Source organism: Echeneis naucrates, chromosome 15, assembly GCF_900963305.1.
Source record: "Echeneis naucrates chromosome 15, fEcheNa1.1, whole genome shotgun sequence".
Taxonomy (NCBI): Eukaryota; Metazoa; Chordata; class Actinopteri; order Carangiformes; family Echeneidae; genus Echeneis; species Echeneis naucrates.
The window spans coordinates 17,511,583-17,618,126 of record NC_042525.1 but is presented as its reverse complement, the minus strand read 5'-3'; the positions used below and the strand labels follow the sequence as shown (position 1 = coordinate 17,618,126).

Here is a 106,544-nt window from a genome sequence, read left to right as displayed (position 1 = left end):
TCAATACAAAGAGGCTCCAAGTGCTGCACATAAGGTTAATAGCCGAGCAGCTCATTATTTATGCCAATGTTATTAGTTATGATTGTTTTTGTGCATTTCGTGGTCTGTTAATACACTTTATAACGAGAAAGCAACCAATTGTGAATCACAGCGGTGTTCCCAAACACCAGTATCCCAAGCCCCACTGCTGAAAGCTCCTGGTTGGTTCACCTTAAAGAACTATTTGTCAAGGTTGGTTTGTATTTTACACCTTGAGTTCACGCCTTGGATAAAAATAAATAAATAAATTAACAAATCCAAGGCCAAAGTCAAAAATTAGCACACAGGAGATCATAGAAAGCAAAGACTAAAATTGATCCTCAAAAAAAAACAAAAAACAAAAAACTATTTTGAAGTCTGTCAAATTTAATTTCAAGGTTGATTTACATGTAATACACATAATGTGATTTAATCCAATTTTAAGCATGGCCCTTTTATGTATACAATCTGCAAAAACAATATGATGATTACCATGTGGTATATACAGTTTAAAATTATTGATTAGGGCACAGTTATAATTTTTCTAAGATCATATCATGTTTACTTTCTTTGCTTAATGTTATAACTGATTGCTTTTTCTATTGTGTTGCCCAGTTGTACATTACCTTTAATTAAACTGAAGTCAGTCAATATGTTTGTTTTCTGTTTCAGTTAATAGAGTTTCTTTAATGTTGTGCATTATATGTATCTTCATTTTCTCTCATATTCTTTCACTTGTTTGTGCACCCATCTTCGTGACCCAGGGGCAAACTTCCATATAAGCCTAGAGGCGTTTTATCAAATCTGCATATTGTATGTGTTCTCTTTGTGAACGAATGTCCAAATAAACTGAACTCAACTGCTTAACAAAGGGTGTCTACACCAGAATTATTATTATGATTATTATCCTCATATTTTGCATCCTGGTGTATCACCTTTATGAGAGAGACGTTTGTGCTGGATTTCTGCTCACATCTTGGAGCATATTTACTCCCTATTTGAAAATGCAGCTTTGTAGTTTGTGTCAGTTGCAGGCTGCTGTCGCTCAGGGGAGGCAGAGGGGTGGAGGTTGGTTTTCTGCCAGAATCTTGGACGAGGAGGAGAGTCCTGCCAAATTGGTTGCAATTCCTACTGGCCCTATAAAGGTCATGGATTATTTAACAACCCTTTAAAGCCATGGATTGATTGCAAAGAGCACTCCTCTGTCAATGTTAATATCTAAATATCTACAGTCAGTTGCTCTGTTCTTCCCAATAAATATACACTGCTGTTCAATACACAACTCCAATTGTAATAGACGTTACTGGAAAAGAAGCAAATAAAATACCGCACCAGTGTCTGACTAATGGCCACAGACCCAATATGCAGTCTGTGATATTACTTGAGTGTAGGGGAGTTTGGCCTTTTCTTTGGTGTTGTTCAATGGTCTATCACTGAGGAGAATCTGCTATGAAGCCAACTGGGTTTCCCCTGACATTTTTGTGACATTTTACCGTCTGGATGTGACGGCCCACAGTATGGCACAAGCTGTCCCATCTGCAGGATCTCTCAGGGTCCAACCACCATCTCATTCTGTGCATGAGAATATTAACGGACTGTAAGAGCCAGGTTACATACAGGACGATTCATAATTTCTCCCCCCAAAGCGGTACAGTGTTAACTGGTCTGTTGGCTTTCATTTTATACCTTTAATTAGAAGTGAGCAAAAGTGATTTGCTTTTTCCCCCTTTTTGTTTGTCAAAATGCATCACACATGACAAAAAGCAAATTGAGTCACAAACTGGACAAAATTAACAGTAATAACTATTACTGTTAATATATATATTAAACTGAAGTGGGCATTTCACTTGTCTCATTAGGAAATACAGTATGCAGAGTTTTGACTAAGAAAAAAATTGATAAATGAATGTACAGACAATAGATGGTTATGAATATGAATCACATGCTATGGCCTTCTCAGTTACCAGAAATAACTATTTTATTTAAAACTTTAAAATTGCTTAAATTTCTTAAATGCTTACATTTAAAAATTTATACAACCTCAGAATAAAGGCTTATGCCAGCCTTTGTCTTTATATTACAAAATTAAAAATGATTTATCTGATTTACACTGTAACCACTTGCTCTCTCTGCTTCAACAGTTTTCTATTGTGTCATCTCTTGTTGACCTATTTAAAAACAATAAACGTGTGCACCCGTCCAATACATGTGCCACAGTTGCATGCTACTTCATGATGTAGCATGTCAATAGGTTCATGTCTTAGTGGTCACTAAAATGTCACACACACACAAACACAAAAAGCCTTGTCATCAAAACTTCTCACTGTTTGTTTAATTCAAATTAAAGCTGTCTAATTTGGACAGAACTTCTATGGGTAGCCAGCATAACTAGCTAGGTTAACTAATGTTTGCCAGGTGAAAAGGCTACTTAATTAAGGACTGGATCCACGCGCTACAAACATTTCTGCCGTATTGCATACACTTAAGTGTTAAATGCACTTTGGTGTAAATAGCCACATCAGATATTCCATCCAGGTTCAAATACCATCTGGCATAAATATATTAAATTGTTAATTTCACATTAATTACGACTAAAGATTTCACAACATTTCAATTGCCAGCAGCAAAACACCAAATTAAGGGATATCCTTTGAGAGCATGTTATTTTTCCCCTCTAGCAGGGTTTTGTTGAAAGGGAGCAATCAAGCTGTTCAAGCAGCTCATGGTCAACCAACACTGAATTAACACACGTTCGTATTTGTAATTTTCCAGGCTGTATGTATGACACAGCTCCTATAACACAACTAGAGATACAAATTGGAATACAGTACATCTGCTCACCAAGAAACTGCAGTAAAGCAGTTTTTCTTTGCCTTCTTCCACCAAAATGTGCAGATAGTCAGAAAAAATTGTCCCACATTAGCATTATTTTTTCCCTGTGGGTGCATATGTGATATATTATTAAATAAACCAGGCATTCATTTAACACACAATTTTATTATAATACATATTTTAATGATTTCCTTCTTATCTCTCCAACCACCAAACAGAAATCATAATCCACCAGCAACTCCACATTAGCTTGCCATTACGTGGCAAGAGATACATAAAACATTTCATAATAGGTTACAAGGGGAAAATAAATGTAAATAAATGTGCACATTTCTACAAATAAAAAAGAAACTATACAATATAAAACAATGAATGATCCGCAAGAAGAATTGAACAGAGAGTGAAAAGTTTGATTTGTTTTTGTCTAAAATTAATCTAGTGGTGCCAAAGGGAGGGCTTTAAGCTCATAGTACTGGATCATGGGACCCAAAGTACAGGGAAATTCATCAGATAAGCCTCTTACTGCGTTCTTTATTTTCTCAACAACAATATCTGGCCACTAAACCAGAGAGAGTGACTCTGGGGGGTTCTCAACAATTTCCTTTTGAGGAAAATCCTTCCATGAGTCAACACCAATGCAAATGCAGTAATTCACAGTCATTCAGGAGAGAAACAGGAAGGAAAAGGTTTTGTTTCATACTGAATGAATACTAAGTGGGACAACAGAAATCAAGCAATCTCAGCACTGTGCTTTAGTTATACATGCAGCTGGTGTTTGGCGTAAGAATAATGCTGGGACACAGGGACACTTTCTGTATATCCCATCAGTGTAGAAATAATGTGGTAATAATGAAAACTCCCAGTCTACTCAGGGATGAATAACATTAAATTAATGGTTGCATACTCTTACAGAAAGTTGCAAATTGAGGTGCAGCGAGCCATTGCTTGTTGTCCCTCTTGCAAAAGATTGCTATAGGTTCACTTTAACTTAACAAGGGGCTGGCTGGCATGTGCAATCACTAGGCACTCTTGATGATGGAGGAAGAAGCTGCCTAAATTTAACTGGACCTGATCCATACGGGCAGTGAACCCATCAGTGCTCATATAGATAGTGCTGAAACATGTTGTCCATGGTCTGAGGACTTTGTGCCCTGCTGTTGTCATATAAAGTGCATAATTAGCTTGTTAAGGTTGAAATTTCCATCTGGTGACATTGACAGCAATTATAACCAAACAATGACCTTGTTCTTTTTGTTGATTGCTTAAAGTTGGAATCCAATAAATATCAACCTGAGCAAATAACTTGAAAAAGGAGATAGTTTCTCAATGCTGGGAAACACCCATGAGATACACTGTACATCTGTTAAATTAAAGGCCAGCAAACTTTGCTAAAAATGAGTTTCAAGTATTGGCTGAAATAAGATTATGATAACTCAGATTAATATTAGTTAATATTAATATCGAAAACTACCGACTGAAGCGTGTAGAATTAAAGGTAGAATTGATAAAAGGAGGAATATTTTATGTGGACAGAGCTAAAGTGGATGCTAGAATAAAAGAATTCGTTCAATTTGGAACTTAAATATGGTAAGAAGTACCATATTGAATGTTCAGCCTTTTATTGTGAAACCTATTGTGAACCTTCCTATTTTGGGTTTATGGATAAATTTGTCTTTTATGCATGTTTTTCCTTCCCTCAAGGAAGAATACAAGTTTAGATACAGACGGAGTAGATTAACCAGAGGGCAACAAAATAAATGCATTAACCGAGGTGGAATAGCTCTCCCTGCCTGTCACAGACATGTGGATCGAGCTCAATCTCAAAAGCCTTGCGGTTTAGAGATTGCTGTAGATTCGCTAAGTAAACAATAACTTCTTATGGATTAAAAGACTGATGCATTTCAGTGTATGAGCTGGAAATTAGACAGCCTGCACTACTCTACCTCCCTAAACAGTTTTCTTTCATTTTAGCGTCTGGAGACTATTTTGCATATTTTAATTTCTTACATTTAGATCTTTGTGGCTGTCTGAGTCAGCTCAATCTCGCCAGCCTGCGTAGTTTTTCACTGGCATCAAGCTAAGGAGCAGTATCTTCCCTTTACTGCTCTCCTATAGAGAGCTGATTGTGAGGCTCAGGTTTTAATTTCTTTTTTTTTTTTGTGGGGGGGGGTTGAAGTGTGTTGCGTTATATCTCTGACCTCTTCTACTTTTTTTCCACTTTCAGACCTCTTAGATCTCGTTCTAAATTACTATACAGCCTTTTTAATTTGCAGATATATTTCAGCTAATTGGGTTAAACTGGGGATTTGTTTGGAACTTTTCTGACCTCAAGCTTATGCTAAAGCTTAAGCTGTGGGTTGGGATGCTGCCTCGTTCTTGGATCTCATGAACTGGAAGGTTGAAAAGAAAAGAAAAACTAACATAAGTGCTGTTGATAGACAAATTTATAGTGCCTGTATCGAAAAACCAATCCTTAAAACCAGCTCTTAAGATGTCTGTAACTTTGTGATGTCATAACAAAGCAGTTGCCGCCCTAAACCATGCACCAACCTTGAAGGCTTTGGTTTCAGTGTTTACCTGAAACCTGCTATATTTGTATTTGATAACTCTGAAAAGAGTCCGCCAATTAGAAGAAGCTAAGATTGCTTGACCACCATGTTATGACTGAAAATTGACAGGGAAGCCTGAGTCAATTACACTGAGCTGTTTTTGGTTCTTTAAACCACAAATATATCTTCTCGTGGATATGAAGATTTCAAATAAAACACAGGAAAAGTGTAGAATATGTGACCTTTAAAGTTTGGCTGGTCCGGGAACAAAAACAGTTGGTTGATGGGAATTTTCACCAAATGTACACATCAAAGTCTGTTTATAGGTGTTGCGGGGTTACTAGTGCATATGTGAAAAAAGCTGTATCAAGCCTTTTGTGGTTCCAGAGGGAGAAGTCTGAAGTCTACAAGTTTGAAAATAATAAAAATGAAAAACCTGGGGGTGCGGAGCTGGAAAGATGTGAGCTCCTCAGACCTGTGTAGCCTGCTCCTTATCTCCACTTATGGTTATGGCTGTGGTCATGGGTGAGCCTTGAAAGCTTTGTGAGTCTTTTTTGCTGCACCACTACATCATGCCACCTGCAATTCTGTTACATTGCCGCAAATTATCAAATTAATCTATAATTCTTTTCCCTCTCTAGCAGCTCTGAGTGCAGTTTCCTTTTCCCAATGCACGACTTGTTTTCAAAGAAGAAACCTGCCGTGAACAGTGAAAGTTATTTTCTCAGGAGATGGAGGAGAATAAAATTGAGCCAAAAGGAGAGTAGAAATTGGACTGATATTTATCAGCTGGCCAGAACCCAAACTCCAAATGAAGACTTGCATCTGTTACATGTGCAAGCAACTTCTTCTAATGAAACCTAAGACTTAAAATTGTTTAAGTTAGACATTGTGACACATGACCAGTGCTGTTGACCTTAACTAATCTATTGTATCAGTTTGCTAAACAACATTTGTATCTATATTTGTGCCTTTGATCAAGTTTTCTTCTTCTTTTTTTAGTGCTTGTAGTTAAAAGCCCGGCATCAGCAGAAGATTCATTCATTCAAGTGCTTCAACCAGCTTTTGTATTTATTATACACTTCTATATAACGGCACATTTTTTCATGCCAACTGTAAAGAAAGCAGATCCTTGCTCTATTTTCATGTTCATTCCCGTCTTCCCTCTTTTTATGTTTGCTGCTTACCAGTAGGTGGAGCTTGTCTCCTTTGGCTTGAGAGAAAGAGGGAAGGAGGGAGAGAAGGAGATGATTAAAGAGAGAAGAAAGACAGCAAGAGGAGAGGCAGAGAGAGATGGAAGGAGGGGGAGAGAGAGAGAGAGATGGGGGTGGTGGTGGTGGTGGTGGGGGGGGGTGATGGGGAGGAGAGAGAGCAAGCGTCAGCACTCCATGCGTTAAAAGGGCAGATGGTAACCGCGGGTAACTGAGGAGCAAACCACTCTGCTGGCCACAGAGCAAGAGATCAGCAGAGAGAGGGAGATAGAGGGAGGGAGGAGAGCGAACACATGCAGCGCAGCAGAGGAGAGGAGAGGAGCATCTGAGAGGAAGCTGCACGCCTGCTCTGACAGAGGGAGGAGAAGACTGAGTACTTCTTCCCAGCACTAACAAGGAGGCAGAGAGCTGACAGAGACGGGGAGAGAGAAACAGAGATAGGGACTGGAGATGGGGCGATATTAAGAGGAGGGAAAAAGTATCCCTCCCTTACACTTTGAGGGATACAGAGACAAAGAGGGAGGGAAAACAAAAGGGGGCTGGGGAGATTGTGAAGTGAGGAAAGGGAGGCAGCCGATGGGAGATAGTTGGAGGAACTGCAAGACTGATCAATGAGCGCCTGAGATTTCGGGAAAGAAATTTAGACTCAGCAAGAAAGAGCGAGAAGTGTGAAAGGGAGGGAGTCAATGACAGAGAAAGATTAATGAATGAACGATGGGAGCAGAACATCTGGAGTGAAAAGGACTTAAAGAGAAATATTTAAAGAGAGACAGAGCGATCTCGTGGGAGGCAGTTTTGGAAAAAAGGGAGGGATAAAAAATATACTGAGTGAATAAGAGTAGAAACAAAGGAGGGGCAAAGAGTGAAATATTTAAAAAGAGGCAGAAGCTTATGGGGAGATGAGCAGAGAGAAGGCAAAGAATCACCGGCAAAAACTTAGAGAAGACAGAGAATAAATCAGAGCAACAGGGGAAACCTATGCTCTTCCTTTTTTTCTCTTTTCTTTGCTATTTCTTCCCTCCTGTCTTTTATAAAAACAAGGAGAGGGGTAAAATGAGGAAAGCGGGAGAGGCTTGAGGAGCACACTGGAGGAAGAAGAAGAGGAAGCATCTCTTACAAGTTTTTCCTCAAAGTCTAGATAGATAAAGAGGTAAACAGATATTTAAGCATATGAAACACAACAACATCCAATGGCGTGCTACTACATTGTGATCAGTTCCACCCACCTGCGTGACGGACAGCTGAGGAGCATCAAGGGGGTGTTCAGAGGACCAATAGGAGCCAGTGGCCAACGAAGCACGGTAAGGCCTTGAGTTTGGTGGCTGCTGGGATTTATTTTTTTTTTCTGTCTTTTTATTCTGACTCCTGTCTTTGCTGTGGAACAGAAACAAAGCCAAATTGAACTGCTACTATTTTGAAAAGTTGAAATGTGCCTGACATTAAGACTGTGCGATTGCTTTCAGAGAGCCAGATCTTTGAGTCTACCTACTGATGCAAATCCAGTCTAATCCAGGAGGCAATTGTGTCTTTGCGAGTGTGATTGTTTTCATTTTCCGCATCAAAGAGAAGACAGGAAGTCATTACCTCTAAATCAGCATTACTTAAAACACTGCCACTCACATGATTGTCAGGTCCTTAATCATCATGTTTGCTGAGTTAATTAATTGCCACTTCCATTAGGTTAATTGACTTGGTATCGGAGGCAGAGAGCTGAAGCCCCCCCACCTCTCTCACACTAAAAGCTCCTCCAACTCCGCGTCTGCACGTTAACATCTTGCTTTTTACCTTTTAGGTGTTTGATGTGTGAGGTCAGTAAAAGTCAAGAAGATTTTTTTTTTTCTCTTTTAAAGTGTTAAATTTACATTTCTCTCTAGCTTGACGCAACACTTCTACTCATGCACAAGTTCAAACAGTTTTCTACACATATTCAGATCTGAGCCTTATTTTCTAAATGTTAATAAGCGGCCAAATAAAGATCGAGGGGTTTAATGTTCACTTCCTAGTGTGATTGAGGGAAATTATCTTATATATTTGATGTTTTAAAAATAGAGCTTAGTGATTAATTGAAAACCAAACAGCATCTTATTGAAATCTGAATGAAAGTGAGTTCAGGGTAATAATTTGTCATGTAGAGTCCTCAAGCTGTGTGGGAAGATTTGAGCCGACCAGATGAGTCAGACGCTTCTTTACTTTTTTTTTTCCCTTCATAATCTAAATTCCAGCTAAAGCTTGTTCCTTTTTCTCCTTCATTCTAACTGAATGTCGCAGGCGAACATAATTACAGCAGGTCCTTGTGGGCGCGAACCAAAAATTCCTCAAAGAAAGAGACATGAGATGAGCCGTTGAGGGGCAGTGTAAGGGCAGTGCTACGGTATGGGCTCATTAAAGCACTTGATCTTTCTTTTACAAGAAATAAAGTCATCTTTGCCCATTTTAATTATAGCCCATTTTTTCAAATTAACCAAAACTTTAACCTCTTTAAAATATGTCTGTTTTTTCAAATTCAAATATAATTATAGTCATGTTTTAATTAGGAGAGATAAATATGAAACAAGTGCAGGCTCTTAAAGGGATCATGTTATGACGAGTGGGCGGCTCAGTATTTGTTCAGTCTGACCACTTTGCCTCATGTGAACGGCTGTCAGATCATATTTCATTTTTACTTGTGTCAATAGTTTTAACAGCTGTCGTAAATCATAAATTATGATGACATGTCACGGTGAAATGATGGGGCAGTAAGTCTTCAGGAGTGACTGGCCCAGAGTAAATCAACAAGGCGTTTGATCTCAGCCTGTAATGAAGGAAAGGAACACAATAGAGGAGGCAGCCGCACTGAACTGCTCTTTAATGGTCTGTATGGTTTTAACAAGCTGCAAAAAGAAAAGACAAAGCTTGACTTATACTTAAAATGAAAGCCAGTAGTGAAAGTCCTGAATCCATCTGGATTACTCTTCCATCTTGTATCACATGTACTGCAGAGCTGGAGGCCCTGACAACTGTGAGATGAACATGTAGTCTGAAAAAATGAAGCACCTCTAAGCCTCTGGCGCATAGTACCTTTCATGATCCCGACAAGGCACTGAGTGAGTGGTAATAAAAGATCTATGATCACTTTCACAAATACTTCCACTTTATTTTTCCACGGCTTAAACTCCAAATTAAATGACACTGGAGAGAAACATATTAGTGTTTCCTTCCCTCATCAAACATCTGTAATCTCATAGGCAAAGTCAGGCAGAGGAAGAGAACAGCTGAAAGATCACCCCTCAGGAGTAAATATTTTTGAAATTTGGAAAAGCTGAAAATTGCTACACCTAAAATCACCGCAATCTCCTGCTTCAAAAAGTCAAACACCCCATGTCTGATCAGCTGTGACTCACGTCCGGCTTAAAAAGATAATGATAACTTCTAGCTTAGCGATGACTGCTGCTCCGTTAAGGTTTTGGGACCTTTGCTGTGTTTTCAATATTATCCACTTTGTTTAAGGTTAAGAAATGTTTGTTGCCATGCATGTTGACTATCAGTGGGGGGTTGGGGTTATGGTTAGGGCAGTGACATATTTTTTTAGTAATATGTGAATGAATACAGGACAGTGACACACTGACTCCGACGCCTTGGGGCTTGGAACCTTTAATTTGCCTTTGAGGAAAGGTTAAAAAGTCACGATTCGAACTTTGCTATCTAGCTATGTGTCAAGCTCTTTGTGCTCTACCCTCCACCCCACCCGCCTCCCGGTTTCAGTGCTGCCATTGCTGTACTTCATACAGCATAAACGTTGGCTCTGAAAGCAATCCAGATAGCGATTATGCCTCAACATCTCATTGTTTCTCTCTGTTTTCTACTGTGCAAAAAGAGAGAATATGATGTGTAGGCGTGGAAGCTCCTGAGTAGGACTAGCAAAGTCATTTTCACTACTGAGGCAGGTGTATCATGTCTGTCATACAAGCAAATGCATACCTGCTTGCGTCCCCATGGTTACAATAATAACAGGCGCAGCTGTGTTCGGTCTAGGAGAAGACAGAATAAGTACTTGGTAACAATAAAGAAAACATGGCAAACTTTGTGGAACGGTCATGGATAATAGAACAACATAAAATTCTACATTTACATGGGAATGGAACGTGTTTCCTGTGTTTCATTGAACCCTGCATCGATGCTAACCTCACCTCGACACCGACTTTGCTCCTGTCATAATCATGACCACCACTAAGCGTCAGTTTACAACAAAATTGACAAACAATAAGCTCCTGCACAGGTGACCTATGGGATTTTTTTTTTTTTTTTTCATGTGTCTTTCAAGTGCTTTACTTACATCACAGCAAACTCTGTGTCAAACTCTGATATTTTATAGTTCCTCCTGCCTCTTATCTCATTGTTTCCTCTTTTGCTCTCAACTTCGAACAGTCAAGCTCTCTACAGCTGCTCATGGTCTCCGTCCCAAATCTCTTTTTTGAGATTTGTTGAAACACCTCATGCTGTTGCTTTTCTTGGTATCACATTTTCTCTCTTTTCTTTTGCCCCTTTCCAACTTCCCTCTAAGAAAACGTCAAGACTAAAGACACCTTTCTCATTCAAGACAGTCAAAGGGAAGTCAAAAATAGACCCTTGCTTACTGACACATTAATTATGTTGCTCGATAGAGCTTTCAGACAAGTTCATGAAACCCAGCAAACATAAGTTAAAGTTACCACAGCTAATATAACACCAAAAATAAATCAACTTTAATTAACTGAAAGAAAGTGGACGCATTTCAAAGGCATATATTAAATTCTGTTTGTCACCTAATCCAGGAATAGAAATCTTTATCAAGAGATTCGATTGGCGAACAACCACACATAACTATCACCAGTCACCTTGGATCCTTACAACAAGCTAATTTTATCTCCAACTTCTTTTAGCGCAGGCAGGTCTGATGAAATTGCATGAAACAATTGCGCCTTAAAATTTTGAAATAACATGTTGCATGCATGGGAAATGAGAGGAGGACTGCATGAGAGAGACATGAGCAGAAATAGATGGTGGAGTTTGAAGCCAAAATAGTAAAGTGAGACTGAGGAGATCAGTGGGATGGATGAGTGTCTGCGGTTTCCTTTTAACTCATGGCTCAAAGTTCAGTCACATGCTAAGATGTTTTCATTTCAGCACTTCTAGTTCTCTCATCAATCGGCAAGGCCTTCACTTAAATAAACAATTTGAGTCATTGAATTCAAAGGGGCTCATCAGGTTTAATCTATTTTATCTTCAAATAATCTTTTAAATATCTTAGATTTTACTGTCTACTTTTGAAAGATAGTAACTACAATTTTATTTTCCTTTTGTCACAAGCCCTTGTATGGTAGGAACCAGGCTTTAGCAGGCTCTTAAATCTTGTTTGAGTTTTGCACATAAATTATGGTCATTATCACAGTGTGCTTGTCTGGGAATACAGTTTAAGAGCAGATTCAAACTGATCATTATTTGGCTAGCACTTAAACACAGTGGGTACAAAATTTAGAAACAGAGGGAAACAATTGGGGTTGGTGGGGGTAACACTTTCTACAGCCTGTGATTTACTTTGCGATTTTATAGAATTAATCAGGTAATATTAATATGTAGGTATTTAAATGTAGCTGCAGAGGAAGAGGAGAAAACTGCCAGGAACCAAGCAGAACAACTGGGCAACAATTTATTCAAGCAGAATTTCTCCGTTGGGCACCAAATTTTCTGTTCCTGGCCAACATTAATGTAAAATCTGCTACAAGCCAAGGGGTGAATGTAATTGTTTTACTGCATTTCATCCAGCAGCATGATTTATCCTGGTGGGATAAATCAGCTGGGCAGCGGGGTGGTGTTTAATCGGTTAAGTCCACTACAAGTAAGTTATTCTAATCTGTAAATAACTGATAATTAGTTGCTCATTATACCATGATTTGCGCTCTTTTAAGCTATAAAAGAGCTACAAAGTTTCATTTAAGGGAGATTCCCAATGTGTCCTTACCTTACTCTACCTGCAAAGTAATGCTAGCACATTGCAACAGTGACATATGGTCAACCATAGTTACTACATGGGCTCTGCAGGATATCGGTGTTGTTAGCACCATCTCTCCTAAATTTTAGTTTTGCCTTTAGAGTATTTACTCAGTAGCTACAAAAATCTTTTCCTCTAAAATCCTCAATTATTTGTCCCTTGTTGCCCGCAGATTCACAGCATGGTGCTATAGTGCAGAGTTTGCATGTTCTCCCTGTGCCTGCGTGGGTTTCCTCCCACCATCCAAAGACATCATATGTGGGTTAAACACTGACTTTACATTGTCCATAGGACTGATTGTGAGTGCGAGTGGTTGTTGGTCTCTGTCCGCTTCTGTGTGTTGGCCCTGTGATGGACTGGTGACCTGTCCAGGGTGACACCGCCCTCAACCAATGTGAGCTGGGATTGGCTCCAGCAACCCCCATGACCCGGAAGAAGATGAATGAATGAATGAATGAATGTTGGCCGCAGACTTGTTTGTATTTCTCTCTACCTTCTTTTTGTGTTAGCAGTACACAATTTACACCTAATTTGTTCAGGAGAACACTTCAAGTCACAGGTTATACCATAGTGTTACAATAAAAATCACACATTAACCGACAAGGAACACGGAGGAAATGAGTTTAGTTTAGTTAGCAAAAGGAGGGAGGAAATTCCAATCTTTCTTTAAACAAAGGGATCAGGTGTGATTTATGGTAGATTTTAAGTAAACACCACAGGAACTGTCCCTCACATGCACTTGCAACACTGTTCGATGGAAGACTAAGATCCATACAAGATCCATCAAGCTACATCCTGCAGCTAGTTAGTGTAGCTTAGCATAAAGGAAACTAGAGAGAGCTATCCTGGTTCTGCCTCACCTGCGATCTCTTTACATCAATTATCGCAGTTATCCCCTTTGTGCTAAAATTCGAGGACAGGAAATATTTGGGACAATTTATGTGACAGACAATTTTTTTGTCAGCAAGCAGAGACTCCACTGGTTTACTGATCAGGCCGAGAGCAAGTCCATCCTTGACTGTGAGTTTTACTTATTAATTTTTTTTATTTATTGAACACTTTAAGGACATTTTGTATGTATTGTATTGTGCTGGCATAGAAGCGTGGCTTCGGAGTTCTTTCGTCACCTTGGAAACACAGTCTGAAAAATACAATCTCACTATGAGGTCCATTTAATATCTATTTTGGAGTTTTTGATGACATGTGACCTTGTGGTGAGATTATTTTCTCACTTCACAGGAGTATTTTAAAGCATTACAGCAATGTTCTTAAACCATGGAGGGATTCTGGCAAAAATGGCCCCTAGGTACAGACATGTGAAAGGCCTGCTACCGTTCTTTAGACAGGAGCGTGACACCCGGAAAGAAACACAGAATGACAAAATCTTCAATGCCATTTGGGATTCTTATGCCACTGTTTGTAGATAGTTTGTATGCTTTTGTTCTCTTTATGGGACATTTCTGTGCTGGAGCCCTGTGCACAGTAAATCTATGCAGTGTACTTAATCATTATCACTGTACTGTTACACAAGGAATTAAAAAATGGAGTAATTGACGCAATCACCATCTTTATTTTTGCATTTACCACAAGGAACAACTCTAATAATATACTTTGATTAATTCCTGATGATCTATTTCTTAAATATTTTAATACAATGACCCTTTAAAGAAAGAGAATTTAATTGAATCTTTAAATTCAGGAACACCTGTGAATATTAAGTCCATTTCGAACCTCTCAAACATAATTTCTTTATCATGATGCAATCATCATATTAAAAAGCAGTTCAGTTCTAATTCTCATTTCTTGCATTTCCGTCACGTTGTCGCTTGACAGGTGAGCGTTTTGCTGCGGCAGAGAGCAAACACATCTCACGCTGCCCGCTGATATCACCCTCCTCTCTCCTGTCTGTAAGAAAACAAATCATTCTAACACCCTGACTGAAATGGCTTTTTTTCCTGTACCTTGATTGCTTGAATGTGCCAAAGATATTTAGGCACATTGCCTGTCTCGCTCTGTTACTATTCATGCTGTCATCACAGCTCATCTCAAGTCTGAACTGGGTAGTCCAACGTCTTCATTTGTTAAAACTGAGTATACATGCATCCTTCTCCCATGTTTTGTGATCTGCATGTGCGGCTATGTTTTCATGTGCTTTGGTCGATCAGGTGGTTCTCTGTGACTCTGTGGCGACATTAATTCATGATAGCCCACCAGCTGTCAGGGAATTTTTCACACCTTTCCCAATATCAGCAAGGCCAGAGTTGTGTTGCTATAGAAACATTGATTCCAGCAAGTTAAATAACGCAGATTTTCTACACCCTACATGGTACAAAGAAGTTCACATTAAATTAATTCTGAGGGTTTAATTTTCACTCAGCAGTGATATTTTCAAGTAACTTGGGTTGTACGTGTTTGGTTGGGTGGGGGAGTTTGGAGGTTTCCTGTCCTTCCTGTTGCTCTTGAGGAAGATCCAGACGACTCCATCAGTCAGAGGAGGGCCTGCCGTTAACCGTGGTCTGGTTTATTTTCTTTATCAGAGGTCTGTGTTTAGTGCTGAGTGTTTTCAATTAAACCCACAGGTGCTGCTGGCTCCCGTCTAAGAGCAATAATGTCTTTGAGCTGCCAGGTTATGGCGCAATATTCTCTACTTGGCCTTCTCAGCTATTTGACATCAGGCCTAACAGCACCCAGGACGCCACTGGACGACAACCTACCGCCTCTCAGCCATTAATGCTGTAAACCTGGCTATGTGTGTAGTGTGATGGTTGAGCTGACTCGCCAGTAACATGGCTCCTCACTCCATAAATTAGCACTAATGGGGACACTCTGCATGCATGTACATTTGTACATGTGTGGTTGAGTGACTATGTGCGTGTTTGGTTGTGAGTGAAATGGTCAGTCTGGCTGGGTTTGAGCAGTTATGCATGTACATGTATTCAAACATGTTTCTCCGTCCGAATGTGTTTCATAGTGGTGACTTAAATGGTGTTTGTGTGACAGAGTGAGGGTATGTATTCAGTAGTTGTGAGTACATGGTGTGCTTCACTGATGTGTGAAACATCAGCTATGACTATAGAGCCATCTGCTCCAAAGGGAGAGATAGAGTGCAAGAGTGAGTGTGCGTGCAAGAGTGTGTTTGTGTGTGCGAAAATTTCTGACACAGTTTGACTACTTGCCTGAATGTTGATTTTTGTGCATGTGGGACATCATAGAGTTTCTCATTCTGAGTCTCACTAAACTAAAATATCTCCTTCATATTTTCAAATCTCACCGCTGGATAAAACTCTGTTTTCGAGCGAAGTTCTTTTGTCATGGGCATTTTCTTCCAAGAAATAATTTGTAAACAACTAACCTACATGAAACTCTCTTTCTAAGAAATAGATATGTTTACTATTAATAATGAGGATAAAAATTATTATTATATAAATATTATTATAAATATAAATTATAAATTATTTGGCCAGTCACAAATATGTTGGTACTAGACATATGGATAAAATGTGCATAGACAACCTGTTTGGTTTCCAGCATTGCAGGAAAATATCGTCTTGTGTGGCGACAGCATTACTAAAGGGTTATGTTTAGACACTTGCAGCACCTGGTGAAGATTTGGGAAAGATTGTGGCGATACACCTCCTGACTCCTGCATAAATAATTCAGTACTTCATTGATTTATTCAAAAAAGAATGAATTCATAGCCCCAGTCATCGTGAGTCTGGTCTATGAATCACTTTCCCTAGTTTTGAGTGTTGCAGTTTGAATTCTGACATAAGAAATCAAGTGAGTCAATGCAGGGAGGGCCTAAAAGATTTATATGATGTAATGGAGGTGGATGCAACCACAGATAGATTAAATTATTTTCATTACAAAAAAAGAAAATTAAGTCTTAACCTGTAACCCCTAGCAACAGAATGTGTACACTATTTGGTGTGTTAGATTTAAAGCTGTCATCCTGTCTTGGCGGGCTGTATTGTATGTATTCCTATAACACTTATGAATATTATGAATATCAAATATGTGTTCATGCTTTTCAGGAAGACACTCATGGAGCTTCACTTGACTGTTCACGTGAAAAGTGAAACACATTGTCGTTTGACAAATGAAAGAAAATTGGGTATTAAAGTTACAGTGCAGTTGAAAGAAAAATCTACAATTTTATTTTAATTTTCTCTCAGTTCGTTTTCCAATGCACAGCAACATTGCAACTGCATAAATGAATCTATTCGCACCATTTAACAATAGTAATTTTAACCCTTCACCACAGGCGCTTTACCACCACATTTAGCAAAATATACAGTCAGAAAAGCCTTAGTTCTCATAAAAATCCAGGAACATTACTCAGCCTCTCAGAATAAGCTGTAAAATCGATCCATCCATCCATCTTCTACTGCTTTTCCGTTTCCGGGTCGTGGGAAGTGCTGGGGCCAATCCCAGCTAACTCTGGGTCAGGGCACACCCTGAACAGGTCGCCAGTCCATCACAGGGCCAACGCACAGAGACAGACAGAGACCAACAACCAATCACACTCAGACCGACGGACAAGTTAGAGTCACCAGGCTAAGCTGTAAAATGTTCAATAGAAACCCATGGAGAAAAGTTGTGAGAAGGGGCACAGCTGTCAGCCACAATATATCGAGGACTTTTACTTTTCTGTACAACAAGAGCTGAAAACTGAAGGGTTTTCATAGATGGAAAAAGAATAGAGACACCACTTGACCCCTAGACTGTAAACATGAACATGAAATCATTCTTAGTCCCTGCACAGCAGAAAAAAACCTGAAAACTGATGGGCATCTTAGCCCCTCTCTCCTTCTAATACAAGAACCCCCCAGACTGAAAGAAAAGCACAATGACCTTACAAACCCTATTGTTTATGTTTCATATTGCTTTGTGTCCCCTGACTGAGCTCTATAACTTTATATTCAGGGCTGTTCCTTCGAGACCTCCTGACCCATAGACATTTGTATATAGAGGGGATATTGACTGTTTTGGGCCGCTGCCGTCACTCGAACCATATTGCAATTGAGCGTGACTGCCCTGTGAACATTTAGCAATAAATGGAGCTGTACTTTTTCTGGACATTTACATTTCTCAACAGGCTCAATTTATATTTCTTTCTTCATTTTGATCCATGTGATGTGAAAATCACAGTTTTGTGTCCAATCACTCCTCGTCTCAAGAGTTTGGGGCTGTTTTCTATAAGGAGGGTGCATTAATGTTAGGTCAGTTGGTTTATAAGCCTTGTTCCATTCAGCTGGGGGATGATTGGATGACTGATTTTGTTGAAATAATGCTTTTATACCAAATGAGCTTTGTTCAGGCTCTCCTGTCAACTGCGAGATGTTCTCATATGCTCATAAACTCCCCCCGAGTCGCATTTGCCGTTGTGTCGCCCTCGTGCAGAGCAGCACCCGCTCTTACATCTAGACATCATTGCAGATTTAGGTATGCTTGGTGTTTGTCTGGCTCCACGCTTTCACAAACACTCCTAGGAATTAAATTAGACGGTGTGGCCCTTTAAGAAAAACAACACCCTGGGAGATTTTTTTTTTTTTTTTTCATCCAGGGATGTTCTTAATGAGTTGTGGGGTGCTGAATGTTAAAGTATATATTTATGTACTCGATTACCATGGAAACTGAGGAAGCATGGTGGAGGTGAGTGGGCGTGAACGCAACTTGGATGAACCCTGCAAATGTGGTGGGAGGGACAGAGAAAGAGAGGGAGAGAGCGTGACAGAGGAAATAGAAGCAGATGGAGAAAAGTAAGACGGAAACGATGAAACGCTCTGCGATAAAGTTTGGTTGCTGTGAAAAGTTTGCAGGTTTTACTTCTAACTTCAGGTTTCCTTCTACCTTTCGCCCACCTTCTTTATTTTTGCTCCCCTCTTTCCCACCCACTGTTTTCAACAGCCTTTGTCTTTTCAGTCACTCACCTCCTCCTCTTTGGCCAGTTGTTTTCTCTCCTCTCCTCTTCTTTTCTTTCTTCCTCTCTCGACATTGACAAACTTGCTTGTTTTCTTTCTTGCATCACCTCTGCTCTCTTTTTCCTTCCATCTCCCTTTCTTCTCCTCCCCTCACCTCTCCTTTCAATAAAACATTTCTACTCATGTTTTTCCTCAGCTCTTCTACAACCTTTCTCTTTGTTCAACAAGCCCTTTTCCACCTCATTTTCCACTTGTCCTTTTGTCCTTTCATTTCTCTCGACTTCTCCCTTAATTTCCATTTTTGTTTTTTCTCTTAAGTCTCTCCCTTCCCTTCCTTTCAATGACACACTGGCAGCCTGGCTTTTACCTCGGCTCCCTCACCTTTCATCATTATCAACTGCTCCTCTTATCTGCTTTTCTCTCCTCTTTCACCTCTTTGCCTTTTGCTCCTTGTTTTAAAGAAATCTGCCGCCTCTCTATTCTTCTCCTTTGACTTCTTTTTCTTTCTTTTTTTTGTTTTCTTTTGTGCATCTTTTCTTTGGCTTATTCTATCTTTTATCTGCCTTCCTACCTTCTTTCTTTCCCCCTTATTTGTTGCTCATATAATTATTTTTATCTACCTTCTCTCCTGCTTATTCTCTTCTTTTGTCTTCTATTTCTGCCAATTAGACCTTTACTTTCAGGTTTTATTTTCCTACCATCATCACTGCTCTGCTCTACTCGCCTTTTTCCTCCTCATTTTATCTCCTTTTGCCTCTCCTCTTCTCTCCTCTCTTCATACTCAGTTTAGTGAGCAGTAAAAACAACGATAAAATAATAATAAAAACAACAACTGTCCCGAGATTATAAACCCATCTCCATCTGGATCACACACACCCTCACACTGAAGCACACACACTGAGCCGAATAGGAAGTCAAACAGAAGGCCAATAAGACACGCTTGACTGGAGGCGACTGCAGTGTGCGTGTGCATGTGTGTGTGTGTTTGATAGAGAGCGAGAGATGGAGCGAGACTGTGTGCATGAATGGAGAGAGTATTCACCCCTGTCATTGTGTGAACCTCATGTCCTCACAGTCCCAGGAAGATGAGATAAACCTGAAAACATTCCCATTGATACTCCAGGGAACGTTTCACACGAAAGACACCTGGAAGTCAGAGCGACATCCCATCACAGCGAAGTTTGGAGAAAGCGGTGATCAGGCTGAAACGACTGCTGTAATGTTTGATGACTATTTGCAGATTAAAAGCAGCCTGTAATTGCTATTTTTTACTGTTGGAGCCATAAGACCTGTCCTGCTGTACCCTTTTTACACATTCTTGGGCAGGTTTTACAGCCACAGGTTTTACCAAATTACTTTACGAGATAATTAATACTGTTGTGTGTGTGTGTTTGTGTGAGTGTGTGTGTCTGCTTGATGAAGTTAAAGAACCAGTGGTGCACAAAATTATGGCAAAAGGTACACATCTGGTCATAACAGCCCGGGGGATTGACACACATGCATTTATATTTGTAAGAACTCTAGCTGACTTGCTGCAATAAAAAACTCAAAAACTATTGCTTAGTGAAATTCTAGCACTAAAGTCCAAGGTCTATAAAAGAAATATGGAGCTAACAAATTTGTTTAATTTCACTTTATCAACTGCTCATGAAATAATCACAAAATGTCATTATAGATATTTGTGGCAACTTCCTTGGGTCTGCGAAACAAACATGAAATCTATGACCTGCATGTAACAGAAAAACTGTTGAGCATCAGCATGCAGATCTCTATATAGATGCTTTACAGATACCTCCTCACATCTGGTGTTATTGTCTTCACAATTTTGCCTGAATTTGCCTGAATCTCAATCACACAATCTCAATATGCAAATCAGCGCCGGCAGAGATGCTGGACTTGTCACCAGCCATGATGCATCTTGGAACCAGTTGCTGCTGTATGGCCTCTATTTATTTCTCTGTCGTCAGGGAACGGATTGACTGGAGCTTTCTGTGCAGTAAAAACGCTGGCGTTAAACCTGCATTATTTTAAACATTCAGCTTACATATCCAATGAAGTTAATGTGATGGGCAAATGGTATCATTGTCTCAACTTGTTTTTGTTTAAAAATGTTGTTGTTGGCCAATGATTTACAGCTAAAAATGAGAAATTATACTTTATTACAGAGATGCTATATACAATAAAAACCAAAGACATATAAGATATATAAGACGATCCACAGATATGTTAACATATCACTCAAAATAAGGAGATGCAGAGCAGTAAATGTTTTACCTTAAAACATTTCATCATACAGAGAACATACAATGTTTGGATGAAGTTGTATATTTCAGCTTTCACCCTGAAGCTGGCAAATTCTGATGGAAATTGACATGTTCATGATGAAATGTTTTCTACTAACATAATGTGATATGAAGTTGATCCTCTATGACATGAATTGTTATTTTAGGAGGAAGAAAATATTTCACTCTAGTTTTTGGGAGCTTGGGGGTCCCTGATAATGTATCAATTATAAAATGTGCCCCTCTCCAGCCCCCATACCAGCTTTTGGGTTGCTGCCTCAGGGCAACAAGATGCTATAAGGGTACTAAAATGCTCAGGTTTTATAGAATATATAATAAGTGAAATGAGGAACAAACAAACATTAAATGTACAAGAATAAGTTTTATTCAACCAACAACAATTTCAACATCGTTTTTTTCAAAAGACAACATCGAACAACAAATCAGTGGGTTAGAGATTAACTACAGTCTGTGTTTGTGTTATTAAATGTGTGATATTCTGTATGGAACCTCAGGGAAATGTTTGCTGGTGACTGTGAAACAGAGGTGGATCACATTTTTGGCACTTAGCTTTAGGTGTGCCTTTGCATCCTGGTACCTTGCATCTCCCTTTTTTTGGCCCATGGCCATTCTGTGGGCTGTGGCGTCCAGATGTGCTTCAGGGACCGGAATGGGTGTAGTGGGTCCTCTTCTCCTCTTTACTTCATAGTCCCCAGCAGTTGTGAAACTGGGACGACCTCCCTTGTGCTCCAGATTCTTGCTTCTTTTACACAAGCTTTCTGCAATATATGACTTGAACGTTTGAGCTGTCCGTCTTTCTTCATTCCACTGCTGTGGCAGTCCCTATTGTAGGCAGTCACAACAGTCCAGTAGATCTACACCACCCACATTCTTATTGGACTCCCTCACCAGAGCAGGACAGGGAACTTTAATGACTTTCTTCTGCTTGCCATCCCACTGATCAACACCACTGACTGGGCGAGCTCCAGTGTATTTGCTCAGAAGACTGACAGAACAGTTGTCATGCAACCTCCCAGAATGCAAAGTGGTTTCTCCAATCATGGCCAAAAAGATCCATCAGCATAAGAACAGTACCAGTAGAGTGAATTCCACGCTGAGCAAGTGAGATTATAAGAGGGACACTCGTGAACCAGTTGTTGAAGAACAACTTTTAGTTCTGATGCTTGAGGAATGAGCCTAACTGCTTGATGATGTTTCCTAGATCCATAAAATGTTGGTGCAACCATTTCCTGTGAGTAATTGTACATACTACAGGAAAAAAAAAAAAAATTATTATGGTGATAACTGCACAATGTTTCCCTGATGCAACAAATGAAAAACTACCATTTTATCATATCAATAAGGACAACAACTGTCTTGACTCACTCAAATATGCTTCTTTACATTTTCATTGACATCACAGATATTTTCTATACAAAGATTTTAAAATTTTAACATGTTAAAAAGTGAAATTCTTCTCACCTTCAGCTATGGTCCCAGAAAGGGCTGTTTCACCCCCAGAGGATTCAGATTCAGAGTCAGAATATTTATTGTCTGTCAGTTTACAGTGAGTGAGTTCTCACGTACTGTAAACACACAGAACAACACAAGACAAGACAGAGTGACGACAGTGCTGAGGCTAAAAGAACAAGGAGTATGGTCCCAAGATAAAAAGCAAGTTAAATTAAAGCATCGGTAGACAAAAAAGGCCTAGAAAACGTCAATCTAAGCCAAATGATAAAGATGTGCCATTCATAAAACAAGATGAAAGAAACAGTACAAGGAATAAATACATTAATTATGTTGCAGTTTTCTCTCATTTGTTAATAGCACTGATGGCCGCTGGTACAAAGCTGTTTTTGTAGCGTCTGGTTTTACAAGCAGGTACTATGATCCTCCGACCTGATGGGAGCACCTGAAATTCACTATTAAGAGGGTAGGAGTCATGGGAGGGAGGAATGGTGAAACCGATGCTCAACCCAAATGTAATTGGTCACAGACTTGTTAGCAGACTTTCAACGTAATGTTTTACTTGAAAAGAATTAAAGAGGTAGTGTGTGAACCAAAATAGTGGTTTGTTGCCTGAGAGCAACACCATGCCAAAGAGCCTTAATTTATGTATCGCAAAGTCACAAACGTTCTGTTGAGATGGTGGTAGACCATACATTTGTTTTCTTGTAATAATTTATTGCGCTTATTTTAAGCATCTTGCTTGAGGCCAGGCAAAAACCCAGTCTTCTAATTTATTATTTTGATATTTCTTTTCGTTTTGTCTTGTAAGACTCAGGATGCTACAGTGGTCCAGTTTTAGCAATGTTTGGGGTTAGGGTTATAAGTCATCTAGCAACAAAACCAATGTATGAAGTCATGGAGGTATAAATAATTCTATATAAAGACTTGACCTGCTCTACATGTAAAGTGCCTTGAAGAGACCTTGGTATGATTTGCCACTACAAAAATAAAATTGTAATTGACTTGGTTTGATTTGATAATAACCTGCCTCTGAACATATCCAGCCAAGACAACGTAATTGAAGAAACTTTAACAAACATGAAATACATTTTTCACAGTCTTATTTTCTTATGTGACTGAATGAATGGATGAATGAATTACAATGACTCATACACTAAATGGTGTCATATCTACGTCATTAGATCCAGTCAAACGCCTTCAGGTAAACATGGACTTCACTTCATTAGACAAAGTATTTAGATGCCCAGCAAAGCTTTTTTGGAAAAACCCTCAAACCAAATCGGGATCAAAATCAAATCTAACCACCTGCAATAATAGGATTCATTTCATTGTAAAGCCTGCAGGTTTGTGACCTGCTCTTATGTTCTACTGCTTCACAAGCTCCTACACCTCAGTTATCTCTGTTTGGTCTCTGTAAGCTCGAGTTCACTACAAGTCCTCCGAGCAGAGTGGACAGCGTAAACACTGATGACCTATAGATGCCCTTGCTCCAGGGCACGTCGGTAGTGTCAGGCGCTGTTGATACCTGAGATCAAACAACTAATTCCTCCTCCTGCTCAGTGGGCTTTCTAAGAGGAAGGAAAGATAGTCAGATATTTTGGCACTCAGGCCCTGCTCTAATGACACAGCAGACGAGCAGATAGCATTGATCAGAGTGACCTCTCTTTCTAAATCAATAGAAATGATCCCATCTAGATAACGTTACACACAATCAATAATGCTTTGTGTGCGTGCGTCTGTCTCTGTGTGCTGGTGTCTGCACTGATGACCTGACCTGTGTCTTGCTGAGAGCACCTGAGTATGTATGTGTGTGTGCGCCTTAATATAGTTTACAGATTGCATTTGTCCGTGTGTAAATGTGCATGAGTAAGTGTGTGTTCATGCGTGTGTGTGTGTGTGTGTGTGTGTGTGCGTTGGGGGTGGGGTGTGGTGGGCTGGGGCATTTTAAGGTCAGACAAGGTGAGGCGTAATGGGACTCTGACCAGATCCAATCTGGGACCACTTGTGGCAAAATGAATTGGCCTCACAAAAAGAAGATGAGTCTATCCCTGAGCGTGTGTGTGTGTCTTTTCCATGTGTGTATATTTCTAAAGTGTCTAAGAGTGTCTTTGTACATGTGCAAAGGCCATGCTTGCAGTGGAAACCTAATCTAATTCTGACAAGTTCTCACAGACAAAAGGGCACATTTATAAAATAATAAATAAAATCATGACACGCCACATTGGCTTTGTACCTCTGGGTGTGTACACACTCGCTGGCCCAACTCGTCGGGGCGATTCACACACCAACTGCCACTAGACTAGATCCATTTCCTTGAGGTCACCCATCACAGAACAGATGCAGTTTTTAAATCCTTGATCCTCGTGGCCTTTCTCATTTCCTCACCATGGTCTGCTGACTATCTCATCACTGACAGTAGTTTTAGGGATGTCCAGACATCAACGTTAAAACTGGGAAAGATGGAGCTGGGAAGAGTGAAGAGTTGACTGTATTTTTTGGACGTCCAACTATCATTTCACCGGCACTCAAAATCTGTATGATGTAGTTGGGACTTGAAATTTTTTTGATGAAGCTAATTGGGACGTTTACGGTTGCCTCTTATATCACCAGATGCTCCAGTTGCAGAGGGGACAGCCATTAAACCATCCGAATCCAGAATGTGCGCAGATTTGTATGCAACAGAGTTTTTGTGTGTGTCTTTTTTTGGGTCAGTTTGACATGTCGGTGTAGAAACACAAACATTCACACTTAATAAACAATTCAATGGGAGTTTCCTCTCCACCTCACCTGTCTGGGTGTTCTGTTTTTCAGGCAGAACCCCAGACAGTGAGCTACTTCATCCAGCCTAGACCTCCTTGTAGTGAGATGACAATGCTCAAGCTGCACTCTATTGAAATTCTTTCTTTCTGTTGTCAGATATTCACCACGTGGTCTTGAAAGGTTGTTTCTGGCTTTCTCTTTTGTGGCGCACAACAGCTGCCGTCAGTTTGGGGTCGCAGGAGTTACAACGGATTCTGATGGCATTCCAGAATTTGAACAAGAGAAAATAGCTCTATAATGTCCACAGAAATTTTTCAAACCACTGCTGCAACATAATCCACTTCTACAGCATTCACCTATATGTTCATTATCATCTTGCCAGGATTAGGGCTCCCAGATTAGTGTATTTCAGGGAAAAATCTTTGTACATTTAAATCCAGTCTGCTCCAAACGCAGACCCAGAGTTTATTATTCTATTATCCTGTGCCACAGATCTGATCTCACATTCATGGGCTCAGCAAATTGACTGAAATAGGCTTCAACAACAAGCCAGTATTTATTATTATTATGCAATCTACAACACACAGTACATATCCCAGCAAATCCAGAAATAGGTTACAAGTATGCTCTGAAACTCGCACTGAGCAGAAGTGTTTAACCAAACCAGAGCTGTCAGGAAGAGTTTGCAAGAACCTCTGATCAGCAGAGATATGCGGAGATATGATTGGATTACTTCAGGAGATCCAGGAACAGATTAAAAAATAAATCACACACGCAATTAACATATCTGGAATAAACAGACTGGTTTCAGGTCAGCTGAAGATCCCTTTGCTTTTATGAGAAAAAACAAAAACAAAATGAAAGCCTTTTTACTGATTATTGTATCCTGTCAGTAGGACAGCATTTTGATTCAAGCATATCTTTAGTTATTAATCAAATACATTTTATCACCTTATCATACCACCATTACTTTGATTTCTATCATTCAGCTAACCAAACTTGAAAAAGGTGAAACAGTCCCTTTCAGTGTTTGATCACCTGTTGACCAAGCAGATGTCTGCTCACCTTTAGGCCTGTTCTCTGTGGTGTTCACTGTGGGAATCATCATTATTCCCTATATGATGATAGAGGTCTTGAGCTTAATGTGGCCTGATATAATGTCTCTTATGATTTGACTGATCAGTTTAGTGACGAAAAAAAAAACAAAAAAACAACAAAAACAACAACAAAAAACAACTCTCCTAAAAAGAGACTTGTTCATCAATAGATGAGTTCACCCTGGTTTGGAGAGAGCACATGAACCAACAAAAGAATTAAAAATCAATTATTTATTCAGGGTGAACATTATCAGTATCAGCTGAAATGATCTTTGGACATTAGCCATCACACCATTATCTGCCAATTTAAAAAAACTGATTAAGCAAAATGCTGCAGTTTGACAAAATGCTGGACCTCGTTGTGATCTTCCTGGAGTGCATGTATATCTTCCTGTAGCAGGAGAGAGAGACAAAATGCATAATATGTAAATTGTAAATTGAGTAAACAAAGTTACTTCTTAGAAAAAAAGAAGTGCAAGTGTCAGAAATGCATTATTTTTTGATTCTGCATGTAAGCAGGAGTCATGCTTACATTGTTCCTTGTGGAAATTGCCAAATTATCAGTATTGGTATCAGCAAAATAATCCAATATGACACATCCCTATTATTTACAGCTCATATAATCTACAGCCATGAATTGTCATTTTAACCAGATATAAAAATCTGTATAAATGACAGAGTGCCAGATCACAGTAGGCATAGGTACAAACGTGATAAAACAGGGGTCAGGCAAAGGTCATGGGTTAGGGTAACTCTCTGGTGAAGTTCAGGGAAATTTCATTTTTGTGGTTAAAAGAAACAAATTTGAGTGTTACTGCACATATGATTATATGTGCAGTAATATGTGTCTGTGATTTACTGGTGAAAGGACTTTTGTTTTAAAGACACTGATCATAAAAATTAATCTGCTGTGACAAATCAATTCTGACTACCAAGGCCAAAAAAAAAAAAAAAAAAGCCACTTTCAAAGTTCCATTCAAATGTACAGATTAGTATCTGATACTTGAAAGACTCCATTGACTTCAGGGTCATTGTGCTGTCCGACCATCACGCGGTACATATGTTTATGTTGATTTCCTCTGCCATCTATGCCACTGTTTCCCCACAGCTTCAACAGCACCTGTCTCAGCTCTGGCACCTCTATTTCCGGCTTCCCTCAGTTTACCTCTTTCCTCGCCATGCGCCACCATGCAGTGTGGAATATAAATAAACCACCAACACCAAGAAGCCACAGCCACTACAGACAGACAGACACACACACACACAAACAGATTTTTATGCAGCAACTAGTTTGACCGTATTTCTATTTTGGGACGGTTCGACTTCTTTGTAAGTCTGCTTCACCGCCTTTGGAGTGTTTCTTGGCTGTAAAATAAAGGCTGCGGATACATGTACGTTTCCACAAAAATTTGTTAGCGCTCTCTATTACAAGGCGTGTGTCTGAGTGTATGTGTGCGTGTCTGTGTATGTGTGGCGTGAGAGAGGCAGAGATAACATTGTTCTCCTGGAAATCTATCAGCTCCAACAGGATTCATTTCTCTCTCTCTCCCTCCCTCGCTTACTCTATCCCCCTCCTCATCTCCTCTTGCCTCCCCATCTTTCTCGCCCCCTCTTCCTTTGCCTCCTACTCCTCTTTCCATTACTCTCGTTTCTCGAGCTCTCCCCAAACAGAGCACCAGTTGCACTTCATAACACGTAGTTTAGCAGCTGCCCACCAAAAACAGAGCTGCATTGGGAGACAATGGATAGCCAGGCTAAGTTGTGTGTGTGTGCTTGCACGCGTGTATGTATTTGGCCGTGTGCATCGGCATGTCTGCAAAAGCTATCTTCTCTAAATGAGACTCTGCCTCCTCTACCCCTGACAGAGAGAGAGATAGATATGAGGATGGCAGAGAAATGGGAGTCGAGAGGAAAGTGGTGAGGCGGGAGACAGTTGTGAAGATGGGAGAAAGGGAGAGGGAAGGGAAGGATGCGAAGGAAAGTGAGACGACGGAAGAAGATACTAAGGAGGGGAAATGAGTAATAGAGCGTGAGAGAATAAAAAGAGATCTATAGGGATTAGGTGAGAGGGGGAAAAATTAGTTATGGCTGGTGCAGATGGAGGACAAGAGAGATCGAGGTAGGGCAAAGCAAGGTTGTACTCTGCATTTGTCAGTTCAACTCCATTCAAGTCAGAATGTGTAATTTACTCATGTAGGGAGCAAACACATGCAAAACATAACATATGACAGGGCGAATAAGCAGCCTGGCAGATTTCAAGCGTATGCAGGTAAGATGGCTTTTATAAATCCATGACCATGTGGTGTGGTGGAAATAAAACAGCTCTGAAACCTTCAGCATAAAGCAGCTTGATCTGGACCTACATGTGAAAAGATTCTGTATGTTAAGACCAGAACGAACAGTCAGCCTTTTCAATATGTCCCTCGCCTCTGCAACGTCAAGTTTGTGAAGAATGGTTTTGAAGCAGGCTGCTCAGTTGTCACCATCTTGTCAATTGCCTGACTCCACCTATTTCCTTGCTAGTCCAAATATGGGCAAAATGGTGGGATGTGTTCAGAGCTGACAGTTCGGTGCTTGTTGCCAATATTAAAGAAGAGAATAAATACCTGTGACAGGATCTGAAAATGTAATATTAGACTCGTTGCATATTACACACTAAAGGATTGACCCTGACCAATCAATTGTTGCACTTGTGTTGCAAATGTATGATATTCACAGTCCGGTTGATGGTCAGGTAATTTGTGGCCCTGCTTTTACATGAGCAGGAGACTTGGATCAAAAAGTTATAGGTTCTAAGGAGATAAACGACCCTTTCCTAAAAAAAAAAAAAAAAAAAAAAGTAAGCAGAAAAAAAGCTTTGATTATTATTATTATTATATTTTTCTATGTCTTAACTCATGCTTTGTCCATTACATGTTAAAACTTTGGTTTCCCAGTCAAAAATGGCTGGTACATTAATACCCTTCATAATGCATTATTGTAACTATTTGTTGTGTTAGATCTTTTTAATAAACATAATTTCTTGTGAACATTGCAAGGTTTGAACTTCTCTTTACAGCCTATATGCTTCATGTGTCTGATCCTACACATCTTAAATTCAAATCCTAATAAACATTAAATCTGTATTGGTAAAAAAAAAAAAAAAAACAGTGAGGAAGATTTTATTTGTGTACATTTCAAGTTATAAACTTTATAATTTGAAAGTATTCCAAGATCTATTACACATCTCATTAAAGAACAACTAACAATAATAATAACATTACAATATCAACATAGGTACAAACATATCAACACATGCAGAATAATAACTGAGAACAAAATCAGGCACATGATGGACGATATGATGATGTCACCATGGCTTTACCTAACTCCTCAAGGAATAGCCTTCTCTTGTAAAACTTTTCCGTGCTTCCATGCTGGATTCACCTCCATCCGCACCACAAATGCGCTGTAGGCTGACATATCTGGGATTTTTTACCAGCAAAAATGCAAAAAGTAGATACACTTATGAGTACTTTACATTCCAACACTACCGCATGTTTCTCATGATGCATCAAGGCATTGTTTTCACTGATCACATCTAATCCATGTTTACCTATTCAAATGCATAGAGCTGACAGTGTTGTTCATAAATCTAATGTGCGCTCCACCAAGCCCTATCTTTTATAGTGTGGTTCAAACAATCTGATGCGAGAGCACAAATACGTGAAAAATAAAAATCAGCATACCTTATCAAGGTCCTTGCATCACATGCTGCCTATATCTTTATGCCATATTTAGATGGCTTACTTGGCATATACTATTTAAAAGGGCAGCATCCCCTAGAAGCAACCAGAGGCTCCTTCACTGTGAACTTTGGGTTATAGATGACTGGCAGGTGCTCCACCCACTTGTCATAAACCTCTCTGATTACAGCCAGTTTGTTTCTTGTTGACGACGGCCGACTGTTGAAAACTGTTTCATGGTTGTCAAATCGAATCACCTGTGACAAGGTGAAATTTCCGGAGTGACATGATAGCCTGAAAAATTGTCCAATCAGACTCTGCATCCCATAAACTGCTGGTAGATTTGTTTCTGGATCTGTACACACCAACCGAAATCAAAAGAGCCATATACGCTTTGATGTCTGTCTGGGTTAGCTCCTTCCAGTTGTCTTTCTAAATCCGTTTCCCCTCCAAGTTGGTCATGTTTACCATTATGGTTTCAATGGACCCAGTCAGGAACAGTTCAAAGCAGGATTTGATGTCATCAATCCGGGATATGGTGTATTTCACAGGTTCCGGAGGCAACCTGATGACATTTTCAGCTGAAAGCCTACCTTGGAGCTTAGGTGGGGGTGAAGAGCAGGATAAGCTCCCATTCTTTGACTTGAATGTGACAGCAGCCTCAGCATAGCCATCCTCTTCACTGGATTCCTCCTCATCAGTGGTTTCTTCATCTGGATTATATTCTGTATTGTCTTCCTTTCCTCCTCTAATCCATCCTCAGTTTTCTTGTCTCTCTCCTCTCCATCAGTGTGGTGATCAAATATAAAATCCAAAGCCTCACTGACAGTGAATCAGCCTGCCATGGTGCTGCTACACAGTGAACTGTGAGCAAGGAGTTGCAACTGTCTGTGTGTGTGTGTGTGTGCGTGTTTCCATTTGACATGAGAATGTACCGCATCAGACATGTATGACCGAACAAGAGAATACAAAAGTTGAAAAAACATTTATGCAAATAATTAGAATTTATTTTGTGTGTTGCAATCCTCTTTGTAGACAAAGCCGTGGAATCTGAGGCCAATCAGATTAATTTTAACACATTTTTTAGAAATTACGTTTTCAAATCGATTAGATTTGACCGAAACACGTTATGTTAAAACGTGTCTGCAGGAAGTTTTTAAAACAATGGGTCCACATTTTGTAAATTGACCAAAAGAAATCTTCCAGTTGCAATATAATGAAAAAAAAATACCATTAATCGAAAAAATATTTCCTCACAATGTCCATTTTTATATCAGAAAAAAAAAACCAAAACAAAACACATACGCTTAACAGAATTTTTTTCTGATCAATTCTGATCATTTCCAACGTGGACGATCACAATGAGCCATGTAAATTTTGGTAAATTCATAATCCAGAAGAATCTTGAAACTGAACTGCTTTACCACATTACTTGGAAAGGTATTAGCAGGTTACACATCCAACAGCAACAATCCAAGCAATTTAAGTCTTGTTAGTGTCCGTATAATATCTGCAAGTTCAATATTTGCTCTGGCTTGGTCTCTTCTATTTCCTAGGAGAGATTTCTTTCTCGATAGTTCTGAAAAGGCCAGCTGTCTTTGTAAAGATTCACAATACGCTGATTCAATGGTGTCATCACCGCTGTTACATTTGTGTGTAATTTAAGGGACCCACTTTTGTGAACCCGTCCTCTGATTGGTCAACCCTTTTCTGGGTGATTGGATGAAAAGATTTCAGGTTAACACAGGCAGCATTTCTCTGCAGACCGAACCTTTCCACATTTTAATAATATTAGAATCTGTGTCTGCTTTATAATCAAAGAAGACATGGGCATCTCACTTTCTACAAAATGAGGCCCTCAAAGTTGTTTTTATTGAAAGAAAAAGTATTGATTTTCTCTCCAGCCCGATGCGTAAATGCAAAAACACTCTACACTGTCTATATTATATTTGTCCTTCACTATTCAAATGCTTATTTAAATTTTACAAACTGAGCTGGCTCTGCTGACAGGAATTTATTGGCTAAACTGCATTTATTCATCTTTAAATGTATTAGCTAAATCTGCAATCGAAAAAAATGGTCTTGCCATTATAGGTTTACGCGTCAAGTAATTAGGTTGCAGGTATCTCCTGCTAGGAAGTTGGTAAACCTTTCTAATTGCAGTATTGGATTGCTCATGCCTTGCTGCAAACCATTAACTAAATGTCTGAGGAGCCAGATATATGCTGTGAGGTAGTTAATTAGAATGGAGCAATGCCAGCGGTTAAGACATCCCATAATATAGCTATAATGCATGAGAGATCTCGGATGAACAAGCTCTCTGACTGGAGGAGAGCGACTCAGGGTTCCAGCTACATTTTCAGGCGTCCGAGAGGCTGGATGTCGGATATTAAAAGCGCTGTAGTGAGGCATTTTTCACAGCTTCATTCATCAACCCTTTCAAGAGCATTTTATCTCCACTTCACCATTTACAAAATAATTCCCAATCTCAGCTGAAATCTTCCTTCACGGTTCCTTGCTTCAGTGTCTCCGCCTTTCTTCTCGTTATTTACCAACCTGCATGTTTTCTCTTTCATCCCCCATCCCTCCCCCCCTACATCAGTTTTAATCTTTGTCCTCCTCCCTCACCTCTCTATCTATTCATCTCGATCTCTTTCCATCGCTTCATTTCTATCTGTCCTTCCCTTTCCCTCTAGTTACCTCTTAGAAATTCCTTAACGGCACTTTTTTTTGTGGGAAGAAAGACAGAGATTGATGGAGTGAATGGCAATAAAGAGACAGGAGGAGAGACAGGGAGAAGGAGTAAGTGTGTGTGTGTGTGTGTGTGTGGGGGGGGGGGTTAGAGACAGAAAGAGTGAAAGAGCAGGGAGGGAGAAAAAAAAAGAGAAGTGAAAAATCTCAGAGCCATAATCTTCACTCAGCCTGGAGAAGCTCTGCCAAGCTGACCACACACACACACACACACACACACACACACTGTGTGGGCTAAGTTTAAGACAGAGTGGAAATCAATGCAACCACTACCACTATGCATGATAATGAGAAACACTGTGCCTTCGTGTGTGCGTGTGTGTGTGTGTGTGCAGAAATGTGTATGTGTGTGAGGCGGAATGACAGAGGATGTGTGTATAAAATGAGCATCTGTTTGGGTGTGTATGGATGCAAGTGGATATCTGCAGAGTGTGTGTTTGTGTGTGTTCTAATCCTCACTAAGCCTGTGGATGTGTGTGCGACTCTGATACAGAGTTCTTGGCTGATTGGTGTATCTGTAGAATATGTGTGTGTCTGTATCCATATGTGTGTTGAGGCCTCACTGCAGGTGAACCCAGTTGCCTAAACGGAGGGAGGGAGCGTTCAGGCTCAAAAAGAAGTCACTTTATTAAATGTGTGGGGAAAGGGCAGGGGGCGGGAAGTGAAACTAAGCCTCTTCCTGGTCACACTAAAGTTGCCCGGGCAGTTCAGGTGGGCATCAGCTCTGCCAGCCTGTGGAGGCTGGAGCAGACACGCGGCAGTGGTGAGGTGAGGTGGGGTGGCTGAAGGTTAAAGACAGGGCCTTGTAACTACAAGCAGCACTAACCTGTCAAGATCCTGGGATCCAAAATCGTTATTCCTGGTCATGCTGCAAAGCTCCAGGACATCCGTAACACCAAGGCCTGATCCAGACGTATTGGGCAGCTCATCAGCAGTCTGTGCCTCACTTTAAAGTGGAAGAAGTCCAACATATACGTTGGTGCAACTAGGATGTGTGGATTCCAGAGGGCGGTACATTCAGGAGTTGCTGAGTATGGTTTTGTGTTGTTCTATGAATCAAACTCCCACTATATGTTGTTGTGTTTTTTTTTTTTTTAATTTTTATTTCATTTCAATTCTGAAAGAAGCATATTCCCAAAAGAGCCAGAAGAGAATGTAGAAATAAATATGTTTTTTTTATCAATACAATAAAAATGTAAAAATGATGTAGAGCATTTATTAATAATAGTAGTATGAGCCCTTCAGATTTGAACGACTCCATCAACCAGTACAAGATACTGGTGTGTCACCTCACCTTAGAGCGCAAAGATCCCGAAAATGATTTTATTTTGTAATTTTGTCGGTAAATTTTGTATTATAACTGCAAATCTCTCGAACAATTTCAATATTTAATGATGATGTAATTGTGAGCTATTTATTTTGAGTAGTTAATTTTTTATCACCTCATAGTCAGTCCCACTTTGTTAACAGCCCATTGGGGATTTTGCATTCATTATTTTTGTTTTTTGTGGCTCTAACTTGGAAAGATTTTTATTTGGAAATTTACGTTTAAATATGAAAGTCATATTTTAGCAGTTTTTTTAAACACATAAACAAACATGCTTCATGAAGATCGACCTCATTTGCTCTTGAGTTTTTACCTGAGCTGAACAATCTAGTTGCCTCTGTAGGATGTTCTTTGTTACAGCAAATCTAAATATGTATTTAAATCAACACTGACACTTCTGGCATTTCTGTGCTCCAGTTTCTTGTTGGTTAAAGGTCAAAATACACGCAGGTACCATATATCTGCAAGAAGCTAATGATATATCAACCTGTAATATGCATAACCTTGTTATTACAATTAAAACTTGATTGAACTAAATCCAGATGTTGTACCACCTACTACAGTGGATCGTACTTGTCGTTGTAGCACTGAGCATATAAATCACTGTAACATAAACATAAATCATCAGACTGTGCTCTGTGTGGGCCAGAAATCATTTTTTAAACTGTGTTACATGCTTCTGTGCAAACTCCAAAAAAAAGAAAAAAAAAAGAAAGAAAAAACCCTCTAAATTCTATTGCCTCTCTCCCTTGGTCTTCCTTTGGAAGCCCGACTGTCACTCTGAACAGACATTGTGAGCTTAATGTACATGCTGCTGAACAAATCTGTGTATAAAAGTGAAAATATGAAAATGTCCAGGGGGCTTTGTGAACAAATGTCCTTTCACACATTAAACATTCTTTCAATCTTCATTATAAAAACCCAGCTGTGTATATGTGCCTCTATACATGTACTGAAAGTGCCTGTGTGTCTGTCTGCTTCCCATGAGTGTGTGAATGTGGGGTGTGTAAGTGTGATTTGTGAGTGTGTCTGTGTGTTAATTGGAGGGCTGTTGTCTTGAAAGATCATCCATTTGTCTCCATCTGGCCCTCTGGCTGCAGATACCCTGGTACACACACACACACGCGCACACACACACACACACACACACACAATCACATTCACTCACAAGTGAACAGTTCATCCACTCGGCACTGATGTTTCCGCGGTGTGCCAAGGTCCTCACCCAGTGCACATGCGACAGTTTTTTGTTTTTTTTTTTCTTTCCCAAGAGAACAAGACTGACAACATTTTACCAAAGCTGCCACTCAAAGACTTTTTTAAATCTACACCTTCAATCAAAGGCTCCACTGTCCAATCTCTGCAGGATAAAAGCCTCTAATATCAGCAGTGAGAAGGGGGTGAAGGCTGTAAGCTTCAGCACACCCATGGACTCGCCTCTCATTTATTTAAAGATGGAAAGGTGACGCTCAGACTTGCCATTAAAAACAAAACACAATTGCCTCCTTCTGTCATCCAGCGTGAGCAATAAAGTCTCTGCCTAACATGAAGAAACTGCCATAACTGCGTGATGAGATGAGATGAGCTCAGTGTTGAAGCCTTCATGACTGGCTTTCCTGTAAACACTTAGGGCAAAATACAGTGTGTGTGTCTGTGTGTGTGTGTGTGTGTGAGTGTGTGAGTGTCCTTTTTAATTTGAACAATGTTTATTCATTGGATGAGACTGTTTGGCTGGAATGTGGGTCGTGTTCACGAAACAACATGGAAAACACTCTTGAAAGTGATGCAATATTAATGTCAATATGCCTGTCTCATTTTCATCTTGCTGTCGCAAATTTGGAGGGACTTCTTAAAGGGCTAGAGCTACGGTGGCCCTGAGAGCGCAACACTGCATATTAAGAAAGCAACACGCAAATAGACAGAAAACATGCATTCCATCCATCCATCGTCCATCTCACTTATCCATCAATGGGGTGGGATGTCCCCCTTGACGGATTGCCAGTCCAAATTCACACATGACAACACATGCGCTGCAAATGCTCACAGCACAAATTCACAAAGATGCAAAGCCAGAGCGATTTCAGGGGACCCAAAGGAATGATTAACTTTTTGTGTATTTGGTTGTGTTGTGAATATTCGCAGTGTGTTTGTTTATTTAGTGATATTGTTGGTATTGCCCACATCGTTTTGTATTTGATTGTGTTATGAGTCTTTGCAGTGTACTTGTGTATTTGGTAGTCTTGTGAGTATTTGCATGGCATTTGCACATTTTGTACTGTTGTTTGAATTTTCAGGGTGTTTGTGTATTTGGATGCGTTGTGGGTTTTTGCAGCGGGTGTGTTGTCAACCTGATGAAGATGTTTTCTCTCTTTCTGTCTATTCACATGTTTTCTCAAGCTGCAGTGCGTTGATCCCCGTGGGCTACCACACAATATACTCTAGAAGTGATGATGCTATTACAGCACTAGCCCAGTTTTTTTTTTTTTCCCTTTTAAAGTTCACCATATATTAGAAATGAACCTGAGTGCACAAGTGCATGAAAGTCTTTTTGAAAATGAATCTCAAACCAGAACTTCCAAAGAGGAACTTTGACTTTGGTGTTTCATTACTCTTGGCACACTCTTGGGCCAATCCTTAAAAGCAGAGATACAATGAAAACAAGGAAAAGGCTGATAGAAGGCTGGCAGACAAACATTATGTACATACAAATTGGAAAAAAAACAATTGCACATGTATAAAACAATGTGTATATCCGTCCATGTTTAAATGACAAAGGAGAAAACAACAGTGCAAGGACACAGAGCGAAAATCAGGCTGGAGTAAATATTGACTGAATAATGTAATAGACCTCTTTATATACATACTCTGGTCAACCATGTCCACTACAGTATCTCTGACAGTGATGGATGATAGGCGTATGCTATTGTACAATGTGTATTACCACAATTAGTAGGGACAGTGGATGTTTTAGTGCAACTGGTTTGTTTCACTGGGATTGATTTGAGGCATCATACGACTTAATTGAACGTCACACTGATAGAAAGTGTGTGCTCTTTTTGGCCTAGAATTGTTCTGCAGTGTCCACATAGAGGAGACGCTGGAAGAAGTTGTTTTGTGTTGTGCACTAAGTGGGGAAATCAGTTGTGCAAGATAGAGGTAATGAATACAACCTAAACTGCTCAGTCATAACTTCTGTGGCTCCCGTGTGAGAAAATGGCAGAAAAGGGAGGCAATATCAGCTTCTGCTGCACTGGGTCTTCAGTGAACCCCAACATCAACAAAGTGTGACACTAAATGTGCTTTTGATGACTCTTGTAAGAGCAAACGGAACACATCCTGCTAATTTTATGTGACGCATTAACACAATTTTAACTAAATTTGAACAAATGAGCTTATTTCACAGTGAAAATGAAATAAATGAAATGTAGACATAATTAATATTGTTGTTAATACGTTTAGTTTCCCTGTTATGAGAGAAACAAAGAAACACACTGTAATGGCAACAAATCAGTTGCAGAAATAAGATAAAACCGCTCTGAATCTGTTGCATAATCAGCTTGATAAACGGTGGAGGATAACTAATAGCACAGAAAATAAAAAAGAGGGCATACTTTACATAGATCGTGTTTATTATTCGGAAGCTTTTTTCTTTTTTGCTGTTTCTTGTTTCAGGAACGCTGGCAGTTTTACTTCTTTAGGTTTGTCTTTTAACTGTTTTTATCTCATTGATATGTGACTAGAAGGTAATGCAGCATACTGTTTTAAAAAGACCAGCATGTTTGGAGAAAGTGGTGTGTTGGCCATGAGGGATTGTCTCCGTCTAACTGTCATATCAGGAAGCAACAGGCAGGAAATCATAAAATGTGTGATAACAGAAACAGAACACTGTACATGGAAATTGATTCAAATATAAGATTAATAGTTACACATGAATCAGTGATTCAGTTAATCAGTTAATAAACTAACCCCAACCCTGCACACAAACTACAGTGATACACACATGATCACATGCGAGGAGCAGAGCAACAAAGCGCCCAATTACTACTTTTGTTTTCATTATCTGCACTTCATCTGACTGGACAAGTGAGTGAACAAGCTTTGCTGTATAATCAGAGTTCACACAGAGAACAAAATTCACCATTTAAAAGCAGCTGGCACGAAACACAACTTGGCAATCTGGCCAGTATCCGGCCTGCGTGGGATCATGCTGAAGCACAACAACACATACACAATGGAGTTTAACCAATATGGTTTCTAAAGACTGAACTAATATTTTTAGACCAAAGTCACCAGCAGCGCATACACACGGTTTGTAAAGCAGAATATTTTTAACTGCGCTGCAGTGATTGTTCTCATTATAAACAAACTGATTAGTCTATACATATCTCCAATAATATTTCTGCTGTGCAGGTTGTATGTATTCAGGCTGATTGTTTTATCTATAATGACACAAAATTAAGAGGCCAGCCACATATCATCTGTCATATAATGACGCCATAGTTAAGTTTCGTTGCAAGGCTACATCTGATGATGACATGAGCTGAAGTGAAAATGTGGAGACATAATTTATTGTCTTGTCTATTGACTGGCGACCTGTCCAGGGTTTACCCCATCCCCTGCCTGGGATTAGCTCCAGCGACCTGGAAACAGAAAGTGGTAAAAGATGGATGTAAAGATTGAAAATGTATTTCATTTAATCCATATCTGCCTAAACATAACCAAACCGTGGCTGTTATTATAGTCACCATGCAAAATAAGGTGGGTAAGCCTATATTCTTACTTTCTGTCTTCATTATGCCACAACCTGTACAAGTAGTAGACTGGCTGGTTCAGTAATATTCACTTTAAAACCATAAAAAACAGAAAAAGTAGCAAATTCTGTTTCAGGTTTGACACTTCTTTTTTTAAAATATGAAAGGTAGCTACTGAAGCTATAATTTTCTGTTCAGTCATTGTTTTAGCAGCTGTAACATTTAGAGACAATCTGTCAGTGATTCCATGTGACTTTAAAACGTTTTAGTGAGAAAAAAAAAAAAACAAAAAAAAAACAAAGCCCAGAAACAACAACGAATGCTCTTAATTTATCATCATATTAACGCTTAGAATACATTCATTAGCCAAAGTAAAGTACAACAATTTATTTAGTATAAAAGTTGGCAAAGTAAGCAAACTAATATGGAAAAGCTTAAAAATAAAAGAAAATGAAATGCTAGTTGTTTCTGACATCCCTCCGTGCAGATCTCTTTTTTGTTTCACAAAAGAAAAACAAAAAAAAAAATGAAAGTGAAATGGGAAGGTATGCCTGTATAATTAACCCACAAAGTACACTGAACACATCAAAAACCCTCTTTTCTTCTTCCTTTATCCTCATATTCTTTCTTCCCCCACCCCTGTCTGCATCTCTCCATCTTCCTCTCTTTCCTTCTCTCTGAAGTCCAGTTGCCATATCAGATGGGCTAATTAAAGCAGCATATAATGAGCTAGCAGGAGGGGAGGAGGAGGAGCAAAGGGGAGGGTGGGAGGGGAGACGGAGAAGAAAGGAGTCAAGATTCGGGAATGTCACATTCCTATCAAAGGGAGTTGCTCCTCAGACACGCCGCTCATTTCCTCTTCCACTGATCTCTGCTGTAACTCTGGAATTTCCCTTCTCTCTTGAATTAGATTTTTTTGCAATTGAATAATTCAAACCAACAGAATTATTAAATGCACACATTTGGTAACGTTCTGATAACGAGGAGCAGATGTTGCCTTTGGGGTGTTAATTAAGACAAGTTTTAAAGTTAAAGAAATGTAACGTGCAGCCTAAGGACCTCCCTGGAGAGGCTAAGTCCACGTTTGAAATACATGAATCTGCTCATTTTAAATCAGCTGCGAGAGAAAGGTGCCTGGTGGGGGTGACACCTATGTGCATTTTGCTGTGATATAGTTGAATGTCATTATTTAAAGATGGGTGGAACTGGAATGTGGGATAACTCTGGCCCTGGATCTACCTGGATATGAGCCGCACGTTCATGAATGCTGTAAAATGGACCCTGTTAAGTGTCAGATGCTCCTACTGTACAATTATTTCATCTGTTGTGCTCTTTTAAGTCACAAGGTGGTCATTTTCCATCTTTGTGGTCCATCTAAGTGTTGTAGTTGTTTTCCTCTTCTCTGTGGCCACTTTGCATTCCCATGTAATGGATGCGCATCTACTTTTAATTTTGTTTCACTTTGCTTTTTGAATGTTTTAGTAGCCATTTTTCTTCTATTTGTGACCATCTTGCATCCTTTTGTAGTTATTTTTCATCTCTTTGAATTCATTGTCTGTTCCGTGTTGGATTTCGTTGTCATCATTTTGCATTTCTTTGGGGCCATTTTGCATCCCTTTGTAGTTGTTCACGTCTTTCAGAATTTATTTTATGGCTCTTTTGTTATTTTACCTCTGTGCTGCCATTTTGGCTCTTTTCTATGTCTTTCTTGACTTTCATGAGCCTTTTCACCCTTAGTTATTGATTTGCATCTTTTTTTCTGGCCTTTTTGCATGGTTGTTTAGCATCACTTTGTGCTTGTTTTGTGTCTTTGTCATTTCTCATTGCAATGGCATCCATGGTGGACCTGTTCAGTAATCCATCCATGGATGCAAACCAAAAAGAGGTACTGTGTGGTCTCGGTTCAAGTGAAGAAAAAAATATAGTCTCAGAGTAATTTTTGACTTGGCCTTGTCTCTGTTGCGTGGCTGATGATGAAATGACTTGAAAGATGTGAGATAGACAAAAAAAGACAGAGATGTGGTGGCAAAAAAAAGAGACAGAAAGAGGATAAGACAAAGATTGGAGACACATCCGGACGCAAAGACAATACAGTGGATGTTATTCCTGCATCATTACTTCACCACCCATTCTCCCTCCACTGTCTCATCTTCTCGTTTTTATTATTCGGGCCCCCTCTCATCTTTTCTTTCTATTATTCATCCCCTCTCTTCTTGTTTCTATCATTAGTTTTATCCCTCTGTCTCTCTCACGTTCTGTTGTTCAGACACTCAGACAAATGAGCCATGAAACATTCGCCATCAAGACACAGAAAGACAGTGTGTGTGTGTGTGTGTGTGGGTGGCAGTGTCTACGTGTGTGTACTGATTTTGAGGTCTGTCAGGTATACTAGCTGCCCTGGAAGGTAGCCTACCTGTGCTTGATAAGACTTTTGTAATCCAAGAAATTATTTGGCAAAGACAAAATCCGACTGGCTGCTGTAAGTTGTGAATTCACTGGCTGCTGCATAGCTGACCAGCTGAGAAGAAAGGATATTTCATGGAGATCTCATCCAGAAATCTCACCGGCAAATCGATTGAATTAAAATACAGCACAAAAAAATGGAAACTACTATTTGTTACAAACTGGCAGCAAAGCTTTAGATCACACCAGCAGGACTTCTTCACATCTGACTGCGACAGAACTGACCAGATTTCACATTTTGTGAGCATCTTTAATCATTTCCTACCTCCACTTCCAACTATCGTTTTTTTTTTTTTTTTTCCTTTTTGCACTCACCAATTTTTTTCCCACAAAGGCCTAACACAACAGGTAAAAATATTTCCTTTTCAATTTTGACATTTTGGGCAATTTTTCTTCTGAACATTTCGTCTTTCAGACTGGTGGAAAGTAAAAGACGACAATGTGTATTCAAGTGCTTATTTTATTTTTTAATTATTATTATTTTTTTTTTACTTATTAAGCTCTCTTGCTGTCTCCTGCACAGTATCAGATACAAACATGGTTATTTCCTTTGTATTGATATTGCATGTGTGAATGACTGCCAAAAAAATTTATGGAATCTTAAATTAGATTTCTTTTCATTTTCTCAAAATTTCAAAACCTTATTCCATTATTCATGTGTGTTTTAAGCTTGCTGTTTTAGGACACTGCAAATTTATAAAAAGGTAAGGTTCACAGAAAAAAGGCAGTGGGCATTTCTCTGTGAATGAAACACTTTGAAAGCACTAATATAGACCTTGACCTTCCTTATAACCAAAGCATCTAATTTTATATACAGTATGGGACTTTTAATATACATTGCTCTTTTTCAGAACTAACTAAATAAGCTTTGGGATTACTTTATGAACATTTCAGTTTAGTTGCTGAAGAGAAAATGATGCATCTTTTTCGTCCACAGGAGAACATTATATTTTTCACATATAATCATTTTTTTAGAGGCCTTTATGGAGCTTTTGACTCCAGGTTTATTTAGATTCAATATTATTTATTTATTTAATATCTCCAAACTACATGCTGATGCATTTTTATGAGTTTTTGTGTTGAGTTATGCTGTTGTATGTTTTTCGGTCATAAATCCTTTCTAGAAGCAATCAAAATAATCCTCCTGGGAAAATAAAGCTTTAGATTACAAACGAAATGAAGTGGAATGAAATTATATATGTGTGTCTGTGTGGGGGTAAATGGGTGTGCTCAGTGGGCAACATCTTCGTACAGTTGGATGAAATGCATTTTGGTAATTGAATAGGAAAAAATAACATAATATTATATTATATTATATTATTAGGGGTTGATGGAGGGAAATAAAGGTAGATCAATTTGTTGTGATGACAAACAGATATAGCAGAACAGCAAACAGAGAAACAAACTACCTGTTGTTGTGTTCTCAAGAAACTCACTTACTCCAGCTTGTGCGTGTGTGTGGGGGGGAGGGATCTGTTCAGTTTGAAGACAAAGAAAATTTAGTTTCCTTCATTTTCATTTGTATGACTTGAAATGAGTACTTTGAATGGTCTGTTAGTTGGGCAGTGCTTTTGTTCATTTGCCAGAAATTCAATGAGAAGCCAATTATCTGTGGGCTTGCATAGATGTGTGTGGAGTTACCAGTTTTTAAAGGGAAGCAAACTGATTCAAATTTTCAATAAAGCAGGGAAATATGAAATTAAGTCGCAGTCCATTTTATAATTTTGGCAGGAAAATGCAGGCTTCAGACATGCTTTTAATCCTCCCTCTGAAAAGGAAAGCATTTTCAATTGTTCTATATATCTTGATATTCTTCAATTTCAGTGCACTTATTGAAAGTCACTTTTGACAATAGTGTTAAATGAATCACATTTAATGACGCAATGAAAAAAACAACAGAATTTATTATCTTAAATTGTAATAATTAATTAATTAATTAAAAATTATAAATGTCCAACAACACACAAAATGAGACATCCTTATCTAGTCAACAGAAAAATGCTCACATACTGTATTCAGAAACTGAGCCTTAAATCCAGTTGTCACAGCAGCCTTGCAGGATTTTTGTTTCATTGAAATCTGCTCTATTTTTATTTAATCAAACAGAAAACAATCGGTTAATCAGAGAAGAGACTTGCATCCTCTTTTCCGATTGGCTGATTGACCTGCTGTATCCAGACCTCCTGAGAGAGGATATGCGATGTGAGGCTGAGATTATTGTTTTCTCTTAAAACCACAATATAACTTCAGATAAAACACTGGAAAATGGAAATGTGGCCTATTTAATCTGACAATTTTTCAATCTGAAAACTAACAAAGGAATGTTTCATGAAAGGAATTCATCAAAAATGTTGCCTCAGACACTAAGATGCTATATAAACCTGATATAGAAAGCATCCCTTTACAAATACATTAACATTGCAAACAATTATATCCACAGTTACCTTAATAATATGGCAAAATGAATGAACACGCAAAAAGAATTTCAGATTAATTGCATTAAGGATGCAATGTATTTGAGATACACCATGCATTGTTCCTCCATCTATAACAAATACGTTAGGATTGTAATGATTATTGAATATTTTATTAGACACTGAAAGGGATATCAAGCAGTGAATAATAAAGACCAAATATAAATATGCGTATAAACACTTAACAACTAGGAGAATTTCAACCCTATTTTCTGTAGTTATCATCAGTGTAAGTTCATCACTATAGGTAAGGTAATTTATATACTGATATCAGATGACAGTGGAAGACGGTGTGCCATAATCTGGCTGCTTTTAATGCCTGTACCCTAACCCTAACCCTCCCTCTGAGTCGAGCTCTCCTGTTCACTCAGCCACCTTTCAGTTGGCTGAACACCTTCCCACTTTGTATACCCCCTGGATTACATCACATTTTCGGAAATGTAGTCACAGTCAAAGCAGTTGGTTAGAGTTGTTCAATGAGGGACAGCACTAAAGTGATGCTGAGGCCCAGGCTGCTGCCTCTCTGGCCCAGCAGCTGGTGCTCTGTCTGGGACTATAAAGGTTGAGCCGAGCAGACTGGATATATTCGTGAGCCAACATCTTTTTTTTTTTTTTTTTTTTTGTTATTGTTGTTGATGTTGTTGTGCGATTCTGTAGCTGACATCAGCACTTAAAGAGCATGTGTGCGTGTGTCTGAGAGAGGGGCAGCAGGACACTCAAACGTTCAAAGGTAGAGCATGCAACAATGAAAATGTGTGTTGCAGACATTTTAAAACTTTTCAACATTTTAAGGAAGATGCCTCAGTGTCTTTCAGTATATCTCAGGACTAACGCTGTACATGGCCAGTCTAACATAATAACAAAGTATGTACTGTATCAGAGCCAAATGTGGGGGATTTAATTTGATTAGTTAATATGGTGTTGTATATTTCATGAACAGCTGAAAGAGCAGTTTCTCTAATGTCAGATGGAAACCCTCTTATATAATATTATTAATATCAAAGAGATTTAGGGAATTGAACAAACCAATGCCAAAGTGATGCAAAGACAGCATGCTGGCAGGTCAATGTAAACAAAGCCTAATGCCTTCGCTTAGTAATTAAGAAAAATAATTTGAGCCGAGTTAAATAGAACACATAATTTGTTTACATGTGCTTTAACTTGTTAATGAAACTATACAAATACGCAATAAAGAACAAAAAGCAGCCTACATTTCTGCTTATCTGTTATTCAAAGGGAACAGCAGATTTTAAATAGAACTGGGCTGCATTCCTCCAATTGTTTTAACAAAGCATGAATGTGCTATATAGTTCTTAAACATGCTGTAAATCACATGTTCTTGATTGGACTAAGCAACAGGAGCTAAGGAGAGATGCTAAAGTGGTTATCAAGTATAGCCAGCAAATTTATAGAATCAGCATGATGACGTGATGACAAACTTAAAAACAGTAACAAATATATCAGTCTTATACTTTTTTACACCCACTGCAAAGATGTTTTTTTACAAAACAAAATTTGTCCCAATTTGTGCTGAGGTCCAGCACCAAAGGTGTATGAAACATGAAACAAAGCATATAAGAGGTCAGGGGGGAGTTGGGTTTATTCTCCCAGCTCTGTGAAGGCGAAAGCTCATCATTTTAGAACACATTTGTCGGACCAATGCGTCTTCAGACACACACTGGACTTATCAGACAGTATCACACAGAAGGGAAGCTGTTGTGTGTGAATGGGGACTGAAGCCTAAAGATGAGAGAGATCAAACATATGGCAGTGCCTCTGGCTTAAGATTTTAAATGCAGAATTGTATGCATATTTTACACGTTGAATTGTATAAACACGATGAGCATGGGCAAGATTTGGAGCAACATATTTAAACTGACGGCCCTTACTCTCTTTGACAAGAGAATGGCCAAAGAACAGTTTACATAACCCAGATGATGAGTTTAAAAGTTCAAAAGTCCTACCCTCTTCTAACAGGCCTGTACATCCCAAGATTGACGATGGACATCCAGCTATGCCTTCCCTCAAGGCCTCTTTGCAAAATCAAATTTGAATTCTTGATGAGTCAAGAGTTTTCCAGGCTGCGTTTCTTAGATTGTTTGTTCACATGATGTCCTCAGTTTAGTCCAGTGTTCAATGCCTGGTTAATTAGAACAAGTTAACCCAATTATCTCAATGGGAGAGTACGTCATTTTGAACTTTGATTGACCCTTGACAGGAACCAGGTAATGGCTACAACATCAACAGGTCACACAGCCCACAGCAACCACTGATCAACAGCAATATCACTGTTACTTCATTTGCAGATCAGAAGAAGTTAAAACAGAGCTACATTTGGTTCAAACAGGAATGTGAAAGTCATAATTGTAACATGATTATAACTATGAAACCAACACATGTAACAAATTTTCACTTTTCAAACAAAGTTAGCAGAGATTGCTACATAACCCAGACAAAGTAGAACAGTGATACAAAGTTGTGTTGGCACATTTGAATGCAGCAGTCAGTTTAACTGTGCTTCTTTTTCAGGTCAGCTCATCCTCGATACCCTTCCTTTGCCCCGACAAACACATTCATATTTTAAAGGGCAATTTACAGTTTCTTTCTCACCTGACCTGAACTCTGTGGCTGCCTTGTTTTTGTTTTTACCTTGATATGACCTTGTGTTAATCAAAACATGTCAAGATCGGACTTGAGGAAACACTTTAGGTTTGTTAGTATGTCAGACAATGAGTCATAAAGCCTTGATTTGACTTCTTTGAGCAAGTCAGTAGGCTACGTGTTGAAACTGATGAAATGTGGCTCAAAATTCAACTGCAATGGACTGACTTCATCACTCCCCCTGATTTCTGTTCTACTTCACTCCATAAGTAGAATAGTTCACTGAAGTTGTCAAATTTAGTGAGAGAAGGCAACACACAAAGTCTGATCCTGGCATAAACCGCTATACTCAATATAACACTGTATTTCCTTAACTGCCTTGTTCTATTTTTTACACATTGGCGTTGGTTTGGATTGATACACCCAAATAATAATTTGTGACAACATTATAAAAGATCTTGTCTCCACAATATCTGCACAAGTAGAAACTAAAGGTGAATAAAGCAAAAAAAAAAAAAAAAAAATCTGAACTGATAGCCAACACCAGCAAATTTTCCCAGTTGATTATTCACATTAAATCAGCTATTTGTAAGTTTTTGCTTTTGACCAGCATTAGCATTAACAGCTGTTGAATTACAAGTAGAGAAGAAAAGTTCCAAATCTTGTGGCTGTCACCTTGTTTCATGTACTGCAGTCAGCATGCTAACAGGCTAACATGCCTGCCTGAACTATCACGTGACTTTCCAAAACTGAGTCAGTGAAGTATTCTATCTTCCCTTAGAAGTAGGGCTGCTCAGAGAGCGTGATCACTTCTTGTTCTGTAAATACAATGGTGACTAAAGTGCTGGGCAGGCTGATAAGTAAACAGCTGTGAATCTTTACATTGGCTATTTATAAGCAGTGATGGGAAGAACGGCGATACTTTTTTCAGTAACGAGTAATCTAATTGATTATTCTTCCCATCTTTATAATGCCGTTACTGTTACTGCCAAAAAATGCGCCGCGCTAGTATAACTGAATCTGTTTTTTCCATCAGACCAACTAGATCTCTGAGCCCAGAAGCAAAGCCTTTTCCTACTGTTCTTCTTTGGTTAGCGGGCACAAGACAATTGCATAAATGATGATGACTGGCTGAGGTAGAGTAAAATTTCATGGTGAGCCAATCAGAGGTAGAGTTGGGCGGGTGTTGTTTACAGAAATCCGAAAGCACGCACAGTTGGACATACAACGAACGACACAAGTAAGTCAGCCAACGAGAAAAAGGAATGGCGAGCCCAAATGATCCAAAAGTAGCCTTCTCTAAACGGAAGTATAGCCATTACTTTTCCCTCCAAGAAATGAAAGGAACGAATGGAATGGTGAAATGATTATGCCCTGGACAATAGTGCCTCTCCACGTCGGTGTCAAGTAATTCACATCTTGACATCTTTGAAATGAAATTGCACATGTATTTTAAGTTCCATTAAAGCGGGGTGGAGGGGGGCTCCACATTCAGACACATTTGAGCATTTAAAAATATTGCTTGAAAGTAAAACAATAGTTATTTTTTGGGAGAAGTAACTAGCAACTGAAACTAATTACTTTTTTAAAGTAACTTGCTCAATGCTGTTTCATTTTAGGTTTCCATATACAAGTGAGATATGACACATTTTCATATGGGTGATTCATTCATCATTCACAAGAATGATTTGAGATGATTTGGCAGCAAGATGCAGCGTTGTTGAGCATCCATTTCAACTTGTATCAAAAGTTTGGACTATGACAGTTTTTATATTATGTTGATAGGCCAAATAAAAACCAGACTTATGAGAAATTATTTACGCCATGCTTCTCCCTGAATATTATTGTTGCCTTTGGTGCAGCAGGAAACAGTAAAAAGTAGTTATTATAAGGAAAGTGTTCGCAAGCAGAATTAAAAACAACATGACCCTCATGTGGTCTCGCTCCAATGTGTTAATACAGTATGTCAAAATGAAAAACTCACTGTAAAATCACACATTTGAGGTTTTGCTGAAAAAATTTCACCAAAATTTAAAGGTGAAGTCAAAGGTAGTCAGCTATCCCCGGAGCCCTGACCACCTGGACCCGCCATTTAAACTTGCAGGATTTGGTTTCCTGAAATCTGTTTCATTTTTGTCAGTGTTCCTCAGATATCCAAGCGGCCAGTTCTCACTGGTGATCCATCATAGTAAATTAATAAGAATAAACAATATTTGCAATAATCACAGACATGACAAAAGCAGATCAGCTGAATGACAATAGAATGAAAGGTGGCTAAAACAGTGTCAGGGTTAATGTTGTCTAATAAGCCTTTTATAGAAGTTGTACTGAAATCAGTAATGGAATGGGGACTCTCACTGTGGCACTGAATGCCATTAATGTTTTCTTCTGAAGGAAAAGGCAAAGTCTAGCTGGTTGCAGTTTTACTGTGTGGGATTGTGCCGCACGTCGCCCACCACACCCCTAGGTGCACCTCTGTTGGCTCTGTTGGGAGTAGATTTGAAGCTGATGAAGCCGCACAGAGGAGGAGGAGCTAAACTGTGCTTAATCTTATAAAAGAGGAAGACATTTTTGTATTTGATGAGATTTGCCCAGCTAAGAAGATTATGCTTCTGTGGAATATGGCAAAGATGAAAACTGAGTGGGTTCTTGTTAAAAGTTTAGAGTGCTCATTTGTGTAAGTATTCGAGTTTATGTTAGACTGGCTTCTGATCATCAGTCCATAGGTGATGCGGGGGAGAACCACTGCATGGATGTTATCTGACTGAGCCCCGCTTCTTGAATGCTTTAAATGAGATGTTATCCGGAGGGCTCACTCAGCTCCTGCTTGCATCATCAGTGTTCCTCGCCATATGCTCCCCTAAGGTTGATTCAGGTGTTCCTGCTGAAAAGCACTAACCCTCTTGGCTACTCTTCAACAAGCTCTCTGATGCGTTTTTATTGCTAAATGCTGTTGAGCCATGCTACAATTCAAGATGCTCAAAAGTATGTGGTGGCCATTTTAAGAGGGTTAGGGTTCCACCAAACATTCAGTTTTCTTTCATTTTAACCAAGTAGGCTTCAGGAGAGGGTTCTGACCTTGTCCTTAGTTTCTGAAGCAACACAGTGATGAATTTCCCCCACCACTGGGGCATAACGTGTTCAACATAAAGGCCATGTCAATTTTCAGTCATCTGAAAAAGATTAAAAATGACCTAGCTTGACCCCTAAACTTGATAAAAATGTCTATCTACATACTGGCTGTGGTTAGTCATTAGTGTTAGGAAAGTACAAGCTTGAAGAAAGAACATAACCCTGAGGGGAACAGAGAAAAAGAGATCTCTCAGTAAAAAAGTCATTTACAAAAGCTGCTCACCAAGCACGTGAGGTTGGGGAAAAAAAAAAAAAAAAGGCGCAGTGGAGCTTCACTTCACAAGTCTTTGCACTTCAGACTCATCAAGCCAGTTATAAGACATCAAAAATCAAATTAGTTACAGCCTACAGCTTCGTTTCAGCGAGAGGAATACATTTTAAGAGTTGGATGAGACATCATGAAATGTAGATAATTTGCAGCTTTTATCATATTTTGTTCTTCAGTCACGACTAAAAACACAAAGCAGCAAAGTCCAAAAGAAGTTCCTAACTCTGCTAATTAGAGGTTAACTGTCCCCAAACACAAAACACTCTGAAGCTGTAAACAGGTTTTATCCTCTTTGAGCTCACTGTCTTGGTTAAACATGGTTAAACATGGATTCTAGCAGCATTCTAGTTTCTTGTGAGTAATTACCAATGCGTACCCAACACCAGACACTCAATCAAAAAACAACAAAGATGGTGAAAAAAAGTTGAGTCTGGCAGCTAAAGAGTTGGGTCGTTCTCGCTTTGGGAGTGAACCAGTACAGTGAATGTAAATATGTATTAGACATAAACATCTTGTAAATCAATTGTACGTCAGTTATTCTGCATTCTAGTAGTCGTCAAATATGTTTGAGGTATTTTACAGTGTTCTTACCTTTCAATAAGACTTGCATTTACCTGAGTCTGTCAAGATTACATTGGTTTAGTGTGTCAGTGGAAGCTGTGCAGAAAGTAATTGTCAAATGAGTTTTGAAGCTTGGCTATGTGACTCGTTCTCTATATGTCACACACCGTGGAAAATGAATCTTATAACATCCTGGTTTGCAATCTGTGTCAAACTCTGCAGTATCAGTTTGAGGTGTTTCACTCACTCCGAGTTCTACCATGTAAATCAGACATCACTGGCTTGGGTCATCCATTGGTGTCACCTTTTTTGAAAATGTAGAAAACCAACAAGGAAAAGGAGGGTGTTTACTGATTGTCTGGTCTGTTGTCATGGATTGTTGCTTTTTACTGAAACTGTACTTTCCTAACACTAATGACTAACCACAGCCAGTATGTAGATAGACATTTTTATCAAGTTTTTGTCTGACCCTTCAGCGGACATGCCTCATCACAACGCAATCAGTTACTGACGTTCAGACAAAATTTAACACCATTTCTGTCACTATCGGAAATATCTCCAAATAGCTCAATGTAAATGGTCCTTCACACTAACATATATGTTTCCTAACACTGACTGAGAGCAGATTAAAAGAATATCATATAGAAGCTGATTTGACAAGTTCTGTTATATTATAATAAATAGCTTAAGAGTCAATTCATAGAATTGTGACAAAACAAAAATATATTAACAAATACAGTACAGGCCAAAAGTTTGGACACACTGTCCTACTCATTTGAATGAAAACGTGTGCCCAAACATTTGGCCTGTGCTGTATATAAAAGTAAAAAAGCTGATTCTCACATTTGGGGAACAGGAAAAAATAAGTGTTGCCAGTTTAATTTAATAAATAACAAAACATTTAACTGATTGATTATCAAATATTTTATTTTGTCAATTTACTGTTGTTTTAACTACTTTTTAAAATGCTGGAAAATTGTTTAAACCAGAGCTTTAAAATTGTTGTTTACACAGTAAATGAGACGTAGTGACACATCATGAAAAAATATTCACGTTTCCCAACAGATGTTTTCGAGACTAATATCTTGTGGTAAAACCTGAGCTTGCAAGATGCCATCTGGACTTGGGAGGGGTGATGGTCACAGCTGCGCATCAGAGGTTTTTTAAAAATTTATTCATTCTATGGGTCAGACAATATCACCAAAACCCTCCCTCAGCTGAAGTTAGAAATAATAATAATAAAAAAGAATAGAATTGAAGCACGGCAACAGGACGATATGTCTGTTTTGTTGCAACACACAGCACAGAAACATTTGTAAGTTGTAATGTGCTTTAATTTGAGTTTGCCAAACAGCAATTTCCAAGCTATCCAGCAAGCCTTGTTTAATGGACATCAAAACCCATCCTCAGTAGGCTAATGCAACCCAACGACATCTTTAATGACATAATGCAAACCAATGCTGTCTTTGATTAAATAATGCAAATGTAAAGTTTTGTTCTGTAATAGAATAATGTAACATAAATTCGTTACTTAATGGAATTATGGTAGCAGCGGTAATCACTTGACTGACGAGCTAATGCTGACTGAAGGAAAAGATCCCTGCGGTAATGGCCAGGGGATGGTGGCTGCTCAGGGACCGTGGGGGCCTAAACAAGGTTGTCTGCATTGCCCCTCTGCTTTTGTCACTGTCTTTCTGTTTGTCTCCATCTGTCCTCTGTCTCATTTTTAGTCTGGCTCGCTCACTGTTTGACTATCTGTCTCGGGCCTCCCTCCGCTCCCCCCTGGTCTGTCTCTTAGCTGCAGAGTTCAGGAAGCCTCTCTGTTGCAAATTTGAAGAGAGAAGTTGGTATTTTCCAACTGTGTGATGTGCACACACACATACACGTACTGAGGCCCAGGCCTCTACTGAAGGTCATGTCACAGATTGAATGTTCCCTACTTTTAAAGATTAATCAATCTCCCATTAATAGAGATGGTGTGTGAGTGTGTGTGTGTGTGTGTGTGTGTGTGTGTGTATGTGTGTTTGTTGATATGTCATCATGTCTCTGTGTAAAAGCCTGAAGGTAAAATCCAGTATTTCTACATCTCTGAATAACTTTGTGGGCGTAACGCTCGATCTTAAAAGCTATCCAAATATAAGGGTGTACAGATGTGTGTGTGTATCTGTGTGTCTTTGTGTACGTATATGTGTATCTGTCTGTGTGTTCAGTCAGACACTCAGATTGCTGATCAATAGTTGTGATTGAAAGGCCCATTAGGCATCGGAAGCAATAGAGACAGCATCACTCCACATGACAAACCACACAAAGGCACACACACATACATTTCTACCAACAGCAGACCGGTGAACTATGCCAACCAAAATTGGTATTGTAATGTTTAGCAAGATTGGTTTTGGTACTAAAAACAGAATGCGGCGACTGGTGGCGATCACAAACAAATGTGCCATGCGACTAAAGGAACTGGGAGACAATTGTATGAAGGTACACGACCAAGGGTTTACCTCAGGTATTGACTGGATTTTGAAATCCTGTGTAGTGTTTAAAGAACCCAAGACATCAAAGCTGGAATGATCCAAAAACATCCGGATCCACTCGAAGACCATATTTTTTTGACTTGAATAGGCCTCTGACTCCTTGAGAAAGTTGTTTTCCACCTTTCAAAGTGGTTCATAAAATAGCAAGATGTTACCTGAAGATTGAATCTACAAACTCAAAGTTTCTGAGCTAAGTAAGTACCAGGTCTTGAGATGTTGTCTCTCTTCTAGTGGGTGTATAGGGCCTGTCGTGATGGCTACGTGGAAAGTAAGGAGCATTGAGTGTTGAGGTCGTGTGTCTCACCCCTCAGGTACTTTGTTGCACTTTGAAGTGTTGCATCCAGGAGAAAGACTCGTGGGCTGTGAGTTCAGACATTTAGTGGACTGGTTGGAAGCTTTAGGGTTGTAGGTTTGATCCCTAGTGTGGCTCATTGAGCTTTGAAGTATAGCCAAAGGAAAGAGTCAGAATCTCTCAAAAAATAGAAATGGACCTGAAGCGGCTAAATATCTTGGGTCATAAAATGAATTCTCAGGAGTTTTGAGGTCTTGGATTTGATCTTTAGTGAATTTTGAAGTTGAGCACCCTAAACATTCAAGTTTCGAGTGAGTGAATGGGTAATGTATTCACACCCACACAGCACTGCATTGGCCCTGCGCTTTGTCTGCATAGACCTTTGCGCAGTCGGACTGGAAGTCGAATCATCATGGTCCAATGAACAGGCAGTGGAAGCATTGATCTTGTTTTTTGTTACATGCATCGACAAATGGTTTTCCTATTTTTGAAAAGAATGAAGAATTTCAAATTTCTACTAAATGTTTGAAGTCAGATGTGCTTCCATCAATTTATTTTTTACAATGTACTCAGTGCTTTTCCTTTAGTAAAATTCTCCTGCTGATGCATTTCAATAGCGCTTCAAACTACAAAGCAACAGAAGGTGTTTCAGGAACCTGTTTCCTTCAGTAAGCAGTAAGGTAAATTGCTGCCATGTTCTCCTAAGCCTGCTAAAAGCAGAGCAGTGTGTGAATGAATTGTTAAAATCCCTGCCAGCCTCAGAGGCAATGCTGAGTATGAACTTTAACACTCCCACACCTGGAGGTCCCCTCTGGGCTCCAAATTAAAAGAAACTCTAAATAGAATTTGTGAAATAATTATAGTGTGATTTACAGCACTATCAACAATGGGCCTTTGAAATGTCCCCTGTTGGCTCGCCAGTCCACTGGTGATGGTAGCTTGTACACAAAGCACAGAGTTTGACAGGGAACAAATTAAAAGCTAGAGTATGATGAATATATATCCCCATAAATGCATTTTATGACCTATACCAGATATGTCTGTAATCCACCTCTCACACCCAGACATTTTTTTTGAGTCTCTATGACCAAATCAGGATTCAAAATTATACAAAGAAGATGCACGAGGTATTTTTCTGTTTTTGTCTAATGAAACACTTATTTTCTTGACCTAAAGATAATGAACCTTTCTGCACATTGCTTATTTATGTAATCAGTACTGATGAAGTTGCAGCTGAATGTTGCATTTCCACTTGATGATGAAGAAACAATGCACACAGGACCAAAGGGTATCCTCTGTGGTGTAAATATAGTAACTAACAATAGTCACCAACAATTTTCCCTGTTTGAGGGATCAACAAAGCTTTATCCTGTTATTAATAAGTAGCTCAGCTTATATCTCACATCTACTTCTCTTGCACTCGTTATAACAATGATCAGTAATAGAAATAGAAATAGAAGTAACTTTTTGGATATCAGACACATACAACCTGAGTTAAAACAGAAGTACTCCTTTCCAAGATTTTTGAAATCATCATTGAATGAAGAGTCATTTGTTTGTTACTAGTGCAGTAAATCAAGCTCACTACAAAGACACACAATAGCGGAGAAAGGATTTTCATGTTGAGCCCATCTCTTTCCTTTCCTTCCTCTCAATCCATCTCTCTCTCTGTCTCTCTCTTTCCATCTAGGAGGAAGGCGACTCCAGTTTCTACTGCGAGCTGTGCGATAAGCAGTACGTGAGGCACCAACAGTATGACAACCACATCAACTCCTACGACCACCACCACAAGCAGGTGAGTCACACCTTAACAAGGCACCCAAGTTCTGGTTTATCCCAGCCACACAAAACCCTAAACCTTCCAGACCAAGGGCACAGATTTATTTCATCCTGAGGCCCACAGCTACTCTAGTTTCTCTTTGCCACAACACAATACAACACAAAACAACACAAAGTGGTCAACAAAATTACAAAGACCCAATATTTTCTCATGACCACTAGCTTTGGCAACAGCGGCACTTCTGCTGACAGATTTTGTTCTGTCATCACTAAACAAGGAAACCCGAGCGCTGCATTTTGGCACATATCTGTTTATATTTTTATTCAAGTTGTCCAACTTTGAAGCTTCCCTTCCCCCTTCTCTCCTGAGGGATAGGGAGGAGTTGATGTGGGATTGAAGGGGGTTGTGGAGGAAAGGCATGAAGCAAAAACATTGCATGTTTTTTTTAATCAGTTTGTAACAAAATTGGCCTTTTAAATGAGTAACATTCTTTCATGGCAACATTGGATCTTCATGATTTTGACATTAATGAGATTAGATTTTCCATCATGTAATGAAATTACCATCATCTGTCAGAAGGCAATTGTTACCTCTAATTAGCCTTTGTTGCTAGGCAACATCTAGTTGTAGTAATGATGACAGGGGCATAACAAAAAAAATATGGTGATGTAGTTTATAAAGCAACAAAGTCGAAATCAACATATGAAAAAGGATATTGTGTTCGATTTCCATTTTAAAGTAACTGTTAATGTTGTTCCCATTAGCCATGATTTTTTGACAAAGTCACCCACATTGTTTTTGTAACCATGGCAACAGAAATTGTCTAATTTTTAAGATGTAGTCATTGTAACCCAAATATTTGTTTTTTCATAACCAAACCATGACTACTGTTATAGGTACAATAGTGACAAGGGTAGTCTTCCTGCTCGTGGTCGTCCTATCTGTTTATTATTGTAACCATGACAACAGTTCGCTAGCTGCTATATGGGTCAAACCATCATTTTTGTTGGAGAGCAAATGGAACAAAAACAAAATAACAAACAAATAAATACATGTTTTATCATGTTTTGTGTTCTAAAGAATGAAAGCTAACGTACTGTTTTTAATGTGACTGGCTACAGAATGTGATTTCATCAATATGAACAGTTGCGACTTCTTTTGTAGTAACATTTACAATCTTTTTCTGAGATAAAACCTCAAAATTCTATTGTATCATGCATGTAAGTAAATAAATAAAAAAATCACAAACAAGGAAATTATGGAACTATCAATAAAGCCAAATTATAACAATGCACAGTATCCAGAGCATCATTATCAGTGAAAATCAATTGCATTGATTCCATAATACAATGCAGTCTATCAACGATATACGTATATTTTAACAAATGTAATCAGGCGACTTCTCGCTGTGATTCTCTTGCCATTATCTGCCTTTCACTGCAATTTCAAGAGTTTGTTCTCATATACACGTGGGGGTCGGCTATAAGAACTTGCACTTCTATGGGTTTTCACAAAATTCTAGGTGCTGCAGGGAGGAGTGTACCTGCTGAAAATATAATTTGTTCACTTGCACTTGCAAGCGATGAAAGAGGCCTAATATTTTTCACAGTTAGCAGTGTGTCACACTTATTAGGTTTACCTGAGGATGCAGAGCATTTAGGGCGTATTGTTTGAGACTGCAACACTTGCAGAAAATGGATTCTCTAGCAGTAATATTCTCCAGCCTACACGCACAAACACACACACAGAGCTCAGTTGCCCATGTTCTGGTTTACAGGCAATTTTTTTGTTTTAAATGAAGACCCTTGCAGTTACATCACCGGCACGCAATGTGACTGAGCCTAACAGAGAGAAACAACCATTCACAGTTTAGCCGAGGTAATGCTGTGTACCTATGCTGGATGTTTTATAATTGAATATAGAATTTTTACAGTGAGATCCACAAGTGGAAGGTGACACATTATGTTGTGTTGTTGCAGTTTGGATCTAGAAGGAAACAATAACGTTAAAGTGACAACTCTCAGGCAGCAATTTCATCCACATCAGATAAACGGTGTAGGAACAGGCAGCCGTTTTAATACTAGCTGCGCTACACTCCCCAAACCTTAGCTCTTTATCCCCAAAGGATGTTGAGTGTGAATTTCCTTAAACTAGATATGGGGGCTTTCTATTAGCCCATAAAGTGGAGTATTAACTATCTCTGGTTATATTCTCCCATTGGCCCATCTGTTGAGTGACACATATCAATCACCAGCACCAGCATGCCTTATTATCAATTAATCAAACGTTATTAAATATAAGCCTCACAAAAAAAAACAAAAAACAAAAAAAAGCTCACACCAACTGCTTTCCACATGGAATGGACCATGTGTAGTACCCCAGTTGTCTTAAGCGAGCTGTGGCTGATGTGATAAGAGGCACGATCTAAAAGCAAAACACTGCTCAGACTGTTGACTGACTGTTACTCATTTCATTGAATGTGTTGTTATTGCTGCAGTGGCTGCTCCATCAGTATCTCAGCACAGCTCAACAAACTGCATGTCTATTTCAAACTCTCAGTCAAAACTGGATTTATAAACCCAGAAACTTTTATAATTCAAAAATGATTTTTTATTTGAGCAGTTATTTCTCCGTGTTAATAATCTTTTAATTTTAGCTCCGAACTCTATTTACAGCAACACATGTGACACTATTAATAAGTGAAGAAGGCATGTCTAAAGGTGTTTCTACATCCATATAACTGCGAGTGTAGAAATGATGCTCCACAGTAAACCCAAAGAGCCGCGGGGGGCCTTAAACCAGCCCCTCCGTCAGATCCATTTACAGCTAAATGTCAGTGGTCAACTGAATGCTTGAGCCAAAACCCAAGATGATCTGACTCTCTTAATAATGAGCATCTGTGCATCTTCCAATATTCATAGTTCATTATTTATGTTTATCAGTTCCGACATAAAGCAGCTGCACAGTGAGCGCCGCACACATGCTACTGTAAGTCTATGTTAAATTTGGCAAAGCAATTTAATTTGCTACGTAGGAGGGAGGGCCTCTCAAGTGTTTGTGCCCGAGGGCCCATTGTCTCATAATCAGTCCATGAACTGGATGGTATTTTACATTCGGAATATCTAAACAAACAAAATTATACACCGAAGCAGTTCACCACTGCAGTGTTTAATATTCAAGGGAATATATTTGTGCATTGCTTGATAATTGTATGGACTGCAGTGGGTTATCCTGCTTACATGGACCTTTGTCCACAATCAAACCGTTGTACATATGTTTCTTAGTATGGCTGTATCAAGCTTTTCATTTTCTTTCCTTGTCAGCTTTTCAATTTCTGTTATTATATTAAGTGATTAATGAATTAACTGAAACCATTAGACTTCTGAGGATTACCGTGATCAGCCAGGCTATCCAACGAAAGTTTAGTTCACACACACAAAGATCAGGAATCTTCTGGCTGAGGACCAGAATAAAGGCAGATGCAACACAACAAGCTGCTGCAGTGAAGGCCTGACAGGGCAGAGCAGCAAAGACAGAGAGGGAGGACAGAAAGCTGGTGTGTGCCGTTCAAAAACTTCAGGCAAGGACTGACTGCAAAGGGTTTTCTCATACATTAACATTACACGTTTTACATTCATAATAAGACATAATAAGAAACAAGTTATCACACAATTATCAGCCAACCTCTAACTATTGCTTCTTTAATAAGCTCATAATGTCTATTGTTGGCTTTGCCTACCATTAACGTGTTGATTCAACTCTATGGTTATTTTTAAGATCACAGTTTGTGCTGTTGTTGCATTGCATTCCTGTCCGTGAAGCTTCCTGCCATTTTGTCCACTTTTCGCCCTGTATGTACACCATCGATGAAATGCTGAGGCTACAGTGCCCATACACACACACACACACACACAGCATCTGTCTTCCTCCCTATCTCTTTGTCCCTCAATGCTTTATCTGTCTGTCTATTTTGGTCTGTTTATCTATTTGTTGGTTTGTCTGCCCGCCTGACTGTCTGTCGGTTGTCATCTGTCTGTCTGTGATATGAGCCCACTGGTATATTATTGTTATTATTATTTGTTCTACTCACAAGCACACACACACACACACACACACACACGCACATACACACATGTAGTATCAGTATCTCCGGCTTGCAGACAGCTTGCAGACAGAGCTCAGTAAGTGAATTAAGCTGGTCTGGCCTGTACTAAAGCTGACACAGGCTGAGTTAGTAAGCACACATACTATAAACTCACACACACACACGCACTCGCACACACGCACACACACACACACACACACACACACACACAGATAGAGACAGACCCTATAATTATTGCAGAAATACACACACACACAACATGATCACCTTATATAAACACATGCTTTTTAACACTGTTTTAATGCCTTGGCCTCTTTTTCCTCTTGTTAATACCACTGCCACTAATGTAAACCTGCGCCTGTCCTGCAGCGACTGAAGGAGCTGAAACAGAGGGAGTTTTACAGAGCGCTGGCCTGCAGGAGGCAGAGGAGACGCAGGGAGGAGAGGCGAGGGGAGCGAGTACTGAAGAGGCTCCATCAGCATGAGGAGAGGAGGACAGGACAATGGTAAGTGACAGCTATCATCTGTCATACCTGTGCTAGATCGCGGAATAGTAGCTTTCATTGAACTTCTTTCATGTAACTTGTAAGTAATTGTTTCTAAAAAAAAAAATATGTGTAAAATTAAACTTATTAAATGTTATGAAAGCTCACCGTAGAGAGAGAACACTGCTTAAAATGTTAGAACATGGAAATGTGTTGAAAAGTGTCATGGAAATGTTCAAAAAAAAACAAACAAAAAAAGTGCTGCTACATCAGTTATAGAAATGCACCAGCATGGATGCACAATACATATCTTTTAAAGTCATAAAGCGGTGAACAAGGAGTTTTTTCACAGGTAGGTTCATCACTTTTTAGTCAGCCCATTTTACATCACGTTCATCAGCCTCGTTTCCTGACGCAGTGGTGAGTCACATGTGTGTTTACTCACGTGTGTGAGTGTTAGACTCACTCTGATAATCATCACAACGAATGAAAGCTGATAACTGTTTGATTCGTCAGCAGGTGAATGTTTTATATATAGTGGCGGTCCTCTGTCTCCCAGCCACATAACTGCATTCAAACAACAATGGCGAAAAAGGGAAAAAAAAAATCTGAAGTGTTCAAAACTCCAGTCATAAATGTAGTTTTTCAGCTTATGACCTTCACCATGGTCATCCTCACACTGTTATTCTTTTTATAAATGGGAAATGGACTGCACTTATACTCAAGCAACCACTCAAAAACTACTAAATGCACCTAAACACATTCTAATGCACCAGTGGAGCAACAAGCATCAGGAGCAATTTGGCTTCTAATACATTGTCCTCTTCAACAGGTGAAAATACCCTAACCCTAACCACCGGCCATTAGTAACCGACCCACTCTACCCCTTTCTTCATGAAGCTTAAGCCTGACTTCTATCTGTTTTCATGTACCAGTGAGAAGCACTGATATTTGGGACTTTTAATTTCTGCTTGGCTTAGGCAATGATAGCAAAAAGTTGAACAGGAGTGATAAACAAACAAATAGCTGCAGAAGCAGATGTGTTAAGTGGCCTGTTGTTGCCGAAAAAAAAAAAAAAAAATATGAGTCAGGTTTAGCTGGCAAGCTACCAAACAGGATTTGGTTTCTCCAAATGTCTACCATGGCACATGAATGCACAATTTGAGTTCTAAGGCACAACCTGAAGATGCCCACGCAAAGACACCATAGGTCTCCGCCAGAAAAAAGACACACTGAAAAATCTTAGACTTCTAAATTCATGCATGAAAGTCTGAATTTTAATGTGGGTTTAGTGTCAGAGTGTGAGCCTATATGTGTTCTCTTGACTGGCTGACTGATGCGTTTGAGTACGAATAAAGCAGAAGAAGAGCGAGATCACTAACTAGCTCCCTGGTTACAATAAGCATTGGCACAGCAACCAATAAAATGTGCTTGCTGTGCTGAATAGGGATTATCAGCGTGGCACAGTAATGTGTTTCTGACCAATCACTTTGTGCAGCTGAACTTGCTCGTTGTATAGAAAGTTGTGTGTCAGTATCGGCTGTCACTGCCATTTTCAGATTTGCAACAATGCAGTCTGGCTCCTGGCACAAAGGGAGGGCGAGGAGAAGCATGGCCAAATTGATTTTCAGCTGGATTTCAGCTCTCCTCTCCTCTCGCCTTCCTCACTGCCTGTCTGCTCGTTTCCTCACCTCCTCGTCTGTTTGTTCTTCTTTCCATTACTCGCTTTTTTCATTCCTTTTAATTAATCCCTTCCTCTTCATTTGTTTCCTTTTGTCATTTCGTTTTTGTTTACTTTGGTTCTCTCCCTTCATCTCCCATACTTCCTACATCTTTTCTTCTCTTTATCCTTTCCTTCTTCTCTCTCCTTTTGTCCCTTCCTGTTCTCCTCCGTTCATTTGTCTAATTTTCTCCTTTTATTTGTTCACTTTCATCCTCACTATAACTCTTGTTCTTTCTCATTTCCTTTACTTTCAAACCCTCCCCTCCCCTTTCCTTCCTTCCTTTCACCCTACGCTTTTTGTCCTCTTTCTGTATCCCGTCATCCTAAATCCCTTTTCTTTCCTCCTATAACCATCTTCTCACCCCTTTTCTTTTATTTTAATTCTTTTTTCTATCCTCTTTTTACTGTCCTTTTCCTCTCTTTTCCATTTGTCCCCTTTTTTACCTTGTTTTCCTCTTTTCTCTTTCTGTTTCCTCTCTTTTCTTCTTCTCCTTTGCTTTTCACTCTTTTTGTCTCCTCCTTTCCAACACTTTTGTATCTCCTCTTCTCTATTTTGATCATCTTCCCTACTCCTCTCCTCTCCTCAGTGCTCCAGGTTCTGGTCCCATGTTCAGATCCACCACTGTGGCAGTTGATCCAGTAAACCAGACCAGACCAGACTTTGTGCAGAACTGGACCGACATGCACAGGAGCAGCACAACACTGGGAACAAGTGAGAATTCTTATCTGCTTAAAAGTCATGCGCTAGTCTGCTTAAATAGTTTATGAGTGTGTGTTTGGTTTTGGTGATGAGGCTATCACTCTTCATATTGAGGGATTAAACATAGTGTGGTCTCCCGCAGTAAAGGTGAAATATCATTATGGACTGTCGACTTTGGAAAAAGGAATGAACAAATGACGACAGTCTACAAAAAAGGTTGTGAATAAAATGACAAAAGAAACTTGCACTGGGTAATTATACACAACGCGATGACTGTTGTGGTGACTCAGGAACATTTCTAATGTCAGAATTTTGGACAGAAGTTGATAGATTGTAAAAAAGGAACTGCAGCAATCAGTGGATTTACTGTAATAAATAAACTCAGAGCTGCTGGGTAGTTCAACTCTAGGGAACTCTGACACACTAGCTCCTGCTGTTGACCAATTGAAAACGATCTCAACAGTGTTGACCTTTGAGTGGAGAATAGAGGAAGCTATTGTATTAGTTGTGTCGCACCACACAATATTATATAACTCTGCTCTGCTGGAATAGAAAGTGCTCCAGTAAAAAGCTGCAGCATGGTCTGCAGCCACGAGACAGGAGGTACAAACACATTTTCTTAAATTTAAGGAGGATTTACTGTTGTGTGTTAAGGGATCAGGGCATAGTTACAAAGCTTCCAAGTAGCCTCCATATGCTCCAGCATATAGCTGAGGTGCACCTCTTCAAACAACATTTAGAGAGATGAGAGAAGCCTTGGTTATCTTTTTTTTCTGTAAAACATTTAGCAGATGGTCGTTTTTTGTCACAACAAATCAGAGCTGGAACATGGTGAATGCACAGCAGTAGCAGTATTTTCTCTTTAGTAATGTAACACAAGACGAACCTTCTCATCATCTTTACATCACTTAGAGACAGTATACACAGTTAATGTGGGGAGTGAAATTAAAGCGGAACAGGGTTACCGATATTTCATCTATGCGGTCTATAAGGTTTATGGATGTCATCAATAGGGTGAAGTCCAGGTGCCATTGGTTTCTGGAGCTTTGTTACCTGAGTGACTAAGGATAGTTACTTCTGTGCACCATCAAGCCTCCAGCTCCACATATTTCTAAAGGATGTGCAAAACATTTCACTGTTCCACTTGGTAATCTCACAGTATTGGTTACATTATATGATTTGGCTAACATTTATTGATGCAGAGCCACTTCTAATAGACCTGATGCATTCAAACTATACGTAAAAGCAAACTTTCATTTATTTATTTATTTTTTTTTATTAATTAATTTTTTTAGCAGCCAGTATTTAGTTCATTCCATTTATATCAATGTCTGTCGATCAGAATGTTAACACCACCTCTGAAACAGTGAAATTCAACAGCACCACAGCTGCATAATAAACTGCAGCCTCCAAAGTGACCATGAATTTGAATCAACAGCTCTGAACAACAGGATTTAATACAGGTCTGCTATATTGGACAGACTTAATTTGAGTTAGACATTCCAATGAATCGGCAGCTGAGTCTATATAGAAAATATGCCTGTGAATATGTAGTTTTGAAAGAGAGATTGGAGGAATATTTTCCAGTTAAATGTGTCTACAGTTTAATTTTTTTCTAAATCAGATATTAGTGATATTATCAGTGATATTATCTTCCTTGATTCCAACTCACGTGGATTTTAGAGTGTGAGATGGTTTCCTTTTTTAAAAAATAAAGGTAGCATGACAAGAAATTGGGCAGCAGTGTCTCCAGTTTCAAGGAAACAATCAATTGACAAAGAGTATCTTTGAAATACATTACTTACATATTCCCAAAAGTTTTCTTTTCTCATTTTAAACTTGAGACCAATATAAAAGTTCAAAACTGAACTTAGTATGGGAAGAGTAATATTTAATTTTCAGGTCTTGTTTCTGAAACTCTAATATTTAACAGAACAGAAAGGAAAGGCACATTATGGATATATGGATTAAGTATGACTCATCTTAAAACCTTTACTCAAACCTTTACTTATTGTCTAAATCATCTGCCACCTTGACATACAGGCATGAATGTTGGCAGCATGTTGTGTTTCAAAATGGATATACAAAAAAGGATATTACATGTTGGAATTAAAACTGTAATCTTAATTTTTTTTTTCCACTCCTGAGTAAACCACATATTCATGTCTGTGCTTATCTTTTTTCTTTCGTCCATCCTACACCCACGAATCATATTCACTGTGTTAAAACAAAGGAGTAATGGTGAAGAGCCAGAACACTGAATAAATGCATAAGGAGCTTACTGTATGGGAAGTCTTGAAAATGAAAGCTATTCTTCAACATGTATCCCCTCCTACTCCTTTCTTTATTGTCAAGTTAGGCAGATAATCCTGTTATGTTTTGCATGTAAATGTAACTGGTGTCAGCCGTTGTAATCCTTTCTGCTCTCCCTTCCATCTAGAGCCTCAAACACAGGTGATCCAGCCTTTCCTTCCCCTGGACCCTGCGCTGGAGACCAGATTCCTCAGCAACAAGCAGTGGGTGTTCAACCAAATGGACAGCAACACAACAGCAACTGCTGCTTCTGCTGCTGCCGGATCCTACATCCTCAAAAATACCCATCTGGACTACAGTGACAAGACAACTGCCACCATTTCACACACCACCACCACAAATGACATCATGAACAACAATAGCACCAATGTCAATGCTTATCCCAACACCAGCTACTTTAACAAGATCTCCTGGGCTCATAATAATTTAAAAAACCCTGTTACTCCCAAAAACATTTCAACAACTCCCCCTTATGGCACCGCTAATGCCTCCATTTTCAACAAAACCACTGTGACCACCCCAGCTGCTGCCCTTACTAACGTGACCAGCACCAGCATCAACAGTAGCAGAGCAGTGAGTGGGGCATCAGAGGTCCAGTCTGTCCCCAGCAGAGTCCGACCTGTGTCCTTCTCACTGCCTAAAAGAAGCTGTGTCCTTCTCCACCAATCAGCAGCTGTTTTTATCCAAGCTGGACGGGGCTCTGGGTTGTCAGGGAAACATGACGGTCTCCAAGAAAGAACCAAAGATCTCGGGGTTAAAGTTGCAGATCAGCAGCTCAAATCTGCAGTGTCTGCTGATCACTTTGACACTGGAAACCAGTGCAGTGTGGACAGTAAAACTGCACTCCAGCACTCTGAGGTTGGAGCCACTGTATCTACTGAACTGGGAACTAGAGGACTCTCTGGGACTGGAGCCCAATTTTCTTTATGTAATCACAATGGGATCAGAGTTGAGGACTCTGTTATCAGTGGGAATGGAGCCCAGCACTCCTTATGTAATGACAACGGGAGTGGAGCCCAAGTCAGCAGCGAAAGTGGGACTGAAGCGAATCTTTATTCAAATGGTGGGATGCCAGGACAGATTTATGACAGCGTAAGCACAATTGTGGCTGAAACTTCAGTAAGCATAGACAGTGTGGCTGAAGTCTGCAAAAATGTGAACAATCGAATATCAGCGATAGACCCCACCCAAGAATTTAAAGACCAGCTTTGTCCTGCTACAAATCAGCCTCAGAAATCAATCCCTGGTGTTTTGAATAAGACTAAAGAGACCAAAGAATCCAACTTGGCTCCTTCAAACTGGACTAAAGAATCAACTTCTTTTGCCCCAAATCGTCCCAAAGAGCCGTTCTGTCGCGTCTTAAGCCGAGACGGCAACAGGGTTCTTCTTTGGCCATCAGAAATGGTTAGACACACCAAAACTTCACCCACCATCTCTTACAGTGTCAACCCTCTCCTGTATGACTTCAGAGCACATAACAGGGCCAAAGAGGAGGGCGAGGACAAAAAAGGAGGGCTGGAGGAAGTCAGGGAGAGAATAAAGCCATCTGTGATCAAACAACCCAACTCCGAACAGAGGCAGGATGATATGGAGGGAGGAAGGGAGGTAAAGATACATGAAAGGAAAGAAGGGGATGAAGGGAGACAGGCAGGAAATCCTATGGAACTTGTAGCCCATTGTAGCGGCAGCAATGCAGTTCTGGATCGCTCTGGCTGCCATGATGAAAGCGCTTTAAAATTTGTTCCCATTTCCACAGAATGCCACCTTGCACCGACGTTAGGCCTTCAAAAAAAAGGGAGGAGGAGGAGGAGAAGAGGAGGGGTGAGGAGAGGAATGAGGAAGAGGGGAAAGAGAAAAAGAGGAGAGACAAATAGGAAAGACTCAGAAAGGGGAAGAAAGATGATAAGTAGTATATCCGTGAATAAGGAGTTTGAGGAGAGGTTGAAAAGAGAGAGCACAGAAAAAGAGGAGAGAAGAGAAAAGGGGCTATTAAGTAATCTTGCTGCGCATCGGCTGGTAGGTGGGAAAGAAAAGAGGATGAGGGGAGAAGAGAGAAGGATCAGAGGATATCAGACAGAGCAAGAGAGGGCAGGTAGAAATGACGAGAAGAGAGGCGAGCTATTAAGCAATCGTCCTGTGAATCTGTGTAATCGGTGTAACCAGCTGTGTCTGCAGGTGAAAAGGGAGGCTGGCCAGCATCAATCCCAGCAGTCAGCCTCCGGGTGGGGCCAAGGGCTCAGAAAGCTCCGCTGCAGGGGAGTAGCATGTAACTCAGTGATTAGCCCCGTCACTGACTCTGGTATAGACGCACCACGCTGTCCTGCAATTACGACCAACCATGCTCAGAATGACAACGAGACGGGGGAGATGCACGAAAATACGCAAGCCAGGAGGAAGGAAGGGCAGGGGGATGAGGAGCAAAGGTATCTGAGGAAGATGGCCACAAAAGCTGTTCAAGATGCTGAAGAAAACACGTGCAACCTAGAGATTAGAAGTGTTTCTTTCCCCTGTCTAGATGTGGCACATGAGCCAGAAATTGGTCTTGTTCCTGGACCACACAGGAAAGCAGCAGGTGATCCAGCGATTAGCCTTGTCCCTTCTCCCTTTAGGGAAACAGCGTGCAGTCAAAGACAAACAAAACCTGCAGGATGTGGCCATCCTGTGTTAGGCCCGGCCCCATGCTGCTCTGCACAACAGACAGAAACAGAAACAGTGAGAATTACATCAGTCTGTGCAGATATGAGCCTCCCTGGCGATGCTATTTCAAAAGAAGTGATGTCAAAGACAGCCAAAACATTTGGTAAGCGGAAGGGGAAATTGCCAGAGGCCGAGGCAACACCGAGGAAGAAACGGAGAAGGGGAAGGAGAAAGCGGCGACTAGCAAGTGTTTTGCAGAAGAAAGCTTGTGTTGGTTTGACCTCTGACCTCGGTGCAAATTACATCTCCCATACACATGATCTTGCAGAGGCAGAGAAACTCAACAGCAAAGAAGCCCGTGAACTTTCAAACGATGTAAAGACTTCTGACTGCAGTCCAGAGGATGAAAACATGGACTGCCACTTCCTGGGTGGGACGAGAGATTGTCTAAGTCCCAATGCCAATGGCGATGGGGTGGCATTTAGTCGTAACACCGCTGACAAACTGGATGATTCCTGCTGCTGTGGTGGCAGAAAAGGAAGCGCTGTTCAGGAGTGCAGTCAGTTTGGCTTTGGTTCATCTGGAGGCAAGCAAAAGATGGAGAGCAGCACTCAGAAGTCTCTCACTGACTGTCACGCCTGTAACACAACACACGACCACTGTGGGTGTAATAAAACAGACAAGGATTTGTCTCCCCATCATGTGCACAGTCTTGAATCAGCTAAAGAGGCAGACGCTACCTGCAACATCATGGGCACACCCAAGGACAATGACTCACTCACCTGTAGCACGAGCGACACGCACATTGACCACTGTCAATGTACAAACGAGCATGCACAGAACGAAAATGTGTCTGCTCACTGTGATTCCAGCAAAATCACAGTTTTTTGTGAAGAATCGGCAGCTCAGAGGTACGCCTGCAACACTGCAGACTCCTGTTATGGCTTCTGTATCTGTAAAACCAATGACGCATGTAATCACAATTGTGTTTATAACGATACAAATGACAAAAGTGGAAGCAGTGAGGAGGATAAAACCCAGCTGCAGGATCACAATCAACACCTTCCTGGTTCGGCAATTGATTATTTGATCAGTAAACACGTCACTGATTGTGTTATTGTTGATGCCAATAGTGGCAAAAATGTGGCGGAGGATGTTTCACTCTTGAGTGTACACACAAAGCAGAGAGTGGAGGAAAGAGTTGAGGAGGAGGAGAAAAGGATGGAGATGATGAAGGTTAAGGAGAAGCAAGGGGAGTGGGAGAAAGAATGGGTTAGGAGGAAGGAGAAAGAGAAGGAGGAGAAAGAAAGGGAGAGGAGGAAGGAGGTAGATTCTGAGCATCTTTACCCAGAGAAGAGGCCTTGTTTTCCCCGTTCCCTCCCTCCTCCACCATGCATCCCTCTCCACACGCCTCTCCTCCTGCCGCCATCACTCTCCTCCTCCTCCTCCTCTTCCTTCTCCTTCCATCACACCATCATCCAGCACCACCTCTCCCTCCTCCCACCTCCACCACACCTCCCCGTCCCCTCATACCCTCAGCTCCTCCCCTCTTTCTCCCCACATCTCTGTCCCCTGGCTCTTAATCCGCCTCACGCTCCTCCTCCACCTCCACCACCAGTTCCTCCCCCTTTCTACACCTCGTCCCCCATCTCTCTCCTGGACGCCCCAGGTCCATATCCCATAGCGACAACATTTCACCCCATGCAGAGTCACCACCCATCTCTGTACCCCCCACCCCACCCTGCAGTTTTGCCCCTACAGGTGTTGTTCTGATCTCCTAGAACCAATTTGAGGAAGACTTCAAGTAAAAGAACCCAACTGGTCTTTCTCTGCCGAGCTCACCACCTCATCCAAACACTCAAAGCTCTGATTCACAAAAAAAAATAATACATAGAAATCATGGCTAATTATCTTCATCAGTTGCAATCCTGCTCAAATGAGCCTCAGGTGTGCAGCCAGTGGGACTGTGGTGGGGAGACACAGCTGGGCTGCTTTCCCTCAGCACAAATCAGCCCAAGCTCCTGTTTTGCATTTTAAACCAATGATTTGCTTGCAAGGCATGTTGGAAATTTTATGGTTTCTGACTTTAAAACACAAATTCTTCCTTGTACACTCTCGGATATCATCAGTAAGTGATAATAAATGCAGGATCTTTTTTGTTGTTGTTGTTGTTGTTGTTGAAAATCATTACCCCCCCCCCCTCCACCTCCCCAAAAGATTTTTTTTCTCTCCTCATTTCCCTGTCTCTTTTTTGAAATAGATGTGAAATTGTTGCTAGCTGGTGGTCAAGAAGAGCCAATAGCCTGCATTACTTTTTCAGCAAGTCTCTGTTTCTCTTGCTAGGAACAAAAATAAATAAAATAAATCAGTTTCCTCCATCAATCTTTCTACAAAGTTAAATCAAGTTCTTGAAGTTTTCTGTCCAAACATTTACATAAAACGTAAATACATGCAACTTTAACAGCTGAGCACTTAAAAAAGTTATGATTATTTTGTCAGCCTTTCGTATCAAAGTGAGTCTTTTCCCCATATAAACTGTAATTTGGAGTTGGAAAAACACACCAGCGTCTTGTTGCAGTTCCAAGTCAGAGAGACTAGCCCCTGATGTGATGACTATGATATTTCCCACTTAGCAACTTCGAAGCTGGTGGTGGCAAAGCCTCCATCTCTGGGAATTACATAAATAAAATACAGAATTAAAGGCGAGCTGCACTGGTTTTACACATCAAAGTCATAGGGAGTGCTAGAGCATACGTGAAATAAGTTTTGTGGCTCAAGAGGGAGTTGTGTAAAGTCTGATGAACTGGGGCAATGGCTGGGGTTGAAATTTGAAAAGGAAAACTGAGAGGGAGAAAAATGTTGGGGTCTGGAGTTAAAAAGTGATCAAACCAGACCTCTGAAACCTGCCCCTCATCTGAGGCAACAAGCTCAAGGCTACATCGGCCACCGGTTTAACAACACCAGCTGTGTCTGAGATCACTCATCTATACAGTCCAGCGGGTAGAGAGTCAGTCATTTTGTAGCGCTGTCCGAATGCAAAGGTAGAATAATTAGTATCTCCCATCGTAAGAACTGCTGTGTTGCGCAACTTTCCCTCTTTGATGGATCAGTGAAGGGTGACCTTACCTTGTGAAAATAGGGTAGTGTACAACCAGTGCTCACTAACCAGGAAGTGTTGACCATGATGCATATCACTAACGATGAAAGGCAGAGAAACGGTGCAGCAAAACTTTGTGATTAGAAAATGAGAAAAGTTGTGTCCAAAATTGTGAGCTCATTACAGCTGTTTCTCAAAACATTAGAATGATGTGGAAGAGTAAATTTTTTTCTCATAATTTAATATATGAAATAAAACTAAATGTATTAGGAGAAAATAGAAATATCAAAACTCTATTTGAGATTTATATAATTGGATTTTTCTTCTATTTCTGATGATTTACAGCTCATAAAATGGAAAATCCAGCACATCAATAGATCAAAATATTGTCTAAGACTCAAATGAATTTTTAATACAGAAACATTAAAGTATTCTCATTTACGCACTCGATAGTTGATTGGAGCTCCTTCAGCAGGAATGATTGCATCAATATCAATGATGAGCATTTGCAGACCCAAGGGCTCAAACTTTGCCCTGACTGGCAATGGTCTTTGCATTGTGGGTAATTTAGGGGAAAGGTTTTGAGTAAAATGAAGAAGAGCTGAGAGTAGATAGGTGGAGTCCCCTTTTAGCGCCAATAAAATCCATTGAGCTTATTTCATACCACTTAAAGAACCACTTGAGAAATATTAAAGGTTAATTAACATTTAATTTGGGTTTATCAGGTGTAACAATCATTAGACACTGAAATCCCCTCTGAGGATCAGAGGAGCCTCATTAGACCTGTGGTTACCTTCATGCTGACAAAATGATACTTTTCTCTTTTCTGAAATTATGAGGTGTTCTGATTCTTTTGTCCAGTGCAATATTAAATACGCATTTGGCTTAGGCAAACAGAACACACAAATACCTTGATTTGGCTTTTCAGAAAGTGCAAAAAAAAAAAAAATCTCTCAAAATTTGCATGAAATAAATGAAACTAGTGGAGTAGAAGTTGCACTTGTTCTAAGAGTGGCATTATTGGTAACTGTGGGTCTCACATGGGCTGGCAGGTACACCTCCAAAATCTCAACAATAAGTCATTCATAGCTGAGCTTCAAGAGAGCTAAATTGGTTGATTCATGTCCTGTGAGATGTCTGGATTGAAATGGGAGAGAAAACGCATGTAAATTTATAATCCATACAAGTATAAAAGAAATGTCTGTGACCAGCATCTATGCAAAGTATATTCAAAGTATTTAGTCTAATTCCAGTTGTTTTTATGTGTTGTTGATGGACACAATTGCTCCACATACTGATGGTTTAAAAAACAGCTACAGGAATCAGAAAAAAAAAAAAAAAACAAACCTCTAAAATGTTTTTGAAGAGCATTTTGTTGTTTCTTCATTGAGATGAATTGACGATGAGATCATAAAGCTGTAATTTCAAGTCCACTGGGGCAAGGTTGTGTCATATTCTGCTGGTACAAAACAGAAAACTGAAAATCAGCATGCAACGGCAATTACAGTACACACTCTATACTGTACTTAGGCTGTATGGAAATGGGATGCACTGCTGCATCTGTCATTATTGTATCATTTGGTAGTTTTGCAAAGTGTGTACTCACTGTGTGGATGTTGAGTCGGAGCAGACTGTTAAGTTTTGACTTTCTCTTTGATATTGAGGGACTGACTCCAGAGAATTACCTTTGCTCCTGACGTTTTAGACTGTTGATTTTCTGCCATTGCACTCTATGGCAGCTGCACTATAAATATCCCCAATGTGGCGGTAACTTTACATTTACTGACTCACCCACAGGAAACAAAGACTGAAACACTAAAGTGGGGAGTGTGTGATTCAGCTAGTCTGTGACACGCTTGGCTTCCGCGGTGCCGTCTCAACAGGGAGAAGGTGTTCATGGAGAGAAATGAGCGGTGATGAAATGTAGGAGGATTTGATTGTCAGGCAATCATGAAACAACGTTTTTTTGATTGAAGCCCCCCCACACCCCTCAATCCCCCACCTTTTGTCACTCGTGGGCTACTTGTTCCAGCTTGACAGGTGAATTTCTGTGAAAAAGTAACACAGGCATTGTGTCTATACATTCAAAAGGAGGAAGTTTAAAACGTTTCTTCCTACGGGCACTTTTTGATGTGAGCTGCCCCTGAGGGTGGATTTTTCTCTGTAAGAGCCAAGGAGGTTAGTAAGGATCCACCCTTCTTCTTTGTTCAAATTCTCCTCTTTCAAGTCTTAATATTCTCCACTTTGTGTCGAAATACCACACAATTACCAAACCATGACTGCCCTGCGTCTTCATATCTCAAGAGAGCCACTCCTGTCAACATGACACTCAGACTCTAAGAGGTGTGAATAGCAGGAGTAACAATGAGGAAGTGCAGAATCACTCCCACACTTACTAACACATTTGTTTTTTCTCAGACATCTTCTCTCAATCCTCAGAATTTGAACATCTGGCCGCGATGGCTTTGAGGCATAACTGGCAGTGTCTATCCATCACGGCAACTATATTATTGTGTCATAGCAAACAAACAAGAAATATCAACAAGAAATATTCATGGAAATTGCAAGGAGTAATGAAAGTTTGTGTACTGGTCACTGCCCTCAGTCACGCTGTAAAATGTTTTGGTGGCATTAGTCCTGGATGCCTGGACACACACAGTTTCATCATTACATTTCTCAGCTGCAGTCACTGATTCCTCACCAGATGAGCCCCAGTATGCCGGGCATGTCGCCATGGTGACACAGTGGAACCCACGGTGACATGCTCTCAGCTTTTGATTTTTGAGGAGTTTATGAACAGAGGTGGCGACATGAAACTCACAACGGCTTCTACTTATAGCTCAGAGTGGAAGAAAACGCCAGAATATTATAAGACTGGTGTGACACATATGGTCTGTTTATTATTGTGATAAAATGGTGTAAATTAGAGAAGAAAAAAGCTGTTATTAAATGTATTTTTGTAGCGAAACCTCAGTTGAATGAGGCACAGTTTTTGTAAATGTTCTCTGATGCTATATTAGCTAGTAAATGGACTCCACGCCTACTTATTTTGTCCACTTGTTAAGATGCTGTACATATGTTCTTTAAAGACCTCGTAGTGATTGAATGGGTTTCAAAGGTCACATTGAAATTACATCAAAAACCAGTTTTTCCCAGTTTTGTCAAAGAAATGTCTTGAGATTCCTGATAAACTAATATTTGGCTACATCCTTTGTGTAATCTAATTTCAGCAGACTCATATCCACAGATGTTATCCCTGCTAATATAATAGGTCTAGTAAATCCATGGAGAAAAACAAATTACTCTGAAAAAGGAAATAAATCAGTAGACGTGATATCGGAGTGTGTTGTCTCTGTTTTTCTTTCTTAAAGGGAAAAAGAATCATCTGAAAATGACTTGCTTTCATAAAAAGTCCATTATCAAGCAGACAAATCTGTGAATCGATACCTTTTAGTGCCACGTTCAAGTATAATTTCCCTTGTGTGTGAAATAATAAAAACATAGAAAAAAAGACAAAAAGAGTTTGGTGCTCATTCAAAGAATATTTTAATCACTTTTCAAGCTGAAAAAGAGACACCTATGAATGCACACACACTCCCTCAGTTGATCAGATACTTCGGGAGTGAGACCCAGTGCATGTGTGTGTGTGTGTGTTTGTCTGTGTTATTCTGTGTGTGTGTGTCTCCAGTAAGCTCACAGACAGCTGTGACCATCATGTTCAATGACTAAAATACCGTCAAAATTCAACATGTTCAACACCTGGGGCTGTTGTGAGTGCGTGTGTAGTATTAGATTAAATGCGCACAACATTTTGGGTGTGTGTGCGCGTGCTTTGGGTATGGAAGTAACAAACAGGGAGTCTGACAAGTCAAGTACACTGATTCAATGGTTCGCAGTAATTTGCTTTGGTGACCTTTAAAAACCAGCAAAAAGCCTTCTGACTTTAAAACTTCACTGTATAGAATTAGTTTCAAAAAGTGTGTGTGATGTTTTTGCCCTGAATCCGGTCTCTAGTGTTTATTGTGATTTCATTTTTCTCAGCACACACTTTCCTGCGAGGTTGATGGATGTCTCAACTCAGGCAGCCACTAATAGACTCCTCTGTGCATCTGCGGCAGCAGCATTATCATTTGCTTCCTTTGCTTCAACCGCAGAAACTACTCAGGCAACGTGTTCAGAGAACTTCGGCATATGGGCTGATTGTATACTTCATCAGGAGCAAAAGACAATGCTCTTCAGAAACATACCCATTAATGAGCCATTGTGGCTGCTGTCATTCTCTTTGGGGTTAATGAGAAACAAAATGTTGAAAAATTAATGATATTTCCTCAATGTTAAGTGATGTATGCAGCAGAGGAGCTTGAGGAAATATAAATATAATATTGTTGAGTGGACAGAAATGAAATTACACTATAAGAAAATGGATGATACTTAAAAGGAAAAAAAAAAAAAACAGATTCAGTTACCTTGGGTAAACAGCAGAAATGCTGATCAACAAGTGAGCTATAAAGCAAAAATACACAGTATTCTCCTATTCAGTCACAACAGCCCTGGTGAGGTCCAACACATAAACCAACCCAGGTCCATGCTGAAGAACAAGTGATTGAACGCTAAGGTTAAGGTTTGATTAGCTTTAGGAACCGAAACAACCAGCGGTGGGTGCAAAGCGTTTTCCAAGGGGGTCAGATGGGCCAAGGGGAGGGGGGACATATTTGAAAAACATGCTAAAACCAAAAGGCATTTAGAGCATTATTGCTCTAAATCCGCAGTAAGAATCATTTAGAGTGACCAAATTGTTAATTTCTTATTAAAAGTAATGCAAAACAAGCAGCTTGACATGTGAGCAAAGTAAGAAGGCAAAAGTAATATTCAATTTGACTGACCAGGGGTTTCTATGATAGAGACCATGTGTACACTGAACTTCCACTATCCGTACTGTATATGCCAGCATACCGTAGGATGTCTTTAGTTCTCTTAACTAGACGAGTTTGGCTCTCTGATGCCACCTTGGAAAGGAAGTGGCAGCATTAACTGCAACAGGCCCATAACTCTCTGAATGAAACTCTACACAAACCAAATGTTTGTATAATTTCCAGTGACCTTCTTCTCCGTTGCTTTCAAAATCGTTTAAGTAAATTCAGTTGAAGTTTTCTCCCAACCACAACTGCAACAATCAGAGGGATGAGGCAGGTGTTTGGCACATGTACAAAAGAAAACATAATTTGGTTGACATTGAAGTTGTGGGCGATCAGTACAAACAACACCCTGTCACGTTCTGACTCAGGTGCAGGGGGGAGATGTGTTCATAGAGGTGGCCTGTGCCACCCCCAGCCACCCTGCGGGCCCTGCCTGTGGAAACAGTTTGAGTTAAAATTACTCCTTAGTTAGGGCTCAGAGACTTCTGTTTATGCACAGAGATGTGTTAAAGGTTGGGAAGCGATCATGGACATGGTTCGCAGAAACAACACTGACCATCAGCATGAAACGGGGAAACGCGCGGCAGTCGTCTGTGTTATAGTCTGATCTTCTGTTGACCTGCCTGTCCACCCCAACAGGCCTGTGGATCTGCTATAAAGTCACCTGACCTCACGTACATATCTACCAAAAGTTTGCAGGCACATCGTTTCTTAGCAGTTCATGTATTTCTGTAAATGTTTGTATTCTTTCCAAGTCAATGAAAATAAGACAAAATAAACACACACAAAATAAGTATGAAGCTATAATAAGGTGTTCAAGTGCCATTACACAGCCAGGACATACAGTCCTGTAAAACCCAGCCAAGTATTTTTTGTTTTATTATTCAACTTTCAATGACTTTACAGCTGAATTTAGTTGTAGGGGAAAAAAAAAAAAAAAAAACAACAACAACAAACTGGCGTGTTTTTCGAGCTGCTCTCTGTTGAAAATGTTGCATAATGTAATCAGGCACAGCAGCTGAGAAATTAAAGTGCAGACACATACAGACATTAAATCAGACTTGTTAAATGATGTTTGTTAAAATCACAGTCAAACTCAATTTATTTTTTTATTTTTAAGCACCCTAACTTGCCTCCATGGACCGATCTGTTACTTTTAGAGAAAAAGGTTTTGACGATGGTGAAGTGCAATTTAGGAGACAAATTTGCGGATAAAACTCCAGAAAAGTGGATTTTTTTTTTTTACACCTACCTTTGACTTTGCTAGGCTGAAGGGCTCAATGGCTCCAACATTATAATCTTTTGTCTTGGATTTGAAGCATTTTACCACAAAGAGCCACAAACAGAGGCTGGGTGGGCGGTAAGTACATTTATGAAGGACCATACTTAATTATGAGGTACTTAATTCTGAAGAGAGATTTGCAGAGACTTTTTATTCAACTTTTTCTTTCTTCACATCGATGTCAGCATTTTCCCTTATTTGTATTTCATAATCGTCACCAAAGGAGACATTTTGTTGTCGTCAAAATAATAACGTTTTTAATGATACAGTGTTTATTGTGCATCGAAAAATTCTGAGGAAAAAAATAAACCCTTGGGTACAGTGGAAAAGTTTGTGCATTTTTTAAAAGTGTCAGGATCCTAGTGCTTTTGTTTTGTTTTTTCTTCCCCTCTCGGGAGCTGGGCGGAGCTGGACTCTCCACTTACCTGCATACCTGCCAGTCATCTACAATCAAGCCTCCTACCAACCATCAGCAATCAAGTCACCTTCAGTCCACACTGCTTATAACCCGGACACCCGGACAGGCACTAACCACGTCCAGCGAGCGGTAGGCCATCAGGGAGTAATTATTGGTCAGCGCGAGCAAAGCAGCCGCGCTCGAGCCCTGTCCCATCACGTCTCTGATTTAACTGCTCGCGTTGCGTCTCTACTGTCCGCGCCGTCCTCAGTATCCTCCGGCACACCTGCCACCAAGATTCCAGAGCCACCAATCCAGACCCAAACTCAGGTCAGCCAAATCATTGTTGGGGTTTTTTGTTCCAGTGCCACTCCGGTTTTTTTTTTTATTAAAACCTAGTTCATTTCATTCAGACACCTCTAAAATCCAATACATCTGTGGTCTGAGAGGCAGGGCTTTGGCTTGGGCTGAAGCCCAGTTTTCTCGTCGCACATTCAACAGCATTAGTTTTGACACCTTTGAGAAGGAATTTAGAGTTTTTGACCACTCCGATTACCAATGTGACACATCCCTGCGTCTGACTCTAGATCAGGGGCAACGCTCTGTCTCAGACTACACCATAGAGCTCTGGACACGAGCGGCTGAGTGGCTTGGACTGAGGAATGTTTACAGGCCGCTTTCAAGAAGGGGTTAAGTGGTCGAATCAAAGATGAACTCATTTCAAGGGAGGATCCCAGCAACTTAGAGTCCCTAATTTCTTTGGCCAACAGGATCTACAACCGCTTGCGCTCCCCCCCTGAGAAAAGACGGCTCAGTCCTCTGTTGCTACGCCACAGCCCAGATCCGCCTCCCCCACTCGCGCCCCGAACCAAGCCTCCTCTCCAGACTCCCCACAACTTCCATCTGTGGAGCCTATGCAGCTTAACTGGGCCCATCTCACCCCAGAAGAGAGGTTACTGCTTCATCAGGCGGGGGAGTCCCTATATTGTGGCAAGGCGGGACATTTCATTTTTCACTGCCCGGTCCGACCAAAAGACAGAGCTCACCAGTAGGTTCTGGTGGTGGACCCTGATTTGGTGAGGGAGTTTCACAAAGCTGATCCTGCCAAGCCTGGGTGGGGGGGGGGTACTGTCAGGATCCTGGTGCTTTTGTTTGTTTGTTTTTTCCTGCTCTTCCCCTGTCAGGAGCTGGGCGGAGCTGGACTCTCCACTTACCTGCACACCTGCCAGTCATCTACAATCAAGCCTCCTACCAACCATCAGCAATCAAGTCACCTTCAGTCCACACTGCTTATAACCCGGGTCATCTCCAGATTATCAGTTTACCTCAGTGGTATAGTGTATTGCCTTCTAGCATCTTTTTTCAGCGTTCCCTTATCCATCTTGTAACCCAGTTTTGACGGTGTGTTTTCCCGTTCCCAGTTCTTTCTTTTTTTTTTTTTTTTTTTTTTTTTTTTTTTTCTTCTTTGCCGGAACTCCTCTGGACCCTGCACATCATTCAGACTCCGAATTACCTCAGGACACCCCCAGACTCAGCAACCCCCTCCTCCCGGCTGCAGCCCTTCTGTCTTGACGCATAATAAATTATTAATTTGTGCTACCTGCTATCTCTGCGTCTTGTCTGCATTGTGGGTCCAGACTCCTTAACCATGACAAAAAGCTAATTTCAACCAAATGCAAAAAGGGAAAATTCTAAAATGGATGAAACTTTAACATCCATTGAAGAGATCAGTACCTCAGAACAATGAGGACAATTCAGTTTAAAGAATGAAACAAACACCACACCGATACCATATTTACCTCAACATTTTCTACTTTTTTTTTTTTTTTTTTTTTTTTTTATAACTGGGCCTTCTTCTGCAGTGGATGGAAACCTGGCTGGCTACTTTAAGTCATGATCTCAGGAGAATTTGTTCAGCATATAAAGGAGTACTAATCCCTCTTTTGTTGAGTCTTAAACATTTTGTCTCCAGCTTTGGAGGTTTTTGTGCTTCAATATTTCACGTTTCTCCATTTCTAAAGGATTTAAAACTGTGACATTGGCCAATTTTCGCAATGAGCACTTTAAATTGTGTCACTAAGTAAATTTATTTTTGCCAAGTGTGATGTTGATGCAGGACTGTTAGTCATTATTCCATTGTGTTGTTACTAGATTAACTTCTAGGATGTTTGATTTGTGTGAACCTCAGGGCATTGCGCTGCTTGCACAGATGCATGCTGGATGGCTGGAAATGGCTGTGCCGGATGGGCAGACATTTCATCTCCCAGGAAGTCATGACTCAGAAAGCCCCCAAAAACCACCAGGGAAGTAACACAAAGCAATAACATTTGTTCTAACGTTTTTGAACGCTCCTTTTTCTGTACAGAAATGGGTCATGGCTGCCAGAGACGCATCAAACATCGTGTAGTTGTCTGAGTCAGTGGAATCTCTGATGAGCTTTTCTTCACCGTGCTGTCAACAATGCTCTCCACTTTTCAAAGCTGACAATGTTTTAGTGCTGAAAAACGAAAAAGTTTTTTAGCCTTTCCACTTTTCTGCTCATTTATGATGACTGATTGCATCTTACTTCTCGCCTGGAGTCACCGCTCCTTTCTCATCGCTGCTCCTGTTTAGGTGAAACAAAAGGTTATTTCCGATTGAATACCTCTCCACTGCGCTTCCATCGCTTGCTATGTAAAGTGATTCATCATCTGTAATCAGCCCAACTACTGCTGTGGCATCTGTGAGCTTAAACACTCACACACACACACACACACACACACACTCATCCTGGGATGCACAGCCAATTGTGAACAGAAAATACAACAGAGGGAGAATGAAGCAGCCTTGAGCGGCTCCTGTGCTCAATAAACTCAGAGTGTTTTTTTTTTTTTTCTTCTTTTTTCTTTCTCAGATTCTCTGACCAACTATTTTCTAAAGTCTAAAAACCCAATTCCACAAAGTTTGACACAGATTAAAATGCTCAGTTTTTGGGGGATGTCAATGATCTGATATAAAGTTAGAGAAACAAAATCTCTACTTTGGATTTGGCTATGATCGACCAATACATTGAGTGAAGAACTGCAACAAGCTGAATGAGTGTCAAGGTTTCATTCCATCTGATATTTGAGTAAAATTATTCTTGTAGTGTAACTGGAAATAAAATGCTTATTGTTTCCAAAATGAAAATTGGTAGATGGTTAGTGTTAGCATTTCTGTTTTAATCATCACCATTACAGTGTTTAATTACTCTGGTTAATTAGTTGCTTGATGATGCCAGTCAGATCATGTCTCCCAGAAACACGTGTGGCAGGTAACATGTTTATTTTGTAGCAGCCAAACATGGAGGAGGCAGTGACAGAGCTACTCCAGAGATTTTCCCGCCTCTGCCACACTGATGAAAAGCAAAGTTCGTGTTTTTTTTTTTTTTAAACCCTGCTAAAAATGGCTGCTGTATGTTTTTAAATGACACAGAGCATACAAACTAATTCTAATGCTATAGAAGATGTGTGGCGCGCTGGTTGTTGGGTTTTGGAAACTTATTTCAGCTACAGCTCACTGCTGGACATAGAACAGGTCTGTTAAGTGTCTTTCTCCAAAGACATTTCCTATCCCCTTCTTTCCACGGTGAACATGCAGCAAGTAAACGCAATACTGCTACCACTCCCATCCCCTCATAAGTGCTATTTTAGAGTCTCATTACAAACTTTGACTTTTGGGAATCATCGCAGTAAAAATGACTTTTTACTGGATATTTTCACAACATCGTGATAATTCTGCTAACTGATCATTTTGTCCTCTACAATCATACCCTAATGGGCAATGCAAATATATTTCCTCCAGGTAGTACAATTGAAAAATGGGTCCTATTTGAAGAGTGGAAATAATTGTATTCACAATATTCTAGATCCTTTGGAGCAGTGGTTCTCCAACTGGAATCCAGGTATCCCCTCAAGGAACCCTGGGGACTCCCACCTAAAAGGAGAATAATTTATTTTCACTATATTTTCATCCCTAAATTTCACAGTGACTGAAAGTATCACACTATATGTTTTACAGTGCTCTGTAATAATACATCTAAAACCATGAATCTTGGGAGTTTGACTGAGAGTCTGGGTCCTTGATGTGAAAAAGTCTTGGACTTAGTAGCCCCCAGGCTGTGTGTCTGTGTGTGTTTCTGTACCTTTGAAGGTTAGTCAGCCCAGTTTACCCTTGTTACACCTCATATCAGGTGGATTTACAGGTCATATGAACAATTATGGAGGTCCAGACCAGGTCCGAAGCAGAAATTTGTGTCTCAGCATTTGTGCAACTGAAACTGACCAGTTTAGAGGTCTTTATAATTAACAGAGCCCCAATGAGGTTCTGTAAAAGAGAGATAAAAGAGTGGATTTGCTGTATACATGGAAGCCTTTTTTTTAAGTTTCACTTCTCTGCGATAAAAAGTTTTGAGGATGGAAGAATTTTATTTGAAAACTGATTAACTAATCCCAAAAATAACTGAGTTATTTTTGGGATTAACTGAGGAATCCTTTAATTGATATATCGTTAAACATTGTTTAATTTCAGAAAGCCCCAAACCCCAAACTAAAATCCAATATCATGAACTTCAGTTCATATTTTTAAACAGTGTAAAGCTGATAAAACAGGTTTGAAGTTGTTAAAGAGGATCCAAGAAATGATTGTTTATCTCATCCCAGATGTTGCTGCGGTTGTTAAAACAGTAATGGAGCTTTGTAAACATCTGCCACCATCTATGCTTAACCTGCAGAGCTCACACTTTATTGTTTGTAAAGGCTTCTCATAGCCATGAAATGAAGATCTCAGCGACTGTCACACCATGAAACAAAGTACAAAGCAAGTGTTTTAATCATAGCTCTGTGATGAAATCCTTATGCACCTCCTGGCTGCAGTCACTGAGCTGCTGCCAGCCCTGTCAGCACAGGTGGCGGCCGCAGCAGCCAGCAGCAGTGGAGTGATTATGGTTCAGGAGCTGAGTGGATGAACTGGCCCGGGCTGAAAACCGCACATTGGCTCAGTGAAGATACAACTTCAGCAATGGCCCTGAAAGGTTTTGGCTGATGTGACATAAGCGTGCTGATTGTCAGTCTCTGAAATGATATAACAGGTAGGTGCATGGCTCTGATGTGCCTGGAGTATATTATAATTTGTTTTTACGAAACACCGTTACTGCTTTCATCTTGCAGTCAAAGTGTCTAAGATACTGCTGTGGTTCTTAAGTGCTGGGGGTGTCATAAACACTTTGCTTTCTACACTGTCACTTTTAGAAAAATGCAACCACAACTGTTTCTTGACTGAAGAAACAGTGGAGCTGCGACACATGGACATTATTATTTCATCATCCATTCAAGAGATTAGCTTTTCAATAAAGCTCCCACATTTATTGATCAACAGTGACTGAACTGTGACATCCTGATGTTTCGTTTGAAGTGTTGGTATCAACAGGAAGATATATTTGTAGTTTTTATAATCAAAAACCATCTCTTTAAGGTTTCTCTCTCAAACTAGAGTAACAAGAGGAGTGGATCTAAGTCCATGTCCTGCAAAGTTGGATGGTAGGTCCAGGTGGGCGTCACTTGGGGACGGGGGTGGCTGCTCTACTGTATTGCTGTGACATGACAAAGTCCCAGAAGTCCTGGCAGTTGAATATAGACTGTGAGTATTTCTCTGTGGACTGAGACCTTTGATACTTTCACTGTATAGAACCTGAACCTGATTTTACTGATTTTACATAGAAATCTGTATCTTGTATAATTTGGCAATTTTCCAAAACACTTTCCCTAACCCAAGTGGTAATTTTGGATTTAGGTAACAACTGTTTCTTAATGGAATCTGAAAGTGTTTTTTGTCAGATTTTACTATAATATGCCTCTACTGAACTTTTCACCCACCTTGAGAGATACATACTTTGTACAAACACATCTAATAAAAAAAAAATAAATAAAAAAATCCTGCATTTTTGTAGTAACTGCAACTTTTGCAGTCTTAAACTTCATTCTGTTTTTCTACATTTGCACTTGCTGTTTATTTGCCAGTGACTAAAAAATCTTTCACCATCGACTTACTGACTGCCTTTGAAAATAGTCCATTAACCTAAGCTCCACATAACAAATTGAATCTCTCTTAAATTTTTTGCGATGTGTTTTGGAAAATAACATTCATTTTACATTTCTTTACAGCTTCAAAAGTTATTTAATGATCCTTGGGGTTAAAAACCATCTCTGTATATGTAGAAAATTTATACAGGTTACACAAGCAAACACACAAATCCACACAGAGGCTATTTTGGCAGTCAGCCCCTCTTAAAGCCATAATCCATAGTGATTGAACTGTGACATCCGAGCTAAAGCTTTACAGATGACGGTGCTGAGCTCTGTCTCTCATTTAACTGCTGTTCATTCATCCTCATTTTCCCTTCAGACCACCACAACAGAAAAGTAAAATAAAATAAAAGATTGGGAGGTGTTTTCAGATGTTGTGAAGCTGCTTCTGCTCTTCATGTGTACAAGAACTAATAATAATAATTGAGATGAGATCTTTTAATGGTTTTGCGAACATTGAAGATGCTCCCAATAAAAGTGCACCTGTGGTCGAATAAATGTAAATGCCCATTTAAATGTTAATGCACCAAAAGAATAAGATCACCACATCCCGCTAAAACTGCTTAATGGCGGAAATGCTGGATGAAAAAAAGAAGCGTTGCATTAAGGGGCATTTGTGTTATGGCTTATTTTGTGAGAGAAATAACAGCTGACACAGCACAGGCTTCTCATTTCCAGCTCAGCCTCTCAAGTTTTGATCGCTTCAAGTGTTGTCACATTAACCACAAAAAGAGGGACTGTGGTTGTATCAAAAGTACAATCTGTATTTTTAACGGCTCCTGCATTTGTTTTCATTACTGGCTGAAATTAATGTTACTTTGGTGTTGGTGCCTCAAAACAATCATTACAAGGGTCTGCAGTCGGTCTTTCTCTATCTGTGGTGCAGCGCTGCAAAGTGCTGGCTGTTGCCATTACTGATTAGAGGTTTCACTCTCTGGACTCTTGGCTGTGGGGGAGGACTGCAAACCAGCTCCTCCTCAATTACATCAAAACACAGAACTGAAGAGGGGAGCAAGGAGGGGGATGAGAGGGGGAGGTGAGGAGAGAGGAGAACGAAGGAGGGCAAAATTAAAGAAAAAGCCATGTGAAGCCGCAGTGGTTTCAGAAGAAAAGTCTTTGTCTTTTTAAAATCCTGTTAGCTGATTTTACATCACACTAAAGCAAGCTGTCAAGTGGCTTATTGCTTCTTTTATTGCTTGTATAAAATAGTCTTAACACTGGTCTAATAGGAGGCTCTGCAGTAATATGAATAATAAAGTTCTGTTCGGTAATTTTAGCATTTAAATAAATATCAGTTTTGCTCTTGTTTATGAGTGTAACAGTGTTGATGGACAAAGGTGAGGAACTGCAGCGGGCTGTCAAAGTAGTGACTGCATGAAAAATGAGAGAAATATGTTTCCACCCGACATGAAAAGCGTACAGTAGACAGCAACACATGCAGTCTAAAGTTTGACAGTGAAATCGCAAAGCACAAAGTCAGAGTGTGGAAGCTGAGCTGGCGGATCAAAGTGTGTATTTACCTTCTACTCTACTGTGACCTAACTTACATCTCAACACATGCCAGGAAGCTTTTCACTGTCGAAAAAGTTTTCATTTCAAATCAAAGGTTAAACTTATATTACTTCATTAAGTCAGTCTCCTCCTGCACCTGAGCTGTGGATTGATCTTTTTGGCTTTCATTGAGGATGTTTGACCCCCTGAAAGTTCTAAACTTGGATTGTTGCAAATACGCGAGAAAGTGTCTCCAGGGTTGCTCTGGACTGCCCTTTGATGAAAAAATGCTATATGGAAACAGCATCTAACACCATTTAACTGAAAAAAGTGTGTGTGTGTGGGGGGGGGGGGGTAAATTGTGATAATAAAAAAGGAGATGAATTGTGTCACAACATGACTCACTTCCACATCCCTGAACCACAAATTAAATTTCTTGAAAGGCCCTGGATACAACCATACAGAGAAAAGAAAAGAAAAGAGAACAACTGCGGTCAACTGATTTTCCAAAGAAAACCTCTTAACTGTTACCATCCCCACAGAAAAATGGACTTACGGAACTGCAGGGCAGAGAAAGTAACAATGCTGGCGCAGAAAATCTATTTTCTCGAAATCTTCGGATAATGTAAAAGCAAATCAGATAATGTGGCAAAACAGTTTAAACTCAGACTGCCAAGGAAGATACATATGTGATCGAAATCCACAGAGCAGCTACTAAAGCGACCTAACTGTGAGAATACTTAGTCAAATGCCAAACAAAGAGCACGGAGCTATTGTTGTCATCACTACATAAGACTGATTAAATTGTGGCTGCTTGAGTTTCATAGCACATATTGATGAAGGGAGAAAAAAAATCTGAAGATTTAACTTTCCAAAGGAAAACAAGCTTATCAGTCAATAAACATGTTTCAGTGGTATTACATGAGAGTCTGGAATTTGATTCTTGAACTAGTTTGATTTATCAATCTTTATGCCACCAATCAATATTTTGTTCATATTACTGAACAAATGTTTCCTTCCCTTTTCGAGAGAATCCCCCAAAACTGAATTTTACAAAGAAGTGAAGGGCTCCTCACATCATTAACGGTTTGACATCTTTGTCAGAGAATAAGTCTGGTGTTAGTCATAATATTTCTGTATGGGCTGTATACTGCGAACAAATATTGCGTCCAGAACCTGACATGTTCTTTACTCCTCTGTGCCACAGAGCTCCACTGTTGTCCAAAAACCATTAAATATACATCAATGGACCACACTGTCTGACATGTTCTTCATTACCATGAACACACAAACACACACATTCATGCTGCCCCAAATACCGTCCGCAGCACCAAATGTGTATTACAGTATGTGCTGCTGAAAGTCCAACAATTTTCCTCCTGTTTTAATAATTATTGCCATAAACTGCCGTAGCCAGCTGTTTCGGGGAAATTCAGTCATTCACTTGCTACACTGCTTATCATTTTTTAGGGTCATGGTGGAGCAGGAGTCAGTCCCAGCTGACATACAACCTGCCCTGGACAGGTTGCCAGTCTCTAGACAAATAACCACTCAGGCTCTCATTTACACCCATTTAGAGTAGCTGATCAACCTGAATGCATGGACTGGGAGAAGGGGCTGGAAAAAAACCACACTGACACAGAGACTTTGAATGTTTTTGGTTTTTTTTTAGGAACCAATGAATTTGGGGTTTGGAGAGAATGAGAGAGTAGAAATGGACAAACACATCAGTATTTGTTTTATTTGTTCCATTAATTAGATTTGGTCTTATCTTTTCTTAAGCCAATGCAGCTTCTGTTAAACAGTCTCATTAATAACCATTCAATAGTAATGAAAGAAAAATAACAACCTAGAAAAAACAACAGCCACATTGCGCCCAGTTTTATACTGGTGTTTAATATAATGTTTAATATGAAGCTGGACAGCAGCAAGTAAACTCTGCTGACAAAGGCATTGATTCTGTTGTAAGACCTCCGACCCATATATCTGTCTTTTCAAAAGAGTACATTTCCTAATAAAATTAGTTTGTGAAGATAATTCCAATATTCAAAAATGGGGACAAGCACTGCATGGTCATCTATGGACCGCTATCCTTTCTTCCTCAGTTTTAAAAAATACAAGAGAAATTAATTTTTGAAATTATTGGATTCTTTTATTTGCAAACATAAATTATCAATTGAAAAACAGTATGGATTTAGAGGAAACAGAACCAAGATCTTTGCGATGTAAAACTTGTTGTTGTTGTTTAACAACAAACAACAACCCTGTGGAATTTACCTGTTTTACTGGTCTGTAAAGATATTTTTGAGCATTACAAATGTAAATAATTTTTACATTTGTAAATAATTTTTACATTTGTAATAGCCTATAATAGTGAGAATGTAGGTTAGGCATAGATATAGCTTTTTCCTTCTACCCAAGCCTGTTCAGTCATTACATTAAAAACAGACTAATGACTTTCTTTAGACTAGTTATGTTGTTTCTTTGTTTTTAAATATTGTATTGTTTATGATGAATAAAATTACAAATTACAAAATGAAATTGTGTTATAAAAAAAGACTATTTCTGGCTTCATGGTGAAGTCTGTCAGGAAAGAAAAAGAAAGACAAAAAAAAGATTTATCTGGTGCTTTGCATCATCTTCTAACACAATTCAACCAATCAGAGCTGAGAGCTGCAAGTTACCACTATATCAGAGAGAGTTAATGGCATGAGGAAGATGGACGGGCGGAGTACTACGAGGCACGGAAAGGAAAAGACATTACTTTAAGTGGAAATGGGGGGAGAAGAAGAGGAGGAGACAGCAGCATGACACAGAGAAGAAGGAGCTGGGGAAAACGTGGAGGAAAAAAATGGCGGCGCAAGAGTGGGGAAATGGAGAGAGGAGGAGGAGGGGGAGTCGGACTGTGAGATGTTCTGCTGTCTCCACCAGCAGATTCTGAGGGGTCCAGCAGCACACACAGCAGAACTCTCCCAGACTACTGCCAGATAAATAGCTTTACTACACACACACTCACATACACAGACGCACACACATACACACACTCAAAACTAAATAAATAGCTTTATACTCAGCAACAGCCAAAGTGGGTCAGACATCAAAGTAGCCACTCGAAAAGCTGCTGGAGCTGTCGACACAAACAAACACTCACGTCAGGCACGCACACACTTGCTTACGCCAAATTGCTACTTGAACTGTCTACACACTAACGCACACGCACACACACACACACACACACACATTTGAAAACACACTTGTGCTTACTTCAAATTGCCACACTCTTCTCCCCTTGTTCACCCTCACTCTTCCTCTCCCTCTTTCTCTTCTTTCCCCATTACACACACACACACACACACAGAGCGCTTGCGTCTCGTAAATTGCAGCAAGCGGGTGCCATGGCTGACCAAATAACAGCAATCAGGAAGTCTGAGTGCTGAGGGACAAAGGCTGCCGGCCACTTTGGGAAGATACACAGTCTGTCACACACCTTCAGCAGCAACGACAGTGTCCTTCCACTGAGCAGATGCTAATGGGGGAGGGGGTGAGTGGGGTTTCAGTATCCACAGCATTTCGATTTTTTTCTATTTTGCTATGAGTCAATTGGCTGCATAATATAAAAAGTGATGCTTGTAGTCAGACTCAGCTGAACTTCTTTTCTTCCCTCTCTTAGCTGCTTGTGTTTTAAGGCAAAATAAATCAATAAAAATGCGATAAAAACAGCAAAAGCAACAGTCCAAAGGCAAATTTCTTGATTAAGAAACTTGTGTTTTGAAATTTTTTTTGAGATGAATGATAAAATAATGATAGAGAAATATCTATGAAAAATTACCTTTGGGGTGAGTTATTCCCCAAGTGAGAGTTCAAATATTAGTCTGTCCTTTTCCTCCCTGGGAAACTATTTGGCTCTTCTATATCGTCTGTCATGTGCCGTGTCCATAATAGACCTTGTCAAGATATCAGAGAACGAGGTGAACCAGCAAAGTCACTTCCAACTTCTATAGTGAGCATTGGAGACCTCCTTGAACATAATTGAACATAATAATACTAATAGAAATATTTGAATGAAGTAATACTAGGTTTATACTTCTACTAACAAATGAATATATGGAAGAAAAAAAAAACTTGATTCAAATGAAAGACTGATCAGAAATAATCTGGAGGTCACTCTTCTGGGTGATGGGGCAGAAGAGAAGTGTTTGACCAACCGTCCAACCTGCTTGTTCACAATGTAGGGAGTGACTTATTATTGCAATTGTATTAGGTCCATAGCTTCTGCAACATTTCTGTCTTGGCTTAAGGGAAGAAACACCAAGAATCATTAACATGATTAATGTTGAAAGCTGGCACAAACATAAATCAACTTACTCCTCTGCTCTTGCAAGAAGTTGTGTTTTTATTGAAGTCAAACTTTGTGTCGACTCTGAGTGCATCTATAGTGCGTTTCTGAATTAAGGTCTTGCAAGAATAGGCATCCGACAACACAGGGAGTGATTTACTGCAGCAGACAGCCAGCGTTTCCATTGTCAAGGGGTTGGTAATGGGAGCCAGTTGAAGAGTGAAGGAAGCATTGTGGTGCTTTGAGTGTAGGTACTATAGAGAGTAGCACTGAGGGTATGCATTATTTTTTTCTGTCGCCCTCCTCAGCCCACCCCCAGCTTACACTTGAGAGCTCAACACACCTCAATAGGATCTGGCTGACAGCCTCACATGCTAACTGTTAATTGTGTAACGCAAAATCAAAAGGATTCATTTCATTGTTTTCTTTAAACTGGTTGTCAGTAGGCTGTTGATTCTCTGCATGGGTGGATTAGGAGGTGTGTAATAACAAATTAGTGCCTTGAAGAGTTGGTTAAACTTAAATCTGTCCACAATAACTGCAACTCCCAAATGCTTGTATTTGCTTATGTCACAGGACGTAAGTGGTTTGAGGGATCAGTGATTTCTCCCTCAGCTGGACGTGGGGTCTCAGAATTGCCCCCCGTGATTCACTCAGTGCACTCGCGTCTTATCAAAAAACATTTCATTTTCCCTCACTCTGTCCACCTGGGAAAAAATCACCTCGGCCATAAGCCGAGGCACCCACAATTCACCTGGCACCGGCCCGCGGGGCACAGGAGTCGCACTCAGGCGTGAACACACTCTATGACAACTCAATGAATAAAATGAATAAAATAGCTGCAGTAATGACTCGAGTGAGGTGGCTGCTCCACTCGACTAGTTGGAGAGTTTTATCACTGCATGGAGAAGATTTACCAAAACAGGTTGACCTGAAGCCAGGAAATAAGAAGCAACTTTTGGACTTGTGGCACTGGAGAGCTCTCTCAGCTTCAGGCTTTCATCACTGCCATTACTGTCACTTTGATTAATGTTAAAATTGAAAGTATTTGACAATGATTATTAAAGTCTCAAAAAGTCAGTTGTTTCCCCAATTCAGTAATTAAACACATTCATTGTTCATTTTCAAGGTGACAACTTTTTGCTGAGCAACAGATATCAAGTGCTCTGTCATGTTGGACTAAGAAAAATTAAACAAATTAAATACTAATGTTTAAGAAGATACAGGGCCACAGCCACATTGTGTAATACCTGAAAAGAAAAGGGCTTAATTGTAATATAATAGCATTAAAAGTAGTTTTGTTTTTTTGTTTGTTTGTTTTTTTTTTTTCATTTATAAACTAATGAATGAATCAACTAACTGTAGCAGCACCAAACCAAAGATCTGCAGAGGCAATGAACTAAGTCTTTGAGGGTTTTTGTTTTTGTTTTTTGTTCGAAATTTAACTTATTTGCAACAGAAAACACATGTTAGAGAAATTGGAAAAGTCCAATTTATTTACATTGGACCCAAACAACAATCTTTCTGTAATCTGGATTTTGGACTAGTCCTGACATGTACAGCTTTAAGGTTTGCTACTGCTAATGTGACCGACAAATCTTTTTAATAAGCTCTAGATTTGTCAGCTGCAGGGTCATTTGATGAGAGGTTTCCCATTTTGTTTGCATCCTATGCCTAAGGACGCATTTATACAAGTACAATACATACACATATCGGGCTGAATGTTTCACACTGCTCCACTGACTGATAATTGTCAGCAGGTGGAGGAAAGCACCAGCAACAGCGGCAAAGAAAAAAGGTTAAGCTGGCAAACAGTGATGAGTTTGTGTGACAAAAGTGACCAACTGTAAAAAGGTCACGTCTCATATCTTTGAAATGGCAATGACTCCGATATTGACTTAGTGCATGTGGCGATAGCATGCTGAAGAAACAACAAATTCTAGACAAGGGGTTTCACCTCTTTTTGCTTAAGCCTTGGAAGGGAGAAAAGGAAATCTTCCCGAAATGCAGCTCAGGGATTCATCTTGCAATTAAGAGAAACCACGCAAAGATGGTTACCTACGTTTATTTAGTCTCACTTGATTAATACTGAAGATTATGCATGCAACACAAGTGTGTTTATCGGAGGGCGAATGGTGATTCATAATCCAAAAAAATATGCATTTAGCATTTAGTATCATATTATCAAGTGAAAATGTGAATCATAACAAAGACATGAGACAGAGGTGAAGCAGCCAGTTTGTGCATGGCTGATGCACAAACAGACCAACAGCCTCATCTGAACTGTCCTAAAGACAACGAACTGATCTCCTGCTTCGATGCGAAGGTCTGTTTACTCCGTTCATACTCCTCCTTGATTTCAAACCTTGTTCTTGGCATATTGAAAGAGTGTGTTTTCACATTTTATGTCAGAATATCACAAATCCTTTCACAGGCGATAAGAGTCATCACCCCCTCTGCAAGCGTGTCTCATCCAAAACTGACATTACAGGCTTGTAGCTTCATCCTTTGCTGCACAGCTGTTGTATTGTTGTATTATACATTAGGCTGAATGGGTATTTGTGTTATTGTGTCCACCCCCTGTGGCAGTGCCCCCCTGCTGTTCCATGCTATTGAGGCAATAATTGCACAATCTCACTTTTCTCTACACTGTGTGCACAACCTTATATTACCCCAGCATATGCTCATGGTGCCATTTTAAAGCCTCGGGAATTATGCATACTCCTCTGTAACTACTACAATTCACTTGGAAAGTTTGTGCAACGTTATGTTTTCGTCAGCAGGATCCAAACCTGAGTCGGTCGGTCTGATTGGTACTATGAACCTGCTACGCGCTGGATGCTCAAACGGATGCCTTCTTTAGTAGGCTGTACACGGCATTAAAATAATTACTGAATGAATATATAATTTCTTTAAATTATTTAGATATGAAACTACATTTAGTCCACCAGAGAGTTTGTCTTTTACCGCCTATGTTGCGGACTTTGTCAGCTCTGCGGTCTCTGGTTTAGCGCTGCTGCAATGTCCTCATTACTCCCGTGATTTTAAAATGAATCTCGTCGACAATCATCCACGCAAATACGGCGACTCCTCTCTCACAGCTCCATCTGTTTCTTCTCGTCTCTGCTTCTACAACTCTTCCTCTATCTCTCTTCTCTCTGTCGTCACCGTCTGTTTCCGTGGGACTGCTTGAACCCTGACCGACATTGTCCTAGTGTTGTCATGACGACAATATGGCCAAGTTTAAGCTTCGGTGATTGTAGCACAGATGTATTTTTCATGCTGCTATGCGTCTTTCTCGAAGAGCGGAGGCTCTCTGGTGGCTCTGCCTCAGTCCTTCGTGCCTCTCGCCCAGACCACTTTCTTTCTCACTCATACTCATGTTTCACTGAGACATGACACGTGTTTGTGCTTGACAGAAATCACTCGCTCATGAGTCGTGATATTCTTTAATTCCTCTTTGTTGTTTTTGAGCTTGGCTGTTATTTTTGTTTGAAGGCTATTAACTACTCTTTCGATGTCTCCATTGTTCAGATCTCAACCTTATGTGTTTGGACAAACTGTCCATCACAGGGAAGATGAATCGTTTTACTGACTGTGTTCACCCACCGTTATTCAGCATGCAGCACTTTAGGACTGTAGCTGTTTTCCTAACGAATCAATCCGCTTATTAGGTCGGACCCAGAGGCCTCAAAGCTGTGAAGCTTTGACTGTTGTCATGGTAATTAACGTCCAATTTAGTATTCAGTATTCTTATTATTGGTAATTTAGCCCATGAAATAATCGATAGTAACAAATTCAAATTGAATCGTTACCATCATATGGGTTATTATATATCATACATTTCAGACAAGGACATTTAATCTTACTGTGTTGTGTGTCACATGCAAACTTACCGGCAGGACGCATGTGACTGGCTGCGTAGGTAAAAGCTAAAAGCCAGGCATCATTCTCAAATTTGCAAAGATGTCCCTCCAAAAGTTGAGTGACAGAAAGAAACAAATCGCATTAGGGTGTAGCTATCCCATAACAGCAAAAATTTTCATTATGGCACATTATGGCACATGCGAATGTGACCGATGACCAAACAAAGTGCAACACTGAAAAACTTTGACGGTTTTTATGTCCTTTAAAATGTGGAGCTAAAAAAAAAAGCTAGAGGCTAATAGTTGCTTCTCTGTTGCCAGGCTGACATCACCTGCTGACTAAAAGAAAAAAGCTAATATGTTTTTCAATGGCAAAGCACAACATTTCTTGTTTGAACCTTTGTAATTGTGGAGATGTGAGGATTCTGCTTTTTATATTTTATGTCAAAAATCTAAATCAATTATTCAAAAAATAATAACCATCTGTTGGTGGCCCATCAAAAATAAATCAGTTGATTTGTTTAATGCTAAAAGATCTATAAAGATAAAAAAAAGGCTAAATTTCCAAAATGAGGACTTTATAACCAAATTTTTTCTTTCTTATTTTACTGTCAAAAACAGTAAATCTTCTCATTAAAGCTGAAACTGCAGCCTGTTTAGCATTTATATCTATATTTAACATTTATCTTCAGAAATAACTTAAAATAGGATTAAGTGATCTTCAAAGTGGTTACCAATTAATTTTATGTGAGCAATAGTGTGAGCTCAACACACTGCAAATATGTAAAGTATCAACTGAAGGTATTGTTATTGCGTACTGTATGGTAAAGGTTTATATTCAGCCTTGTTTTCCTCTGCAGATCTGAATGTGTCATTGGCATCATGAGTCATGCTGTTTTGTTTTTTTTTTTTGCTTTCATACAGAACATCCAGATAAACTATAATTCTTATTCCCAATCCAAACATAAACCCGCAAAGGAGATTCTTTTTTAAATCGCTATTTTGAACAAAAGCACAACAGTTATTCTGGGGGAAATGTATCAAAGAGCAGGCAGGAGCATAAAACTCATCCACTCATCAAATCAAAAGAGTACAATGCTGCCACATGACAACTTGTGTGTTTTGAGTAAAGAACACAAGTCTCATTTTTTCTTTACAAGAAAAACTAAAGTCAGACAAGCTCTCGTGTCTTGTTGTTATCCTGCTACAAATGTAAAACTAAAAGCAACAATTTCACCCTGAAAGTTTTTCAAAGTACGCTTGACATTCTGTCATTAAGCTTCTTGTCCAGACTTGTTGTAAACACTTCTATCATAGAAATTTTGTTCAACCCTCCTAATGCAACTAATGGAAGGTGCATCTACTCTCACTTTCTTATTGAAATATTTGACCAGGCCTTAAAGCCCTTACCACCTCCGTATTGATGTGGCTCATGAGAGAGACTCGTGTTCGAGCCTCAGTCAGACCCAAAATCTGATGAGGGACATTAATTAATTTTTGTCTCTAAATTTCCTGTAGGCTTGAATGTTTTTTTGTCTGTATATGTCCCTGCATGAACTGGCAACCTGTCCAGGGTGTGCCCGCCCTTGTCCAGAATGGGATTGGCTCCAGTATCACCCTACAATCGAGATGAGTAAGCGGTCTTGATCATAAAATGAGATCTCTGGTTTTTTGCATCTGTTTTTATTAACCTGTCTTTGGGTCCCTGCAGTTCAATGTGTCAATATTAAAATGGAGTTTACGTAGTATTTCACTTATGATATCATCATCCTGCAATATATAACAAACCTTATATGGAAATGTTAATACAGACACTTGTTTTTCTTCACAGGGATCTTCGGTAATCTCTCAATGTCTGGTTTCTGCAATGGCATGAACATCGGGATGTACTAAAATATGATACTGTACCGAACATTTTAGAGGTAAATGCAGACTGACACAGCGAGTAAGATCTGATTATTTCCTTATCGGGATTCAAGCTCCAGCATATATTTTACCATTTCCTGCTGTAAACTATACTGTAAAGAGACAGGATATGATAAGTTTGTCATGCTTGGGAATCAGGAGTAAACTCTTCTTTGCGTGTTTGAATTTGCAGAGTGGATCTCAAACAGACAAATGAACCAGACCCAGAATGGCAGCACATCAGATTTCTGCCTCGCATGCACCAAACCAGTGCTTTTTCCATGGCAACCATATCAGAAGCTGTTTGGCAGCCGTCCGCAGCGTACCAACCAAATGATAAATCAACAATGTTGATTCCATCACACTTCCACAGAGATGCTTTTCATTCCTGTCTGTGTGTGCGTGTGTGTTATTTTCTCTGTCCACCAGGATATGTCAACTGTGGATCAGGATAGAGAGGCAGAAATAAACCAGAATGCTAAGAAGGCCTGTGGGATGTAACTAGAGACATGAGGAGAAGAGTGTAGGTTTAATTTCAGCTTCGACAGAAAGAACTCAGCCAGGATTATACAGATTAAATCAATTTGTTTCTCCTTAATAGGAGAAACAAATGACACATCCTGGGAAAAGGAATATACACCCTTTAACTAAGTTAAAGCTTCAAGTATTCATTTCTCAATCATTTAATCGATTTACCTAGTGATTATTTTGATCAATAATTCATCATTCTGGTACATTTGTCAAACAAAAATACCAAATATTTCCTCTTTTGAACCTCACAAACATGATGATTTGGAGCTTGTTTGTATAATATATACAATTTTTTTTAATTTTGTATCTGTGTTTGATATCCAGGTCTGTGGCCTTTCAGTGTGGAGTTTGCATATTCTCCCTGTGCCTGAATGAGCTCCCCGCAGGTGCTGCAGCTTCCTCCCACCGTCCAAAGATATGCATGTTTCAGCTAATTGGTGACGCTAAATGCCCTTAGGCTTGAGTGTGAATGTGAAAGGAATGTAAGTCTCGATAAGTCGGCCCTGTGATCGACCAGCAACCTGTCAGGGGTGAGCTGGGACCCACTCCTGGCTCAATCTTCAACTCCGACCCTGACAGATCAGCGGTATAGATATTGAGATGACATTCGATTTTTCACATAGCCCAAAATTCACAATATATACAATTTTATATGTTTTTTTTTCTGTTCTGGGTGTCCCAGCTACGATGGGTTTTCCAGTCCAAAGACACATGACATTGATTGGTGACAACAAACTGCTCATAGGTTCTTAAATTTTGCAGATACTCTGGCTTTTATAAAACAAACAAAAAAAACACACACAACAACAGCACAACACACACACGGCTGGTCACCTGTTACATTGTGTACCCGTCAGTGTGTCCATGTGCACTTTGTCCTCTCTCAGTTGGGATAGGTTGCAGCAAACGATTCACATGTGATTGTAATAGTAGATTCACTTCATATGTATAGGAGAAAAAGGAACATATTTGTTGACTATATTGAATAATCAAAGAGAAAAACATGATTAACATTAACTGCTAATTTTCCAGGCAAAAGATATGTGTTATGAGTATTATCTTTTAGCAGTGCTCCAACACTTCAGTTGGTGTATTGATTGACATAACTAATCATCTGGCACAAATGTAATTTTCTGGTTCCAGCCTCACCAATGTGATGATTTGATGGACAAAAGCCAGTTTGAAGACATCACACTTAACACTGGAAATGTTTTTGATGTTCTATAAATTGGACAATTGATGACAAAAGTAAATTAATTGGCAAATGAAAGAAATATTCATTAAATGCTTCCCTGGTTGATACAAGAATACAACTGGCTGTAATAGAGACACAGGTGAACAAACTGACACAAATTTTCCTTCTTGTAGATGATTATCTCAACAAATAAACTAATTACACCATTCAAAGAGACACCTTGAGTTCTGGGATGCGGTGATGTAGCACATTCTCTTATTTTTGATTATTTCAGCAGTAAAAGCTGAGTTATCATGTTGGTGCTGTGTCACGATTTTGGTGCAATGTCAGTGCTGATTTGGCTGAAATCAACCACTCAGTTCTAACTTCCTGTTAATCCTCAGCCTCTGCTATGGCTGACAATCACAGCAGCAGCTCATTAGCAGAGAAGCTGCTGATGTGAAACAACACCCAGGATGGCCTGTGGACTGGTAGGTGGGAGACAAGTGCTGAGAAGTGAGTTGTTAAAATTACAGCAAATGGACTTTAAACTGAGAAAAGAAAAGAAACTTCACAGATGTCTTTCACTCACTGTTCACTGGGTAATTATACCTTATAAAACTGCAGGAGAGTGAAGGATATTGCTTCTTTAATGAACCAGTAAAACATGTCATACATATGCAGTGTCCCACACAGCCAAATCTCTGAGTACAATGGTTATAAACGCCTTAAATAATTTCAAATGGGCTCGTAAAATTCAAGTAAAAGTCATGTGAATGACATTGAAGTGCTGCAAGCAACTTTTCTTAGTGACATACTGTACTTTGGAGTATTTGGACAGTGTTGGGGAGGCATCGACCTAAACTACTTCATCCAGTTAAAAGAGGATGCAATTTCGATCGCTTGTATAAATAACAAATTAAGCAATATCATCCAGTTAATGAAGCTACATCCCTAAGTCTTAAACTCCTATGACCAACTCAATGTTCTAGCATTGAAGTCTATGGGACCTTGACAGACATCCTCATCCTCACTTTGCTCTTCAGGGGTGCCTTCATATCTGCTGACCTCCTTTAGCTGTGGTGAAGGGCTCATGGCTTTGTATGGAAGTCGTTTTTAATTTGGGTGTAATGTCTGAGCTTTGGCTTTGTACAAATCTCATCTTGTAATTCTTCCTCATGAACCCTGAACATATGTTTTATTCATGCCACACTGCAAGTTACAAAGATATAAGATGACTGTGTTAAATACCTATTTCTGGTATATGGTACATGAACCATTTGCAGCATAATCATTTGAAAGAACAACAGCTAATGGGAACAGACCATCATTCAGCAGACCAGTGGCGTAACTCATCACTCACGTCACTCAGTCACAGTCACAGATGTTGCTTTGGCCCGTAGACACATTTCTGATTAGCTGCTTAAGCTGCTGTAAAATGTTTAGATACAATGTCTGAAATCAGCTCAGTTATACAGTTGATTCCTCAAGGGACTGTTGGCAGGCAGATAGAAACAGACAAGTTACAGATGTTCAATGATATCAGTAATTATCTCCACCCCCTGCACTCACAAATGACAGTGAGCACCACCCTGCTACAACACGATGCACCTCATTAACCAACCAACTTACACTGTGAAATCAGATAATGATCGCATAACATAGCTTATTTTGCCACGACAGTATATACCACATAGTAAATGGTAAATGTCCTTTTTAAGGTCTGCTTGGGAAAAACAGAGAGCTTCAAGAAGTGAGGGACGGGTGTTTTTAAAAAGCACATTATGTCTCCCATTATGCTACATTCACCCAGCATGTTTCCATGCAGAGGAATTACATTCGTGGTGTCTAAGCTCAAAAGGCACTAACTGTGTCACGCGGAAAAACACAGACAAAATGTTGCAGGATGAGGACCCAAATGCAGGAGGCAGAAACCAGGTAGGTGACGATAAAACTTTATTCTGAACCAAATTTACAACATAAACTGAACAAGAAAACACGGGCAGAGCACGGACAAATCTGAAAAAGCATGGAAAAAAATGACAAGGATCCAACAAGGACTAGACTGAAAACAGGACTTAAATGCACAGTGCTAGACAAGAACATTAGGGCAGGGAAGGCAATCAACATGGGACACAACCAAGAAGTAAAGTAATGGGGAACATGAAGAAACCAGGACTACAAAATAAAACAATTACTACACTGCCAAAATGATTTTCCAGCAAAAGCATTAATTCATGGATTAGGAGTGAAAGTAGTACAAAAACAAAACAAAACCAAACGTGCAATCAATTAATAATCAACATGTTTGCCTGTTCTGCTGTAAAAAAAAACAAAACAAAAAAAAACAAACAAACAAACAAACAAAAACCAGTGTTAGGCTGGTTATCTACAGCCATAGCCATCAGTCGTCCAGTAGGAGCAACAAACTCTGCCAGTACTGTCACCCTGAAACCCCAGCTGTACAGCAGCAATCACACCAAGCTTCACCAAGGTTATGTGACAGTCATGGCATGGGGTAAGGTAAGTATTTTGTCATCACCAAAAGATAATTGTGATTTCCCTGTATTTTTATTTTCTTGCGCCCCTTAAAACTACATCATGCTTTTTTTCCGCATGCTCCTGTCTTCATGACTCTGTCTACTCGATATTGAACAATGGGATATCTTTTAGAAGCTTAGTATTACATCCAAACACACAGGGCTTATTTGTCAAAGACTACTCTGACCCACTGACGAAGATGGTTAACTCCTTACTAACCACAGAGGAGCAAATTGCAGTCAGTGGAAAGACACAAGTGGTCACCATTTAGATATGAGAATACAACAGATGCAGACTTGTTTGTGCAGCACAAACTGATTTGAGGACACGTCCACACATGTTGAAATTGTTTCCACTTGAACAAAATCTGTTTCATTAAGAGGCACTGAGAGTATTAAAAGAAAGGAGGCAAAGGAAAGATCAGAGGAAACCAGGAGAAAGTGTTGGAGCTCCCAGAGAGGCTTACGACCAGTAAGAGGTGCCAAGGCTCTTTTTGATGCAAAACAACACAGACTTTACAAAAAGAACAGACAATTGCGCAAATAACAAGAAATTTATCTTTTGATCTGAACAGCTCTATCAGAGGTCACAAGAGCTTTTATTTCATAAATCATTCATCCACCCTCTCACTGTAATCTGTGCCAGATAGTGTTAGGGATTTGTGACTGCCCAGTTGGCTTCTGTCTGTTTCCCACATTAACAACTTGAAATTGACAGACAGGTTCATAAAATGGATTTAAGATAGTCAGTTCGAGAACTATCTTCATTTATTGCACTGGTGTTTCCACATTGTTAAAGCAATGGATTAATTACTGTTTCCACTTAAGAGCTGTGACCTCCCTGTTTGTACTGCCTGATGGAAATCCCTTGTTGGGTTAATTTTCCTTCTTTAATCATCGTTTCAACTTGATAAACATAGTTGCCCACGAATGCCCTGAAGTCCCGTTATAGCACGCCATCTAGCAGGAGTCTCATAACAAAAGCTAATTTAAAATAAAGAAAAGTTAATTATTTTCTCGGTTAAAGGCCTTCCACTTCCATGAGATTCTCTTCCAGCTGAGTTATGGCGACACTGACGGCAATGTGACGAAACCCTCTACAGAATTTTCTGCACTGAGTATTTGGAACTGCGGCCATTTGGCTCATTTTACAGCCAAATGCTGCCATGGCAACAGTGAGGGTTCAAATTCTACCTCTTCCTCTACTCCTCCTCCCTCCTCTCGATCCAATCTTCTCTCCCAGTGAAACCATTAAATTATCAATCCACAACCCCCTTAAGGTTCATATCACCACCTCATCTCCCCCCCTCTGTCAATATTTACAGAGTTTCTCATAGACTCTCTCAGGTAGTAGTGTCTTATTCCCAAAGCTCTGCACGGTACAAACATGCACACACACGCAAAATACACAAAACACACACGCACAGGGTGGAATGGCCATCCCTTCCAAATGAGTGCTATTCAACTAACTGTCCCCGCTGAGTCCTGCAACTGTGTGTGTGTGTGTGTGTGTGTGTGTGTGTGTGTGTGTGTGGCTTCAATCCTTACCCGTGTACATTTACTTCAAAAGGAAGCATGGGTGTTCTTGCTCATACATGTGCACACAGAGTGAGAGAGACACAGTGAGAGAGAGAGAGATAGAGAGAGAGTGTGCATGTGTGTGTGTGCATCTGTGTCTGCATCTGTGTGTGTTGCACTGATAGCTCACTGTCCCTTCAGGTAATCTCATGGTTGAGAAGAGAGAGAGAGAGAGAGAGAGAGAAAAGGAAAAAAGAAATATTCTGTGAGAGAGAAATAAAGACAGACAGACACATCCCTGCTGCAATAACCAGAAATATCGAAGTTGACAATAAATATGTATATGCTCATCCATTTCAGGCAACACACTGATATTTTCTTGGCAATATTCACCTTTCTGCCTGTCCTACTTCTTCCTTTCATAGGCCTCCTTTCATCATTTTCCTTCACTGTTGATGTGCTACCAGTTTACATCATTGGCCTCTTCTACTTTTAAGAAACACACCAACGCACCAATCCAGACCAATCCAAAGGCCAAATGTCATGTGTTGTATGCATTGTATGTATAATATGTAGTGACATATTTAAAAAGATTGTTGCTAGGCTGAAATTTAACATGGAGGTCTTTAGACTATGAAGAAAGACCGCAGTCAGATTTTCTGATCGAGACAGAGGAAGTCCGCAGTAACTTGAAACACCATAAAATAACTGTAACCTTTTATCCATTTGTACATTTTGTCATTACTACACTGCCAATGTTAGTATTACCACCTCTTGATCCATCAATGTAAGGGTGTCAGATTTAATTGTGCTTATAAAACCGTTATATTGGGGTCATAATGAAAAGAAAATTATGATACTAATAAGTTATAGTATGTCCTCTGAGCTGCACTACCTCATTAGGGACCACTGGACATCATGGTGACTCAGTATCAGAGCGTGACTACACAGTTTGACCGGCCCAATGCTAGGTGGTTAGCCTGTAATTTTTTTTTTTTGGGGGGGTGATAGAAATACAGGTAGCAAGCTTGCAACAAGAAGAAAGTGAAAGAATAGAGTTTGATGCCAAGCTCTGAAACTATACTCCTTAGACTGGTCAGTAAACAGTTGACATTGGCAATTTACCATTAATAATTATGCAATTTAGCCAAAGTGGTTAACTCTGGATCTGAACCTGGTCACTGATCCAACAGGCCTGCACTACAGCCTACATACAGCCTACCTTTACAACATCCTTATAACCTTGCTTCTGGCAGAAGATCTAATGTGCCATAGTTGCAAACGTTCAATTTACTATGAAAAGATAAAGAAAACACTAACACTGTACATACAAGGCATTGCCTGAAGAGCAGCCTCGAGTTGTTCTGCTCTCATAGATATTTTTTTCCCAATCATGGAAATGATTTCCCACTGTCTATCATTGTGTTGGCCATATTCTACCTTTCCTTTGTGCACCCTACTGTTGATTTTGGTGAACCCACAAGGTAGAAATAATTTCTCTCCTGATATTGACTGAGACCCGTGCCTCAATCTAAATATCCAAATCTGAATCTAAACTCCTTATCAAGCTCTTTTGTGCTTGAAGCTGATGCTGAAACAGCACGTTATTGCAGGAGAAACATTTAGCAGCCAAGAGTCCAATCATTGTTGACACCCCTGAACTTTGTGTACTATACCTTCAACGTTATTCAAATCAAAGCTCAAGATTGACACTTTAATATAGAATCCATCATTGTATTTCAATTTGAAATACAATGATGAAGCATAAAAAGAAAATGTGAAGCTAAAAATAATTGTTACATTCTGGACTGGAAGTGTTCATGCAAATGAACTTGCAGACACAAAAACTCCTACATATGCAGGTACCGTGTGAATGGACAGGTTAGCAGGAACCCGCAGACTGGCGTGCAGATATGTTCAAATGCAGACATAGGCCTACACATTTAGCAGGGACTCACCCACAGCAGTCATGTGTGGAGCGGGAGCAATGGAGGGAAGCTATAGAAATTATATCTCAAGATGATAAATATTGAAATCCCCAATAGTTTCACAGCTGGTGTTAGCAGATAGCAAAATCAAACATGGAGTATGGTGCCAGCTCACACATACACACATATAGATCCGTCCATATATATATATATATATATATATATATATATATATATATATATATATAATTTATAAACAAGAAGAAATTACAGAATGTTTTCATCAGATTCCAATGAATATGTATGACTATTCAAAAAACAGTGACTACAGTAAGCTGGAGCAGTCAACAAGTTACCCAAGCAGCTGCTGAAAACTTATGTTGACAAATAATCAATATGCGCACTTTACTTTACAATTCTCAGTAAACTGAGGTTTACTGAGAATGGTTGTGAGAAAAGTAATAACCTATCTCACCTGACCAGATTGTCAAAAATTAGTTTTGTCTGAGCGCTTCTCTCTCTCCCTTTTCTTCGTCACGTCCCCTCTTTATTCTCTCATTTTCTCCTTTACAATTTTTCTATTACATTTTCTATCAGGCTGTACTAATACAATTGTGGAGTCACTGGTGCCTAAGTAAATCATTATACAGGCCAGTACCAAATGAAAGAAGACAATGTGATGGGCAATAAGCTAGTCGTGTTGAACATCAGCGCGTCTGTGCCTACATTAAAACATGGCAGATGACAATAATCATACAAGTGCCGAAAACTGAAGCTGCCGTCAGAAATGACAGGACAAAGGTAATTTATAGACCACAGGGGACATGATAGAACCCTCCTGCCAGCTGCGTGATGGTCCGCGTGATGGCCTCATTGAGAGAAGTCTGAGTTAATTACATAAGAAATTGTGAAACCTCTTTGATGTGGCGTTGTGACACGGCTGAAGGCTTTTCGGTGGTAGCAGGGGCAGCAGGTAGCTGTGAGTCTGCAGCAGCACCGTGACCAGGAGAGCCGCATTAATTAAATGAGCTGCTGCTTTGCTGCTGCCTGCATTGCCAGCAACAAAACAGCTGATGAGCAGAACCTGATCATGGATCAATGCTCAGGACTCTCTGTGGTGAGGGAGGAGCAGGACCGAGACTCCGGGCTTGGCCGTGACTGACTTAATTCCAGTTACACAACTGATCAGTTTGACAGTTCTGCAATGACAAGAAAGAGAGAGTCAAGGGCAATAGCACATATACCTACTGCTCACTCCGATTAAAGAGTAACTCCACCATAGCTACAGTAGGAAAGTAGAAAAGCTTTGCTGCACTGACCTCTATAGGTTGAACAGTATCAGTGTGTTGAACCTCTGATCACAAACATGGCAAGCCTCATCCAGGTGTCACTTTGCAGAAAGCTGTTACCTGTTTTTTCTTTCTTAGAACTATTTTTGAGGAAGTTTTCTGTTAATAGTGATGGTGTGGAAATTAAAGTCTCTTTAACTGTTGACACTCACAGGAGGATGCATTTTTCGTCCCAGAAACCTTCTCAGTTTAGGTCAACGACCCTTCTCACGCAAAAATAGGGCATCTCTGCTGATTGGCTGTTTTCTGAATGAGGTGGGGCCAAGCCAAACGTGCTGTAGTTCAGTCAAGCAGGAGTCCATCCTACCCGATGGCTTCTGCCTCACTACAAGCTATTCACGTGCAGAAGAACCACAGTGGTTGCAACATCAGGTCAGGCCAGCTACCAACATGCTGACTGGCTTTCAAAGATCCCTAACAATGACTGCTTCGTGGATCGATATATCTCCCATTTCATCACATGACAGACAGATATTTCATCCAACAGCCAGCCAAACATATTTTTTTTTAAACGCGCCCTTTTCCAAACTGTTTGGAGTGAAGCCTTCCCAGATGGTTCTGTGTAACAAGCCATCTGGTGCATCAGGTGAGAGCAACGGGCCACCTTTATCCAGTGACTTACTCCAACTTACATCAAAGTATAAAAGCTTTTAAGAGAAGCTCTCAGGGGATCACATGACTCATGACATATGCATTTGTGTAACCAGTCACCAATTCAGACTGACCCTGCAACCGACCTGCTTTAAAATCATTTTAAAACAATCTTGCAGTGTCTTTGGCGTATGCTGTATGGATGGACAGATTTATCTTTTACAATTTGAATGAAATCTAATTGGTTTTTACAAAGAGAAAATGAAACTAAATAAAAAGATTTTAGTTCCTTTTTGCATTTCCACAGTATTGCCCAGATTTATCAAGTAAAAAACTAGGTAAAATCAAACTAAATCAAAACACTAATGATCAATATTTATACAGTCTTATACAACAACAGATGACAACAGATAAGATCTGTTGTCGCATCTTGTAGAGGATTTGGTCATTACAGATTTAAACCCAATGTTATAAGAGAAACTGATAACACGTCCAACTTCCTGGTAACACATATTGACAGTGTCTGACAATGTCTGGTCTTCTCAGGCCAGTGCTGTTGTTGTTTGTGAACACTTCAACACTGTTATTCCTGTTTTCAGCGTTTCGGAGCACCTTCTCTGAAACATAAGAAAAATATATTAAATACATAAAGTTTCTTCATGTTCCTAGCAGCAAATTATGCTTCAGTCTGACAGTACTTTTTATTTCAGGCAAAAGCAACCCAAAGAATGACTCAAGTACAACACACCCACATGCAAACAATTGTTACAATCACCTCAAACCTCTAAAGGAACTAATGCTTCCAACCCTCAGGGAATAAAGTAAAGTGTCATTTCATAGACATTTGGCTGATTTGCAAACGTACTTAATCGTGAACCCAAATCTGACAGCAAATTTCTGAAAGAACTGTGTTCAGACAAACTAATGATTCATTTAATTTTATGAACACCATGAAGTGCTAACTTTTAGCACACAAATGTATTTTTGCCAAGATACGGCCTTATAACATGTCCCCTTACATATTCCTAGAGCTTAATGTCCCACTGCGACTATTTATGGGTTGATAAAAGGGGTACTTTTCATATATTTGGACAAAGATTCCAAATCCAAGAAGTAATAGGAACCCTCTTCTTGCTGCTGGCAGTCCAGTCTGGTAGCTGTAGGAAATGTGTAAGTGTAGTGGGAGTAGTCCAACCAGGTTGGTGGGAAAACAAGCTGCTCAAAACAAATAAAAAAATAATCAGCAACTTTACAACAGTTTTAGTGGTTTAGCCACAATTGCGACTGGCTCTGATAAACTACGGCATAATGGTTTCTTCATTTGTCTGTTATAATCTACTGGAAATTATCATGAGCATTAGTGACCAAAGCGGCCTGTAACAGAAACCATTAAAAACCACAGCTAAAAGATGTTGCGGAAGCCATTAGATAAGAGCCCAAAACCCACCGGAGCCCACTGTGTAACATTTACAAAGGGTTATGAAGGGTTTCCATTTGTAATATTTCTATAGCCATGGAAACAAAGGTTTTCCTTTTTTTCCCAGGGTAAGTACACAAAAAGTTAATTACAGCGTGACAGAATAACTCCTGGAACAGAGTGAACATTACAGATTGACATTTAACGGTCTGAGAGGTGTCGACTTTTTCATTTGATGTGCTGCTGGAAATAGTTTCATTGTACATTCACCCACCTGCAAATAAAACTGACATTTATGATGCAGTTTGTCTGTTTTGATTATATTTTCGTGCTTTAGCATGTTCAATTTTCACAACAAATAGAAGAATGGCTGTTCATGGGTTTGAAAATGACACATTTTCTCTTCATTTATCTGGTCAAAGAATGTAAAATACGGTGACAGACTTTGCTGGGACTTAAAAAGTACTAAAATAATTAACTTATTATCAAAATAGTGGCTGGATTGTCTACCTCTTTTAAATAAATGTTTTGAATACCTCTTTCTGGTTAAAGAATAGTTACTTAACTATGTGTTTTTTGAAATATCACTGTTCTTTGTCCTGAAAGGTTCTTTTATTTATTTATACATTTTTCTTTTCTTTAACCCCTTTAGCCCGAAAGTATCCATTGCAGGAAACCCAGAGGACTGAAAGGAACTGGGTTTCTGTATATTTACTTAAAAGTGAATTTAATATGTATCAGACACAATGAAAAATACATTGTACCCTATTTAAGCTGACAGAAACAAGCGATGTGACCTGAATCAAAACTCCAAAAAAATTTTGTGTTTTGGTTTTAATTATATATTTTAAATGAAACTTTAACTGACGTGATGTGAACGTCTCTTCTGGCTCTTTTGGTCATCTGGCAGAGAGCACAAAAAACTGACAATCAACATTCAATTGGATTCTTTTTAAGAAGTAATATAAACTAGTGTCAGATGATGTAAGTTTAGCGAAGAAGAGGAAATCTTTTTATCCAATACTTTAATTTATTGAAATGTGATGACACTATGAATCTCAACGAAGCTAAAAACCATGACAAAATGTAGGATTTTAGGGATAAAATTTTGTTAATAATCTCCCTAACAAGCATAATCCAAGAAAATTTACAGCTAATTTACATTAAATGAAGCAAAATATGCAGCTGTTTACAACTTTGAAGTGTCAGATTCATTTCTATTAGGTGGTAACATTGTTTTGGTGATGACCTTATTGTAACCTAAAATTAATCATGGTAAAAAACAAGTCTTCCCATGGGACTTCTATTCAGTGTTGTGCATTGATCG

The 106,544-nt window shown here is 39.7% G+C and overlaps 1 protein-coding gene across 1 annotated transcript; it reads left to right on the top strand.

Annotated features, from left to right (window-relative positions):
• The first annotated feature begins 7,759 nt into the window (after window positions 1–7,759).
• On the top strand, window positions 7,760–81,454 carry LOC115055815 (uncharacterized). Its single transcript, XM_029521842.1, has 8 exons — window positions 7,760–7,911; window positions 54,726–54,830; window positions 59,290–59,426; window positions 61,716–61,840; window positions 64,269–68,447; window positions 76,472–76,800; window positions 77,655–77,802; window positions 81,363–81,454. Exons 1-8 carry the CDS (start codon window positions 7,801–7,803, stop codon window positions 81,452–81,454), a joined length of 5,226 nt encoding a protein of 1,741 aa, XP_029377702.1. The 5' UTR covers window positions 7,760–7,800.
• The last annotated feature ends 25,090 nt before the right edge of the window (window positions 81,455–106,544 follow it).

Coding starts and splice junctions, on each gene's coding strand:
- LOC115055815 (XM_029521842.1), top strand. CDS start 7,801: ATGGCGTGCTACTACATTGTGATCAGTTCCACCCACCTGCGTGACGGA. Junction 54,831..59,289: donor ACGACCACCACCACAAGCAG/GTGAGTCACACC, acceptor CCTGTCCTGCAG/CGACTGAAGGAGCTGAAACA. Junction 77,803..81,362: donor ATTATCAGTTTACCTCAGTG/GTATAGTGTATT, acceptor TCCTGGCTGCAG/TCACTGAGCTGCTGCCAGCC.